The sequence below is a fragment of the Oenanthe melanoleuca genome, chromosome 8, assembly GCF_029582105.1.
Source record: "Oenanthe melanoleuca isolate GR-GAL-2019-014 chromosome 8, OMel1.0, whole genome shotgun sequence".
Classification (NCBI taxonomy): Eukaryota; Metazoa; Chordata; class Aves; order Passeriformes; family Muscicapidae; genus Oenanthe; species Oenanthe melanoleuca.
The window spans coordinates 5,422,514-5,552,401 of NC_079342.1; the positions used below are offsets into that span (position 1 = coordinate 5,422,514).

A 129,888-nucleotide genomic window follows, 5' to 3' on the forward strand; every position below is an offset into this window, starting at 1 on the left:
CAGCTCGTGTAATAAAATTAGGGCACCTGAGAACCAAGAAAGAAAGAGGAAAGTGTTGTCTTGCAAAACAGATGGAAATTAACCCTCCTGGGTTCTTGGGTAGCAAGGACACTGCCATCAATATCAGGATGTTCCTTCTGGTAGAGAGTGCTGGGCACTGGCAATTTGCCATAAGCTCCTCTCCTTGTCCACCTCCTTGAGAAAAGCTGGTGCCACTGACTCATAAAACCCCACCAGAGGAGCATTGAAGAAGGTGAATGTGACATGAGAAAAGAGAGGGAGATACCAGGGACTGCATGCAGAACTATATTCTCTTCTTCACTCCCCCTTTTGCTGATAAAAAAATTAAACTAGTAGCTATTTTCTGATAGGACACGTTCGTTAGACTAACAGGAAATTCTTGGCTCCTTGCAGACAGGGTGCTCCCCTTTTGTCCCATGACAAATTTTATTGCACTTCATTTCCATAAAAACAGAGAGGGAGTTGTGCTGTTTATATGTGATTAAGTATTTGGCAGTCATATTTCTGTATGTACTTTAAAAAAAATATATATATATATATATAACAGAAAACTAGAAACAAGCAAATTCTAGGATAGCTGTAGCTGTTCAATTCTATTTGGAGACTATTTTTAAATCCAAAGTGCACTTATGTTAAGAAAAAAAGAATCCAAAATTCTTCTTCAATTTTTCATATATTTCTGTTTCTTTTTAAAAAAAAATATTAATATTCCCATAGGGGAAATAAAAAAAAAAAGTACTATTCCTGAGTAGATATAGCATTTTGATGATATTAACTCAGTCTAGGCATAATTTAAATCAGAAAAGGACATATACAAGGATTTTGCACCACACTAGGAGATAAATACTTTATACATTTCTTAAATTAATTCCATATGCTCCTTAAATATGTGCAACTGTTATTAATGTACTTCTGCAGTGCTTTATGCAAGGTGTTTGATTCTCTTCACAGTTAATTAAGCCCTTTGCTGTTCAAATTGCTGTAATTATTGTAACAGACAGTGGCTTTAGGATCACAGACCATTTCTTTTACTCATTAAAAAAAAATCTCATTTTCAATTTTGAGAAACTGAATGTAGGTCTTTCCAACAATCCATATCAAGATAATTTTATTTCCTCACTCTCTTCTCTCCAGCACTGATCCTCAGCAATTCATGTTCAGGTGAGTTTCTACGTGAAACCAAGGAAGGGTTTTCTGGGTTGTCTGGGAAGCCAGGTAAGTGCAGGTAAGAGGGGTACAAGCATTTCTCTGCTCCTTGTGTGGTTGTAAGACAGCTTTTTTTCACCTGCAACCCAGTAACAAACTAGTACAGACAGGAACTGCAATATCTCTGCTTCTCTTTTCAGCCACCGAGAGCGAGTGTCAGAGATGCCCAAGTTCATCCTCCAGTTACTGTGGCACTGAAATTCCACAGAGGTTTCAGAAAAGAGGGGTGGGGTAGTTACTGGTTCATCTCAGTGACTGCAGGGCCATCCCTGGGAGCTCCCTCAGAGCAGGAGGTGGGGCTGGGACTTTGCACATGCTGCTCTTGCCCAGGCTGGTGAGTCTGCGCTGAGCCAGGAGCGCGGAAGGGCAGCAGAGCTGGAGGAGCTCCTCTCCAGGAAACGCTGCCTTTGGTCTAGGTGGGTGCACCTCCTGCTCTTCCCAGCTCACCCTTTCATGGACACAGCCCATCTGCCTCAAAGCTGCCTCAGCTAAGCCAGGGCTACCTAGAGGAGGTGCTGTGATCTGCCACGGGCAGTTTGGGGTTAAATCAGCCCTGCCTGGTGCTTTCTGGCAGCCCTCAAACACACCTAGCATTTCCTCTAAAGATTACTTAGAAATTTGCTCTTTGAGGGAGCACCTTCAACCTGCACTTCAAAACTCATTAATTCAAGAATTTGGGAAAATATCAAAGCATTGCTACCATGTGAGGGGTTGGTCTTCTTAGTTTTATATCCTTTCAAAATCTGACAGGATAGGGTGGATTTAGAACACGGTGAGGTAGATTTTTGCTCATGAGCTCTCAAATCTGTCTTTTTCTAATAAATAAGGAAAAGATAACATAAACAGGAGTGCAGAGAAACAATACCATATTACTTTATTTTTTTTCTAATGCCTTTCCTGCTTTTCTCTACTCCTTTTCAGTCATCTTCTTCCTTTTTGTTATTTTACTAAGGCCAAATAATGGGTGGGAGGGGAAGTTTAGCACATAGGAAGCAATTTTAAAATCTGAATGTATTTAAATGCGTGTGCATCTGAATAATTGGTGTATCCCAAGGCAACCTAATATACACTGCATTTTGCTACACAGTTGGTGCTAGAAAAATAATTTTCATAATTACAATTGTTTTGGTTTAATGGTATGGGTAATTATTGTGAGTAAGTATTTATTTCTAAAGTATTTTTCTTTTTTCTGTGAAAAAAAAATTAATAGAAAAGGAGTATTGCATTTTGGGAGCTTCTTGGCATTTTAAAGTCATAAGCAAGATAAACTATAATTATTTTTGAAGACATAAATACTCTTGGCTCTTTAGCAGCATGAATTTTCTACTAATGTTGTAATAACTCAATCAAATTGAAACAATAAATATTCTAGCTGCCTCTTAGAAAAGTCTTCTTAGAAGTTTCTATTCTTTCCACAGTGGAACCAGGATGTCATCTAATGGAATTGCACTGTCAAAACTAACAGAAGTCAAAGACTTTGACAAAATATTTTTAGCTTTATCAAGAAAACTGCAGTACAGAACTACACTTAGAACACTGAAAATTACCTTCTGCTCTTTTATTTTCATCTGCTGAAATTCTTGTTTTTCAATAACAGTAAAGCAGTTACTGGAACAGAAATGCCTCTTGACTTCTGATGTCATAGTGACCACGTTCTTTTCTTTTGATGTTTTATAGCTGTGTGGTACATGGGAGCTGCATTAAACTACTGACCAGCTTACCACAGAATATCCTTTTGCCCATTTTCTGTCAACCTGCAGCAGCTGGACATTCCCTGAGGTACTGTGGCCCTTGGAGAGCTCTCACTGGAGCAGATTTGTTTGAACAGGAGCAGGAATAGGGAGGGACCTTAATCCCCAACCCCCTTCTGCTGCTGAAGGGGCAGCAAAAGAAGTTGAGTTGAGCCCAGGAAAAGATGGGGAGCTGCTATCAGGTTTTATTTTTGTGTTTCTCACTATCCAAGTGTATTTAAAATTCATCTTGGCCAGCTTTGTCCTGCCCTAGATGGTATCCAGTAAGTGATCTTCCTGCCCTTTACCTTGGCCCATGAACTTTTTCATCCTATTTTCTCTCCTTGTGCTCCTGAGGAGAGGGGAAGTGGAGTAAGCATGTGGGTGAGTGTTTGTATGCTGGCCAAGGGTTTTCCACCACATATTTGCATTTAGATTATACAATATCTATTTTATCCAGATTAAATAATAGTCGAGCATAAATTAATTTCCTAGTTTTTCTATTGCATATTTAAAATTATTAAATCCAGTAATTTTTTTATAGACTGTCTCTTCATTGCTACAAGTGACAGAGAAATAGAAAGTCAAGGACCTGTGAGCTTGTCCTCAGATTCTCCATGGGAACAGAGGTAGGATTCCTGATTATTTAAGTCCTCCTAAATCTGTCATTTCTTTGTGGAGCATCTCCAAGGCTTCGATAAATTTTTGTATTGTTTCATTGAAGGAAGCCAAAATTTGAAACTGGCTATTACAGAAATCACAAAGAACTATCCAAAATTACAATATGTGAAGTTCAGTATTTATACTTTACCTGTCTGCAGTCAGGGAGGATGGAATCCTTCAGTTGAAGCCATTTGAAATGTATGGATCTAGATTAAAACAGTTGTTTCAAGCATCCTTTACTAAGATAGTTGCTGGCAGGGGACACTTCATCTCAAAGTCTGTCTGCATTAATGTTTTATAGAGCCTAGACAGTTATTTTCAGCCATGCAACACATTTTTGATTTATCATAATAGCCTCCAATACTATGAATCCATAATCAATCATAATATTTCATTAACATTCAATTATGTGATAACTTTTTGTAAAGCCTACAAGAAGTTAAGCTGTCTTTATATTATACATATATTTTAATATTTAAATATAGATCTGAATAATTTCTGTTATGATGAAATTATTACTTTTAATAGTGCATTTATTTAGTTTTATTTTTCTTACTGTTTCTATCCTACTGTATTTCTCCTAGGAAGAAAAGCCTGAAAATGTAATATTTTTTTTAAATTGTCTTTGATAAAAAATTTATGCAATTTATTCTAAAATGAAATATCAGCATTCTTTTAACAATAACAAAATGAAAGGAATCCTGAAGAATTGGAAGCCTGAAGGCAGCTTTTATCTTCCTATGTGACAAAGGAAAACAATTACAAATTTGCTGCTCTCCTGACAAAAGATCTGTGCTTCTTGAGCATCCTCTCGTGGCTGCCAACATGAGCTACTGCAGTGGATTCTTCTCTTCTATGGAATGCACCAAGAAAAGTCTTTTTCTGGTTCTTACCATCTCTTTTACAGCAATATATTTGATTTCCTATTTTTATACTTCTCCTTACCTTGCTGATCTACTTAAACGGGATGATCATCACATGGGAAGTGAAAAGGGTTTACTCAAAAAAATAATGACAAATTTCAAACAAGTCTCAGGGAAAGAAAATGGAGAACAACCACCACCCAAAAATGAGAAATCCGTGAGCGAAGCCACAGCCACTCCAGCAGAGTCATTTCCATTCCTTATTAATGAAGAAGAGAAGTGTAAGGATAGAAGACCCTTCCTGGTGCTGCTGATCTCGACGACAGCGGCCGAGCTGCAGCACAGAGCCGCCATCCGGAGCAGCTGGGGCGGCGAGGCCGCGGCGCCGGGCGCCCACATCGTGCGGCTCTTCATGCTGGGCGTCAGCCCCCAGGGGGCAAGCCAGGATGTGCTGCTGAGAGAGAGCGAGCAGTACCACGACATCATCCAGCAGGACTTCCTGGACACTTACAACAACTTAACCCTGAAAACTCTGATGGGCATGAGGTGGGTGGCCTCCTACTGCAGCGGCACGAGGTTCGCCATGAAGACGGACAGTGACGTCTTTGTCAACACCGTGCACCTGGTTGAAAAGCTCCTCAGGCCTCTCCCACCTTCCACACAGAATTATTTCACAGGCCATTTAATGAAAGGCCACAGCCCTATTCGGAATAAAGCCAGCAAATGGTACATATCAGAAGAAGAATTCCCAGGTAACAGATACCACACTTTCTGTTCAGGAACTGGCTACGTCTTTTCTGGAGACCTGGCTGCAAAAATTGTCAATGCCTCTTTAACAATTAAATACATACATTTGGAAGATGTTTATGTAGGGTTTTGTCTTAATGCAAAGGGAGTAGAAATAGTATCAGTTCCTTATTCACTGTTTAACCTACACAAGGTCCCATTTTCTCCTTGTACGTACAATAAAATAATTACATCTCATCACATTCAGCCACACGAGCACATACAGTATTGGGAAACACTGCAAGAGAAGAAACACACGTGTTAGAACAGAAAGATCCATCCTGGAGCATGCTAGGAACTTTCTTTCACAGTGGGCAAAGCAGCAGATGTTTTCTTAGTGGGAACAGAACATCTGTGTATTGATAACTTTCAAGGTCCAAGGACATCCTGAATCAGGTGCCTAGGTTTTGTATTAGGTTGAAGTCAAAGATTTTTTCCTTCATAAAGAAGCCTTTCTCTGTTGAGTGAATACTGATTGGTACCTTATTTAATTTTGGATGAAGCATCAATTAATTTTTAAAGCATTTTAAAAACAGCAAGAGATTATATCAACCCTACTGAAGAGAAATCAAAGACGAGGCAATAAAACTTATTCATTAAAAACTAATAAGTTAATGTGTTAATTTTATCATTTGCCTATGTACCATGTGGCATTCCAGTGTGACTGAAGGAGAAAGCATATGTGATATCCTGTGCTGGGGAATTAGTGCCAGAAATGTGGGCAGAAACTGCTTCTGCAGAAAAACTAACATTAGCGTTTCCCAGATCTCAGTTAGTGCCCACAGTGGCTACTACTCTCTGGGGTCACATATACAAAGAACACCTGACACCCAATATGCCACTTATTTGTTATTATAGAGATGTAATAAAATGAGGAAAAATAAGTGCTGATAGACTGTCCTGTTAGTGATACATTAAATTACATTTTAAGGCATTCAGGTTTGTACAAAATAGCAAAATAAAAAACAAGATGATGCTTACTAACCTCAGAAGATGAAAGTTTCAGTCCAAATCCCTATCATGGGAATCAAAATGTCAATCACATGAACACCAAACACTTCAGCTGGACATGAAGTGAGAAAGTGAGTATACATTATATGCATCCCTGATGACATTTCATAAATGTACATTATGGTCTTTAATAAAGAAACCCCTGAATCCTGGAGTGCATTTTTCTGTGCCCTGTGCAGCTCCATTCCACCCAGGACTGACAGACAGTGGGAACCTGTGCTGCAGCCACTGAATGCAATGCATTTCTCCCTTACAGGAATTTGGTCTTACACTTTTTGATTGAGGAATATTATTACTCATCCAATACCTACACAGGACACTTTTTCTATCTCAAATGGGTACCTATTCATTTGGACTTCCAAGACCTTTTTTGCATTTACCTTGGGAAAGATACAGCTAACAAGGACAACACTCCCTCAGTTGGGTCTCACAATGCTTTCTAAAATTTTAAAAGTTTTACAGAATGTTGTGCTTAAAAAATGTGTCTTTTTGGACATAACATGTTGATTACTTGGTATTAGCCATGATATATTGTATAGCTGACAACATAGTGTATGAAATAACATAGTGAGCTCAACTCTGAAATCTGGGAACAAAAAATAAGAAGAAACATAACAATAAAGGGAACACCCTTTATCTGGGTGGAGAACACCATGCCATTCGTGGTTGTGTAGCAACAACCCACAAAGGTGAGCAAAACCAACAAACTCCCCCCTCACATGTTGTCCTATTACCAGGATGGCAATAAAGTTCTCCAGGTTATTCAGTAATTCCTGAAGATGGGGTCCCAGCAGAAAAGGACCTGGCTGACAGCAGCTGACCAAGAGCCAGTGTGTGCCCAGGTGGCCAAGAAGGCCAAGGGCATCCTGGTTTTATCAGGGATAGTGTGGCCAGCAGGACCAGGGATTGTCCCTCTGTACCCAGCACTGCTGAGGTCTTACCTCAAATCCTGTGTCCAGTTCAGAGCCCCCAGTCCAAGGAAGACTTTGAGATGCTGCAGTGAGTTCAGAGAACAACTGAGCTGGTGAAGGGCCTGGAGCACAGGTCTGATGAGCCTGGAGGGAAGGATGCTCAGGGGAGACCTTATTATGCACTACACCTGCCTGAAAGGAGGTTACTGAAAGGTGATTGACCTCTCCCAGGAAACCTGAGATAGGATGAGAGGAAATGGCCTCAAGCTGCACCAGGGGAGGCTCAGGTTGGCCATCAGGTAGAATTTCTTCATGGAAAGAGCTGTGAAGCATTTGAACAGGCTGTCCAGGGAAGTCATGCAGTCACCATTGCTGGAGGTGTCCCAAGAAATAATAGGACATGGCATGTGGCACTCAGTGCTGTGGTTTAGTTGGCATGGAGGTGCTTGGTGAAAGTTGGACTAAATGATCTTGGAGGTATTTTCCAACCATAATGATTCCATGATTGCTTAGGATAAGGTAACAGAGGCTTCACCACAGCCTGCAGCTGAGTGCACAAGCAGCACAATTGGTTGCATTAACAGAGATTTGCCAGCTGTACAAATAAAAGGCTATAATGATACCAATTCCTTCCTTTTGTTTGGAGTCTGTGCAGTCTGCCACATCACTCTACAGTTATGGAAGCAGTGAAAGTTTATAACTCCTAGGAGGAATACCAAAGCTAAAACTATTAAAAGCTATAGACTTGCCAGGAAAATTAACCAGCTCATCAGCCAGCCCATACCGGTGAAAGGATAAAAGAAATAGGGAGTGATCTTGAGAAGTTTTCCTTTGATCAGTAATTGGTAGTGTGGGTGCTAGTAATTAGTCAAACCATTAATGTTGTACCTGTGTGCTTTAAAGGTACCAGAGCCCTGTGCAGAGCCCCATTCAGGATGCCCCAATTTGTGTGAGATATCTCATGCACATGAAGTAGTACTCACCCTTTCATTTCCATACTTTGCCTCCCAGTCTCTCTCCTGGTTGGCATGGGCCAGTTCCAAATCATACCAGTTTAAAGTCTAGATTTTGTAGAAAATTTAGTTCACAAGAATTTCAAATGCTTGTTTTTAACTTAATGAAGTAGAAATATTTTCCTTTTTAAGCTTCTTGGGAGTTTATACTTGTGCTGAATTATCATTACTGACATCCTTGTATTGGCAGCAGGGGCAATAATTAAGTATATAACAACATTAAGATTTTCCATTCAGAAAATGAAGAGAAGCAGTCTGGGTCATCTCTCATAACTTAATGTGAATTATTAACTCTTTTCCTGTATCCCTCCAGTGCATATTCTTTACCAAGCACAAGGAACGGTGGCTGACATTTCGAAGTGCTGCTCTTTAGACATTTGTTCATTGTACATCTGTTTCAAGGTGGGTAGCATTGCTTCTAACAGAATATCAGGAATATGCAACCATATTTACTTTGTTTTATAAATTCTACATTTATAGCATTGCCTTGAAGATGTATTGTCATAACGTTGATGTACAAATTGATTGAATCTGTATAGAGCTGCTCCAGAAGTTTATGCTTTTTACTTTGCATGTGAATTCATGTGTGTCAAGGAATTGGAGTGAAACAGTTAAGGAAACACACTGCATGCCATTGAAAGAGTTCTTGTGACTTTTTTATTGCAGACTAAGTAACACATTTTCATAGGTAGGTCTGGCTTTGCTGGACATTCCCTTGAGAATGAAGCAGTTATTATCAGCTAGCACTTCCCTCTCTGGGTCTGTGACTCTGGGTACCAAACTGCTTGGGCTGTGCTAAGGCAGTTTTGGGGAAGAGGAGCATCTTTGGGTTGTTGATAGAAGTGAGCCAGGAGGAAAAATACATACAGTTAAGCACAGATAGAAATAATCTTTTTATCACAGCTCCACATTTCTCTCTCTACTGAGTGAACTGTTGCCTGCTCAAACTCCTCTGTTCAAGTCATTTGACCCTGCTCATTCTAGAACTTCATTATCCCTTCTCCAGCCCTGAGCCTTGAGATTTCTGTTCTTCAGTCTGGTCTCCAGTCCAGTCAGGCTTGTGTTACATTTCTGATAATCATGATGAGAAAAAAGTATGTGAACATAAGATTGTCTGTAGGATGACCATTAAAGAATCACCTCCCTGGCCACTGAGGGACTGTGCATACTGTCTCATTCAGGGTTAATGTAGTGGTGCTTAGGCTGGTCTTGGAAGATCAAAATCCCACTAGAATGCAGTTTGTCTGTGAAGATATTCCAGAGGAAGCAAACCTGTTCTGCTTTCAACATGAAAGACAGTATTATTCTGAATAGCTGAACTTTGTGGTACATTATTCACGGGTTATTAGAACTTCTGCTTCATCAGAAGCTGTTGTTAGTTTTTACTACCTTGCTTGTCTTCAGCAGATTTTGAAGAGAACTAAGTGTTTTGTTCACAAAGATTGCCTTGCATTCGTTTTAGGGACTCCAAGTCTCTCCAGCTGTCTTTGTGTTTGCTTTAGCAAATCTCCTAGGGCTAATGAGCAATTAGAAATTCATTAAGCCTGGAGAAATACCAGGTCACATTAGATACCACAATTCCAATCTAGCTGAGCAGCAATTCTGCTGAGTTAAGTGAGCAAATGGACACACCTGACTGCTTGTTTCTGCTGCTTTGTGGGCTGTTAAATGTGAGGACTCCAGCCCTGGCTATGGATCCTTTTGGCAGAGAGTCCTTAAATCAGTGGTGTGTGCTATACACACACAGAGGCAATTTCTGTGAACTGTGACTCCAGCTTGCCTGCTGAAGGACAGCCATGGTTCTGGAAGCCTCTCTGCCTCCTTGAGACTCCTTTAAAGAAGCCTTCAGTATAAAACAACAGATCCTCCTAATATTTTGGAATGAACTTTTTTAAGAAACTTGTATTTTTTAAAAAAATATTCAACTGGAATAGAGTCTTCTCCCTGAAGGTATTAAAAATAGAAAAGTTATTCACACTGCACAAGCAAACTCTTCTGACTAACTTCTATGACAGGTCTTGGACAAGATCCTGTACCATATACTGTTTCTTGAAAAAATGTAGACTGCAGTCTGTGCAGCTGTTTTAATTGTTTCTTTGTTTCCCACAGTGCTCATTTGAAATACTTTACCTCTGAATAAACTTGTGAATGACTGAAGTGTGGAAAAGCACTGAGCAATAATGGACTCCAAGCAGAACCATTGAATTGTTAAACCTTGAAATCATTAAGAGGAAGGCAGAAAGTAAAAGCAGATTTTCTGTCATTCCTAATATGAAAGTGACTTGATTTCAATATCTTTAAAATGCTGATAAACACCCTCACATCCAGGAGTTGCTTACTGGGAAACTTGGTTGTGGTTACTGTTTCAGAAATAGAATGTACTTCTACCAATTACTATAGAAGAGAGTATAAACAGTTTTGACTTTTTTTTTGTATAAGTAGGACATCAAGGGAGTTCAGAGAATAATCATTTTTTCCATATTAGACTACCTGCAAAATTACTTGTAGTAATTCTATGAGTAGTTCTATGTGGATACTTGTAACAGAAGGGAATTTAAAATCTTGAGTATGTTCTTCCCCTTTTGTGACAGTGATCTTGGAAGATCATGGACAGAAATGATTAATTCTGTAGAAAGCTTGACCAACTGTAGCTGCTTTTGAAGCAGAGGTTTTAGATCCATAATGCTTTTTCATACTATGTGGAATTACATTAATTTTGTGGAATGGGTCATGAATTTCTTTCATTTTCAATGAGATACCTAATTTCATGTAAAAATGTAGCACTTTTGGGTAATCTGGATGACTAGGCATGAAATGCTTTGGACAACTGTAGTTCTGGCATATTCATGAAAATGTTAAGGGCTTGTTGCAGAGGGATGCTCTCACTTTTGTGTTATAATCTAGTCAGGCTTCTATAGGCAAGCTCACCAAGGTTCAAAGGCTTTTGTTTCACCTGAGCTACCACTGTATGCAGCTTCACAAAAACTTCCCAGTTTTTTGCCAGTGTGGGGGGGCTGCCTGAGTGAGATGAGAGGGACTTTTCTGCAGCTGAGCTCTTCTTTCATTGATGTGTCTCAACCTCTGTAGTGTGACCAGGTTGTGTCATTCAACCTGATCTGTGCAAAAATCCACGTCCTGGAGGCTGAAATGGGACTGAAAGTAATTTGTACAAATAAAAGTGGGCGACAGGCTGAGACTGAAAATTATTTCAAAGACTGAATTCTTGGCACAGAAGAATTCTTGTTGGCAGTTTCAGGTATTAACATATTTGCTACTACAAATCAGGCATTGTTTCTCTATGGGCATCAGATAATCTGATGTCAGTCAGAAATTCAGTCACTGACATGCTGCCACCTGCATAAATACGCTTAGGAGCATCTAAGCAAAATGTGGTGGGATCTGATATTTGTTCATTTATGGGTTAAATAGCAATGGGTGTCATCATTCTGTTAGGCTGACAAAGTTCAACTACCATACTGAACAGGCCACAGACCTGACAATCCCTGAAATCAGAGTTTCTAGGCACCACATTTCTGCATTTGGTCACTTATCCACTGTCATTTTGTTTCCAAAATCTGAATAAAATGTACCACTCCGTTTGCAAAATGGTTAGTGGAAACACCATGTGTATAAAATTGTCTCTGCATTTTGTGGTGAGTTACATATCAAAGCTGTGTCTCCTCCCTGGTGTCCTGTCCCACTGTATTGCAGAAGCTGTCCTTTCGGCTGGGTCCAGCATTTGGAACGTAAGTCAATGGATCAGGTCGGATCAAGTATCTACAAAGAGAAATCACAGCTGTTACTAAAACATCATGGTGCAAGCCAGGAAGAGTGCATAGTTTGGTAATGTTGAAAAGACCTCAGCAAGACTTAGAGACTTACTTTAAAGGTGCTTAGTTTAGTTTATGTGGTAGCATTGGCAAGATTTTTTTTCAATTTAGTAAAAGGATGATGGGTTTATAACGTGAAAACTATACATATTATATATTTGTATGTGCATTTTAAGTATTTAAATATATAGTATAATTAGATGCCTCTTTAAATAGAAATCTCCATATTTTATTTTTTGCAGGTCTTGTGACTTTTTTTTATGTGTGTGCTTTAACTTACACTATATCATTCAGCTCTAATCTTGTATCTGGAGAAGGGTTGATCAGGATGTAAGAAAGGGTGTTCTGATGATCATTCATTTCATCTAGAGGAGAGAGGGGAAAAAAGTAGCAAATAAATTACATTTACAAATTAACTGTGAGAAGCATTACTTCAGACATTAATTTGATAAAAGTTCATGGAGCTGTAAAAAAAGTCTGGTGTCAGAGTGATTTCAAATAAGTTTAGCCATTTCTTTTCAATTGTACTCATATTGAAACTACCTGGCATTATTATCTTTTGAGTTATCTAATCTAAAAACATCCTGTTTTCTAATGTTTTAAAACTCTTCAGTCATAGCAATTTGAATGTAACCCAGTTTCAGGGTGATTTACCAATCTCTCCTGCAGCTTAGGTAAATTTGTGGTGAGCAGGGACTCCTGTGCTTGGCTGGTACCAATGATGACCAAGGTTAAATGCAGGTGTATGGCATTCTCATCCATTTCCAGATTTGTTCAACATAAACCACTTTTTTTCCCTTTTTCTGTTTATATAGGAAGCACTTCCCATTTATCATCTTTGCCAAGGGCTTGAAATGTGAAGGCTGTATAAATGGAAATTGGTTGTCTCTTGCATTTTTCACTGTTTTCCTAATGATGGGTTGAAATGAAGGCTGATATTTTTTATTTTTAAGTTTTAAGCTACACTTTTACAGATGCCATTGCAATATCTTTTCTATCATTTTCTCTTGGTACACTCCTTGGGCTGCTGCAGTGAGACTGGTTTTAATCTTATCAGAATCAGATAAATGTAATCAGATACAACATTTAACTATCAAGATTATGCTGCTTTGTAGATGGCATCTAATAGTCCTAAATTTGAGTAATGAAATGAATATTTACTTCTAGCTTTTAACTAGAATTTGAAAAGAAAAGCAGGAATACAACTAAGTTTTCTTGTTACTAATATAAATATGAATTAAATTTACAGAACTTTTTTTGTGTTTTGTGTGATCAAATGTTATTTTTGGTTTGTGAAACCCTGGAAAATATTTAGCCTTGAATCTTTCTGCAGAGAGTTGTATAGAAATATCTAAGAAAGAAGGCACAGAAGTTATCCAGATGGGGTGTGGAATAAAGAGCCTGTATTTCCACACCTAGAAATTCCTGGTGTTTCTAGGAAATTAGACCCCATAGTCCTTGGTTTTCCACCCAACATGCTACAGGGCCAAGGCCAGAGAAAGGCAAAGCTCACCTGTGGTGCATGTGTTAAAAAGTGTTCCAGAGCTCTTGCCCATAGCTTAAAAACCCAAAACAATTCTACAAACTAAAAAGCAACCTGACATCAGCCTTGCTGGAGAATGATTTGATGGATAAAAATGGCATCTAGAGACCTAGTGAAACATGCTTTCTAAAAATGACTTTCATATGATAATTTGGCATTATTTTTGAAAATTGTGGGGAAAAGGCAATATTCTTCACATACAAACAACTCCCTGCCTTGACATATGAGTGAACTTCACAACAGCCCTGCCTTCATCTTTATTTAGGGGTTTGTGGAAATATGGTGCAGCTCTTCCATGACTGGAGGATGTTTATAAATTCACCATACACATATCTACTAAATATAAATGTGACTGACATGCTGCCTTATGAGCCTTCCATCTCAGTATAGGAATGGGTGATAATAGAATGCATTAAAAACACTCCAAGTTACACTTGCTAAATAAAAAAAAAGAAACAACACAAACCTAAACCAACAAAACACAAAGCATTATCATAAACTCAGTATTCAGTTTTTGGCTCCATCATTCTTACAGATGAGTTCACCTTGCACCATGCTAATGCTAGTGAATACTGTAATAGTGGTACCGTATCCTGCTGGAGAAAGGCCCAGGTGCTTCATCCTGTTCTTCACGAGTTCAGCCAGCTCCTGCCTTTCTGACCTCCTGTAGAGGTTCATCCTCTGCTGGTTGATCTTCTCAGCAGTTTTGGCAGAGTGCCTGGGGGCCCTCCTGCTCAGGCGCCGTGCCCACTGCATGCTCTTCCTCCGCAGCAGCGGCTGCTCGGGCTGCTCGCTGCACGTCGAGTTCCGGTGGTTCCCGCGGCAGCTGAACTGCTCCTTGGTGTCCTTGGTGTCCTCCCACTCCTCCACGCTGATGGAGATTTGAGACTTGAAAGGAAAGTGGCAAGAGAGATAAAGGGCTGCATTAAATGGAAGCAGACGAGATGCTCTCTCTTTTTCCCAACGGTGCAGTTGGACACGAGGTTTGGCTGCAATGGAGCTGCTCCTTGTAGTTAGCAAGTGCTCCTGAGCTGGGCACCCTTTACCAAAGTTTTATTTCCATAGAAAAATGTCATTTATAATATAAAGACTTTTAGCAAGTGCAAAAGCAGGTAAGTGTTCTTTTGTGCTCAATTGCATTGTGATTCTGAGAAGATCAAATTTAGCCATCTGATATTGGCCTTCCTGAATCTAGGAATCAGGTCTGAATGACTTCTCCACCTTCTTCCCAGTCTGCATATTTTCAGAAATCTAAGCTGTGTGACTGCTTACAAGTAACACACACTTACATGTGTGTTGTGAATTCATTAAGTAATGGTTCAACTTTGACTGCACTGTTTTCAGTACTCTCTTAAGACCACCAGTAGAACACCTGTTAACTATGTCTCAAATTCCCAGGTCTTCTTGACCTTCCAGCAAACATGAAATTAGGATGCAGTAACCTTCAGTGTGATTCAGGGCACCTCTTGAGTAAGTGTCATTGATTCCTACCTTAAAGAATAGTGATATTATTCATATAGTGACAACCCCCCCATAATTAAGAGCCAAGATCTGTTGCTCTGTTGCTGTGTTTTCCTTATTCCACCCAAATAAGACCAATGGTATGTGCATGTACAAATGCTGAAATAACAAGGTGGATGGACTACAGGTGATTTCTAACAGACAAAAGTTCCCAGTGAACATAAGAGGAAACATTTCAAAAGATAACTTTTGTTAAGATAAATTCTTCTAATGTGTATTTAAGATTTAGTTCCTAGTTTCAAAACCACTTCCTTGACAATCCTCAGTTCCTCTTGCACTACTTGAATGTCTTTTATTGACACTGGAATAGCCAAGTGTTTGCTGGTGTCAGCACAAGCACATCACAAAGTTACTGGTCACAGATTTCAATGTGCCAAGTGTTTAAAATAAATACATGAAGTATAAAGCAAAGATGATGTAAATGAACAGGCTGAGTTCATGTGAATCCCCTCGAACAGAATATGCTGGTAGTGATCAGTGAATAAAGCAAATTTAACAGAGGAGCTACTGAATGTCCTTTCCCCACTAACATGAAATCCGAAAGCAAGATTCTGTTGACCTCATCAGTGCTGAATACAACCTTTCTGCAAGATCCTCACCACAGAATCTGTGAGGATTCTGGAATCAGTATTTGATATGAGTAAGCTGGATACAGTGTGAAAGATATATGTAAATCCTTAGCTTGAAGTTTTGAAACACTGGCATAGGTGAGCTGAAAGCATAAAAGAAGGTGATAAAGCTAAATATTTACTTCAGCAATGATGAAGTTTTTGTCACGCCTGTTGAGAAAGCTGTGCAGAATGGCCCTTTGCTATACATAAAGAAAAAAATTCAACTCTAAAGACAAAATCAAAGCCAAAACTCTCTTTCAAAAGCAGCATAAAAGTGTGTCTGCCAGTGGCAGCTGTTAACCATACAGAAGATAAAACTCCAGTGCAGAGTACTCCTGTGTGTCCCCCTCTGTTTTAACCAGTCTTGAACTTCATTTAAAAATACTTTTGTAACTATCATTACTTTGAGGTTTGGTTGTTTTCATTGAATTTCATTTTTTTGTTCTATAGCAGGTAAATCTGTTGCATGAGAAGCATGAGTGATGACATGTTGTCACTCCTGTGCCACACAGTGAAGAAACATTTGCCTTTAAACACTTGGTTTTGTTTGCCTTTAAAGGCAGGTTTCTGTGTGATGTATCCCACTGTGTGCCCTGAAGCATGTGATTGTTTATTTGTGCTTCCAGACAGCTATGACCCACTCAGGCATGGTGTTCTAAAAGAATGCCCTAAAATCTAAACACTGGGCTGGTCAACACATGGCAGAAATGGGAATGTAGTCACAGACACACTAGTGTGCATATTTGAGATGATGGTGATTGAGATATCTCTGGTGATAATACCAAACATCTTAACTTTAGATTAACTTTAGATTTTTGCTCTCTTGCCTTGCTGCTCCCTGGGAGCTGTGTGTAAAGTGTGAAACAGTTTGAAGGTGTAGCTTCATCTGTTCCATTCTGAAGCAGAGCCTTATTTTTGCCTTACTGCAAGTTCTATATGAACTAAATTTTACTGCTCTGCCTACCAAGAATGCTACATACATCCAGGGCTCTAGAAATGCTTTTCTGCTCCAAAAGCTGTCTAAACCATTGCTAAGTACAGCCACATTTTCCTTTTGTGATAAGCTTGGGGATTTTGCTCCACTAGCATTTTATTTGTTTGATGATCTTTTCACTGTAAAGATGATTTGTTACCTTCAGAATTCAACAGGAGCAGGCCCAAAAGGAACCAGAGTTGCACTGTGTTTCTTTCTCTGTCAGTTTTCAGATTTTTAGCCAGCTGTTTGTGTCCAGAACAATGCTGCATTAAGATCCATTTACTCAAGGATGATCCACTGCATAGTTCCATTTTCTGTAGGGATTTTACTTCCACAGTTGAACTCAATGTACAGTTTCTGGCTGGGAATGAGTTACATTTCTTCATAGCAGCCTATATGGGACTATGTTTTAAATTTGTGGTGATGATAATGTGTTAATAATGGGGATGTTTTTATTACTCCTGAGTGGTTACACTGAGCCTACACTGAGCCTTCTGCTTCTCACCCATCCCAGCAGCAAGTGGGCTGGGGGACAGCTGGGATGTCCCAAGAAGCTGGGAGGGGACACAGCTAGGACACTGATCCCAGCTGACCAAAGTGCTATCCCTTATCCATGGTGCTGTGCTCTGCAGAACAGCTGCAGGAAGATGAAGGAATGAGAGAACTTAAGGCATTTCTCTTCCCAGCTGTGCTTGATGAAGCCCTGCTTTCCTGGAGATGGCCAAACACCCCCTGCCCATCAGAAGTGAGAGCAAACTTTTTGCTTTGCTTTGCTTTCACACACAGCTTTTGCTTAAGTTAACAAACTGCCTTTACCTGAGCCCAAGAGTTTTCCCTCTCAGCCTCTCATTTTTCTCCCCATCCCACCTAGGGGGGAGCAAACAAGCCACCAGCTGTGTGGGGCTTGCTTCAACCAGGACACCCAGGAACAGGCAGACAATAAGCAAATACTTACTTGTGAAGCCATTTCTCGTGACTGACAAAGGAAGGGGGAAAAGAAAACAAAAGACAATTTAAACAGAAGTGAATCTAAAGACACAAATATGGACTATTAAACAGGAACCACAGAAAAGCAGCCGAGCAGGTAATGAAAAAAGATTTTGTATCTCTTTTTTGTATTTTTTTGTATGTAGTGGAAATGGTTTGGGTCATAGGTGTGATGGTCACTAAGAGGCAGGCTAGATTCACTTGTTATTTAGTTACTGGGTCACTGAAAACTTGCTTTATTTTTAAAGAAGTTATAAGTATCTGTCAGTGAAATGAGGACTTCTCATTTGCATAGTGAAAAAGGAAGTGCCAAATGATACACTGTACATATTAAATATTAATACTGGCATATTTTGTCCTCATGACTCAAGTTATTACCATGTTATTACCTGACAGCATCCAGGTATGTGCAATACACATACCTGGATTTAGTTTCTTATGTCTCTTTAAACTCAAATTGATAATCATGTTGAAGGTTCTCTGAGTTATAAACCTTCAAATATATCGTTAGTTCATAGTTCCTGAGTAAAAAGTGAGCAAACTACTTTTCTCATTTCCATTTTAAACATCTTACCCAACGACATTCTTCTGGCTTAATGTATCGAAAAGCTAAAATGATAAACTATGCTAGTATTTCATTAATGAAGTAAGTAAGAAATTCCTTTGACCTCAAAATAAACACTTTGTAGAAAGATTTGGGCTTTCAGCATCTCTATGTTTGAAGGTCTCTATCCATAATGGCCACAGACACAGAGATGTTGTTCTTTCATATTCTGGGGAAGAGGTAGGTGAGGGGAGATTTCCCTGCCCCTCTCCAGAGGGGAAAGGTTGTACAAATTCTGACTCACTAAATAAGAAACTGCACAAGCAATTTGTGTGGAAATACCACTGGGGGTCTGCATTCAGAGCCTTCAGCTTAAGAAGACCAACAACTGCTTTTTCTTTACTTAATAAAGGAGGAGTGCCATCTTCCACATCTTCCACACCTGATAATTTGAAAATTTAACTAGGAGGTTTTTCCAATGTCCCTTCCTTACTCCTCTACCTGATTTAACTCAAATTCTTTGTGAGATTAACTGTGAAAGTTGGTAGGAAGTAATAAGAGAACTCATTCTCTCTTTTTGGACCTGAAGTTCAATAGCCAGCCCTGAATAAAGCATTGCATGAATTTTTTCTTATCCTTATTAAATGAATTCTTAAAATCTGGTATGTCCTCTGTTTTGTGGAAAGCTGTGATAGACCTTTTTTTCATATTAGCAGTGAAGCTGACTACATTCTTCTCCAAGAAATGGTTTTGATGGATTATGTTAAGGCTACTATAGTTCAAAAGACATTACTGCAGTGACAGAGTCCACTGGCTAAGCTGTAAAAGCCACATGCAGAGATAGCATTGTTCTAGAGACATACCCATGAACTGGGTGAAATCTTGCACAGCTTTTTATCACCCTTTTATAATACTAACTTCAACTAAATGTACTGCCACATGGGTAAATCTTGCCATTAAGCATTATATACCCAAATGTTTTCTAATATTTTTCTGAAATATGGAAAAGAAAATATAAATTACCTCTCTTGGAAATTAGTGTAAACTACGTCTGAGTATTCCAGAAGAAAGGAAAGATTTGTTGCTGGCTGTTGCATTTTCAAACCATGGTTTAATGAGATGGCAGTACTAATGGTCATATAAACAAATGGATAATACGTGACAGAAATCAAAGCTGCCCCAACAAAAAAAGTATGTTAAATAGCCAGGAAAAAAATATTTTCGCTGTTTTTTATAAACAGAGAGATGGAGAAATGTACACATTTATGTGGCAAACACAGAAATACATATATAAAATACAACCAGTGTTCAACAGCTGGATTTAGAGAGATCCCACAATACTCTGAATGACACTAACTAGAAATGAGCAACAAGAGAATGAAAGGAGGCCACGTGAGCAGTGAAATGCCACCTGCTTTGAGACACAAGTGCCAGAGGGCTGGTTCCAGGGTTTGTTGCACACACTGCTGTTAGTGAGCACAGCAAGGTGAGAGCACAGCAAGGTGAGAGCACAGCTCGCTCCAGAGCCAGTCCTGCCGTGCCCTGCTGCCCCCTGTGTCCCATCCATCCATTCCCAGCAGGAGCACAGGAGCAAAGGCCAGTGCCCACTGGCTCTGGGGCTCAGCCTGGGCTCCTGTGACCACCCAGGTGCCAGCAGAGGCACTCTGCAGCCAAACCCCCAGAAGAGCACAGTGAACTGACCCACCTCGGATGTTGTGAGCTTCTGGGACTCTGTCCTGTAGACTCCAATTGGAATGTCTCCTGTAGAGGAACAAAGCTTCTGATACAGTCTGGCATATGTCCTAATCCACAGATCCTCTTCTGTGATTTTCATCTGAACAAATAGGAGGGAGGACTTTTAGCTCTTGAGGGTTTATCACTTGTTCACTATGCTACTCATGAAAAAAAAATTAAAACTAAACACTAGCTGGTAATTATCCCATTGTAGTGTTGCACCTTTGCTCTACCACAAATCTGCAACTTCTCTTGAGTTTGTAAGACTGTTTCTTTTTCTTTCTCCATGTTTAGAAGATATTACAGTGGAAGCAGTTTAGAATTATGAACTTCTGGTCTTGGTTTAAGATTACTTAAAATTTACATGGCAACCTTCACCCAGTGTCTATATTTGACTAAAATATAAATGAATAAACTAAGTATTTTCAGCAGTAAGAAACTGGTGTGAACAGACTGGAGTGCATGAGTATTTTGAATTTGAATGTTGTCCACCAGACTGCAGGCTGAATACATGAGGACAAGGGAGTGGGGAGGAAGTAATACACTAAGCAGAAGTGGCATAAGAAGGCTTAAATGAAGCTCACTTATTTCATTACTAGCTTTATTTTGAGATGTATGAGTTCCTTTCTAGAGATTCAATTGTACTTTAAAGTGTTCTTACATTCCCTGTGAAGAAGTTTAATGATTGACCAAGAAATACGTAATTTTTATTTAAAGTACCTCCTGCCTATAAAGAACTTGTTCTTTATAGACCCCCATAAAGCAACTTGCAAATAACTCAACTTGTATTGATCTGTTTGCTACCCAGGGCATGATGGATGTGGGAGAAAACAGAAAGGTGGGGTTTATTTAAATAAAAATTACTTCAGTTGTTTAAGTTTTTATGAACACAGTTAAATTGCATTGTGTAATAATGGCACAGGTAATAACAAGATGACTTTGTAACTCTAGCTCCTAGTCATTTAACACATCTAATGTATACATCTTTATGTAAAAACTAATTATACCCTTTATTGCCCACAGGAATAGGGATTGGGAGATGGTCCTGGCCAGGTTGCACAATATAGGTAGCAATTCCTGGTTTTTATACACTTAATTTCCAAACTGGTTTCTGAACTGCCATTGCTATTTCATATAAAATGTACTATTCCTGTGTTTTCCTGACACTCCAATTTTCTGATGAATAGAATGCACTGTGTTTTCTTGGGGAGATGTTTGTTGCTATGGAACTAAAAATGGGTATGTTTTCTGTTTAGTTTCCTCATCTTCTCCCTGATGAGAAAGGAAGCAGATGGCCTTCCCTGAACTTTCACAAAAGGAAATGCCATGCAAAGAAAGTTGAAGTATATTGCAGACAGTACAGAATCTTCTCTGGTACTCTGTATTGATTTTTTTTTTTTTTTTTAAGTAACTTACAGAACAAAGAAACCCAGATCCTGGTGTGGTGTCAAGTCCCAGCAGAAGTCTTGTGATAGAAATCATATAATCTTTCACAAATGACTGCAAGATTTTTTTTAACAGGAGAGACAGAAAGAAAGAAAAAAAACTTTAATGAACAGATGAGTAGGCAACCATCAGCACCATGTGTGAATTTCAAAGAAATTATACATCTGTATTTACAGTACATCTCTTTATGTATCTTAATCACTGTAGGAATACTTATCCCTTTCTTTTTGCTGAATTTGCTTATATAAAGTAAGTTTTCCTAAATTGGCTCTGCATGTACATGCAATGTACATACAATATTCAGAAGACTAAGGCATAACAAAGGCATTAAAGCAAAGATGGATGTGTCAGTGCAAATGAGGTGTTGGTCCCATGAGGTGTGAAATGATAATGAACTCTTCTGTGCAAAAGAAATGCTGGCATATGTTAGATGGGTCTGCAGCCCTCAGTGGGTCCCTCTGAGGTGACACTGCTATTATTTTATTCCAATGAGTAATCTGAAGGGTTTTTAAGGGTTGATATGCCTTATTTCTCTGCTAAACAGTGTGTTGCTATTAGTTAAAAGGCAGAAATTAGGTTTAGTGTAGAAGTGTAGACTAAGGCCAGGAACAGACATTAGATAGCTAAAATCACAAATATTTCTCTTGGGTTGGGCTGCTGGAATGAGAGGCCATGTGGGTGCTCTTCTAGCTGTGGCTGAGCTATTCTTTGCCACCTGTACTCAGTGTAGCAGGGCAGCACTGCAGTCCATGGAATGCAGCACACAGCACAGCTCTGCTGGCTTCATGCAAATGCACAGGTAACAAAGAGGTTTTCACAAAGAAATACCTCACAAAGGTATTACAGAAATCCTTTAGTGCTATAGAATCTGGATTTGTCCAAACCCAGAAGCTAGATGGATTTAATTTGATACACAGTGATTCAACTATTTTAATTTTTGTGCTGGTAACTCCTAGTTGAGATGGGCAAGGAGCATCTCTAACACAATTTGTTTGAAAATTAAATCTGTTTGTTATCTTGGCTGCATCATTTCTGCCATGGAACTTGCATTAGATTAACAAGTTTATTCACCAGTATTTGCAAGACTAAGTTTTCATTTTTCAGTCACTGCCCTAAAGGTAATTCAAAGGCTTTTCTTTCAGCCTATAATTGGAAGCACCAGCTGAATCCTGATGTTCCCCATGTCATTTGCTCTGTTTCTTGCAGAAGAAAAATACAGAAAATGGGACCATGAAAAAGAACAAAGAACTGCCTTTATAGAATTTCTAACTTGGAGTAAGAAAGATAATTCTAGAAAAATGACAATTCTCCTATGAGCAGCAGCAGTTCAAAGGAAGGACAGGTGAATGAGCATGTGAGACTTTTTGTTTTAAACACTTTCTGCTGAATGGTATTACTCTGTCAAGTCATAGCATGATTATTCATGTCTAGGAGCAAATATAAAATATTGAGGTTACCTATGTGCTGGCAAGAGCTGTTGATGATTTTGATGATTGACAGATCTGCTTCCATATATGTGTCTGTGGTATTTTTACTTTTAGTATTGTGGTATGTGATGCTGATATAAGTTACTGTTCACAGTACCTGATAAAGCAGTGTGTCCAACATGCTGATGCTGAAAACCCTGCCAGCAGCAAAGGGCAGTCGAAACATAAATGCCAGGTTAGATCCCTTCTCCCGCTCTTTCTGTTAAGGAATTAAAAAATAGAAAACGTTTTTAGTGCTGGTTTTGGAAGGACTGTAACAAAAACATGAAATAAATTATCTTGAAAGAAGTCAAATTTGTTTGCTAATTGCTTGTACAATTTTAGAATTTATGAAAAATGTTAGAGGTATATGTAGAACAAGACACAATAGTAAGAGGTACCAATCTCTTTTTATAATTCATATGTCATTATTGTTTTTTATTACTTAATGTTAATTCAAATCTGCTTAATACCTAAATTATATTAAAGAAAAAAAAATGGAGACAGGAAACAGAAGGCCCCATGCTGAAGGTTAAAAAAGCAGCCTGGCTGTTTGTAAATCACTGCAAATATACCAGGCCATCCCAGATAGATTTCTGCTCACCTAACATCTGTGTGCTTATCCCTATGGAAGATACAAAACCACAGGATTTGGTTTGATTAAAAGATATAGGAACTTACACTTATTTCAAAATGATCACTTACAGTCTCGAATTTTTATCAATACCACCAGTAATATTTACTTGGAAAAAAATATAGCAAAATAAAGTCTGAATCATATCCAAAACATTACAAACCCTTTCTTCCCTAAAGAGGGAGTGGTTACCCTGGTTTTTTTCTTATGCAAGACAAATGGAGAACACAGATTTTAAGTTTAGAGTGTGGGTGTTTTTTTATTCCTTTTCTCTCTTGTATAAAGGCCACTGCTGTCTCCTATGTCAGTGCTGAGTTTACTGTCAGATTTATTTATCTCTAAAATGAGAAAAGTTGCAGCTGCAACAGCAGATGGACATCTGATTTGTGTATCTGTCTTCTGCAGCCCATTAGGTTGAAAAGCCAATTTTGCAAGTGTGTTCCACTGCTACCTCAAGGCAACTTGTCTGATATTCTCAGTCTTTCTGAAAATGAGGTGCTTAATGCAGAAATAACAAGCAACTGTATGTTTGACTGCTTTAGGTAATTTTTACTGGAGTTTTTAATCGCCTTTCATTTTGCATGAGGGAGTTCTGAAACATCAAATGAACTACAGCACCACCTGTGAAGTTCTCCCTGCAAATGTTAAGATGAAGTGACTGGGATATATCAACAGCAGGCAACTGCAAGAGCAATGAAGAAAATGTTCTCTTTTTAAGATAATTTATCTACCTCTGTTTCAGCAGAGCATAGTTTGGATAGGAAGTTCATTAAATGTTCAGCTTCCAATCTATCCTCATAACTTTCATACAATAAATTAATAAATACAGTCAAGAAGTTAAAATATTTTTAAGTATTTCCAGAATATTTGCTTGAAAAATTAAGGAGCCTATGTACAGACAGAAAGAACTGAGACAAAAATCCTGGTTTCACTGCATTGAAGTAGACAGCCCACAGAGAACTCTAGAATCCAACCAGAACTGGATTAAGGGAATATATTAATAAATAATTTCAAAAACCCTGTCAGTTTGGCTTTTGTCTGGTTTCCTCACAGCTCTCCAGGTTATGTCTGTGTCAGAACACCACCTAAACACAACATCAAGCCTTCCTGCTACTACAGGCAAAGATAACAAGTCACAAAAAGCCACCAGATATTTACAACCTGTGGTAGACATGTAAATGTGATATTCAACCAAGTCAAAAATTTACTTCTCATCCTCATCCTGTCTCATCCACATGGGCTGAATTTTTGTAGCATTCAATTCCTCTGTTAAGGATTCCTTCCAGGGACTGGGAAGATAAGTTTCTACGGAAAGGCTCTTTTCCATTAAGTATATGTTAAAATTAACTATGTGGATATTATACTGTAAATAGTGGACACTGAAATCCCCAAAATCTAAGTAATTTACAGTACAACCAGGAAATGGAAATTCTATGTTAAATCTGTATAATGGTAATTATTTTGGCACTAATTCAAATTCACCAAGATATGCAAGGCAGATCTGAGGTGCACTGATTAGGAGGGTGCATAAGAAAGCCCAGCAATCATACTGATTGATAGACTGATAGAAATAAAAGAATGTAGTGACTTCTGCCCTTGAAGACTGTCACAGTGATATTATTTGTCTCTCACAAACTCAGAATATGGCCTGAAAGACAATGAAGGTAATACTAATACTGTAAGATCTGGGGAATACAGAGGTGGGTAGGTCAGATCTCCACTGAAGATTTGTGAGAAAGAGGATTGTCCTTGACTTTAGAGAGTTAAATAGATGCACAATATTAATTCCTTTGTTCCACCTGTTTTAAATAACAGTATTTTGAACAAGCAGATTAAATTTATCTCCATACAGCCCCAGTTCCACAATTTATAAAAGCCAAATATACATCTAGAATGTATAAATTCTAACATTCAAGTAGTGTTGCTGTCCCTCTCATCATTCTGACACAGAACAATTGCTGTTATCAAACCATCTCAGTAATGCCAATATCTCCCACTGAAACACAGAAATTTGTACAGAAGACATGATTGTAGTGCCTTTAAAATTAAGTGGAATTTAAAATACATTATAAGAAAAGATGTATTTTTTAAGCTCTTAGTCAGTTAAAAGATGTTCCATGTTAATTTCCTGTGTCAGCCTCTTGGACAACTACATTAGCTCTAGATATTTCATTATGCAAAAATATTTCATTTTCCTTGAGCAAATTCCACCACAGAGTTGGTTGATTAATATTATATTATAATGTGATAAATCACATCAAACTTTATTCTTAAATGAGGGTGGAATTTTGAAAAATAATTTATCTTTTACAGTAGCTCTACAACTATAAATCATTTCACTATTTTCACTTGTTTTGAAATCTTTGTTACAAAATCAGAAAAAGTCATAAAAATATAACATTTAAATTGAGGGTGGGGGGAGGCAAATCTCCTTACCTTTTCCAGTTTGGACAGAGCAAGAGAATAGCAGTCTTTGGCTCTGAACTGCATGAATCTCATGTTGGCTGGGTGAGTTAATTCTGTGATAATGCTTAGGCTGGAGAACAATCTGCATTTTAAAAGAATGCAGTGGTTATACTTCTAATTAAAACAATTCACAAATGTAAGGCTCTCCATAAAGCTACAGCTTGTACTTGTGCCCATGTTTTTAATAAAGTCCCTGAAACCTGTGGTGGGTCTGGGCCCAGTGCAATGCTGGTCCAACAGCAGAGGAAACTCCAACACATTCTCTGTAGAATTCACACAGAAGCACACACTGAGCTCACAAAATACTTAAATGCTAGAAAGAAACAATTTCATTATCAGGGATTTTATTTAATGATTGGCACAATATCAAAAATCTGTAGAAAACGACAAAAAAATGCAAAAGTTTAAAGCTTGTACTTAGTACCTGGTTGCATGTAAAATACTATTGATTTTTCTACCCTTTCCATTTGGCTTTTCTTTCTTGAGGTCTGTTTGTATGCTGTGACTACAGTCTGAGCAATATAGATGAAAAGTGACACTTGTGGGAGTTGCTGAGAAATATATGTTTATGTATACTTATGTTCTCACTTTGAAATATTTACATATACAAAATATTTATAACTTAACACCAATTCAGGCTTCCAGTGACTAAAAGCAGTGAAGAAAGCTCAACTGTGAACTGGCTGAATTACACAGATTTTCAGGCAGCAGACTGAAGAACCCCTCCTCAGCACTCAGGACTCCAAGAAACAGAAAGAAAATCATAGTTTACACTATTTAAATACTAAACAAGTTGGAATAGAACACATATTATCATTTAAATCTTTCCTCTACAGATTTGTGTCAGAAAAAGATGTACATCTGTAGCCTCTAATGCTGATCCTGAGGGTACTTATCTGTAGTTAGCAATAGGCAATTGTAGAACTAATTACATCCCTGATGCAGTTTCTGCCTCACTTTTCATGAAAGCAGGATTTGGTAAATTAGTTTCAAATTGAATTCAGTGCACCTTTTTGCAAGTCTTGTCCTTTTCTCTTATTTTGCAGGGAGAAACATCAGTGAAATGGCAATTCAAGCAGAGCCTAAATGTGGGGAAATGTATAGGCAGACTACCTGCCAATATGTGTTAATCCCACATTGTATTTTAAAACGCTTCAGAAATCAGATTTAAGAGCAACAGGAAATTAAAAGCTGATTTCATTATAAAATATACACAGCAGGAAAAAATGCAGGCTGCTATATTTCTCTTAAAGATAGTTTAGTTTATCACCAAGATGTGAAAAATTATTTATATTAGGAAATCAGTTTCAAAAGTGATTTTGGTAAAATATTTTACTTATGAGTGCCTTTTAGTCAAATTAGGGGAAATTACTCTCCAGGTAGTTAGGGACAGATTGCATCTTGCTCTGGGTGTAAGGCACACTGCCTGCCAGCTTTTAGCACTGGAGCAGACCCCATTCTAGTAAGAAAGGAGTGGATAGGGAAGAGAAAGCCCCCAGCAGCCTGATGGAAGGCATGCTTGCTGTTGAACTCGTATTTGGAAATCAGACAAGCAAGAGAGACACATAGTTCTTTCCCAAACCACCATGATAAACCCAGAAAACAATGCAATGCCTTCATTTGGTTTATCTCTAAACTGGTGCTGACAGCTAGATACCTGTTACTAGCTGTGTGCTGCTGGCAATAGGCCTCCTGCAGGATTTGAAACACAGCCTTTAAGAGATTAACTAATAAAACTTTAGTACAGACCTACTGCCTGAGGAAACACACTGTTTTTCTGAGGTGGGCTCACACCTGCCTACAGTGACTCAGTGGTTGGCTTCTTATTTAATTTTAAAAAGTGAAAAGCATCTTAAGGTATAGACCAAGGCCATTAATTTCTCCTTTTATTTTTAAGCTGTGATAACTAGTTCTTTCTTAGTCAGTGAGCCCATTTGAGTCACACTTCTGTACTCCTGTGTCAGATAAGCCAGTGCTGTCACAGTTTTAATTGGGATGGCACAGCTTCTAGCTCTAAAGGTGCTAATAACCATGTCCTTAAAACAATGCATCTGCCTTCCAGGGTGGAGAGCACTCTCCAGGCAAAGCAGGATTGCTAGTTGATGTAAATCAGGGAATCATGACATACCTGTTGTGTGAGAACTGCCAGCCTAGGCTGAACACTACTGCAGCACTCTCACATGTTTTTTTCAGGTGTGAGTAACTCACATCAGGGTGTTTAGATCAGCCTGTATCCTCTGAGCAGTCTCACCTGCTGAGACTACAGTGGAATCTTTGTCTATGATGTGATATCATTGGAAACAGCATATTAAATCCAGTGGTTTCAAATCCCTCTTTAATGCTACACTTTTAAAGGTCATTTACAAAACTATTTACCTTAGTGCAATGAATGTAGTTTATTCTGTAGAACAGGTAGATGCCACTACCTTACACCTTTTCCCAAAGCTTACTTATTTCTACTACTTTTATATTATATAAAAATGCAGTGAAATTATTATATGTGTTCTTGCAAAAAAAAAAAAATAGAAAACAAACTTATATAATTCACTATTTGTGAAAATTTACTAAGTTTTACAAAAAAGTGTTAAGTTTTAAACCAAGGTATTTATTTTCATTCACTTTGTAAATATGCAGTGTTAAAACAATACTGAACCAGACACAGAGTTTGTACCTGAGTTAAAGCTGCCATCTAGTTGCAAACAATGTGCAAGACAACTGAAAGAGAGTACAGTAGCATCTAATGGCATACCTATGATATGTAGTTTCTCTTTTACAAAGTAGAACACAAGTAGGGGAAAAAACAATTGGGACTGTGTAAGTTTCACATTTGATACAACTCCTTTTTCCATCTGAGGGTACACTATATTTCTGAAAAACTGAGGTATGTAAAAAACCCCAGTGAGATGCCCTAGCACTGTATGGTTAGGAGTAGATCTGAGTGATGCACAGATGAAGTTCAATTTTTGTTTCAACCCAAATTTCATAGGTTGCAAGTATGAAACACACACCTGTGCAAGTATCAGGTACCAATTCAGAAACTGAAATGTTAGAAACAGAACTAACATTTCTTGTGCAATGCAGATTTTGCTTCCTTTGAGCACATGCAGAAATGCAAAGAGCATTTGACTGCATTCTTACAGAGCTGCATTAAAAAAAAAGTTCCATTGCATTTTAATGAGCTCAGTTTTCTAGATCACTGAAGGATTCAAAAAACTTTTACTATGCCTCCCTCTCCAGTCTTTTGTGGAAGTTTTGACAAAGAAAACAGGTAATTGCAAAAAAAAAGCAACATTAAATCAATTTTCTTCCAGGTGTTATTAGATGAACACCAGGAAGTGCTAGGTGCAAGCCCCAAATCAGGGAGGCATTTCATAGCTGACTGGGTAGTGTGGCTTTTTTTGTGTGAGATTCTTTGGGTGTTTTTATTAAGCAAGTAATATTTTTCTCAGCTCAAAGCAACACATTTTTTCATACTTACTGAACCAAGATATTGAACACAAAGGCTTTAATGAGGAGAGCTCTCAAAGGAGCAGCAAATCTCAGTGTTTTGCTTTTCAGCAGTCTCCTCAGCCTCTTTACCAGACTGATCATATTTTACTCTCATGACTCTTACCATATTGCTGTCATATGTAATATTGTATATATGTGCCTAAAAACCTAAGTTTTGTGCAAAACTAGATATTCAAAATGTGAACAATTACTACTAACTTTATAGTGATGCACTGCTTACCTTTCAGCATTAGAAAAATCTGCTTTTCATATGGGCTTTAGCATTCTTGTGAAATTTCTTATCTCAATTATCTTTTGTCCTAAGTCTTCAAGAGTAACTTTATTTTCCTTCCTGTAAACCTGATAGCTAACTTTTAAAATTATTATCTGCTTTTGGGATGCAAAGCATTTCATCAGCTTTCAGGAGAATACCTGAGGATTTTAAGTGAATTGCTGAGCAGGGTGGGAAAAAGTTTGTCCATGTAAGACACAAATTCATACAAGGGAAAGCTTAAGAAGAATAAAAAAATAGTAAGTTCTTGGTATAAGAGGCATCAAGTATTTCACAATTAATGAGGATGTGCAGATAGACTGCAAAAATGTCTTACCTGAAGAGGGTTTGAACATTCACAATAGTCTTGGCATCTGCCATGTAGTCTTCCTCAGCGCTCATTGTGCTTTCTTTGTCCACCACCACCATATTAGCTGCAAAGGTGACCCCACACCTTAATAAGTCATCTAGGCTTTTTGTGAAGAGAAAGAGGGAGAAAGAAACAAGCAACTTAAATATGAACACCTGAAAGATTAGCCATGGTTGGCATCTGCAGATCAGCTATGTAACAACTTCTAATATAATCAAGGATAACATCTCAATTAATTGGTAGAATAGAATATAGAATCTTCTTCAGTATGTTGTTACAGTCCCTCTCTTTTGTTAATTTTTTTTTTTTTTTTAAATAAGCCTTTAAGTTGCTTGGAAAGACTTTGGCCTTATCCACTGCAACAACTTGTTCCATTGCAGTTACTTCTGACAACAGAAAAATGCAAATAAATGCTCCAGGTTGCTCTTTCCCAGTTTTATTTTGATTTCAAAATGTTAATAAATGAGTTGGAGTGTTCTCAGGATGCTTTTAGGAGCAGCTGCAGCAGCAGAACTCTGTGCACAGCTGGACAATGGTTGTGTGAAGCCCAACCACAAAAAACACTCACAGACAGCTGAGTTACAGTTCTCATCATGCCTTGTAGCTTTGTCTCCAAAATGAAGCATGTTTCAGCTGTTTTAACAACAACATTTTCCATGGATCCTAAGCACTTTTTAACAAGTCTGGTGGGTTTTTTTAACAACTTATTTTGTAATATATACCATTATTTTTGAAAATGTGCAATATCACTCTTGGTTGACTACAACAAAAGAAAAACTGATTTTATGTGATCTTTGAACTGCAGTGCACAAGTCCAAACTTTTTTTCTGAGTAATCTGTATTTCTTCTTTTTCAGTTGATCCCTGAAAATAGCAGCATATTCTGAAATACCCAGATTTCCTGCTATTCTTATTTTAGCAGTTACATTCAGCTTGTTTGTGGAGAATTTGAAAAATGCTAATGTGGAAGTATTATAATTCTAGTTCTCAGGTACCTCTAACTAAAGGTTTCTCAAGATTGACTAGATTTCTACACAGCTGTGAAATCTGTTCAGTTACAGATTTGAAATGCTACCCAAGGATTAGGGGACAGGTACCTACTATTTGACATATTTTGATGAAGTGCATCTCTGCTATGAATTTTTGGTAAAGCTGTTTTTCTGTGAGCCATCCACTTCTTACAAAACAAAAGAATGGTAAATGAAAGTAATTCCTTTGGTAGTTTTCTCTCTGAGATGATGATACATTATTGCTGGTGAACAAGTGATAAATATTTTAGATACTTAGATAGTAGGTGGTACTTTGAGAATGTATTTTATACCCCTTAAATAAGAAAGGAAAATTTGCATACTTTACAATGTATTTCTTATGTACAGATGATCAGATCTATTAGTTGTACATGATTTAAAAACATAGTGAAGAAAACACAGGGAATATGTATGAACTATATTTTTAAAAGTATTCATATGGATGATAACAGATGTCAAAAAAACTCTCTACAAACTATAGCTGCTTATTGCACCAGGAATTAAAGTGATTTTAGTGTCAGAAAAGATGCAGCAGTTCATGCTGGTATTACTGTGAACTTCTGAATTCTGAATAATCACTTACTTCAAAGACTACATGCTTCATTTTTTTAAAAATGCATTTAATTCTAAAAGAACAACAAAACAACATTAGGGAGGGATTTGGTGATTTCCATTTTGAAATAAACTCAGTAAATTTAAACAAAATTTAATTTTCTACATTAGTAAAACAGGTTAACATCTGAATCATTAATTACTTCAAATACTTTGAGTATTCTTTTTTGAGTATACATTTTGTGGCTTGGGTTTTGCCTTTTTCCTTTTATATGTTCTCTGTATTCTTCACACATTTATCTGTAGCTCTGTAGCCTATTGTATTAGTAGTTAGTTTCCCCAGTAATTTTCCATGACCTTTCCCTAGGGAGAAAGACAAAACAAATTCCAGAGTTCCAAGATCTGCAGGTGCAGGGCCCCAGTGCTGTCTTGGCTCTTCCTGGGAACCAAGGCTGAGAAAAACTCTGAGGAACATCATCATGGACAAAGTACAGCCAGTGCCAAGGGGGGGACTCCAGAGAAGGAGCAAGACCTGGGGGGTAATTGCATCACCACTTGTCCTCCCAATTGGTGCTTCTTATCAATTATGCTAATTTCCTCAAACCTGTAAAATTGTGTTCACCCCTGGAGGGGTGGCCTTTTGTGGACATCTTTCCATAAATGCCTCTAAAGGCCTTCAAATAAAGATCTCCTTTTACCGCGTTACTAAAATTATCTTGAGTTTCATTTCCAGGTTGGGAAAAAAGCAACAATTTATTTATTCTGCCATTATGAGTTCTTTTTAAAGGGTCACAGGTTATTACCTGTGACCCTTTCTTGTTTCATAGGAAAAAAGGGAAAGTATACAACATTTCTGTGGGTAACTGTACCACTATTATAAGCAGGAAATAAGTTTTTTTATTTCTACAAGGGGAATTAATATTATGGGCTTGTAGCCCCAATTCAGTATTCACTATGTAGTGAAGCAAACAGTTTTCTTTAAATTTACAATCTACACAGAGGAGTTTACTAAAATATTCATGACTCCTTGCTCTTCTCTTGTTTCTGCCTGATTTTCACATTAAAGTTGTGTTGCTAAACCTATATCCATAAACATATATTAGTAGAGGTGAAGACAGAAATGTAGGAGTAAGTGATAATTTAAGTAGTGGAAGATGAAGACTTTTGGACACATTCAAGACTGTTTACATTCTGTAGCTATCTTTACAAAACCTGACTCAATGAATTCCAACAAATTATAACTCAGTACAGACTGACACTAGAATCAGGGAAACATATGAACTCCCCTAAATAAGTGTTAATCCTATATTTTTGAAGATATTAACTTGTGCTCCCTGTCATGCTTTTCACTAATGAGCTCCTTTATAAATCAGAAATTTGAAATCCCAAATTACAGCACACAGATACAAACAATGCATGCAAAAAGCTCATCTCCAACTACAACACGCACACACACACACAAAAACATGCAATGACAATAACACAACAAACCACTGAGACTACAAAGGCAAGTTTTCTAACAGTTATTTCACCTACTTGTCGATAGAGCCCACCATGTAGTAAACCATTGGAAACCAACAGATTGCATCCAGAAAATGCATATCTGGCCTAAGCAGCAGATGGAATTACAAAATGAAACACAGTATCACAACAGCAGCATCTCTTCCAAAATATTTTAATCAACTGGTAGTTTGGGGTTTTTTTTAAAAAAATAACTTTCTTAAACTTTGGCATTATAATGTCAGTTTAAGCAGAAAATAGGTTGTCAGAAAGCTGTGAATCAACAGTTTGCTGTGATCATAAAGAATGATCAGAATTAACATGCTTATATTAATAAATGCACCTCTAAAATCAGAAATGTTATGGCACAGGACAATTCCAAATATAAGAACAAGTGAGTGATGTCAAAGACACACTAATAAGGTATACTCCAATGGATGCCTTAGGAGAAGTTAAAATAAGCATCAACAATTCTTAATTAAAATGTAAATTGGAAATCAAATCATCATTTGGGTTTTGTGACACCTACTGCTTTCAAGCCTACTCCCTTTCAGAGAAGTCACTGGAAAAGCTGCATAGAGAGAACACTAAGGGTGTTGGTTTAATTAGCAAGCAGAGCTTTTACTTCACATTAATCAATCAAAAGTGGGTTTAGCTATAAAGTGTCACCACAGCATTAAAGTGTGTGAAGTTGGGCACTGTGCTGGCTAAAGGAGCTGGCACTAGAGGGCCCCCCATGCCCATGGCTTTGCTCTCACACTGCCAGCAGAAGCGATTTAACCTCATTTAGGCTTCTCAGTTTGTGTAATTCACTGTTGTACCTACACAAAAACCTCCTGTTTTGCAAACACAGGTGACTAAGGAGCTGCCTGAGGGAAAGTGGGACACTTCACAGCAGGCCTCTGCAGAAAAAAAAATCACTTGAACTTAAAAAAGGGAAGTGTCAGCCCTGGAATCACAACCTACAAGACATTTTTGCTTTCTTAGCTTGTTCTACTATTCTGTGTACAGCTAACCTCCATTTTTGTGTCTTTCAAGTGATTTTAAGTAGCTGAACTGTAGCAAAGTATCGCAAAAAAGCCCCAGAAAACAGATTTTAATCAGTCTTGACATAGGCAAATTTGTCTGAAATATTAAAAGCAAGAAATGCAAAATTCCAGCAGTCATCAGAGAGATCTAAAAGTAACAACAATATTGCAGGTTTTAATTTTCATCCATGGCTTTAAATAATTTTAGATAAAGTGTGTCTGTGGGCGTCCTTTTGGCTTAAAGAACTGTTTATCTTTGAGTGTAGAGTTATTAAAAATATACCTAACTGGTCCAGGCCAGTAAGTGCATTGTGTTAAGTAGGTTAGTGCTGTCATGTAGCTGTGAATCTGCTACACAGCTTGCTTTTTAGAGTGTTTATTAAGCCATTTAATTTTAGCTGTAACATTCACATTTTTGGAGGTAATTTTAAGAAAAACTTAGCTGAAACACTATGAAGAATAAGCATAAATAAGAATGAAGAATAAGCTGAAACAGCCATGAAGAATAAGAACATTTAAGTTCACTATGGCTGTTAACAGTCAATAAAAGGTCAGTTTTATATATGACAGTGAACATGGAGTATGATTTTTGTCACTAACTTTTCTAAAAGATAAGTGTGCCATAATGTTTTTGATTTTCAGCTGGCCACATGAAAAGGGATCATCTATTGAAGTAATGGTAAAATTAATTTAAAACTTATCAGAAGGGGGGAAAAAAAGTCTCCTTACGGGTTATCCAGCAGTAATACAATGGGGTTTAGCTCTTTCTTTGGTCGGTAATAAGCTCTGAGTGGGACAATAAAGTTATATAAGCCATTTCCAGCAGTTTCTGCTGCAACTATAATCAATTTATTTTTGAATCCATAGGCTTTGGCATCTTCATGGTAGTTATGCTGGCATCCCTAAAATCAAAGTAGAAACAAGTTCAGTGGATGTGACTATTGCATCAGATGACCAATAGAGACCTGGTTAGACATAAACACTTGGTGATGAAAAGGAGAAACTACAGCATTATAGCAAACACTGCACAAACTTCATCTCTAAGGAGAAATCAGAATTTAGCTCTGCTCAGGTGCAAGAGACAAATGAGAATGCAGGGTTATCCAGCAGCAGAAACCCCCTTTTACCTTATCTAGTCTTAGACAACAGAAGGGTACTTTTTCATGCAGAAGATGACAAAAGGTGGGAGAACTTCCAATATAAGGAGAGTAAGGAGGATAGCCTTTGGCATACCTAAAATTAAAAAAAAAAACATTTTTCAGTATAGCAAATTATGAGAACACAGCTGCCTATGCAAAGTGTATTATGGGAGTTTTACACATATGTCCAAGTTTTAGAGGCAAGTACACAAAATGAACTATGCCTAATGGAGGTCAAACCAAAGTATTTTGCAGACAGCTCAACAGAACTTAATGAAAGCTGCCATCTTTTGGGGATTGAAGGAATTTTGGTTGGGTTTTTGAAAATATTCTGTTGTATCAGTGTGCTGTCATAGCATTTTTGAACTGGAAACTTCTAAGTTTAAAAAGGAAGGAAAGAAAACAAATAACTGCACTTCTACTCCTCTCTCTCCAATTTTTTTCAGACATTTACTAAGAATGACTGAAGTCATTACATTTTAGCTTTAACAATATACTTTCAAAATGGCTGAAATAAATTCTAGATGGCAAATCCCAATGAGGTGAAATTTCTAACTGGCCTTAGTATTTTTTTACATGAGACCTTTTAAATCCTAGTGTTTCAGTCTGCAGATTTAAGATGACTTGTCCTATTAATTTTTTCTCTGAAGCCTGAAATCTTCCCTGGGGCTTCTCATGCTTGTCACTGCTGAAGATGGGAAACTCTGCTGGTTGAGGCACTGGCTTAATTGTGTATTTCAGTTTTAACACCCCTGTCAGCAATCCCAATAAACATAATTGCTCATCTGCACAGCAGGATTGAATCTTCTGGGTTTATCTGAGTAATGCATCATTACTTTCAGTAACACACTAACAAGCATTTTGAATTAGATGTGATAATTTTGTCCTGTACTGCGTTTTTGTCATTCCTGCATTTTGAAGTCATACACCCAACCCCAGCACTCAAAAACTTGTTGGATGATCTGATTATCACTGCATTCTCATGATAGGAATACTTACCTGTTTACAAATTTGTTGAGTGCTCATTTAGTAATTACAAAAAGTAAAAAAATTTTAAAAAGGCACTAAAATATGCTATGAATGCATTGCAGTACACGACTACAGTTTTTGTAACTGCAAAGAGAAAACCTCCAGCAAATAGAAGAGTTAATTTGTTGGGTGGTTTTTTTTCACCCAAAGTAGGCTTATGGCATTCTGCTAGCATTTCCTTGATGGGAATAATTCCATAATTGGGCTTCATGGGACTTGCTTCCTAGAAGTCCTCAGATTGATCTGCATTTCCCAAAAGATGAATGATGCTTTTTATACAGTATTGACTTTTCCCTTTATTTTGCATTTAACATACGTACTCTAAGCCTGCAGAGACTTCATCATCCGAGGGGGTGGTTTCATCCTCTGACTGGTCGCTGAGCAGGTCACAGGTGTGCAGGGAGGAGGAGTCTGCCACCTCCAGCACTGGGGCTATGCTGGGCCTCCTGCCCTCCTTGCCCCCCTGGGCAGGCAGGGCCAGGGTGGCCCCGCTGGCCCCGCGGCAGCCGGTGTCCTGCAAATCGATGGCCACGGTCCCTAGGGACAGAAAAACACTTCCTCAGTGCCTCTCACAGCCTCTGAAAGAGATTCCTGGGTTAGGGGGATTGCCTGCTGCATGGCAAAGGACTGGCAGCAACACTGTGCTGATTGTGGTTATTCCATTAAAATAGAGCAAATATTTAAACCGTACTCAAGGGACGGGACACTTTTCCTGACAATTAGTCTATGTCTTCTTGTTAACTACCTCTTTAAAATCATACCTTATACAATCAGTCCATATTCAAATGCATCAACAACCTGCAGATTTTAGTTATGGTGCTTTTTAACTTAAAGAAGCTCATGAAAACTTCTTACAAAAAATTATGTATGAATGACAAAGAAGTACTCACATGATTTACCCCCTTGTTTTGTTTGCATACACTTCATTATTATGTTTTTATACCACAATCTCAATTCCACATTTATACCACAATTTAATTCCACATTGTCAAGTAAAAGAGAATCAAATTCCATTTGTTTGTGTGGGGGTTTTGGTTTGTCTGCTTGTTTTTGTCAGCGTTTTTCTTTGGTTTGGTTTGGATTTTGTTGTTTGTCTGTGGGGTTTTTTTTTAAATATGAGAGCAAATGTTTGAAGTTTTTATATTAATTCTTTCTACTCATAATTATAGTTTCTTAAGAAGTTTAGGAAGATGCTTTAAAATGTACTATTCATTAAATAAGAAAATATAGTGATATAATCTTTTTCTTTTTTACTTACCCATGCTGGCTATTATACTGTGTACTGGTAATCTAGAAGCTCCATGATAAGATAATTTTGATTCATGGTTTTTTCTATGCTTTTCTTGCTTCTTAAAAGCAGAATTCTCTTCTTTGGTGATATTTATGTAAAAGCATATATCAGTAGAACTCATGATATATCGAGGACCTGGATTCAGCAAAATGTTTTTGTTATCTTCCTTTCTAACACCAATCAGACAGACTCCAAACCTTAATTAGAAAAGGAAAGGCATGGTTCATTTTGTATAGTCCTGCAAACACCACAAATTCCATTGTCAAAAATGAACCTCAGGTATGTTTCTATTCTTTGCACCTTATGAACATTTGCAGTTTTCTGGACAAAGATGTTTGAAAAATGTGTTCTCTTAAATAGGCCACATCAAATCAAGCAGATTTTATGAGCTCATGAATTCCTAGGCAGTTGAGTGTTTTTCATAATGCTCCTAATATTCTCCTAATGTTGTTCCAGTTGATTTTTTTCTGTCACATGAATAGTCCTTTTTGGGAAAATACTGGTAGAAAAATGGATACATTATATGAAAAAATATGAATCGTGTTAAATTGTTCCATTATTTATAAGTAATGGAAACCATTTTTATAATTCATTTTTGCAATTCACTCTTTAAAATGTATTTGATTAGTGATAGAAAATAAGGCATTACAGCAAAAAACCCTCTTTCTCTCCTTGATTAAATATGAAAATAAACCCAGCATTTAGGGTTTGATAAATGCTTGTTTTATCAAATATAAACAAATATACATGATTTGTGTTTATTTTGCATGTTCATCTCAGAGAGCAGCACTGGATAAGTGATGCATCATCTGGACCTTAAAGTAGGTATGTTATCATCTAACAGAAAGAGTTTTATGTTTGAACAATCACCAGAATGTACCTTTAAATTGAATATTTTCCATAATATGAACATGCCACAAAGGAAGCCAGATTTCCAGCTGAGTCCTAAATTAAATTAAAAAAAAAAAACCAAAAAAAAACAAACCACACTCTCCCACCCATTCATTTCTAGATTGTTTTGGACTTGGAAAAGGATTGGTGTTCTTGAAAAACCTCCAAAATGTGCCTTTTTTTTTCTGGCTGTCCAGCAATATCCTGTATATCTTTCATATTCTATTCTTTTAGACTGAGATGGGCTGTACAGAAAGAACATAAACTTTTATCTGATCAACTCCAACTCACAAAAATATATTCATATTAGTGGCCAGATGCTTAACCCCAGGAACAGAATTAATGTGCAGTACTGTGCCTTTAGTGCAGAGCTACACTGCAGGCAAAACAAGTAACTCTTTCTTTGAAATGTTGATGGTTGATAAGAAAAATAAACATACTTTTTATGTGCATGGAAAGAAGCATATGTGAAGCTCTTCCCCTCATACTCTGCAAAAAATGTACTTTCTTCCAGGTTAATGTGATACACTTCATTTCCAGAGCATCTGCCATACATTTTCTGCCATTGTTCTGGTGATTGCTGACTCTCCCTGAAACATAAAGAGAATAATTTAACACTTAATGCAAAGTTCTTATTAATCAGAATGGTATTTCATGCCAATAGAAACTACAAATGTCTACTAAAAAGGTCCCATAGGCTAATCTGAAGGAAGCATTTGAGATCAAATCTTGGTAATATTTTAAGTACAGAGATTATTTTAATGTATTAAAGAGCAATTTCTGCTAAGTAATAGACATATGAGAGTATGTACTTTAATATCAGAAGAGAGGTGGCTCAATTATATAAAATCACACCATAATAAGTAGATCCATGGCAATTTGAAGATGACAGGTAAAACTTGCAGCATTCTCATTATATTCATAAAGACAGTTTCTTTACATGCTTTGTGGCTCTCATTCCTGTCTGAATATCATTAATAACAACTTATGTGGGAAAGTATCATTTGTCTTTGGTTATCTGATATGCAAGAGATATTTTTCTGCATTTGCTTATCAGTGATCTTTACCCACTGGGTATTTTTGGTTCCTGTCTCTTGCAGACTATTACAAGTACATAGCTTCTTTTCTCTAGTGCAATAAATGACAAAACAGATCATCCTTTACGCATCTGCTGCCCTTCATGCAAACAGTTTAGTGGAAATGTTCCAAAGCTCAGCAACCCCAACACTTGTAGCCCTGGAGCTATTGGGAACTTCTTGATTAAGTTTCACATGGAAACAAGGTTCTGCCTGCATGACTTCTGCTGGAGGCAACTGATGCATACATACACATATGTGCAGATAGATCATGAAACTTCACAAAAAGTGGGTTCTCTATGTTCAGAACTCCAAGTTTTGCCAGTTGGAGTGAAGATCTTGAGATGCTGGGACATGCTCCTTTCATGCTCATTTCTACATTTTCAATACTTAACACAATTTCTATTTTTCTTCAATTTACCATGTTTCATCACTCTCATCATGAAATCATTTTGTTTCAAGATGAAAATAAGTGAACCATCTTTGTAGCAACACTATAAATAGTGTACTAGGTATAGAACAGCAGAACTAGCAATGTAATTTCAGAACATTTTCCCTTATTTCACTTTTCCCCTAAAATAAAATGGTCACCTGTTTAATGTCTGCTTGGTTCCAGTGAGTTGTCTGAAAGCTTCCCATGGGGCTGTACTGTAAAGATCATATTAACTTCAAGTCAGAAAGGTTATTTTCTTCCAGTATTTTGTATCATCAAACAAACCCTAACAGAGTTGTATCACTAGTTTAGATAATCAGGTAACAGTTAAAGATAGTTTTAAAGATTATTAACTAAGATTAATAATGAGATTATAAATAAGATTGAAGGTAGAATTTTGGTGTCTCACAGACTAAAGTTTTGAATTCCATAAACAGCTGAGAAGACAAAAGGATTATTTACACCTCCTTAACAGGTTTTAAAACTTGAGTCCTACATAAGGTTTAATGCAGGTGTTAATAGCAATCATGATAATAAAAGGATAATTAAACAGGACCTACTGTAAAGGAAAGCAGTTCACTATTAACACTGGAGGTCTAGTTAACAAATTATTTTCATTATGTAGATCTAATTTTGTATTTGGTTTGGTTTATAAATACATGCATATAGAATTTTTATTTGTAGTTTAAATAATCTGCTTTCACCTAATCTTTTTACTTAGCTAAGATCAACTGCTCATCTGACTTCATCTTTCAGATGCATAAATAAAGTTAATTTCACCAATTTTAACAACTAGCAGTGAATTTACTTCTTGTTCAATAACAGAAAACATCTGGAAAACAAAAAAACCCCAAACCCTCTGACCTATAAATTGGTCAAATCCAAAGCAGTTTTATGTCTGCAGTACAATGACAAATGCCCTTATTCTGGAGTCTGTCTGAGAATGAATGCTCTAGAGAGTGCTGACTACAGTAGACAAATAATAACTAGACATTTTCAGTTTTTCTGTATAAAAACAGAAAATATTCTTACAGAAATACACATTGTACATTCTTACAGAAACACTTTAATCCTTCTGGATTCAAAGTAATGCTACAACTATTTGTGTAAAAACTTTTTTCTTTTTCCTCCTAGTATACCATTACCAGACTAGAAAACAGTTAAATTTATTATGCTGGTTATATCTATTAATTCTGATTGCAAAAAAAATTTAAGCACTTTTAAATTCTGTGACAGTAACTTTGCATCACAGCTGGAAATCTGTAAATGATCAATGTGACTGCATTAAACAGTGAAATGCTGAAGTTCCTAAGTACAGCAGAAAACATTTCCCATTTGTGTGTTTGGTTTTGTGCTGATGGAAAATTCCCTGACAGCTCTTCTTTTACCTGCATACAATATGAAATAACTGAACAAGGCTCTGGATTCTGTCACAGAATGAAAGGCAGGCAGATAAAAATGTATGAAGAATGTATTTCATCACAGTGCTCAGCAGGTATCAAAACAGTGTTTTGTTGTCTTCCTACTAGGAGATTCTAGTGCAGACAGTGCCATTAAAATCTTGACATTTGCTGTTCTCAGTAGTAGCAGTTCTAGGAAGAATTTCTGTTTTCCCAACTCTGGGCAAAGGGGAATACTAGAAATGTCATACAAAAAGGTTAAATAACTCTTCTTATATATATATATATATATATATATACTGAGTTCATGGTTACATGAAAAAGAAGTTAGCATGTTACAAGACTTATATAGTGTATATGCAGCTATTCCATTTCTAAAATGTATTTAGAGATTCACTTTTTATTGTATCTGTGTGCCCACAACATTTCAATCAAGAATACCTTATTATCCCAAGAATACAGCTTAAAGGAGATACACTAGATGTGGTAAAATTATTTTAGTGAATTCAGAGAAGTTCTACTGTGACTGTGCAGTCTGCAGAGACACCATAATTCTGCAGCCCTTCCAGCAGTGTGGTCATGTTAAAAATCAAATGTTTGTTTGCCTCTTAACATACAGGCACAGAAGAACAAATACCATATGTCATCAAAAACCACTTTTTTAGTTCATTGAAACAGATCTTCAAATTACCCTAATAGATATTCTTAGGTCTTGTTAGTGCTCATAAGTAGAACTTTGTGATAGATGGAGGCACTTCAATCTACTAAATTAGAAATACAATTTTTTTCACATTTTATATTGTGGAAGTGGCACAACAGCATGAAAAAAACTCTTAAGTACTGGGGGGAGGGGGTGCTCTCTTCAAAACTGTACTGCCTTGAGTAAGGCATTTTGATGCTTTTATTGTGCAGAAAATTCCATTTTCTTTTTTAAAACTGTAGTTGTTCCTGTGGGAATTCAGGGTAAGCTGTTTTCCAGAGAGTATCAGCTATGACTCTTCCAAGTTGTTTAGGGTTTTTTTGAAGGTACTATATACTTACTGTCCCCTAGATGTATGAACCAGCAGAGTGATTAATGTAGAAGTAGCTGGACATATACAATTTAGAGCTAGCATAGCATATTTGAATTCCTCTTCACATACAACATGATCTGTAAGGGAAAAAAAAAAGGATACAAATTGTTTTACAAAAATACTTTCAATTGAACAGAATTATCACTTCCTTGTCTAGGAAAATGGTGAAGATAGATCAATCAAAAGTTGGCCCAAGATTTTAATTTGCTTGAACCTTGGAAACCAGCACTGTATACATTTTCCTTATCTGTGCCATCTAACACGGATGGTTACTGTTTTAAATCCAGATCACAGTTAAATACTCTCCAGTGTTTGCTGATGACATGAAAAGGAAATAGAAATAATTCTTTAATGTAATTCCCATATACCTGTGATAGTATTGAAGTGGCTAAAAAAGGGACAAGCACAAAACTTGTAACTGCTTGTCAGTGTAGAAACATAAAATCAGAGAAGTTTTGTAAAATCATGAAGGCATTTAATACTAAGTCAGTTTTTTCCCCTCTGAATTTAGCATTTGGTTCTTTCAATGGGAGGAGAATTTTCTTCTAATCAGAAAGAATATTACAAGTAGTACAGATGATCAGAACATAGGCACATGAAAATTGCTGAGCAAAGGCAGGCAAATAACCTCCCCAGCCAGACCTGAACAATTCACACCTGCTTCTGGTTTCACCAAGGTGTCACTGAAATCCTTAGAACCACTTTGCCTCTCTAAGCTGCTTCATGACAGAATTTACAGTATAGCTACAAGCCTGATGACCCCTCCTGAAAATAAAAGTGAAGGCATAGTTTGTGTGCCTTCTCTGTTCCTTTTCTTTTGAAATATCTAGAGGCTTTTCACTAACAGAATCATTTACTACTGAACTGAGTAATTAATTCTCCCATTTTCTGAAGATCAAGGCCTATTTAAATGTCATAGGGAAGGGATGAATTTAGTTATATAAAGACACTGTCAAATGTAGGACAAAATAAGATTTTTCTTCCAATAAATACATTTCAGCTGTTGCAATTAAATATTTCCTGAAAAAAATATTTCAGATAAAAATACATTCTGACCATATGCCATTAATAAACCTACTTGAATTTCAAACCAGGGATTTTGAGAGGGTAAGGCATAGTCAGTGGTTTGAATGGAATATGTGCAGTCCATTACCACTGATCATGTGGCAAAGATTTATGGAAGTGGATTTATGGAATACCAATTTCCTGACACTGAAAGAAAGAGAATTCTCCCTATTTTTTAATTTTTATAGGATTTTGCCAAATAACCTCCCCTTATTTTTTGCTTGGAATGTTGTCTTATTATAGCTAAACATTTTGAAAATACAAGAAAATAAAAATACACAGGGTAATGGTTTCATCACCTGTTATTTCAGATTTTGTATTTGAACCCAATTGTACATACTGGCCTAAATATATACAAATGGAAGTTAACAAATCATGGATGGCACAATGCAGAAGAAAACTGTAACTTAAATCCTCCAGATGCACTCTGCTCTCTAACATATATGGTGAACTTTCCTGGCAGAAGTTTATGTAAAATATTATGTTACCAAAGAATTTAGCACACAGCAAACAGAGGTTGCTATCCTACAGCCTCTCAATCATGTCTGTGTCAGATTCACGTGGTGTTGTCAAATGTTTTTCCATCAGGAGCCTTGGAGTTGGACTTGTGGACTATTCCTGCACCTGCTGGAGACTGGGACCTTCTGCAGATAAGTTCTTATATTAGACACAGACCAGGCCAAAAATGCCTGGCTCATTTCTCCAATTATTTGACAGTTTCTAGCTTTCCCATAACATTACTGTGTTTTCTCTGTATGCTCAGGACTTGTATTGTGGAGGATTACAGAGAACTTGATCTGCTGCTTTATTTCTGAAGTGAGCAGGGAGGAAGCTGGATGACAGCTCTCCCACTCCTCAGGTCTGGGACATCAGTCATGTCCCCTGACAGCTGGTACCAGAATCAGCAAATTACTCATCCAGTGTGACAGCAAAGCAGCCCAGGAAATTGCAGTTTATCTTGAAGTGAATATTAAACATGTCAAATCAGATTCCCAGAAAAAGAGGTATTTTGATTGAGTTTATACTAAAGAAATATTACATTTAGAATTTCCATAAGTTGCTGTTTCTGTTGAAAATATATTTTGACAGAAGTTTTGTTGCTAAGTCTGTCTCAAATGGATGTAGTAATGCAGTGGGGTGAGTTATGGTTTCTGTGATGTTACTGTGATGATGAGAATAAAACAGACTTAAAATACTGATTTATGCCTGTAGCAGCAGCCATGTGGTAAGAATGACCAAGACCTGGCACAATTATTCTGAGAAACCTTGCTGTTGTCAATTTGATAAGTTAACATGACCACTATCACATCTGATAGAGAAAAATGCCCATCCATTACCTCTAGACTATTTTTATCTGTAATTGGACAGATTAATCATCTGCTGCATTCAATATCCATTTCACTGAATCTGGACTATATTTCTTTGAAATAAACTACTGAAGCTTTGATGTCAGACCTCAACAATCTGTGCTAATTCATGGGTGCATTTTGAATAAATAGAAAATGTATTCCCATTTCTTGGAATTGTAATTATAAATGATTTCCAAACATTCAAAGTAAAGCATGTATATATATACATACACATACACACATATTATAGAAGTTTTCCATTCAGCTCAGAAAATATTGAATTTAGTAGCCTCTGAATTGCATAAATATATTGCTCTGCTGTGGAAAATCTTCACTTTATTTCCCATTTGTGCTGAAATGCAAGGCCAGGAGCTTGCACCAAGCCTGACCTTTTGTAGCCTTGTGTGGTTGAAAGAAAAGTGGGAAGGTTAAGAATATAACTGCCAGCATTATTGAAAGAAAAACTGGGCATGTCAAGGCATTTTTATATTGGAAATTACTCAGGAGAAATCAAAGCATTTCAGCTTAAGAGATAAGACAGTTGCCCATCTGATTACTGTCATGTCAAGAGTGGCTGTGTATTTAAAGTGTTCACACCTTAAATTTCCAAAGGGCTTTGCTGGGACAAACATTTATGCCACTGAAGCAAAGTAAGTAGTTTAATATTTTAAACAAGGTAGTTAAAATTTACTGTAAAAATATCAGAAGGCACAGAATGCTAGGATGTGTGTGTGGCATCAGGTGGAAAGTCAGGAAAACTGACTTTCCCACAGGTCATATGAGTCTGGCCAAGGTGCTTCCATTCTCTTGCTTTGAGGACAAAAATAAGTTCTCGTTTTCTCATTAAGGACAGGAATGATTTTAAGTCTTGTTTAGGGGATGGGAATACATTACAGCAATTACTTTTCCCATATAATGTTTCTGCCTGAGGCAGAAAGCTTCCAGGATGCAGAAAACCTCCAGGCAGAAAACCAGGCTTTTCCCTCCTACAGGAACATGCAGGCAGTGTCTGAATGCAGTCAACCTAATATAAGCTGCTGAGAAACTGGGCTTCTAGTGGTTTATTCACTTTCAAAGTAGTTCAAAGTTAAACTTCAGTTAGGAGGACTATTTTGGCTGTATTTCTTCTAAATTAAAGAACTTCATTTTTGACAGCTGTCGTCTCTAAACCTATGTGTAAAAAAAAATAAATAAATAAATAAAAGGAAGAAGAAGAAGAAATCCTATTACTGAATATTTCAGGTTCATAAAAATGCCCAGTATTGTTTTGGGAAACCTCTAGAAGAAGAGAGTAGTTTTCTCAAGGAATATCAGGCTTAAAAGAAGCTTTTACATTAAGGCAGTAATAAAGCCCTGAATCATAATAGGAAAAGCACTTACAAAAATGTTCCAGATGGCTGTGACAAATTCAACTCATAAACACTCTGGACAGGTCTGTAGTCTGGGTATGTGTTTCAGGATGATGAAGTGTTGGATGCCATTAACACCTCTTAGGAAAATGTATAAATGTATACCAACAAATATTGTTCTTATGGCTCAGCAGTGCCTAACCATTTGCAGTAGGTGAGCATCCAGTGGTGATGCTGAAGTTTTTATTTTTTTAAATTTTATTTTGAAGTTTTTATTTTTTAAATATGGTCCAAATTCTCTAACACTTCTAACAGACATGAAAAATTGCCTCTGTTTTAAAAGTCTAGTTATATGTAAGCTCCTACAGAGACAAGCCATTAGGAATAATGAAAGTCTCTTAAAAGCATAATTTGGAACAACAAATTAACACAGTTACTGATAAAGAGAAGCAGCCATGGCTAAGGGAGCAGGGATTATGTTTGTGATGGGTGGTTTTAAGGGGCAGATGAAAAAGTACCATCGTTCTCATCACAGCATGAGCCTTATTCCCCTCTGTGCCATCTCATAGCTTGAGATTACACTTTTATAACTTCAGAACTGCTACTGATGGGGTCTTCTCTTCTTTCCAACCCAGTGGTAAATTCCATAGCTTTTAAAATTACAGCTTTAACTGTTGCTCTGGAGCTGTTCTGTTGGAATTTACTTTTTCATTACACTCTGGGATGATGGAGGGGACTAATATTTTTCCATAGAGTTGTTTTTATTTTTGCATGAATCAGCAATCTTTTCTTCCTTGGGATATCATTCAAGAAAATTGAATTTCATTCAAGAAAATTGCAGCTGAAAAGGAAAACTTCACTTCTACATCAGAGCTATTTCTCCAGAAGTATTTGTGTGGTTTTGCACATGACCATATGTACTTACATATGTGACTGTTTGGATATAAACAGAAAGAAAGAGAAACATATAATACAGAGGATAGCTTGTCAAATAAAAGATGGTAATCTCTTCTTATAGGAGTGGATTTTTTCAGATTTCTTAACATAATTTTGCATGTTATGCCACAGTTTCTAAGGCACACATTTTACTGGATTTAGAATTAAATTAAATTAAATTAAATCTCTCTTTCCAAAATATTTGAAAGTAATTAAAATAATGTTTTCCATACCACTTAGTAAAACACAGTCCAGTGAGAAGATTTTCCCCTCAATCATTTGTTGGATTAAATCTGAAAGGATCTTCTTATACACCCCTTAGTAACTATGTTTAAGCAGACAGAAATGACTTACAGACATGGGTACAGTAACCTGGATCTGTAACAAAGGAGTACTTACACATCAAATAATTCTAGTCTCTATATTATGTAGAATAAGACTACTAATTCTTTAAAGTGCTTGTATATAAGCCTTTACCATTGCTAGGATGTGTATTATTTTACAAAACTGCACATTTAATCAGTTTCTAAGTAATAAATATGCCCAGGGATTCTCACTGTGCTTGTGTTCCTGAAACAAACTGTCAAACACTAATGAGTGCTTCAAATGACTGCAATCTTCCACTTACCTGCAAACTTGATGTGGAATTTATTCTCAGGCTTCAGTATCTGAACATATAAAGGACAATTTGGAGCAAAGTCTTTAACTGCCCATGCTCTTAAAATGGTTTGATGATCCTAGAAGAAAGAGTAAGAGGGGGTGCCAATGAAATACAAATAACCACATCAGATTGGAAAAAGAATCTATTGTTAGATTTGCTCCATTGTACAAAACTCATTTTAAGACCAAGTGGTACCAGCTGGTATGGATGTTTATGTGCAAGTTATATAATTACTATTACTTATTAATTTCTAGAAATCTTCCACTAATAAGGTATTTTGAACCTCTCCTATCTTTCTGCAAATGCTAATGATTGTGTCATTTGGAAAGGGGTAGCATTTGGAGGTGGAATGATTGTGTGAAAACTTAAGATGGCAGAGATTAGTCATGTCTAATTAATCAAGAACTATGTAGCATAGATGTCCTTCCAAAGAGACTCATAATTAAAATAGCATTAAATGATGACATCAGGAACTGGGAGTTTAAAATTGTGGGTAATTCTAAAAATATCTGTTAAATTAAAAGCAGATCTTTGTGGAACTAAAACATTTGCACAACTGATGTCAGAATTTAGCCAGCTATTAACCAAAGATTCCAAGAGATTTTTCAGGCTGTTAGTTTTTGTTCTTGCTACCACATGGCAAGAATGAGTTACCTGTAGGGTGAATATTGCTATCCATAAAAGTCATCTATGTGATAATGCATTCTTATTTTGAATTTTGTGAAGTAAGACTAATTCCAGTGTATCATCCATTGGTTTTTATTTATTTGAAAACAAAAATAAACATTTCAGAGCTATATCTAGGAAGCCATGCCTGGATTGAAGTGCCTTGCCTAGTCATGATGTTGGTGATATTTAAAGATAAAATATAAAGAGTGATTCATGACATTTGCAGCATCAGCAGTAAGAAAAGGTTTCAGACTCATGAACACAAGGGAAAATCTCTGCCTGGAACTAAGTGTAACTGACATTTTCAAACCATAATATTTTATTATCAATTGAGATGTTAACAAGTACTTTTTCTACTAGAAAAACTAGAATGGAGTCATAAGAGGATGGCAAAATATCTTATTTCACATTTTTCTTATTTGTAGTTTTATAGATGTAGGATTGCTGTGCCCAGTCAGGAGATTTAAGAGCTTGGGTGTAACCTGCTGAAGGTTTTCCTTGTATGCAGCCACTTTTTTTTGCTTTTCTATAACATATAGCAAATTACCCTCCTCAGGATTTTTATTACGTGTGTGCTGATGGGTTTTTTGCTGTTTTGTCTTTAGGCAATGACACACCAACACAGCTTAGAACAGCAAATGACTGGGTAATGGTACATGCCTAGAAATATAGTTATCTCTATGTTAGATATTTTCTTGTATTTTTTAAAAATTCTTATTTTGTATAAAAAGCCTGGTTTTATCAGAATGTGCAATGATTGTTGAATATAAGAATGAATATTTTATTTAAAAATTATTCAAATTACCCTATTTTGTTAAAAACTCAAACAAACCTAGACCCATAGAAGTGAGTGTGGTAAGACTGAAAGTATGAATCTCAACACAAAATATTTTTATATTGTTTTATAGAAAAGGGACTCTTTAAAATTAAAATTTCTTGATGATTATCTGGCACACTAGCAGTTTTAACACTGCAGAATAGGCCTTGCTTTCCATTTTCTAGTTCTTCTATGAACCAGCAGTCCACAAATATGTAAAATATGTATGTATATATATATATATATATATATAATGGGTACTTAAATGTCCTAAATAGCTCCATAAGACCAACTCTTATGGGTATGCACTGTTAATCTAATAAACTTGCATTACTGTTTCTTTTTTTCTTTTTCCACTTGGTACATCCATGTGTTTGTGTACAAAAGCTGGTTATTTGTTTCCCAAGTTTTTTGCTCAGTTATTCCCCCAAATTCCACTCTGAAGAAGCATTCAAGAGGAGAGAAAGAAAATTACAGCTAAGCACCTTAAATGAGTTATGAGATTCAGTGTCTTCATACAGTATTGTGGCTCTCTGTTTTAAAAATGTAGCAATTTCTGTGCTGTATTGCAGTCATTTAAAAAACCTTCACCTTTCTCCCAATCTGTGGTATATGTGTACACACAAAAAAGGTAACTGAACCTGAAAATTATGCTTCTGTTCCCATTATTAAACATATGTTTCTTTGGAAGGTGAGTGAAAAAATATATTCTCTTCTATGTGATCTCCACACTGCAGTCAGTGATCAAAAAATTACCACAGATACAAATGGTGATTAATACAGAGGTGATGTTTAAGTTCATGTAAGAAAAGCTGAAAGTTTTAAAGTGGGTGTATTTAAATCATAAGAACTCAAGGAAATACATTTAACATGTATTTTAAAGTAGTTCTGTTAATTGAATATCTTTCTTGCCACACATAACTTGATAAATTAGTTCTATCCTGCTATGTTTGCATCCATATTGTGATGCCATTAAGGCAGTATAATTTAGATTACCAGTACAGCAGAGTCACACAATTTCCTTAATGAAAGTAGGAAAAAAAGGTGCAAGCTTGAATTGGACCATCTCTGAATTTTCAGAGAGCCTGAGAACAAAGCTGTCAGCAACAGCAGAAGTGTTATCACTGAAAGTTATTAACTAACAAAATAGCAAGCAATGAACAGCCAGGGGTACCCGTGGCAAATGCATAAATCCTCTGCTCCAGGATTGCAGCTGAGGGGATAAAAACCCTCATGGGCTTCAAAAAATCACTTGAGTAACAACAGCTGTTCTGGTCAGGAATCTCCTCCTTTTGTTTTGACAGCTGCCATACACAGGAGAGGATCCAAGGTTCTTTTATCAGTTTGTCAGCTTCTCAACAACAGCAGGATGGAAAATCAGTGGTACTTACAAAGATTGATACTGGGATGACAGCTGAACTTCCTTCAGCCCAGTGACAAACAAAACCTCCTGAATACTAAACTGAAGCTGGAGCAGAGTAGGAAATTCAAGGCATTTCATTTCACAGCTCTAGGGGGCAGTAAGATGAAATGGTTCTAAAAAAATTTAAGAATTTTCTACTTGCAGTATAAATAATTGCATTTCGTGTGAAAAGATAATCTGACAGCAAAAGAGAAAACAAGGCAGAGAGGTGACACTTTGTGTAAAAGCTTCAGATCCCACTGACCCTGAGATATCATTGTGGCCCAGGGGAAGGCACCAGGAGAGTGTCTTTGGTGAGATGTGCCTGTTTGTGTGCTCCAAGTACAAAGAGAAATGAAATATGAAAGAAGTCTGTAGTGGAAGCTGAAGTGTGCCAGGTACCATTTTGATGTTTCCTGAGGGCAGAAAGGAAGAGCTGCAGTGGGCCATGGCTCCAAACCATCAGCCAAACCTGATCTGTGCTGGCCACGATGGACAGGAGCTCTGGGGGCTCCAAGCAGAGTCACTGCCTGCCCTACAGCACAGTCCAGCAGAGCTGAAAATTGTCTTTTCTTGGAGTAAATTCTGAAGCAGTTATGAGCAGAGATAAATAAAGCTGACTGGTGCAGTTGCTGTCCTTAATGCTGCATAAACCTTCCCAGTGCAGCATAAATCACACACTCTGATTTTATGGGATTTCTCATTTGTAACCCCTGTGCAACTCTCAAGTACATTATGTGAAATAAGATGTTGTAGCTGATTTGTTCTGAATTCATGGCTGACACTTGGGCTATTTTGGAATTTTTCAGTCTCCTAGAAGTTACAGGTATTTTTCCAGGTATTTGAAAGAACTCTTGCTTGTTCTTACCTTTAAATACCCCAGACCCTCTGTCATTTCCAAGCAGTAGGTCTGCCTTGCTTGACTACTCTGGGCTGACTTACTGCCAGTTCAGTGGCTTTCACTGCTGTATTTTCAGGAGTCTATTGCTGATGAATCAATTCCAAAGTTCTTAGGTCAGTAAGTTTAAATGTCATAGCAAGAGCACAGGTTTATTTCTCAGGGAGCTCAGTGACTTGCAATGGATGAGTCCAGAACAGGGTCTTTATCTAAGATCTTTTAACTAAGTTCTGATGTCACATGAAGTAAAAAGTGATAGAGAATATATTAAGTAATGCTACAGATACAATGAAAAGCTCTAAATTTCCTATTTTTTACTATATCTGTTTTCAATATTTAGAAAAATAATTGCTATTTCTTACAATGTAGCACTAAAACAGTATTTTCAGTTGAGATTGCTTAAAACATAATTACTGAATTATAAATACTGGTTCTGTCTTGTTAGGCAATTTATAAGCATGTTCAGGGATATTCAGACTAATGATGAACCCCTTTGGAGTTCAAGATTGAACTGAATGAAGCAAGACTGCAATAATTTATTGTAGTGCACATAGTGAAAAATTTTAAGTTATGTTCATAAATCCATTCTGAGTGGACTTTTTTTCTGGATGTTTGAGATCAGCAGATAATTTCATTAGCTGGAACAGTTGTAGTTCATACAGTTTTATTCTTTTATCACAGATGCACTGCACAGAGGTTTGTATTAGCAGTGTTCCTTTGTGGACAGTAACTTACCTGACTGCAAAAAACTACCAGCATGAGCAAACTTGTAGAGACTTATTTAAAGAATCTTGCCATTTTTCATTTTTAAAACAGGCCAATATGAAAAATAGTCAAATAGTCTCTATATATTGGTTACTTGTATTAGTCACAAATTTATTTATAAAGTTGAATTCAGGCTTTACTTCATTAGTTTTGAATATACTGGTCAGTTGATACCTGTCTCTTTTCTGATTTAATAACTACAACTGATTAAATTGAATATATAGAGCAGCTCAGGTACTTTGAATATTGGCAAAGTACCATTCTTGGAAGTGATTAATGACCAATTATCAATGTATTTAAAAGGTGAGAGTATTTTTATGCTATTCTGCCCTTGTTGCATAAAAAAGAACTGAGAGGGAGTAAGGGCAGTAAAACCTGTAAATCCTCTCACTTCTCCCTCCCCAACTTACAGCTGCTGTCCTGTCCACCTCACAGCGGCTGCTCAGGATGAAACAGGCTTCAGCATTGTCCATCCTGGAAGAAAGGAGACAAATCTGTCACAGCCCAGGCAGCATGCACGAGCCACTGCATTCCTGCCTCACAGCCAGAGCCTTGCACAGAGAAACAGACCACAAAGCTGGGTCTGTTCTCATTTCTTACCCTGGTGATGGTAAAAGCTGTGCCAAAGTAGTAAAAGCAGAGTGCTCGCAAACTTAATTTGCAAAGTATCTACCTGCCATGAGTATGGAAGGTGAATAAATAGCACCAGTCTGCCTGGTGTGTAAGGATGCAATATGCACAAGTTATTACTGGTAAGAATGAACAGACTTTTCCTGCCTGGTGAGAGCAGAAAGTTGGGTAGATGTACAAGAATTATGTGTTTGGGATAAATAATAGACATTTCTGTGTATATATGCATTGAATGAATATCCAGCTCTTGTTGTCTTTGATTAGGAAGAAAACACGGGAGCTTTGTAAGTAATTTCAGCTAAGCATGGAGAACTACTAGAAGACAAGGTCTTTACCAAAGTTATAGGAAAGAAAATTTATTCAAATTAGATGAGATTTTTTTGCAAAAATGCAGTATTTTGTTAATTGGCTATTCACTACTGATGCAGTCACCCAACTTTTGTTAAGCCTTTACTTTTTGGTGTGACCTCCATCATGTTATTTTGACACTGGGTTCACATATAATATTTGGATAAATTTCAACAATGAGACCCTTCTTGATTATTTTATTGTTGTTGGTAACTGTTACTTTATTTATTAGAAGAATTTCATCATGTGTCTTATTACCTCCTCAGTACATTATGTTCTCATTAAAAAGAAATACACCAAACATCTTGAGTATTGGGTTATATTTCATATCAAATGTTCTATTAAATTCCCACTATGCTTCTTCCCTCAGGAGAGGTTGAAAATTATTCTGTGACAGGTACATTCAATTACATGTTCTGCAGGAAAAAGCACAGTTCCACAGCTGACTACCTCCAGGTTATTATAAGTGAAATTCAAGATTATATTTAGGGAACAGCCTAATTTTAATTCTTGTAATCTGTAGAACAAATGCCAGCTAAATCCACATATGAATTCCTTCTTGAAATCAGCAAGAAAGCAAAAATTAAAAAAAAAAAAAAAAAAAAAAAAAAAAGGATCTATCCAAAAGAAAATTTCTGATCCTGAAAAAAGCTTTCTTGTCTTGTCAAATTTTAAACAGCTGTAGAACTAGTTGTTATTTCAGTGGCAGAAGTCTGAGAAGATAACACTGCTCATGAAGCTTCTCACAGATGAGATTCTTGGAAAGAACTCCCCTCAGGTAAAGAATGACAAATAGTCTGACACAGACAGGTATTAGCTTAATTTTACTAACCTATGACACAGAGCAATGCAGATGAGTTAAATCAGTTATTTGTGAAGAATCACCTTTCCCTCTCTTTGGAGAGTTTAAAGAGATGATCCTTCTACATGAATTCCAATGTGAATTCCCTTGCAGCTCAACTGATTGAGCACTGGAGGAGGTGTGTGTGAGGAACTGTGCTCGACTGATGTGTTTTGATAAATGTCATTCACTATTAATTGGCAGAGAGCATCTCTTAGAAGTGGTGGAAGTATGTGGTAAGAGGAGCTCACATATGTACTATGCAGAATAGTTGCTTAATTTGACCAGGCTGAACTTAAGAAAACAGAACTGTACAGTGGGTTCAAAATTTCAGATATTAAGAAAAACAAATTATATCAAAGAGCTTTGCTTTGCCTTCTAAATAAAAATGGCTTTCCTTCTAGCACAGCTTTTGTTGCCTGTTAAACTTATTTATCAAATAGTGTGAGTGAAAAAGAATGGTCAATATTTGCCTACTTAGCTCTCAACAGGTCTTGATCTTTCAGAGCTGAGCCTTGCAGGTAGATAACTCTTTGGGACCACATGGGGATTTGTAACACCCTTCGGACCTGAGCATCCATCTCCGTGGGACACAAAATAACCACATAATAGTCCTGCCAGAATAGGAAAAAAAAGGGGAAATAGTCATGGTTATTTTTGCTGGAGAATGAGTCAGCAGTGATTTGGGATGTCTAAAATGTCTCAGATAAGACACTGACAGACAGAGTTTATTTCCTCAACTTCCTCAAAATGTTTTCCTTTGCATTAATGGGCCAATCCAAACTGCTTCCTGTGCTACTTGGAAAAGTAAGGATGGTGTGAAGGACCCGTAAGTGCACAAATGAAAAGGAGGGAAAAATGGAACATGGGAGGGTGAGAGTAAGAGCTTAGGCCAGGCTGGTCATAGAAATCTTCCTATCTGCAACATAGAGATTTTTGCAGAAAGCAGAATGGCATTGGATGCAGTGCACCATCTGTATCCTTCAGCTTCTCAGTGCACAGAATCAATAAGGTTGGAAAAGACCTCCAAGATCACTCAGTCCAACTCAATGTCAGCTGTGAAGGGAATGTACAGAAGCCCTTTCAAGTTACCTGTGTAGTATTAGGGCTTTTCTTCTTTGTCTCCAGTGTATCACAAAGCCTGACTCATTCTTCAGCTTAGTTAACTAAATGTTGTGTTTCAATTTGTGTTTGTATCTATAAAGAACTGGATTTCTTTGTGCAATTGCTTATGCCTCTTACTATCTAATTGTTTTGGGGAATATTTGGGATTTGGGATTTGGCAAATTGCTGCTCAGCCGTTTGAGGGTTGTATCTGTGTGATTCTTGCAGTAGTTAATGAAGCATGATACCACAGGTAACTTAGAAAAAGACATAGAGAAAGTTTACTAAAAGGGAGAGTCTGTAGCAAAGGCAATGATAATAAATCCAAATTGATACCTCATGGAAATAAGCTTCTAGATGTTCCCAATAAGCCATATGACACGTCTGCATTACCTAGGGAATATGTGTACACTAACAAAATCTGTGTATTCTGTCAAGGTCTTTGTCCTTTAAAGTGCATGTATTTATTTCTTAATGTCCTCAATTCCAAGAGGATCTAATCTTTGCAACCCTGTGCAATGTGCTCTAGGATGACCCTGCCTGAGCAGGGAGATTGGACCAGATGACCCCCAGTGGTCCCTTCCAACCTGACCCATTCTGTGATTCCTAACTCTGGCAAAAAACAAAGCACATTGTGAAAACCAAAGGATGTTTTTACTTGTGAGGATTTGTGGATCCAGTCCCAAAACAATGGGAACAAATAAATTGAGTAGCTATCATTTATTTTCTGTTTTGGGGTAGAATCTAAGGAATTTTCATGGAAATACCTGTTTCTAAAAAGACTTAGTACCTGCAGTCTGGGGTGGGCATAGAATTCATTCAAGAAATCCATGAGTAAGTCAATTTTCAGAGAGCTCACACACAGCACAACGTGTTTTTCCGTCTGAGCTCTGTATCTACTGTAGTTTCCTCCCGACTTTTGCCTCTCCATCCACAAATATGCCAGCTGTTCAAACTGCAAGAGATTCCAATTGTCAGTGAAATAGAGACCAGTAGGTGAGCACAACAACTCTATAATGACTTGGCAATGTTGCATCATTCATTTCATGCCTCTATGAAAAGCTGCCCTTAGCCCACAATATCTTTTTCTTTGTAAAATGTTCTCTAATAAGGTGATTACAAACCATGGCAAAAGTGCCAGAATCTAACACACAAAAACAGCAGTGAAAATTCCTTTAAACACCATGAGAATACACTAAGTCACAGGAGTTTAGAAAAGAATGAAGGCTGGTACCTTATTTCTTCAAGTATTTTATATCTCTGAACTTTTTCTAGTAATGTGACATAATTGCTTCCCTCATATGAAAGGTTAAGTTTTCACACACGTACTGTGAATATATTTGGAGAGAGGCACCATTTTTTCTTAGTTTGAGCAGCAATTCTTTCCAGAGATTTTATAATGTTCTGAAGGTGATGTTCTGTAAACTCTCTTATCTGCCTTAGAATTTCAGATACAACTTAAATACAGCAAGTTTGCCTTTGTGAGCTGAGCAATTTATGCAGGGTAACAGCAAACATTACTGTGAATCCTCCAGACCTAGGAGAATACTGTAACAGTCTGTAAAGGAACATACAAATACCAGTTCAAAGCTTCTTGTAAATAACACATGTTTAATACTGAGCTCAATTTAACTGTATGCCTGTGTGATAGCATTTTTTGTCATCCACATTCCACTGATGGAGAGGCTGGATCATGACTAATAACTGATTTCATCTCATTGTAGGGCAAAAGCTCAGGAGAGAACACCTACCATTACATTATATATATGGAATGCTATATGAAGCCTCATTAGCACTACAAAAGTATAAAATAAAGTAGCTAATAATAAGTAAATTTATGTGAAATTCCAGTAGATTCTAGTTTATTTACTGCTCCTGTGGAGCTCTCAGGCCTGAAGTATGTATCAGAACTACAATAAGGATGAAATGTCTATGTCCTAAAAAATTCCAAATTTCTTTAACAGAGCACATTTTAGTTTTCAAACAGAATATATATTTTACTAATTTTTCACTGAGTGAGACTATACTTGTGTTAGTGCATATGACTATGAATATATACATTCAATATTTAATTAGAATGTTAAATAACTTCAAGAAAATTAATGCTGAGAGCTTGAGCTTCAACCCTCCCAGGGCTTGTGTGCTGTGTGCTCACACTGAGCTTTAGCTCTCTGCCAAAGAAGCAGAGTCTGGAAACTGTGGCTGTGTGAGAAACTTTGGAGCTTCATGGTCTAGCAGGTCTACTGTAAGCTTTGATAAAAACACAGTGTCCCCACATCCTCTTTTCCTGCCACAAGGCTGGGTGATCACCACTGTGGAACAGTGAGCATCCTGGCAGGGTTTCCCATGTAACCTCAGGAGCTTCTTGTCATCCAGCCTCACCTAATGAGCTGGAAAACATTTGGTACAAATTTAATAAAGCTGACTGACTCCTTGAAATACTTAGATTTTCATAAATTGCTCTTTCCCTGTTGAAATTGTTAGAAGTCCTAAACTTAGGCAGGCATGAAAAATTCCTAACTGTGCTCTGGCTCTGTGTGCATGTGTTCCATACACAGCTGTGAACCCAATTTGCTTGAGTTGCAGATTTAATGAGATTTTTTTCAAGTTAGCACTGAGCTGTGAGAGTAAGAGAGGAAGTGGAGAGAACCAAGATTAGAAACAGGGAGAGCCAGCAGAGGAAAAGCTGTGCTTATAAAGAAAGTGCTGGCTACTGTTGTGTGTTTTGTAATGCTCCATTAATAACAAACCCATATCTCAGGATAAAGGAAGGCCTCTGTGGTACATGACTGCTGCAGAAAACTTGCATCAGCAACTAGAAAAAAAATCTAGAGTATAGGAGAACATACAGGAAAAAGGAAAAAAAAACCACAACAGGAGAGATAGATGGTTCTGACATTTTCTGTGCAATAATAATAGTAACAATAAATTATTTCAGTTATAGTTCCTTTGTTTCAAAAACAATTCTAAAGAAAAAAAAAAATTCACATTTACCTGTATGGGCAACACCACAAGAGCAACACAGATCATAATGACAACAAGCAGCTTTGAAGGCCATATCTTGGGTGTAACATCCCCAAAGCCCACAGTAGAAAATGTCACTATGCAGAAATAAAGGGAGTCAAAGAGAGTCAACCTGTTTCCTGCTCGTTCCAGATGCTGAATTCCACAAATACTATGTAGAAAAGAATGAATAAAGACATGAAAAACAAAAACTGTTCAAGCTTGATGATTATGCAGAGAACTATTTTCAGAATTCATAAATTGCTTAGCAAAGACATTTTTTTCCAAGAAAAGTAAAAATTAGTATCAAACCAGAAGTGTTATATTGTTACAATTTTCAAATGTCATTTGTAATAAAAGAAACACATTTTTTATTATTCTAATATGATAGGCACAACTGTTGCTAGGTTTTGCTTAGTGGCTGTTGTGAAGGAGAGTGGTATATAGAACATCATGGATTGATGCAATTCCTTTCTAAACCAGAACAAAACAGATGGTATAGAGCTGCCACCATTCAACATTTTTTATAGATATGTTTCAACTTTTTCAGGGAGGGTTTGCTGCTGTGGCCAAGAAAACTACATATACAGCTTTCTTTAAATCTCTCTCTTTCTGCTGGTCTCTGGCCCTTTCTGTGGTGGAAGTTATTGATGTAAACCAGTTATAAGAGCACATGTTGCATACTGGGAGGTTTCTGTTGGTACAAATGGGTACTGACTGTCTGGGATAAACTGCACATGAGATTGCAGACTGCTGAATTATCAGAGGAAAAGGCATCCAGGGTCAGCCTTCAGGTAGGAAACTGGTAAAATTCTGCTCACTAAAAGTACAGGGTAGAAATGCAGGGCTTGGCTGGGTCTGTAATAGCAGAGCAAGTGGAGTTCATCCCTTCCAGTCACACATTCCTGAGAAGAAGTAAACAGCTGCCCAAGGTAACTGATAATTATTTTTCTTGGAATCAGCATGATATGCTTTTGGTTTTTAGAAGCTGTAAGAGAATCTCTCCACAGGTCATCCTGCTATTTCAAACATTGCAGATTTCAAAAATATCTCACTTTGTACATATATATCATGGCAAAGAGCTTTCCAAGCTTAAAATATGATCTTCTCTGATATAGTGGAATGACTTAGATCAGTTCAGGCTTTTAAAATATATTCACCTATATAAAAAAACCCCAATGTGTGAACCACCCTGAACAGCACTTTTTCTAGCAGGATGATTTCTCCTCAGAGAATTAGATAAATAACTAACAAATCATATCGTATTCCTCAGTAATTATTCTAGAACATACTAAATATTATTTCTTCATCTATGGTATCCAGATGGTAAGAGTCCCTCATTAATATCTGCCATGGGAAGACCTCTGCATCACCAGGGAGACCCTGTGTTTATAACAGTGTTAGCAGTTGTTCTTCTGTTCTCTGGTCTGTTCTCCAAATTTAATTTAGCTGTGGGCAGTGGCATTTCCAGAACATATGGATCAAATTCCCAGTTTCCTTTTCACAGTTCTAGCATTTGTAGTTTTCACACATCTCAAAATGTTCTAAAAAGGGTGGGGTTTTTTCCCCTGTTGTTTGCCTAAGTATGCTTCAGTCAGAACTGATATTTATATTCCTATCCAGTTCATCCCACATTTTTCACTGGAGTTGTAATCCAGATCTTCCATTATTTCACTATGTTCACAGTTTGGCTGGTTTTTTTTTTTTTTTTTTTTTTTTTTTTAGAAAAGGATAATTATATTTTTGTCCCTGAAAATACTAACAGAAGGACTGTAAGTAATTATGCTAATGAAGTTTTCTTTTGCTCTCAGACAAGGAAGTTTCTCAGCTAAAGCCTTTTCTAGTTATAATATGAAATAATGAAGTAAATTGTAAATGCACTGAAGCATGGAAAAAGAAGTTATTTTAATATCAATATTCACATGAGATACATGTCATTTTAAAAGCAGAATGGAGATGGATTTTCAATTCTTTATTTTAATATTCTCAATCACCTGTGTGAATTTTCTTCTCTCTAGCTGCCTTTTGTTGCTATATCCCAAAACCACATAACCTTGGCTTCAGGAATTAAGCTCATAAGGGCCAGGAAAGCAGCAGGGAGCTTACAGTGAGCCAGGGATATGGATCCCCTGTAACAGGACTATTGCACCACTGCCCTCAGCAGATTAAATATCTGCAGATGAGATTGTATTGAACCATAATGCATGAGCCTATCATGGGTAGAAATGTATTTTTTCTGGTGTTCATGCCTGTGAAATTACTTGGTGTTTGCAAATGCAAAATGATCAGTTTTACTCCTTGTATCTGACAGGATGGATTAAAATATAAAAATTTGGTACCCTCAGGCTAGTTTTTTCTAATTTTCAAGGAATTAGAATTGTTTATTTCTTGCTCTTTTTGTAAAACCTTGACAATTTTTAATAGCTTGATGACAGGAAAAACTCATGTCTTGAATTATTATTATTATTATTATTATTATTATTATTATTATTATTATTATTGTTGTTGTTGTTGTTGTTGTTGTTGTTATTGAGACTTCCACAGCCAGTCTATCCAATCATACTTCAGCTGAACTGAAATTAGGTAATTTACCATGAACCATTTTAGCCTTTTCTAAGTGAACAGTAGAATTCCCATTGAATTCAGTGAGATCAAGATTTCATTTACAGTTTTATGTATTCCTATTCCTTGAAGCCATCAAACTAATGTGCTTGATCCAAAATGTTGTGGATTCAAGATGTTTCTCATTGAACTTAGTGGGCATGAGCCCAATTCCTACATTTAGTTAAAGTATTAAAGTCAGAGTTAACAGTATTAAAGATAAAGGAGCTGCTTCTTTGCTGAAGAGGAAATTTAGCTCTCCTAACAACTTGTTGATCAAATTCATTTCTTTCCTCGAAATTATTTGCACCTCATTTGTAGTTCTATCAAACTGCACTTGAAGTTTCACCCTGCATACAAGGGAATGATAAATCCAAAATCAGGTTACCAAGTCTGGGTCTTTTGGTGCTCTGCTTTGTCTTTACTGGAGCCAGAGAGCACCAAACTGCAGAAAAAAACTGATTTTCAAAAAGACAGCTTTATGGGAGTCTAATTAAAAATTAAAATATTACCTCTGTGACTACTCCCCCAAGAATATTACAGTTACAGCTCACCAACAATGCCTTTAGAGAAATATTACTCAGCACTGACAGCACATTCCCATCTGCCTGGGAATTACCTGATCGCACTGCAGAGAGTGCAGTGGAACATCAGTGCATGTCCACGAGGCCAAGTCCACATTGATTAGTTATTCCATTCCCCACAACTCATTGACATATTTTAATTCATCCCAATTCCTTAGATGAAAAAGTATCAGTTTGGTGGGGTTTTTTTCAGAAATGAAGCATTAATTGTTACTTTTAGCATAAATTCTGCATGTAAAAATACAGATGTTCTTGTCTCCTTTCTTGTTTCCTGGTATAAAGAAATGTGCAGTAACTCAGGCTTCATATTTTGCCTGTTTTGAGATTTTTGGTGATATTTTTATCTCCTTTTTTGCTTCCTCTTCCTCTTTCATCTCCTGAAGATAAATAATTTATCTAGTCATCATTGGATAAACAACATTATTTCAATCAAGAAAGGAATATACAGTAAAGCATTGCTACAACAGCAATGCTAACACCTACTTGTTTTTGTGGAGAAAATAAACCACTGTAATAATCAGTACACAGAGAGTCCCTAGTTAAACATAAGGCAAATTCAGTACTTTCTATGCCCATTTTAGGATTCCTGTGAATTCAGGAAGGCTGTCTTTTCACAGTGGATCCAAGAGAGGCACTTACAACAAAACAAAACTGCCTCAATGCAGAAGAGATTTAGTATTTCTAAAAAATCCCATAGAAAGCCAAACTAAGTGTCTGCTGAATCAAAAGTAGTGTCAAAAAATGTAATACAAATATCCAGAGGACAGAAGTATGATTCCAAATACTCAGCTACCACTGCACTTGAAAAACAGAAAGTAAAGATAATAACATGTAATCTCTGAAGATTGGTAATGTTTAGTTTGGGTATTATTTGAACTTTTGAGAGTTCAGTCTCTGTTTTACTGGAAGCTTTCTTTCTAGTTCCAGGAATCTTTGTTTGCTTGAGTATCTTATGTGCCAAAACTAACTCCTGTTTGTAAATAAGCTGTCTCTACATGCCTTACAGAAATAAACACTGCAGAGTAAAATAATCCCTGAGACTGTCAGTTTTTTATCCTATTGCAGAAGGATGTCACAGAAATGGATGTAACAAGAACCATTTGGATAGTATTTTGCAAATACTGTACATTTACTATCCTTGTTTATAACAAATTGTTTAGAGTCCCTTTGGTGTCAATTTATATTTTCATTTGTCAGCGCTGACAAATTAATCTGATTTCTACATTTTCACTTCTAGAGAAAATTACTGTTTACACATACAACCTCCTGAGATCTGAAATAATGCACCAGAGGCTGAGCCAAAAGTCAGAGATGCTTCTGTGAGCTGAGGATCAGGCAGCAATTACCAGCACTGTTTTTTTTGGACCTGTAACTTTGAGCTCCTTGTGTAATTACTTTGCCATATTTGCTGCAGCTGGCTGAAGGGACTAGCAAATGAAAGTGTTAAATCAACATGGATTCATTTCACCAGATTCAGTGTGATCCTGTGGCAAAGGCTCAGTGCTCCTGTACTAGAGAAGTTACACCTGAACTAACTCACAAGCTTAGCAATCCTGCTTAAGCAAATGTCCTCAGTAGTTTCTCACATCTAAAACTCTTCACAAATTCCTCATATCCTACCAGAGAATGGTGATGCTAGAACAAATCAGAAATTAAGCTCTCATTATTTGATTGTCCTTGATAATGCCAATTGCTGTTCATGTCTTTTAACAATTTCTGAGCCTACTATCACAGATTTTTTTCTTTATGAGAAAAAATTGGAATGAACTACTAGTCAACAAAATTGTTGACAGACCACTAACTGTAGCAAATATTCATGGGTGAAGTACAAATACAGTGAAATACTGAAAAAAAGGACCATGTTGACTTCCTAGGATACAGATAAGAATTTGAGACATATTTTACCACTATAGTGACTGTCACTGCTTAAGGAAACTTCCTCAATCTCTACACCAAAATAAAATGTACCTATAGAACAGTTCATTCTTCAGTCTCACTCTAGAAGATATAATATCTAAAAAAAGTCTGATAAATGTATAGAGGTCTTAAAATTGGCAAAAGGTGCTCACCACTTGCCAAAGATGTTAATATTAAGCTGGTGCCAGTCTGAAGTCCTTGAAATGAAAGTGGTGTTGGGACTAATGCTGTATTTGGAGAATGCCCTGCTTTTTTACAGAGGAAGACAGTTTTCCATATTAGAAATTGTCTCTGTGGGGTGTTCAGTCTTCTCTAGAACATCATGCAGAGCCAGATGCAGGTTTGTCCCATATTTTAAAATTAGAGGTTATGGAACAGCAATTCTCAGTGTGGAGAATCAGTATTCATATAACATTAGACATGCAATTTTCACAAACTCTGGGTTGAATACTAATAAAAGTGGAGTGACATTAAAGTGCATATGGAAATATTGTCTGTTGACTTCTTAGTGACAATACATGCAGAATGTGAAGGTGTTGGTAATCACCCTACCTGTGACCTAAAAACCTGATGCTTTCTGACAGAAACCTTGACACTTGTGTAAATAATGAAGAGATGAATGAAAAGAACAAGGGACGACAGAAACTGCAGCAAGTAAAAGAGTGAAGCAACAATCACAAGTTACTCTGACTAATAATAAAATGTTAATCCCATCCAAAAGCCCTGCAGATGATGTTTTAACTTGCTCAAAACCAAATGCTTCAATTTTTTCCTCGTGCCTTGTGCCTTTTCTCAGCTCTCTTCTAAAATCAGTGGGTTTTTCCTAATTTATTTCCTGAAAGCAATTTTCCATAAACAATATTAAAATAGAAAAAAAGCCTCACTAGTTTATGTACAATTTTCATAAAGTTATTATGACAGAATCTGGTACAATATATCATGTAAAATATATCAAATTTAAGCATTCCAATGAGAAGATGCTATTTTCACCTTTCATTCCACATAAAAGGCTTTAAAGCTGTAGGAATTACTGAATTTCAGGACACAGAAAGTTTTAATTGCATACAAGACAGTGAAAAAAATGAGGGAGAACTGCTGACTGGAAAGATGAAGGTTGTCATGCTGCCAGGTAACCCTTGCAGTTCTTAGCTGGCAACAACTCATCTAACAAATGCACAGATCAGCTTCAAGGTATTCACTGACTAGGCAAAAGAGATACTGGACATTGTGGTTTCTTAATATTAAAGGATAAAAGTTGTCACAATCTCAGACATTTTTGCAACTCTAAGGCCACTTCATCAGAAAGTTCAACATAAATCTATTTTTCCAGACAGGTTTTTTTCAGAGACCAGCATTCATTTTCATACAACACTGTCCTGTCCTTTTTTTTTTTTTTTCCCAGAATCACAATGAGAAGGAGAAGAGTTGGATTAATTCAACAGGCTTTGAATCAAACTTTTCAGTTCTGTGGGACTTGGAACACAAGTTGAGGCAAGGGTGATGAATTTACTTTCACTACACAACAATGCCACCATATCAGAAATTAATTCAGACTTTCTCTTCACATGGAAAGGTCATTTTTGTTTGTATTCCAGTTTTATCTTTATCCCAAATGATGGTGTTTGATTATATGATTATTACTTACCCATGGTGTCCTTTATAAGCATTTTCCTTCCCCAAAGATCAGAACATTATATGCAGCTAATGGTTGCAAAAGCTCAACTTATAAAAATAAACTCTCCCCCTAGGAACTCATGTGACTTCCAGCAACTGCAGAACATCTTGTTAAGCAGAATAGAGTATTATGAAATAACCAAGTGTATATAAATATTTGTTTAATCTGAGTGAGAACCTTTCTACTGCTGCTGCTGCCTTTAGTGGGATAAGAAGTGGAGCTGCAATTAAAGAGCTCTGGTCATTGAGACTGCACAAGCAGGTCCCTCTCTGGGCAGCCTTCAGCTCAGTGTGTTTCCACAGGCAGGTCTGTCCACACTTCAGCCTCTAAGCCCAAAGGACCACCTGTATTTGTGTGAGCTTTGATGGTAAATAAAGTAAATTTTGGCAGCCCAGCTTCAATGTGTCAACACTGTGGCACCCAAGAGCCTGCTGGAGCCTGGGGTTCTGGACTGCTCACACAAGGAGTCAGAAACCACTCAGGAAACAGAATCACAGTCACTACTTAGTCACCAGATACTCCTCATCTGCAGAGTGCTACAGAATTAGGTGACATTCTATACCTATCCTTCCTTGGGAAGAATAATTAAGTAATCTATTTATAATATTCAAAAATTACATGTGTTGTGCTGGAAAATTCAAATGCAAACCTCTAATTTAATGCACCCGAAATGTTATGCTTCAGAACATCGTGTTTAATGTTTCTTGCAACAGTTTTGAAACACACTTAGGGTGTAACAGTTGTTATGCAAACCACCCACACTCCCTCAATCAAACTGAACTAATAATTGAAAGATTCATTATCTGAATATTTGTTAAATGTGCATAAGAAAAAGATAACCCAGTGTGCAGAATATTCTGCTAACTACTGACAGAAACCTTTTGTTAATTTTCAACCTAACTCAAGTCATGGCATATTTTAATGACAAATGAATTTAATTTTATTGTTAAGTCAAAATTCTCTCCTTATCAGATTTTCCATTTTCATTTGATTTTTAAGGATATTCATAGATCTTCCTTACTCTTATATCCATTTTTACATCTCCCTGACAGCCTTTCATCAGTCTGCACTTTGAGTGCAACTTCTTTTTGCTGCTCCCATTGCTGCTATTGAAACAGCTGCTTCAGGACAAGCTAGTTACCTTACTCCAGCTGCAACATTTTATGGTTGCTAACACCATAAACAAAAAAGAATTTCTTAGAAAATAACAGGTAAATAATATTAAGGAAGAATGGACTTTCTTGCAGTGCTTATCCTGCTGTGAAATAAATACAATAATTAATACAGGCTGGAGTGGTCTAAAACTTGCAAGTGACTCAAATCAAATGCCTCTTGTCTTATTCCCTTTAACCACAGCTATGAGGTGAGCAGCCCTTTGGAAAGCTCACAAGTGATGTTCTCCTCTCCAGCTTAAATTTCCACAGACTTTGGGTAATGGGAAACTTTCTACTGTCCTCCCTTCTGAAAAATGTAAATATAGAAAGAATGTTTAAGATAAAAGGCTGTAGGTCAGATCACATGAGGTCAGTGGTGCACATTTCTTGCTTTTCAAGCTGCCCTGTGAAAACACTGACTCATCAACAGTCTTTGTTCTCATGGTGAGTGTTTCCCTCCAATATTTTGGCTGTCATGTGCACAAATTTGGCATCATTTAAGCTTCTTTCATATGCATTGGTGTTATAAGTGTTGGTACCTCTGTCAGTGAGGTCACCTGTACAGGAAAGAACAAAGGCCACCAGTTACTCTCAGATCTGTGACCTCCCTGTCAACATTAGAAACAGAGTATCTGGCCAATAACTACACAGAGCTCTGAGCTTGCAAGCAAGGTTTGCTTGATCTGGGCTACAAAAGTAAACCCTCTGCATGTGTGTTCAGTTTGTCCTCAATGTAGCTGCTACAGTCCATGACAGTCCCAAGCCAAAGAGAGTTCAAACAGACAGTGAGCTAAATAGAAACATTTGCTGGGCTGCTGCTTTACAAGGAGAGTGTCCACACAGCTGCTTAAAGGGGTGGCTGTATGGGCAGAGCCAAGAAAAGTGCACTGATATATCCAGTCTGTCTATTTAGAACACTAGATTTGTGATGAGTAGAAAGTTCACTGCAGAGTGCAAGATAAAAAGGGGTGTTTGGAAACTGCAGTGTGCCCTAAAATACAGCCTGGTTTGTTTTTTTTAAATACTCATATGGTATGCTTTGTCTCTTCTATTTCACAATAAATTGTTGTTAAAAAACCAAGGGCATACATGAAAATGTATGCCACATAAATAAATTTTCCTTGGTTTTGTTCCTTCTGGAAAGGTATTTTTATTTCAGTCACCTCCTTGTTGACCTACAGCCTTAGCTAGAGACAACCTTTTGGACAGTGACCAAGGAAACAACTGGCTTGTGAAAAAGATATAATTAAGCACCAGACCTAATGCTTAGGTTTGCTAAAACACCAGAAAGGGGGGAAGTGTTAAATACAGGTTGTGTAATGGGGTGAAAATTACAGGAGGTAATCTGTGAGGAGATAAAAGCAATATATTCAACCATGCATTACAGGGTAGACTCCTTTACTGTTTGAGTTCCTGCTTGGAAACCCAGCAATTCTTTCAGCTACGAGCCAGAGGGCCTGGATACCCTGGTTTGATCAGCAAGCCCTGGGATTTCATGGTCATTCATCATTTTCCTCCTGCTCCTCACTACTGTTAACACTGGTTTCCACTGAAATCTGATGATTTCAGTGAAATGTTTTAGTTGAGTGAAAAATCCTGAACTTATAATACTTAAAGAGTTTTCTGAAAGTCAGAGAAATTTTCTTTGGGAAACCTGTTTTGACAATGTGCTTGCTTGAAGAAAACCTTCCAAGTCTAATAACTTCTTTGGCTGGAATTCAAATGGATCTATATATATTACTATTTTTAAAAATCATTGAAATCCAAAACCTGACAGGACTATTGAAATGTGAGGTTTGATGGTTTAAAAAACACAAGCATGTTTAGGGAAAAAAAACAGTGTACAGGATTAATACTCATCATCTAAAGGAAGGGCACAGGTGGTGTCATGATGCCCAAAAAGAAGAGACACATGACTGAAAAACTTCCTCAAGCAGCCAGGAAAATGGAATTAATGACCTCAACACCAGAGAGATGAAGGCAGGGAGGAAGAAGAAGGAAGACCACTGTGCCTACCAGGACTGACAGCATATTCTACAATTTCTGCTTTGTTTTGTCTGGCATGTTTTCCTCTTGATTGCTTAGCCCATGGAGAATATTCAGTAAGATTTTATTCTTGCTACACACGCACTACAACTCATAAAATTAGACTTTCACTCTGAATATGCAATAGGAAGCATTTCATATTTGCCTTAAAGTTGGCTGAATATTTTGTGCATTTTTATTTTCTTTTATAGTTTTATAATATTAGTGAAGTGAACAAAAAGAGATCAAGTGAAGGAGTACAATTAAAAGATGGCACACAGTCATTCTTTTTGCCACAGGGACAGTTAAAACAGAAGTAAATTTCTCTGCTGAGAGGATGTTTGGGCAGTGCAACAGGCTCCCCTAGGAAGTGGTCCTGGCACCAAGCCTGTCAAAGTTCAAGAACCATCTGGACAAAGCTTTTAGTCATATGATTTAGTTTTAAGTAAACCTGTTAGGAGTGGGGAGTTAGACTTCATGATGGGTTACTTCCAACTTGAAATATTCAGTGATTTATCCAATTTTAGTAAATGCAAGTATATGCCCATATGTAGCTGTGCCCTCTCATCAATAACTTTATTTTTAACTTCTTTGCATAAGATATTTGCATTTACTTGTTTTTCCTCTGCTCATCTCTAATGAAAAGAAACTTGCAAAATATAGGACTGTACTTAAACCAAAAAGCAGATTAAGTGCTCATTCTCAGCAGCTGACTAAGGCTTGTCACGTACGAAAGCCAATGGTAATAATGACCTAAAATATAAAATAAAAAGTAACTGAAATGGAATGCCACAAATAATTTTGTTCTGAACAATACATGCAGTTACAGCAGACCTTTAAACAGCCTTGTCTCTTGTATGATCCCCTACTCCTTCAGCACAAGAGAACACCCTGCTTGCCCTGCAGTGCCATTACATGGATTGTGTGTTCTGTGCCCAAAGGAACTCATCATGGCATTTCATTCCTATTGTTAACCTTTGCAGCCTACAAAGTCAACCTATGGCTTGTTCTTCAGTTTTCACTAATGAACACTGATTATTTTTAGTTCCTTATTGATGTGACTCAGGCATTTCTGCTCTAATATATATGGCAGAAATGCAAAACTTCCAAAAACATGGAAAAAATACAGCTGTGTTTGTGCAAAGAATGGGAGCATATGTTCAGCCCCAGGCATATATCTGAGTTCCTTTATAGGCACACAGTTAGCTATTTTACTGATATAACATAACTAAACTAATTTACTACCTTTAACTTATTTTAGAAGGTTTTAATTGCCAGTGGAAGTACAGAACTCACTAATCAGAGTGCTTTTTATTTGGATTATACTCTAAAGGGTCTACATCTACAAACTACTGTTTTATGTGTATTGATCACCCAAGTGTGACACTCTATGACTGACTGTGCCTTTACTCTTCACTTCTTTGAAAAACATCTGTCTAAATATTATGGTAATTTCTAATGGATTACCAACTATACAGAAAAGATATTTTTTTAAAATGCACTTTAGATGTGATTTTTTTCTTTTAAAACCATTGTAAGTGCACTGAAATCCTTCTTTTTAGATGATCTGGTATCTCAACCTGATTTCTGCCAATGCCTATGAGATGTGCTTTCAGCATGCCAAAAAACATCAACATGTTTAATACAGACACAGAGTGAGTGACTAGTTCCTGGAGGCTGGTGTCAACTTCTGTTTGTATGGCCAAAGTTATATCAAACAACTCTTTTAACTCTTCACTTTCTGATTTGATAAATATGAACTTTACTAAATTTCACACCCTTAAAATATGGTTGGAATATGAAACAGACAACAAAAGAGAACAAAGCATTGAAGAGTTATGGTGATCCCAAATCACCATAAAGAATTACTGCTCACTGGAGAACCAGAATAACTGGTGGCATCTGATAATATCATAAAATGTGTTAGCATAAACCACCACAAATACCAAATCTCTGTAAAGTAAAAGAAATGGTTTGTCAGCCTAATAAATCAGTCAATGAAAGATATATTTGTGTTTTTTTAAGTCTGCATGCTAATGACTTCATTTTTGAGCCAGGAATTGTGAGTGATGATGGTTTGATGCCAGCTACTGAATGGTGAAGTAACATTCTCAACAGTTACTCACTATTGTTACACTTGGCATTCTATTTGCTACTGTCTAAAATGATAGAGTATTTTCAAAAACAGCATGTGAGCATCAGGTTTTTTCTTTTTACTGCAAAGACAAAATGAAGCTTGTGAAATGCAATGCCTTCCTCTAAGGAAAGAGATGGAAGACTGAGGGTTTTAACACTTATTTGGTATATCAAATTAACCCTTTAAGGGCAATTATACCTGCTTTTATTTAAGTCTTCCCAAAACCAAACCAAAACTTAAGATTTATTTTGCCAGTATGATCGTACAGTATTTCACATCCTGCAGACTCTGGTTACGTTCCAGATCAACTTTCATTCCAGCATTTTATTTTCCTGAAGTTATTCTTGTCACTGTTCTGTTCTATTCTTGCTCTGAAGGCAACAAACATCTTTTGCATATATAACATTTACATTTTCACACAAGGGATCTACTTACAAGCTTGTATGTTTATAAACCTTTGGAAGCTTACTAGAAAACCTCCTTCCTAATAATCTGCTCAGTTCACCTCCCTGGCTCCCCATGTCAAATCCTTTTATCTGACTGCATTTTTTCCTGTGGATCTTTGTCAAGTGTTGATAATTTTCAAGACATGCACACCTCAAATGCATATTGCACTTATTAAAATACGGTTATTGTTTGGGGTTTTTTTTTATGGAATATGGAATTATATTTTTCTTTGTTATTCCTTATTTATCCTTGCTCTTTGAACAATCTCTTCTACATTTTTTCCAAACCCCATTTTATGACAGAAAGCACATTTTGCTGATTTAATTTTTTAATTTTACTGAGACATTACATATTCCTCAGAGCCACTCTATTTTGTGCTTTGTTCCTGCAAAGGAATAAGAACAGGAATGCATTTAGACCAACTTTGAGGAATTTTACATGTTGCTTTACAAGCAAGCCATAATTAGTTAATATCAGCAATAAACTTGATTTTATTATCTCTCACAAAATTCAAAATACAATTGCAGGAGAAAGGACACCATGGAGATGCAATCTTAGAATTGTATTTCTAACAGTCCAAATGTTATATGGCTCAAAATCATTTGCTCTTTTTCCCTCCATTTGTAATTGTAATTGGGCTGTGCTGCCAGAACAAGCTCTGCTTGTCATGGTATCTGGTAATATTATTACTCTATTGCAAGATGTCATGATAATAAAAGCTGAAATTCTCCCAATGGCATATTCAGAGTGCATAATGTTTTCAAAAATATTGTGACTCCCTAATATTCTCAATGCATCTTTAATGAAAAGTTGTCAGGATTATTGATGTAAATATTAGCAGCACTTGGTATTTGAGAGAGATTTTTGGAAGTTATTGGGGAAAATATTGGGAAAAAATCTGAGTGACATTTTATCTCCTTCTTGGGCAGGGGGTTTGGTTTTGAACATATGATTTGCACTCTCCTTAAATATGCATATTTTGATTACTGTAGTTTCAGTAGCTTCACATGGCATTAAAAATTACTAGAAGAGAAAGATAAAAACGCTTCAGAGGATAGAGGCTGGAACTTTCAGAATGCCAAGTAAGTACTTTGATGTGTAACTCCTATCAAGAGTAAAGGCCTTGCAAGACAGGCTGAAAATTCTTCCCAGCATCAATTTAAAATATTGATTTATACAACAGTCTGCTAGACTGTGAAATTGCAATTACATTAATTGTCAAAGCATTATTTATTTGACCTATAATGTAGACATACACACTGTATTGTACTGAAATACTGAGATATTGTGTGCTACAACAGAGAACAAAAAATGTGGATAAGTTAATTTTGCATTTCAAATTTATACAAATTTAACTTTGCCCACCTATATCTACATTCAGTTTGGAACTACTGATTTTCAGATTAATAATGGATCTGCAACCTGTGCTAAAAAATTAGCAAAGTTTGTATCTTGAAAAGATCACAAGTACATGAAGCTGTCTCATTTTCCAGGGTGAAATAAAAGAACAGAAATCTCTCAATCACACTGTTTAATTGCTTCATTTATATATCTCTATATATATTCCAAAAAGAAGAATTTACTTATAAATAATGTTGTTGATACCCCATTTTAGAGATGCTTTGTGAAGGCAGCTTTCTGAGCTATCATTTAGTCTGATTATTTTTTATTTTAAGCAAACAAGATGACTACAAATGTATCTCTCACACTAAGAAGATAATTGAGATTGAACCTCCTAACCTTTATGACTTTCTTCCACAGACCACAGTAAGTAGACTATTCAAATTGTTATTAATTTCACTGGTGTCTGTGTCTAGTTTTAAATATTCCATTACATCAGTGGCACAGAGAATTCCCTGCATGAGCCATGGGAAAGATGCTGACCTAATTATTTTAGAAATAACTATGTAGAAACATCTAAAAAGATTAACAAAGGAAATATTATGTCACTACCAAATTAATAACTAAAATAGCATGAAAATCACTGTGTAATTATCTAGGTTTCCATAGAAACTGTCTTTGATGGGTAGCCAAAGAGACTTCTGATTGAGCTTCAATACTTCTGCTCTCCCTATAATACATGATCTGCCTTTCACAAACAACTACCAGCATACATCCTCATCCTACACTCTTCATGCAACACTCCTCAACAGCACTAATAACTAACATGCTTTTTTCAGATCTGAACTCTTGAACTTAAATATGAAAAAATATCTTTAAAGTTTATTATTACAAATACAGAGTCATCAACAAAAAATTGTATACAGTAATATTTCTGTGTTGTCACAATAAAATAGTTTCATAAAAATATGAAAGGGCATTAATCAAAGATACAACTGTGGGTTTTATTTCATTTTTTCATGGTAATTTTCCATTACATTTTTTAACCTTTTGAAAAGCCTTGGCCATTTAAGTACTAATTATAGGCATGTAAGCAAATGGATCCCAGTGCTAGCAGAGGTGAAAGAAGTGTGGCTTTCCCATAAATTTGTATTCCAATAAGAGTTTTATCTGATTAGTTTCATTTAAATAATCTAAATTAGCAAACTAAATCTAAACTATATTTTGAAACACTGTTTTTCCATTTGTCTTATACAGCAGATTTCAGCAAAGCCACCTTAGAAATTTCTGTACCTAAAAAAGAGAAACTCTGTATTCAATATGTGTTTCTCCTACCAAAGCTCAAGAGAATGTTGGCCTTGAGTTCATGCAGAGTTTTTCCTGGAAGGCAGTATTTCACATGAACTCTAGTTGAATTTATAGATCATTTGCTCAAAAATAGTAAGTGGGTGTTTTAGGAAATGTTTTGCTGTTGACTTCCCAGGAGCTGCACAGCCTTTTCATTGTCTCCTCACTTAAGGAAGTGCCAAAGCACTGTCTGAACTCAACCTCAATTTCATTGCACACATGCAGAGAGAAAGCACCCATCCACACTGGAATTGAGGAACTGAGGAGCAGAACAAGGGCAGGAGTTGGTACAATGGATGTGGAAGGTACTGCATGTGCTACTGGCCTACTTCTAGATCTACTTGCTGATGTTTGGAGAGTGCTGCACAGGAATACTTCAAAACAAAAAACAGAGATCCAATGTTTGAAACAAGTGGTTTCCTGATAGATCTGCTTTCTTTCAGAGAAAGAAAAGTGCTATTACTTCAGTGCTTTGTGGGATTCTTGTAATAGCTGAATAATTTATTTTGTATTATTTACAGTTACTTAGAACTTTCAATTAATGTTGTATAATATTCTGGGATTTAAATTCTGCAATTCTTGTTTATTCTGTTAGCTCCTGAAACTTCACATGCTTTTACTACTTTAGAATAATTGGATTCTGAAAGACAGCACAGTCATATCTTGTGCTGTCCTGGTATGCAGAAAACCTCTCTAAATCAAACTGAGACTGGTCTTGAACACTGCTCTACAACAAAACATAACATCACAGAAAGAACTGCAGACCCAAACTCCACATTTTATTTTACATTACATAATCTACCAACACTTTTTATCCTACTTGAGGTTAGGCATCTTTCTTGGATAACTGCCATTACAAGCTTCTGTCAAAATCAACACAGAAAGGTAAAGTTGAGACCTCCATGGGGTGATTTAGTTCCCTTCAGATCATCCTCTGAGGAGTTTGTATCTGCTTATTGATAATAAAGGGAATTGGAGCACTGAGATACCTTTTTCTCTCTCAAATTTTCTGTGATTAATCTTTGCTTGGTTGGGTGTTTTCTTCCTTTGACACATTGTTCCAAATAAGGTTTTGACTTGTCTTGTTTGGACTAGATCATTGCTGGGATTTGTCTTCATCCTTTCAAGAAACTCCTACTGCTTCCTCCTGATGAGAACTGTGAATGGATAATTGCCATTGAGGCTACAGTACTGGCATTCTATATTCTAGGTATTCTCTAACTTACTGTGTGGAAACATCCTTATTTTCTGATGTTGAAAGGACTGAAGTGTAAAAAATGTTAAGACTGACCTCAATCAGCTTTCCATGAAAGCAAGTTTGTGCAGGTTTGAGTATGAAAAAAATATCTGTCCATCTCATAGAATTTGTAGCCACCTCCTTCACAAGCTAATCACTCTACACTGGTGATATATGACTAACACTGCTTTAGAATTCAAAATAACTTCTAATAGATGATTCACTGTGTCACAGAAAGATGTCTGAAATACTCATTCACTGTTATTTGTCTTCTTGTACAGTTTACAGAAATAATTAGTATTCCATTTGACAAACAAGTGCAAACATCCATTAGCTTAATGACACAACACATATTATGACTAGGTCTGTAACTCTCACTAGAACTCTCTCAATAGTAACTGCTGAACAGTCTGTCATATTGAAGCACACATGTTTTAGTAGATGTAAAATTGCTCTAGTTACAAGGCCACTGAGATGCTTAAAGAAAGAAAAATCATTAAGACAGCCTAATCTGTCTTTCAAGTCTGAAAAAGAGAAAAAAAAATCCTTGTATGTAATCTCTAAATTACAGATACATGAAAATGTTCTTATAGATTTACTGACCTGCAAATGAGTTCCACCCCCAGATCCATAAACAATTATCACCAAAGATCAAAGAGTGGAGTAGAGCATAAATTTTGTTGTGGTTACTGTTTGCTCTGTAATAACATTGAAAATTGTCAGCTGTATACAAAAACACAGAAGGAGCCTTTCTCTCTGAGTGAAAAGAACAGGCATCTAAAGGCTGTGAGATTAGCCAATCAGTTGTAACCTCAGATAATTAATTTTCTTACTTTTCATTGGAAAGCTTCCATCTGAGTTGTAAGACATAAGCTGGCATGTGCCCATCTGTGCAACCATCACTTATAAAATTCTGATGTGGAGATGTAAATGATGGCTTTACAGATGATGCACAAGGTGAAATTCATTTTCTGTGGGCTTCCTGCTAGTTATGGTGAAGTTATTTTGAAAATACTTATTCTACACAGACAGGAACAAAGCCAATGAGGAATCTTTCTGGGCATCCTACCATCTTGGACTTCTTATAAAATCATGTCACTCACATAAAAAACTCCATTCCATCTCTGTCTATGTGTCTGCCAAAAAAAGATGGCTTTGAACAGAAAACCCTGTGTTTTAAAGCTATACTGGCTTCACAAGTGCTGATGTTGCTCTTGCAGCAGATGGCACAAGCCTGGCAACCAGGAGCTAAGGGGGCTGTGGGGTTTTAATTGAATCCACACAGGGCCTGAGTGTCAGCAGGGAGGCTCAATGAGGGCAGGCACACCATGAGCATGTCCCCCATCTTCTAAAGAGAAAGTGCTCTGCACCTGAAGGCATTGTACTCAAGCTACTAATCCAGGCTTAGTAATTCTGCTTTACTGAAGGCATGGTACTAGATGGAGCAGGGCATTGTTCCTAAATGCAACCAAAACATGCTTATGAAAACAGACTGGTGATTACTGAAAAGTTTTGTGCGTTGTGCAAGGGCTGGCTCCCAAACATGTTCAGGGTATTCACCTGGGCACTGTCTGCCTTTGCAGAAAACATGAAAGATCAGTCTGGTGAAAGGCACCCTTAAGTGGACAGATTTCAGTAGGAAGGAATTTATATAAGCTCTAAATGATGTCTGTAAAATTAAACACTCTCTCAAATTCCCCATAGATGTAACATAACCAAAGACACTAAGTTAATTTATTTGGATTGTTTATAGAGTTTCTTAGGGTATTTTAAATATATAATCAGTAGTATAAAGAAAGAATGTGTAAAAATGCCATTAGTGTGTGTTAACATAGACAAGAGTAACAATCACTTGAACATCACTTCAGTCTGAGAGAAGTCTGCAGATGCTTGAACTACTGTTCTCAGTCAAAAAGTGCTTTGTTTCCTTGTTACTGCATTATTGGGTGTCTTCATCTTATTCAGCTCATTTTCAAATCCAGCAGGGTCAGTCCTAGGTCAGTAAATAATGAACTATAATGAAGTTGTATCTACAGCTATTGAGCCCAGCCATTATTACAGGTGAGCTTGCCACTTCCTGCATGTTTTAGTGTCAGTTAACACAATGCCTGCTGGTGAACAAGATACATAGTTTGTGCAGCATTTCAGTAAAATATTGAAGCAGGTAGGTAAAAAAAAGGTGAAGGATTATTTATTCAATATCCCCTTGTATTGTAAAAAACTAAAAAGCAAAATTAAAAATGTCCAAGTCCTTATGCATATAAAATGACATAATGTTCAGTAGGAGATTAATCATCACAAAAATTCATTACTGTGTGGAACAGGCAGCATTTGTCATTAAGCCCTAAGTGTGTGGCCCTAAGACAAAGGGTAAAATTGGACCATTCATTTAGCCACCAGCTAGAGCAAACTCCTCTTCTAAAAAGCCATGTGCTATGTTACTCTTATTACCAAAAGGGTTAGGCAGCATATAACAGTGACTATCAGAAAAGCAAGCTAGAGAAATAAAGTAAGAGAAAAATCTAATTATTGTCTCCAAAATGACACACCAAACTTTATCAATGTGCTGACCTAAAGGCATCTTGTCTGGCAAAACAAATACAGGTGATTTAGCCTTTCCACACAAAACCATCTTCTCTCTTCTCTGTCCTCTTGTACACCAGCTTGTATCACACTGTACACAGTCCAATATTTCCCCCGAGTATGATTCTCAATTCTCAGGCACTACTGATGAGAAAATTCTGTATGTTAAGTAAGCTACAGAGCTACTGTATAGCCAGACTGATCATGTAGTCTCCCTTATCTGCCTCCAGGCCTGGCTAATACCACATCACCCTGGAACAATATGGACATGGGGAAATTGAGTGGTATTTCCTGTAGATGCAAATTGAAGTTTTCAGGTCTTACAGCAAAACATTCTTCAGAGTAATACATTTTGGTTGTTTGAACCTACCATCCAGTACTGTCAGTACCCTAGATTAATACATTCTACACCAGCTCCAATCTGGATCATTAATAGCCATCCCCTGTAATCCTTAGGGGAACCTGACTCGGTCAAACTCTTAAGGCTGAGATATTGCACATTGTTCTCTGTCCCAGCAGTCAGAGGAGAGTGACCTTGGTGTGGGTCAATATAATTCTGTTGGTACTCTTCACATGTGAGTGACTTCTCTGCTGAGGCTGCACTCTTGGTACATATGTAAAGTTCTTCCTGCCTTATCCTGTGATTTTGCATCATCTGTATTTCCTTCCTTAGAGTGAGAAGGATTCCTTTTCCTTCATGCATGCACCTTCCAAGCCCAGTGCATCCAGACCCCAGTAGTACAGGTGCTAGTTAACACTTTCACTGAAGTGTCCCACCCTTATTTCACTAAATGGTTTCCACCAGGCCTGTTTTATCACCACATAGGAGAGAAAGAGAAGCCAACATGTATAATAAAAAAGAGGGGACTCTGCCACTTACCAAGTGAAGATGAGACATAATAAGGTAGATATTAAAATGAGCACTTGGTTAAACATTGCCGACTGTGTGCGTTGGATGGCTCGGTGAAGATCATTCTGTATTAATGGAAAATAGCTGTTATTTTGGGGTTTGAACCAATAAGTCAGGATCTGATTCTGTAGAAGAATTATGCAGTACCCTGATAGCAATGCAGTCACTCAAATGCACTTAAGAGTTTCCTGATAATACAGAAGGTGCAGAAGCGCCAGCTGTGATTCTGTGATTATTTAAGTAGTTCTTTGTTCATCCCAGCACAATTCTGATCCTATTGCAAGCTGCCTTGAGGTCTGCTCGTGTCTAGCTTACAAATTACAGGCTGCAAGGCCCAATTATGGCCTAACAGTTGAGTTCCCTGCAATTGTGTCTGAATGGCAGAGTAGCAAAAGAACCATCCACTGTCATTTCCTTTATTGGCACAGTAACAATTTATACTAATTGAGATTTCATTTCACGTCTTACTTTTTCTAGTTTTCATGCAGAAAGCAGTTTAGTAATGCTTGACCATTTCTATAATTTAAATACAGATCTGGTTAGCTTCCCATTAGGGTTGGACTGTACTGCCAAAAACCCACTAAAGACAATATACTAAAAAAATACAACTCTAGAATATTTATTTCCTTTGCATACTTACAATCATATTTTCTAAAGCATGCTTTGCCAGCCAGCAATTTAAAAATACAGGAATAAACAGGTTTCTTAGGACTGGCCAGAAAATCTGAAAGAAAAATTAACAAATTCATTAGAAGCTTTTCTGATTCAAGCAGCAATGAAACACTTGGAAAAAATACTTACTATTTATGTGTTTCTAGCGTGAATTTGGCTTTAAATAACATTTTTTGTCTTCTTTTGTGATTAACCACATGCAAGATAATTAGATAAAATAGGAACACAGTCCGTTTTCACTGCAGACATGAGTGATTCTTACATTTCTAAAACCAGCTGGTTTATTTTATTGATTGTGCTGTAGTTGGAGTTAGAGGGTTTTGGTTTTGTTTGTGTCCATGGAAGAGGAAAGTTATCGGTATGACTTCAGTAGCAAACTACCTTCTTATTGTTGGCAAATTTCTGTTCCCGTAGGCACAAACACGTCATCCACACAAGAATAAAATTTACTTGAAAAAAGTAGGAGTATTTGTGCAGCTATAAAAGTGCAATGTGCAAATGGATTAATTCAAATATGTTTACCGTGATGATGAAAGGGACAGCATTAATTATTTCCAGGAGAAAGGGTATTCTCAGAATTTGTTCCCAGATATTTCCCTTCAAAGAAAAGGAAAAAAACCCCACAATGTCACAGTCAGCTTACAAACAGTTCTGATGAGAAATACATGTGATATCCCAATGAAACACAGGGAGTCTCTCCCATACCTGAAATTCAGGATTATCATTCATCTCAGATTTAAACACGTGACAAATGTGAATATAAATATAGATCACTCTGGATCCTTTTTCCTACAGTTTATCATAATGTACTTCCCAACTAAAAGATAGATACTTTTAAATCCCCTTCCTTTCATCCTTTCCATTTATCTTTTATCTTTACCTTGTATTTTTTCTTTCCCAACTCTTTTGGAGTGGCAAGTAAGGAAGAAATCGAGTGTTTAATATTTGAGTTGGACTACAATATCAAGTTCTCTATTTCTGCCACCAACACTTCAGAACACTTCAGGGCTTTTTGGAAGTTGCTTCCATGAAATAAGAGCTCTTCCCACATATTTCAGTGAAGTGGTATTGATCTTTTAATTTGCTTACTGCTAGCAACAGAATGAGGATAATTCTACTTTTTCCCCCAAGTCTGCACAGTGACTGTGACTGATTAAATGTTGAGATGAAAATCCACATATTAAACAAGGAAGGTAGTTGAACTTCAGTGACTTACAGCTTTACTAATGCTGTGTATCAGGACTCTATCATAGGTAATGCAATAATAGTGTAGCACATACCATGGCTGTACTACAAGAATTTGCAGTAGAGAATTATATTTTCAGTTGCAATGGCATGTGCATCTGCCCTGAAAAAATAACCACCTGATACAGCCACTGAAAATTAAATACAAACTCCATATCATATAAAATTCTTTACCCATTTTTAACTCTTCACATCTGGAAGCCACTATACCTCAGGGACAGTTTTATTGTCTTCCATGTAATTGCAGTTGGTGGGAATCAGACATAAAAGTGAAATTATGAGGCTGTAAATTATGAGGGGGTTTTGTATGAAGAGTAAAATCAAAATCAAATCTGATTTTTCAAACTGAACCATTTTGTGATTTCACATATTTCCTCATTTTTAATGTAAGGAGTTTTCTCCTCTGCATTATAGAGAAGAAATGTCACATAATTTACTTGTGCAGCAAAATGCCAGTATGGATGGGCTCCAGGTAATTCGAGATGTATGCAGCTGTAGGATTCTGGCTTCCACATGGAAAGGCATCATGAGTTCTACAAAACTGCCTTTTGCAGTGAGAATGTATGGTGCTGCTCAAAGCCCTGAGAATGCCTGAGCACCAGGCATATGCAGGATTGCCAGATGTCTGTGGCAAGTTTTGACAATGGAGATTTTTGATGTAGACATCTTTCAGAATTCTGGCCAAGGACAAACCCTCATGTAATACTTAAGGCTGTGAGAATGCAGATTGTAAACCTTCCATTCCTGAATCCAAGTGATCAGCATCACAACACAGTGCTACATCCTTTGCATTCCTCTCCATTTAAAAGCTATAAAAAATGCAAATTCACTGTATCATAGTAGCATGGTATGCTACTCTGCCCTCACTATTCTGCATGTTGAATCATTTCTCATGTCATGAACCAGGTATCAGAAAGGTCAATCTCTTGGAGTATTCTCTCAAATTACTGCTTTATTCATTTTACATGTTATTGGTGAAATCCTAGTAATGTGCACTCCACTGCCAACACAATCTTTTTTTTCTTGTTTTCTTGCTTACTAATTCTCTGACTTGTAGAAGTTAGTTACTTAAATTGTGAAAGTTTTGAAAATGTTTCCATAAAATAAGTAATCTCTCAGATTTACATGAACCTTTGGACACCCTGGCTGTGCAGAAAAGGCTTACAGAGGGTGAAATAACACCCATTCTTAGCTTCAAGAGAATGGTGTAAAACTAGGAAAACAGGACCAGAGGGAAGGAGGTGTTTTCATCAAGTGGACTGATGTGATTGAAAAATTTTGTTGCTTCTTAGATTAGTCCTCTAGTTCTTTCTCTTATGGGGAGTGAAATCAGAGAATTGCCTCAACTTCTGTGACAAGTGTATGCAGAAAATTAAGGCAGTAGAGCTTTCCATTTATCACACACTAATGAGTAACTTCTCATGGAAGCTGATTTGCCAAGAATTCACCTTTTGTACCCACTGAAACTGATCACAAGCAGAATGGATGAGGCTAAAATGCTGTCCAATAAACCCAAGAAGAGCACAAATTGTGATTGCCCTTTACTGTTTTGCCACCAGGATATAAATTTTGGACTATTTCTGCCCATAATTGATTTGTACTTGTAACTCCCAACCCTTAAATAATATATGCTTCAAGGATTAAGAAGAATAATTTTTAGACAGCAGACAACTGCAAGCCTCTTAGCATTATTGGGCACTAAGGAAAACATTTATGCCATAATCACTCAATAAGCACATTGAAATACAAGACTCTAAATTCTACTGAGTGTCAGTAATACAAAATATAATACGAAAAAAAAATATTATCCCTGAAGATATTTTCAGATTTAGAAACCAAAATTTTTGTGTTTTCTTTGGTAAATGATTTCAAATGCTTTTAGTATTTTTCTCCTGAAGATACTAGAAATGCAGAGATAGAGCAGAACAAAATGAAATAAAGAAAAAATTAACTTTTAAAGGAGAATGCAAATATAAAAATACATTGCATTCACATCAAATTATTACAAGACATTTTCAAAACATATTCCAACAGCATCACACATATGGATAACACAAGTATGAAGATATCCTATTTTTTAATTTTCTTTTTTTTTATTTTATTTTTTTAATTTTAGTTTTTCTGGGCACAGTTTTAGAGGGCTAAACCCTGAATTATATGTATTGAGTAGCTACAGCTTTGAAATAAATGACAAATGTGTCCAATACATTATGGACACAAAAATAAAACTGCACAATTGAAAAATCAGTGTCACAAAACCAAGGTTACTTTTGAGAATGTGTTTTCAAATTACAGTGTGCCAGTAGACAATGGAAAATAGTGAGCATTTAACTGCTGACTTCCACTTTTATATATTAGAGTTGGCTCATAAATTTGGGAAACAGGGCTGCCTGTGTGACAATATGCCATCCTTGAAAAGTGCATTTTTCTGAACTCTCTGCTTGGACACCAGCATGGGCACAGGTACATAAGCTTTATATTCAAACATTTAATTCATTAATTTTTAATGAATTGGCTAAAAATAACAAAGAGTTCTTACCTTGTAGCTTAGATAACTTAGCAACAGAGTTTCAAAGAGACTTATTACAGCCACAGACACCTTAAGTGAAAAAAAAAAGCTTTTAGAGAATAGAAATTAACATTACAATGAAAATAAAAGATTACATAAAACAGCTTTTCCATGAATCCTCTAAAACCCTCTCAGCTAAAAGCATTTTGCCTGAAGCTTAGATATTGTTATTTTTCTGAATTTCATTTATTCCTAAACAGTACCAAAATCTCCCCACATGAGAGAGAGAAGGAAGCTGTAAATAAGGAAAGTCAGTCAGCTCTTTACTTTGTGAAGATTTATGAATGTGTGGAAAAGCAAATGTTTTTTCTTACTGTGTATAATGCAGAAAGTCAAAAGCAGCAAAAAATGATACAGATGAATAATTATTGATTTTAATATTTAAATGCAGCTGAGCTAGACTTACCAGCCTCCAATTAGATTATATGTAGTTACTGCATTTATTAAATAATTTCAAATAGTTAAATAATCAAATATCAAAATATTAAAACAAAATACTTAAATCTTTATAGATATTAAGAATTTACTTAAGTTCTATGCATAGAAAGCATTTATATTTTAATGTGTATCGTGGAAATATTCCATCAAGATGGATTCTATCAGGCTGGAGCCTGAGAGCAAGACTCAGGATTTTAAACATTAAATTAATACTCCCTACAGCTGAAAACTCTGAAGGGTGCAGAGTGTCTTTATCTAGAAGCAAAAAAGACGCTATGAATTGGGAAATAATTAAAAACACAAATTATGAAAATAGGCAATCAAAATATATCAGATTCTCTACATAATTATTAGTTTTAGATAAACTCAAGCTCTATTTTCAGATAAATTCCTACCCCCACCAAATAGATATATTAGAAAAGGACCATATCCATAGGCAAATAAATATCTCAGTATATTTAAATTAAATTTAATGAGGTATTCTGAACACTAGGTCAAAAGTTATTCAAACTGTGCATAATTTAAAGCTATTTTCAAGGGCATCTTCCCTTAGAAAATTGTGTATTATGAAGAGGTACAATCATTGCATTGGCATTGCACCAATCATGGTGAGAGAATACAAATATAATGGTATAACCAATCTGGAAGCTTAAGTAATAGGTTTTCTCTTAGTAAAAAACCACATATCACAGACAGAATCAGTACAGATCAGCTGATCTTTATGCTTCTGCTGTACTTGGTGTTCAAGATTTTCTTGCTGACATCAGCATTTCCAAGTATCCTTCCTCACTGCTACAATTCTGTAAACAAACATCATCTGCAGTTGTTACATGGAAATAATTTAATTGGTCATTTACACATTACCTGTAATCCCCACAAAGGTAAGCTTCGATTCACCCAAATAATGGGAGACCTGTTCATTACAGTAAGGAAATAAATATGAAATTAATCATAATCTGGTGTTAAAAAAAAAAAAAAAAAAAAAAAAAAAAAAAAAAAAGTTGTACATGTGAATAGAAATTAGAGCAAACTTATCGAAAAAAAATTCTCAGTAATAAAACTAATACTAATACTAAACTAATAATTAATACTTATACTAAAACTAATAATCTGAGTATTGACATGTCTTTTATTTCTAATCCACAGCAAATCATTAGGCTCCTGTGGGAAACTGACAGTCTTTTTGTGTGAACATTTTGCTATCTGTGTAATGATACAAACAGTATCTAACTCTCAGGAGCTGTCATGTCTTGCAAGAATCCTATCAGTGCTAACAGACACTTGATACAGCACCACTGGAATGGAACACTCTCAGTGCCACAATAATTTCCTGTTAATCATTTACTGCTATTCAGGATTGGTTTTTTAAATTATGGGGTTCATTTTTTATTTCTGCAAGGTATCAGCATTGATGGAACCCAGATCTCACCCCAGCATCCAGTCCAGCAGTTCACTTTGCAATCAAGAGAAAGAATTAAAATATTAAATGCAGTTTGAACACCCAGAAGTGTAAAGAATGGCTAGAGATTTATAGAAACATCCCTACTATATGCTAAAATGCCACCATTCCAGATGGAAATGGATTTGTCTTCCTGTGTTACCTTCCCACTATTCTGTGGACTTTTGGTTTGCTGTTTTAACTCAGGAACTCACCAATCAATTGTTCCAGGTGTGTAGTTTTGATTGGAACAACTCCGGTTTAATTCCTTACTGATAGTTGCCATACCATCCATGCAAAGTCCATTTCCATTAGCAAACATGTATGGGAACACAGTCATCAAACATATGGGAGGAAAGGAATATTAATTTCATCATTAAGTGGTCTATGAAATGCATGCAACAGTCTGAAACCTAAGGCAATCTATACATTTTTAAAAGTAAAGTAACTTTTGGAAAGTACAGTTGTATGTGCTCCACATCTGTAGATAAAGGACTATGAAGCATTCAATTTTTAAAAGATTTCTTTTCAAATTTAAAAACAAGACAACTGAAATGATACTTCTCAAGAGGAAAGACTGCAGCAAAGTACACTTGATAACCTCTTGAGGATGTGAGGAGGGCTGGAGATGCATGCAGCAGTATATCAAGTACAAAACTGGTGATACCCAAGCAAAAAACTGGCCATTATACACGTGATGTTATCTTGCCTTTAAGTGCTGGCACAAATCTTCCTTTTAAATGGTCATATAAGGTTGTGGGAATATATAATCTGTAAATGATGACAAATATCCTTGCTCATCCTTAGCAAGCAAGGTCAGCAGAAAATAAAGGGATCTGCAGCCCACAGATTAGCAACAACTGTATTTGTACCAACTAGGAGGGGGACAGTATTAAACTGTACCCATTAATAAAGATGCTTTATGTCTTAAGCTCTTTCCTGTACACCTGCTGTGCCTGAAGGAGTAAATGATAAACACCAACTTCTGCAGGAATTTCTGAAAACAGGAAATAAATCTGATGAAAATAATTCCTCCCAGATTTGCCACTTTAAAACCAACCAGATGAAAACATCTTCTGTGGCCATGCTCTCAGCACACTGCGTAGTTTCTTTCATCAGTCTGTGACACAGTACCTAGAAATTATTTTTTCTTTCATATCACCACATCTTTAAAAATGTCAGCAGGAGTTTTGGTATCAAACCCTCAGTATCTCTAGGGCATTAAAGGGGTGCCATTTGTTTGTCTTGCACAGCTTCTAAGATTAGGGCCTTAGTGAGCAGGCAGAAGGACTTACCTGAATCTTCTCAGGCAGACAAATGTTATTCAGAGACAGAACACACCAGCTACTCTCTTAGATGTACCACAACACCATGTAAGGGAATAACATGTATAGAAAATATAAATATACTCTCTGGTGAACTGTAAAACACTTGGATTGAAAGATATGCCAGGAAAGGTGTGAGGCATTCAGCAGTCTGCAGACGTATATGAATATGCATCTTTGCATATAAATACAAAAGCATATTTGGCATATTGGTCTGGTATTTTAACCTGTCCTGCACACCCAGGCAGAACCAGGCAGTACAATATACTCATCTGGGCTCACCAGAGGTCTCATAATGAAAGAGTTGCAGCATGCCAGCAACTATGATTCGATGGAAAATGTCTGAGTTGCCAATATGCATAAATTTCTAAGGCTGGATTTCCTTTTCTCCACAACTTTTTGTGAAAACTTTACTGCTTGTTTCCTCTTAATGAAGAAACTCTAAGGTATATGTAGACTCAAAAGTAGTTTTTTATGGGTCTTGTTTTTCAGGGAAACTTCTTCACGGCCCTTTTTCAGACATTACAAATTCTCATGATAAATTATGACCAAAAAAATCTGAACTGCATCATCTGTACTTCCTATTGACATATCCTTCTCTCATGCACTGCTGAATAAAGCAAATATTCTTTACCTCTCTTTGCTTTGGATTTCATTCTTGTAAAGTAGAGCATTTCTCCTGTGCACTAGCTTTTTTTGGTGCTACCCTTACTAGATTTAACTGATATCCAAATATTAAAATTAGAAATCAAACTCTGTCCCTTGCCTAACATTGTGTGAAGACTGCTGGTTCTATCATCCTAAGATTTGTATTTTCTTATGTGCTTTGTTTCTGTCAGCATTTAAGGATAAAAGAATCAAATCAAGTGAAAGGAAATATGTCAATAAAATGTGAGGCTTATTAACATTAAAAATTGAGGAGATTCAATATTCCCAGGATACAAATACAACAAAAGTACAGAATTAAATAAATTATAATTTCTTCTACATTTGGTGATTAATTGTGTAACACATTAAGAAAAGAGGGTCATACAGAATACCATACTGGCAGTTCAGGGTGTACTAAATCATTAATTATATCCATAAATCATTGTGAGTATAGAATGTACTTTTGGTCTCACTCTTCTGAAGCATTTAGAGAAAGCAGAAGGCTAGAAAATTATCAATATCATCTGCATGAAAACTCAGTTTCATGTATTTGTCTGTCCATTTCCAGGATCTGGGATTTTAAGCAATTTAAGCAAAATCCAAAAAGAATTGTTGCATAAACTGGGAATCAGACATTTGCAATTTTACATAGAAATGTTATGTAATAATACCTCTAAAATATATGTTTGCACAATTACATCTGATGCACTGTATCTAAGGAGAGAGCCAGGATTATTTTAGTGGTAAAGGGAAAAAATAATATTGTTATTTTAGTTCGCATTTCCATTCACAATATAAGACCAGCCTTGTATCTTTCCAAATATATGAAAGACATCAATCCTTCATGTAATCATTATTTCTTATATCTTAAATAATGCTTTGAGAGCAGAAATGAGGAAAAACCCCAAACATTACCATCCAAATCCTTGTGTAGGATCATCCAGGAGCACACGAACTATGTACAAGAAACAGCTCAGTAGCTTGAGAGAGAAATTGAATAATCGTATTCTCAGACCTAGTTTTAAAGGAAAATAAAAGAAAATAAGTGCAGGGGTTTTAAAGTTTCACCAACCTTCAAGGTAATACTAAAAAGAACTAGAATAGTCCTGTAGTAAAAAGCAAATATCTATATAACTATATAGATATATATATATATATAGTATATATATGTGTGTGTATCTATAAGTCTGGGTTAAGACTCAGCCTGTTTTAATGTAAAGAACAATGCAGTCACTTGTTTGAAAGCTATTCTATGCTGTTAATCCTTACTGATGCCATTATGTGGGTCTTTGGTAGTTTGAAAAGTTCTGTTTCTTGGGAGGGGAACCAGAATTATTCAATGGTTTTTGAGATACAAGATACAGCAACAGGAAAAGACATACTTTCAACCACAGGCAGAGCATATGCAATGGCAAGCATTTAAATATTAATATCTAAAAGTCTTCATGTAGTAGCCTCACATACAGAATATATTAACTCTATTCCAACTTATAAAATATTAAACTGGAGTTATTTAATGCTGAAGTTGAATAACTATGCATTCAAGAATCAGGACATCTAAAAGTCATTCTGCATGTACAACTGAACTGAATCAACAACTTGTTCTACAGACCATATAAATATTGAGATGTTCTAACTGAATAGATATGCCACAAATACTATCACAAAATCTTGCACTATTTCCCAGAAACACAGATTTAATGCACAAAGACAGGAGTCCTTCAAAGGGATCCACATGGACACTTACTTCTATCCCATGGGAAATTTATTTCACTGCCAATTGGAGCCATTATCTACTGAAGTGGAACTTTTTTGTATTTTTATGTAATTTTGCAGTCATTAGAAGATTAAGGTTTGTATTTTTAGTACTGCTATTGAATTCAGCAGACTTCTTTGCTAGTGAGAATATTTGCATCTGACTCTTAGATGTAAGCATTCATTTACTAGTTAAGTTAAAACTGTCAGTTGACTAGTGTTAAGTGACTGGAGGTCACTTAAGCAGTAATTTTTTTTTAGTCTTGCAAACTGAGAGTTCAGTTCTGTGTGGTTCAGCCCTTCTATTCAAAGCAGAATACTCTGAGTCTTACCCAGATGTGACTTTCCTGGACCCAGTCACAGCAAGCACACTGTGCTTTATTTTTGTGTGCAAATACTTCAGCAGGTCTCCTAAACTCAATGTAATTATTTCTGTAGCTTTAGAATTGTGCAAATAATGCATAGCCAAAGCTGTGTGCATTTCCTTCTAAGGAGAGAATCACAATCATTTTATGGTAATAATGCTTTTTATTTTAAAGTTTACTCAGTCCTAAGTTCAAAATCAGCAGCTTACAGATAAAACTGATAAATCAGTCCTTATGTCTACTAGTTCCTTTCCCATTAAAACTCCATCTCTACAAACACAGAAAAATAGAAAATGGACTCTTAAATATTTTACCATGCAATTTCTGAGAGAAATCTTTAAGTTTATTACATAAAACTGCTTATTACTTTTAACTGTGAAGTTGCAGTTATCACATAAGAACTGGATGGACTTTTACAGCACCTTTTTTCTGTTCCTTTTTTCTGTGAACTAAGGATTAAAATCTGCTGTCCCTGAGAAATCCCACAGCTGTTACTGGCAATCGGGTTTGAGAACATTAACCTAAGGATTCCTGCTCCCCCATCAAGAGTAATTAGCCACAGACTATTTATTCCCAGAGGGAAGGAAGGAAGGATAGGACTGACAGACAGACTGATTAACTAACTAACTAACCAACTAACTAACTAACTAACCAACCTATTATTTGACTTAGTCAGTGCTGTGATCCTCATTTGCAGCTTTTTTGAAGTGTTGCTGAAAAAAACATGAATTGTTTGCTTGTCCTAAGCATTTTGAAGAAGTCTGCTGGAATATGAATGGTTGCCCTAACAACCATGTTATTACAACTAGAAAAGCAGATAATGTAAAAAAAAAAACCCTAATCCTAAACAAACAAACAAAAAAAAGCCTACCAATTTTGTGTTGTCTAACTTTCTTGGGCAAGTACAGAAGTCTGTTGGTTTTTTCCTGCTTTTTAGCTCTATAAATGTTATTCTTGGTGTGAAACATTTGTTTTCTGCATTGATAATGGCCTTGTTTCTAATCAACCTTTGAAATTATATATTGGTTTAAATGCCAGAAGAAAATGGTTCTTTTCTGATTAAAAGCTACATCAATACAGCAGACTGATGCTCCAGCCTGCTGCCTTCAACCCTTAACTCTCAAGTCTTAATTCTGCTAGATCTGGAACTCAGGCTCTGGATATCTCCATAGGAATGGCTGCTTCCCACAGAATGGGAGGCAGGGTTTTCAAACCATGCTTTCATTTAAGGGTTCCAGTCAGCACCTCTAGAGACTGCATTTTGTGGCTGGGGTTGTTTATAAAGCAAAGCAAAGTACAGGTTTTGTAGCGTAGGAGTTGATTGGGTCAGTTATTAAAATATAAATATGGAAGAACAGGCTTCAAGTCGATCCTGGGTCACCTCTGCTTGATCTCCGTGCCCCAGCCATTAGTAACATATGCAGCCACCTTGCTAAACTTTGGATAATTAATGCAGGCCTAAAAAATGCATTTTTTCTCTGACAGAAAGATTTTGCAGCCTCCTAGTTGGGGATTCACATGTGAGTTGGAAGCAATGCATGTGTTCCACTATCATGGAGATGTAGGATTTCAAATGTGGGAAGGAAGGGCACAAACACTACAGAAGGCATTTAAAACAGGTTTTCAATTATTATTCTGGTTCAAATGAAGCATTTCATATTTGTTTGCTTCCTGTCTATTTTTGTTCCGTATTTCACATTCTGTCAATGGATCAACATGGTCTGCTTGACTTAATTTCTTTTTCTCCATTCAGAGACAGATTGCTTAAGTAACAGGGTCATTGGCACAGAATATCTCTGTTTTAAATATGAGTGGTGCCTGAAAATTTCAGCTCCACCTGTTATGCAGTTATGTATTGTTTACTGGGAATGCAATTTCACTGTGTCTATGTAACAAAGTTGTTACACACTCTTGTCTTATTTAAAAGGAGAACTGATAATAACATTTTAAAATCTATTTGTTTTGTGAACTAAATATAACTGTCAAATCTTAACATCTCTTTCTCAGTTTAAACAAGTATTTGCTATTTTTTCAGGCATTTTTAAGTATAGAGGATACATTATATTTTACCACTTCTGACTGTGACTTTCACTTTTATTATAAATTCTTGATGCTCTCCTTGCATTCATTTTTGTAGATTAAACATCAGATTTAAATAGTTGGTCTAAACAGAGTGGCAGATACCAGATGAGTGTTTTAGAATCACCTCCCCTTATTCCTTTCCCATAAGTCACTAATATATTGTTGATTTTCAGCAAAATCATTTCAGTGGCAGCTGGCTTTAGGAGCTGGACCAAAATATACCCTTAATAATTCATATCCTAGTGATAGTTATCCCTTATTCCCTCTTCACTGACTTGAAACTTCCCTTATTTTTTCCCCTTGAGACTTACTGTTGGCTGTGATAATGCAGTGTGTGGTCCTGGCAAGTACAAGCAAGCCATGCTTGTATGACTATATAATTCACCATTTTCTCCTTTTTTTTTTTTTTTCCATTCTTTTTGGGGAGGGTGCTGAGTGATACCTTTTTATAATACTTTTTTATACATTGTTTGAATTTGATTAGATATTTGCTTGCAGAAGATTGGGTGGAAACTAGATTGGCATGAGACAGATGAAGGCTTGTTTTATCAGTTCATCAGTTTAAACAAAGATAATAATTAATAAAACAGTTGACATTTCAAGTTACTGGCCTATATGTGATTTAGATCAGAATAGTATTCTGTAGAAAATTCCTATAAATTCTAGACCTGACTGCTGAGGTTGGCAAAACTATGTGATATTATCAAGAACTGTTTGGTGAACAGGTTTGATTTAGTTGCACCATCCAAAGTATTTGCTGATCCTACTGTCAATTTTTTTCTCAATTACAGCAAGTCCATCTTTAATATGTGAAGAAAGTTTTCAGTGCTCTCACTGAGCACTGACTAAAATCTATTATCTCTATCAGCCCCCTGGTACCTCTGGGCAAGAGACTCCTCCTGTTTCAATGGAGTTGGAATGAGTACATGGGACTGAGTGGCAGGTTACTGTGTCAGCAGCAGCTTTTTGGAGACTTTCTTTGTGAAGATTCTGGTTCTGAGTACTTGGACAAGAACCAAGATCTGCATGAGCAGAAGGAGTATTTCAGTTTACTAATAGTGACTACTTTGGGCTGTTTTGTTGTTTCCTTCAGTGCTCTGATGGCTATCCACATTATTAAGATGAATTTCCCATGTGTGTCTAGGTAAGTGTAGTAAGTAATGCATTCCCCATGGATGAACCTCCAGAAACTTTGCTAAGCTTGATTCTCTAGATAAAAACCAGCAATTCATTCCAAAGCCTATATTGAAAATGTCAGTTATTCACAGCCCGGTGCCTTTTTTCTTTTTGCTTTCCTTTTAGAGGAGTATTATTCTTCCCACACTTGGAAAGCAAAAGAAGCTTAGCCAATAAAATTACCAAATTCTGTGATGTAAAGCTAGTATTTATTTATTGCTAGCTCTTACAGATAGAAGACTTTTTGGTTTGTCTTATTTTAAAAAGCTTGATCTAGTCACCCCAGTTTTGTTTGTTTGGGTATTTTCAGACTAATCAAAACATTTCTTTCCTTTATTTTTTCTGTCTTTTTCCAGACATAAAACCATGAAACAATTTCAGCTTTACAAAGGACAACATATATTCTTTATATTCCAAAAGCTTTATGTATAAAGCTATTGTAATTTTAGTTCTTTACAAATGAAAGGCAAAGAGAAGTAACTTCAGTCCTGTAACACAGAAGAAAATTAAGGTCAGTTACTGCTCTTCTGACCTATGAACACCACTGTTCTAACCAAGATTGGCCAATATTCCATGTCTCCACCCACCTGGACCAGCTGCATGGATGTATTTAAAAAGATTAACAGTTCCTCCACATTATTCTCTTTAAGCACATATGTCAATGAAGATGTATTTAGGTTAGACTATACTGTTAAGACTGTAAGCTAAGTTAGACAATAGGCTAATGACAAGGACTACATTTCTGAAGTACCACATCCCCAAAAGTCTCCTTTCCAATGTTTTTTTTCAGTGCAGATAAAGTTTGAAATTTTAGGAATACATAATAAAATAGAACACTCAAAAAGCTGGGTACTTTTGCAGCTTTTTTCCTTTACCACCTTAAGTATCTTTGCTTTCCTAGTCCCAAGGTCACGACTTATCAATGAGCACTGCTGCCAGAACAATGCAAATTAGTCAACTTGATCATGACACAAAAATAAAATCATTATTTTATTTAGCAATTCATGATGTCACTAATTGTTTGATCCTGCATGAGCACATTATTTTCAAGTTTAAATATTTAAACTCAGAAGAAAATTAATAACTTCACTGTTGCCTTCAACTGCATTTGATTTTACTTAAAGTATCACAAATATGCTTAACAGAAATTAATCCAACAGCTTACTTGATCTTTGGTTTTTGATGAAGAAGAGCTTTAATCTCTCTTTAAATGTATTTTCATTCATATAGAATTCAACTTGCACCCTGAAATAATAATAAAAAAAAGTATTAGGATTGGAAATGAAAGAAAATAAATCAAGATTTCAAAATAATTTGTTTCTCTAATCATCTGTTCTTGATATAAAACTGCAGGGACTTATAGTGAGTGTTCATCCAAAAGCTCAAGTGGTTGAATGACTAATATTGAAAGTTTAAAAAAAACCAAGCCAAATAAACAAACCCCCCCCCCCACCAAGCAGAAGACCCTTTGTTTATCCCCTTTACATGCAGAATAATTTTCACATTACTCGGACAGTATACACTGCAAAATAAGAAGGCTCTGTGCTTTTGGGATTTTCACTGGATGACTATTCTCCTATTTGCATCTTAGTAGCAAAGATTTCCCTACTTGATGTCCAGGTTAAGCCTCCCATCTCAATTGAACTCCCTCCCTGTAAAAGTGACATTTTAATGATCCTTCTTTCTACTACCTTGTTCACATTTCTGTTAAATGTTCATGTCTCAGTCCACTTCTTTGTACTCACCTATAATCAAACCATCATGTACCAAACAAAACCACCCTCTCTGAACTTGTTTTTGTCACTATGAAATAGTGAGAGCTGAAAGCGAAATTATGTTGCAAACCCCCAATATCGTACAGAAAATAACTCTCCTCCTAATTATATTAAAGCATCAGGGACATCTTTCCTCCATTCCCTTAGATCTGCCTGGATGTAATTCATCTGTCTGTCCCTCAGTGCAAACTGAGTACCACTCAATAGTTACACAGACTAAAAGAGAGAACTGTTGCAGGGACTGGCCAGGCAGGACGGTGTGTATTAGTTCTGTAGAAAAACTCAGGCTGTTCAGAGCTGTGGAGCTCCAGTGCTTGCTGGAAGATGAGAGCAGCATTAGTTTCCTTCTCACTGAAGTCCCTGCTCTACCCACTTTACTGAATCTCCCTCCCCCAGCAATGAATCTCTACCCCAGCACATCTGTGCCTTCCTGAGAAGCCAGAGCTCAGCTGGAGAAGGTCTGTTATTGCTGAAGAATAAAGTAACACCACACAAGTGAGTTACTTCCCTACATCTCCCTTTCTCTGTAGATCATCATGTTTTGCACAGCTGCATGTACTTTTTCTGTTCATAAGCATGCTTGAACTTTATTTCAGCATTTCTTCTCAGCAGTCTTTCAACAAATAACTGTACTTCCACCACTTGGTTTTATGTGTAGTCATATTTTTCTAGCAGAATCCTGACTTTAGTTTTTCCCTTCCTGCATGTGAAGCCCTTTGCTGAAACAATTTTTGTACAATATACAGTTATCTGTAGTGTCTCTAAAATAGTTGTCTATTCCAGATATTTCTGTACACTTACAGAATTGGAGAGTTGTTCACTTAAAGGCTTAGAATGCATGGCATCTCAGGCAATGTGACTTTTCATGCCTGCTTATCACCAGATGTTCAGGCATATCACTTTGTAGGACAGGGTCATAAAAAGAAGGCTCTATGATTCACTCAGTGAAGTCAGTTAATTTTAACTAGATATTGTCTTTGGTGTGTTTTACTGTAGTGTTCCTTGTAGGATGGGTAATTACACTACTTCCTATTCAGAGGAAGTACAAACACAACCTTATTTTTAAATATCTATTTTCCAAGGTACTTACTGTCATTAATGCAGTGACAGTTTTAGTGGGAAACATCTCCCATGATTTGGCAGCTGCCACATGCTAAGTGTACATACTTAATCTTCAAGGATATATTTCAGGAGGTAAACAAAGTGGCACAAGCTATTGAAGTACAGGATGTTATTGAAAAGATGCATGGTGTTCTTTTTTTTTTTTTTTTAACACATTCTGAATTAATCTATTAGGGTTTTGGTAAGAAAATTTCAGTAATCACTTACCGTGCAAAAGCAACAGGTTAACAGTGGGCCATGATTTAACGATAAAGAGGGAAGAGGATGTGGAAGCTAATCACCCTCCTATCACCAGCAATGTGAATTGCTCTGATAGCCTTCTAACAGCTGTCTACTTGGCTTTTCTTAGAAATCTGTGCTCACAGCAGACTGGGATTCCACAGTGCAGCAGTTTCCATGGCAAAATGGATTACGATTGCTGCTCATGCCAGTTCTGTGGCTCCTTCTCCCACCCCTGACTTTTTTTAAACTTTAGTACAAAGTGTAGAGGCCTTCTCCTTTAGCAGAAATACATTATCACACATCTGTAATCAATGCACTTTCTTCATACTCTGGCTACCAGAGAAAATTTCACTTTGTTTCTTGAAGGTTGCTATTTACTAAGTAAAGTATGACTGGCTGAAGGAGCCCCTGGCAAGGACAGAAATCTCTAGATACAGCTCTTTCCAACACTGCTTTTTATTTCTAAGGAGAACACTCATTCTACTTGAATGTTTATTACAGTCTTCTAATGGTTAATATTTTACCTCAAGTATTTGCTCTTTTCTCTATTTTTCCCACTATGAAGTGTAACCTAGAAAAGGAGGCTTTTTGGAACCTACAAAAAATAAATTCTGATCACCCACTGAAATATTGAGAACATTTTGTAGCAGTAGTAGTAAAGGGCTTGAACAAGATTTTTCTGGACTAAATTAGTACAAGTTATCAAGGATGTTTCAAGTGAGGGAGTGAAATTCTTGTGACACACTTATATAAAACTTGATTACTCTGTTGCAGGATATTTGAAATTTGATTCCAAGCAAATGGTTTTGAAACATGGCCCACCATGCAGATCAGGATGATAGCACATGTACATGCAGATCACCTGGCCTACAGAATAGATTTGGATTTATTCTGTATTTAGAGTAGAGTTTCAACAATTTGTGCTTCACGTTTATCTTCCTGTAAAAGACAGTCCACCCTAACCAGAAGGAAGTCAAGCAGAAGGATTAAAATGCTATTCCTTAATGGCGGTTACAGACAGAGAAATGGCTGATGAATGTAAGGATTTTGTTTTTGCATCAATTAATAGCTTCAGAAATTTTCAGTACATTGGATATTCCATGAAAAGCTGATTTTGAAAGTTAAAAGAACAGGCCTTATACTTTACTGACTCTTAGCTCAGCTGTGTTGAAAACGCACAAATACCTGATGCACTTGTAGCAAAATCTACTGAAGTTGCATTATTGTCCTGAAAACACAGTGTGGTGTGTTAAAGCTCAATACCATTGGTACTGGCCTTCACAAGTTTAAGCCCAGAGAACAGTGATGTCACTGAAATAATTTCAAATCTTTTAAACTGTAAGAATAATCTTGAAGTACCCCAAGTCCAAATACACGCTGCATTGTAACAATTCAGTTAAGATGCAATTTGAGAAGTACATTTTAATGTAATACAAAGTATAGCAGAAAAATCCTAATTCCTGCTAAGGACACTAATGCAGAGCACTACTGGTGGCTGTAAAACACTGGGACCAATTTGTAGCTCTCTGGCTACTTAACTCATTTTTCCTGAATTTTTCAATTACTATTTACAATGTTATTGTAACCCCAAAGCCACACCTTCCAAGAGTAACAGTATTATCTTGCACCCTCAAAGCTACAAATAGTCTTTCTTTTCTGTTAAAAAACAGAGTTGGCAGAAATAATCACTTCACAAATGAAAGTATGAGCTGGATTTCTCACTATGTGCATGCCAAGAGCTGTAAATGTTTATGCTTATTGATGCTGGAATCAAGAAAAGGTATTAAGTGTACAAACAGAGCCAATCTGAAGAAAAATACTTACATTTATTTAAAGCCATAGTTTTAGAAACTGATATCTCGTATTTTCCTACAAAGAAGGCTTTGTAATAGAGAAAGAATATAGGAGTTTTTACCTGGGATTTGCCAATTCAATATATGTGAAATCCTTTTAGATTTCAGACTTGAAAGCTTATTATGTAGGGTATAGACAGGTGCTTAAAAATGAAGCACTTGAACTGCTAAAGTGAGCTGCTATCATCAGATCTTATTTTACTGCAATGAAAAAAGAAATAGGCTTTTTTTTTTTTCTTAGAGCTTTCATTAAAAGGATTAGTGTGTTTTAAGGATGACTGCAATGGGTAACATTTCTGTTTGAAGTTTTGCAAGTTATGAAACACTCAGAATTCTGTTTCAAAAGCACAGCAAGCACACTTACTGAAGGTGTTTGCCATGCACTGGGCTGATGAAATCCAACTTTTGCAACATGGTCCTGCACTTTCTTAAACATGATTCTAACAAGTGCAGAGTACTTAAAAATGACAGGTATAAGGTCATTTTCTGATAGAGATTTTTATCAGTTTAGTAGGAAGAAGCTAATAAATATTTTTAAGAACTCTGCAGAACTGTATTTGTGTAATATTTTCTTGCAGATTCTTTATGATTTCTCACACTGGGAAACTACATGACAGAACACAGGTTTCACAGGGATTTTTACTTAGAAGCTGCCTTTCCTATCAGTGAATCTCAGTTAAAGTCTTTAGTGATATTTTTCCAGCATATCTATATTCACGTGATTATGTAATTGAATGTTAACTAATAGATTTACAGATACCAGGTGTTACCAGTGTCACTGTAAATAATCCTCTGCAGTAATGAAACAGAATAGTATAAACTGAGTTAATAACAAGCTATAAAATAAAAGATTAACGATGCATAAATAATCTTAGAGATTAGAACTGTATCTTGTGCTCAAATTCTTTTCAGTGTCTCCTTTACATAAGTGCTGCTTTGATTGAAACAAAACTAAGACACATCAGAAAACTGACCAAACCAAATTTTTTCAGGTTGCACTAAGTAAAAATTTGTATCTGCAACCACAAAAAAATACTTTCTATGTCAAGGCAAACTTTTCCTTTACTTCACTGTTCAGCCATCAAAATTCTAAAAAATACAGCCCTTAATTATCTTCCTTACAATTTAAATACATTTGTCTGTATTTTTATGGATATAAATAGAAATGTATCTTGAAATCTGATTGTAGCCAGCTTCATGCTCCTTTTTGCAATCAGCTGGCCCCAGTAACATAAAACTGTCTTTGTGAAACCGATACAGGTCTACGGCAGCAATTCAATATTGCAGCAACAGACAGAGGAAATGACATTATCAAACATTTCTGTGGAAAATATCTTCATTTTTTCATTCTTTTGAAGGAAGGACTTTTAAGGGAAGACTAATAGCAAGAGATGAGACTCAGCAGCAGGTATGCATGCTTTTTAATCAATTAATAATACCTTTCTCTTAATCCCTTATTCACAGTCTTGCACATTCAGAAAGGAAATTATTATCTCATTCCTGCACTCATAAAAATCCAGCAAGAATTCACCATTCTAGTAATGGTGCAGTAATAAAAGAATTTACAATCTGTATTAATTGTCATTAGAAATTTTCTTTAAGTAGAAAATACTATGATGCTTTAATATGGGAAAAAGAAATCTCGAAGTATCTTCCCTCACACATCTGACTTTTTACTGCAAATATACTTTTTTGTTGCAAATCTATGAGCAGAGGTGAGAAAGTTAATAAAACAAATGTGAATGATGCATTAAGAAATAGTGCACTTTGAAGCTAAAGTTTTAAAGAAAACCACTGTAGGAAGATGCTTGATAAATTCAGTAGGTTTTTTTAAAACTCTTTTTTCCATAAAAGGTGGGGAAATGGATATTTTAAAATGTTTTTATTGCATGTAAAAATAGCTCTTTTTAACTTCTGGGCAAAAATACTTCACATGTAGGATACATACAGCACAGAGCTGCTGCAATGAAAATCCATTATGCAAGGTTTTTTACTGGGTAAGTCTGAGGAATGGGATATGCTCCATGAGTTTGATTCCAGGCACTGTTCAGTTTTATGGAGTTCTGCCAATTAACCAGACCTGAAGAGCAGGAAGGTTGATTTGTCACTTTTTTTCTTTTTATAATAGTAGCAAGTACTTGTCCAAAAAAGACTTGAACCAAATTTATTGAAATCAAGCATTCTGTGGTAACTCCCTTCTGTCAGGCTGGGTTTAACTCTGTATTAGAGCATAAAGCTCAAAATACAAAGTAACCCATTGCAAGATATTTTTTCATACTCTATTCCTCTGTATCACAACTGCTCCTCCCTTATCAGCTGTTGATCTTCTAACACAAAGATCCCTCCCCTGCACTCCAGCACTCTCCCTGTCCCCTCCCTGAGAGGTGAAGCACACACAGGGTCAGGCAGTTTGCACGAGCACCTCACACACAGAAATTACTGTTCTTACAGCAACAACACATCTCAAGTTGCTGATTTAAAATTTAACAGTACTTTCTACTGCAGGATTTTAATGCTGATCACTGCACACCTTTCATTTGAAGTTACTTACTTTTGCTTACCAAACTTCTGTATGTTGTAATGCTGCCAATTAATTGTTATCTCTGTAAGACTTGTTCTCTCAAGAAAACCCCTTAGTTATTTTCCCAAGTAGACACCCTGAAGACAGTCTGCAGGGTCAGGGGTAACTTTAGGGGTTTAGTAGCCCTCCATCTATTTACCTTCTTGCCCCCAGCCTCTTCCTTTGGTCCTCTGAAACCTTTTTCCTGCTACTTCGTCCACTCTCACTGTCCACAATTTACTATTCACAGTCCTCTCATTCCACCTCCTCCATCCTCCAAATTTTAAGAAAGCTTCCATTTCCTCCTTGAACAGTTCCTTTTCTTTATTTCCTTGAAGATTTCACCCTTTCTTCCTCTGTGGACTACACAGTTTCACTGTCTCCCTTGAAAACACTGAGGAAATGGCACACTGTCACACCTGTGGGGCTTTTCCTTTGCTCTACTTCCCTACACAGACCTTTGCTTTCAACATGCTTTTCTTCCTTACACTCTCACCATCTGGAATTGTAACTCAGGCTCTGGGCTTTACTACTCTTAAAGTTATCATTTCATGACTTTGAGAAATCTGTCTTTTGAGATGTTTATCTTTTCTCTCCTCTTTAATTATTCCATCAACTTTCAGCCTACTTCCACTATTGCACACTAGGGTAGCCAACAAATATCAAGGCTTTAATAAATTAACTCAGCAGCACTGCCTAAATGCCACATAGGCATCTCAGTTTTGGTGCTATGGCCCTTAAAAATCCTTCTTCCTCAAGCCAAACAAACTTAATGGTGACCACTTGTGAAAATATCCACTCTATGTCCAAAATACATGGATGGTAGTGAGGGAGTTGAGTCACTCCTACCCAAACACTTAACATGTGATGTTATTTCTCTGTAGATATTATTTTAGTAAGTTTTGATTCATTTTGCTCCCCATTTAACACTTTTCTCTTACAAAGCAAGCAGTAAACAGGATGAGGGACATTGTCATGGAGATTATCCAGATAAAGATAGAAACAGGTGTTCAGAGAAATAACAGCCTTAAACTGTTCTGGTAGATTTTGTTATGTCTAAAATATTACATGAATTAAAATCTTAGAGACTCACTGCTTACTTTAGATATGGCAGTTTACCAGTCCAGACACCTTTCTTACACATAAGAAATACCTGTGAATGAACGTGCCATCTTTGCCTGTTTTCTTGCTTGGTTGGTTTGGGGGGTTTTTGTGTAGGTGTGTTAGTCCAGAGCTTAAATCAGCAAAAGACACCGTGTGAACTTTGGTCTCCTGTTAACAAGAGAAAGGATAAGCCCATGCCTTGACCTCAAGGATGCTGAACAAACTCTTCTCCCTTTGGTGCCTTGCAAGTGACTCAAATTAGCTCCTGATTACCACAGAAATTCAAATCACTATTTACTTAAACTCTGCTTCTCCTCTCTAAGTCTCTGACTGCTCTGTTACTCCTCTTCTGTAAGTTATCTTTTACTTCTCATTTTTCAGAATTTCATCTTTTCAAAAATAGCAAGTAGAACAAGGCTGAGAGCCTTGGTATCCTCACAGATTAGATGGCTAATCCCAGTTTTATTCTTACTTTGAAATTAAGAGATTTAATTTTCTGAAATCGCAGCAGAAGGAAGAAGTAAAAAAGCAGATGGATAGAAAAATCAAAAAAAAAGGAACAAAAAACTTTGTGGGTGAATTCCAATCTGTCATTTTTAAGTATTACATGACCAAGTGTAAAACATCATTTTAAGTAAGTCTCATTAATATGTCACCTGAAACCAGAACCCTCTTCCTAATAGTTTTGATCCAATGTACACTGAGATTAATGGAATATTCTATTCACTTAAAGCTGAGTAAAATAATCAAATACTAAAAATATTCAAACTAGATATTTTACTATTGCTTTAAGCATTTAATTAGTATTTTTCTCCCAAAAGAAAGGTAATTTTCTTTCTATGTCAACTGTACAATGCATTTTACATAAAACTGGGAGGTCAGTAGAGCATATCTACATATTGATTTTAATATAATTCCACAGCTTTTTATTGTCACCATCTTGTTCTATTATTACTTCTGTTTGCTAGCTTTTCTTCTTTTGTTCTTTTTTACTGTATTATGCTAGTTATACTTGGCAGTCTTCAATTATAGCCAACAATTTATTCAGTGTTTCTTGAAAAAAATGCACAGTATAATTACATCAAGTCAGAAAAACAAATTTCAAAGGCTTTGGGTTTTTTTTTCCAAATTCAAATATTAGTATTTAGTAAGCTATTCTACATTTTTACCAATGACATAGTAAATTATGGGGGAGTATTAGCTTCACCTACCCAAAAGGAAATGGAACTTTATGAAAAATAGTCTTAAACTACAGCATTCAGTGCGAATTTACATCATCTTATACAAAGTCTTAGCCACTGATTAACATTTCATAAGGAGAGAAGTTTCAGAAATGCAATGTTCTAAGATAGAAATGTCAACATGTCATGTCAAAAACATGTCCCTTTTTTCCCCTCTGAAAATTGTTTTGTTCAATGAGGTAATTATATTTTGTATTTTCTTTACTGTTCTTTAAGTAGAAAATAGACTTGTTTTTTCCAAGAAAAATGCATTAATCAACCAAAGTACTGCTTTGTTTTCATTTCAATTTTAGTACTAGCTGGGATTTTTGACCCAATTAAAACAGAATGTGCCTTCCACATTTCCTGGGATGTGATAATAATGATGCCTCAAAACATGACTCACATAATTCCCTCAAAAACTATTCACTGTGCTTCAGAAAAAATCCTGCAGGTAAAATTCACCTCCAGTGAAAGTCTGGTACTCAGTCTACAACTCACCCTTGCACATTCTGCAAAGGCAATCCAGGTATGAGCTACATCTTCAGATATCAGTGGCCTCATTGTCAAGTCATAGGAAAGTAAGCAGTGAAATTCCTAAGACACAATAAACTTCATATATTTAGATTTGACTTAACCAGAATGAAGTTTTAGTCTTCAGTGCTCTCATCTGCAGTCTGTGTGTGCATCTCCACACCTGTGATACACACATCTTTGGTTCTGATTATCTGACCTCTTGGCTGTTTCCTCCAGCTCAGAAAGTGCTCAATTTCACTCCCTGTTACCACCTTTGCCACCTACTCCTTTCCTCCCATCCCTAATCCTCACAACTTCCTCCTGCCACCCCCCAGCTGTCAGCAGAAGTGCTTTGTCACCTCCTCATCCCCTCTGGAGAGGGAGATGATGAGTGTGGAATAAGTGCCAAAGCTGCTCTCCAGGGCCCTCTGCAGCAGAGTCGCTCAGAGCAGCTCACACAGCACAAATAAGGCTGGCTGAGGAGTGCTGTGTGGAAGGTAAATCCTTGTACATACCTACAACACAATGTAAACATTTATATAGGACTGACAAGTTAAGATTACTGTACTTCCAAAGAAATTGCCTGAAAACTGTGCTTGACAGGTGCCTTGTAGTGCAACAGAGTGTAAATAAGTCTGGCAGTCCAAATCACAATTGTAGCAGTAATCCACAAAGGCCAAAATGATAGCACTTATTATTTCTCCAGTTGTGTCTTTAAAAAAACCCCACAACTATAAGACAAACAAACAGAAACATAAAAGCATGAGAAAAAAATGTTACAAAGGAGTCCTAGCGAGCAACCACCACAAAAAGGCTTAAGCACAGTTTGGTGGAAGCAGTAGCAAAGCCTTATGATGTGGCAAATAAAAGCAGCTCCCCAGGATTTCAGTGTCTGTAGTAGCAAGTACACAGTGTCATCAGGCTCAGGCTGCTGGAACAGAGGGGCACAAAGTTCCCTTTCTCCTGCAGCCTGCAGAGCAGCAAACAGCAGCCCTGAAAGGAGCACAGGGCCAAGCCCTGGGCTTTGGTTTGAGCTCACTATTAAAGAGTTGCTGCCAGAGTCTGGCAATGCAGAGGGACTCAGGACATGAGTTGTATGACTGATAAACTTGCAGGCAAAGGTATACACAACTTGGGAAAAGTGTGTGTGTATGTATGTGTGTGTGTCTGTGTGTCTGTGTGTCTGTGTGTGTGTGTGTGTGTGTGTTCAGCATGGACTCTTTTTTAAGTATAGATTTAGCATCTCTGCAGAAGCAGCAAAATCATTAAGGATTACACAGCTGCATGCCTTCACTTAATCAGTCATCTGTTGGATACCTATCAGGCTTTCAGGACAGTCATCTAGGCAGTTTTTAGTTTATAGAGGCAGTAGCTGTTTAATTTACACTTAGAACTAGACAGTTCTTTATTTATGAACACGTAGTTTACTGGTCTCAACAATGCAATTGTTTGCCAGCTATCATTAAATCTATCAGTAGTGCCCAACCAACACTTGATTTGCTCATTACCAGATAAACCACCAGTACAGATTTGTGTACAAACCAGATATAAACTCCAAGTCACCCAAATCAGGTTGTGCTGACTGTTGGCAGACAGCACTAGGCACACTGTCAAGTTAGGATGCTGTTTTATGACCAGAGGAAGAAGCTGCCATCTGTACAAGTGAGGGAAAGTGTCTCTGCTCACACCTCTACAAATGGGTGATTTCTAGATTAGTCTGACTGGGACTTTGCTCTAATTGGAGACTGTCTATATTCTTTCCTTTGGAGATTTTCAATCAGATCCATTTGTTGATCAGATTTACCTTCATCATTGTGATGCTCACACCTGATGCAAAGGTACAGCAGGAGTAAGCTCTCTGGGACAGTGGAAAAGGCAGGCCCCTAGTTGCACCTGACTTACAGTGATTGCAATCTCTTTGTGTTGGTGCAAAAGACAGCAGAAATTTGCTGCCACAAGTTAACAGACCAATTCTTAGATGTCCAAGTAAACAAAATAATGGGAAGAAAAGATGGGTGAGGACACCCAAAAGTTCAACAACCAAAAGTTCTGTACGATTGTACAGAGTGATGTTCATGGAACTGCATTCCCAACTGTGATCACAGAGGTAGTTTTTGCAGAACACATGACCATGCTAATAATCATACATTCAAAGCCCTTTTCACAAACACAAGTTACTCCTGTCTAAGATGCTACAGATGTTTCTCTGCAACTTTTCCTTACTGACACTGCCTGTAAATGTTAACTAACAGAAAAACTCCAGAGCACATTTTAGCACTTCAGAACACAGCACGTGGACCACTTAGGTGTCACTGGGAAAATACTGATTACAATAATAATTATATTGACAGTAAGAACAAAATTAAGATAATATGGAAATGTGTGGAAATAAGTGTTGATGGAGGGAAATGTTCAAAAAGGGAGTATACCAGAATGAGGCTATATTAAAATAATATAGTAACAGTGTTTTACTTCCTCTGCTCTTACATTATTTCCTCTTATCGCTTACCACTCTGCTAAATGAATGACCAAACAGACCAGTTCATTCTACTAAATAACAGACTAAGTCTGCCTTTGTGCAGATACTCTTCAATTTTAAAAGAAATCGAATCGAGCAAAGATAAATATGGCTGGCCAAAAAAAAAATACTATAAGAGCTTTCACCCTTTTAACAATGGCATTTAGAAAACTTAGAATCTTAAATTTCAGCTGTGTAAATTTACACCATCAGCTGAAACAGCATTATACACTGCTAGCTTACTAAAATAAAGCATTCTGTAATTCCCTATTTCAATTTGTAGTGTTTATAAAATCAAAATTGATCCTTTTGCAGGCATAGTCAGAAGTGCAAGTCAGATGTACAAGTAAGAAGATGCAGTATTCCCAAAAGGAGGCTTTTACAGGTCCTATTTTTGTGCTAAACTGATTCTGGAGAAGCTGCAGTCACCCGGGGTCAATAACCAAATCCCCTGTCCCACGCCACTGCACAAACACAAATCTACACCTGAAGGCGATGGAGCCACTGCTCTGTCCAGGGGAAGGCTGTGCTCCATTTATTGCTGTAATCTTGGCCATTTTTCCTGCATTCATTCTTCCATTTTCATGTTTGCTGTCTTCAAGTGATTTTCAAAAACATAGCCAACCTCAAAACCCTCTAACAGCGTCTCTCAAGAGTCATGTATCTTCCAGATTAAGGGTAGTTCAGTACCCTGAATTTTCCACTGCTCAATTCATATTTGATCTATACATCCTGGTCCTGTGCCCCATCTACTTGCTGCACATGGCTTGACTTTTGCCCCACTCTTTATGAGAGGGGAATCCTGTGCTGTTTCTCTACAGTGACTAGGCTCCAATGCCAGACACTGAGTTGACATATTTTGTAACCACAGTATTATAGATAACAGAAAAGTTAAAAATAGCAGATAAATAAAACCACAGTAAAAGGTGAATCAAAATATTCTCATAATGTGCATTGAGAATGACAAAAATATAAGTACTAGTTAGCATGTCAACAAGAGATGAAAAAAGAATAAATGGCACCCATGCCAAGATCTACAAGTTGGATTAGCCTGGGAACAAACTAAGAAAGAAGCAAATGACAGATATAAATAGACTATGAGCTGTAGCACTCTGCTCCATTATGAGATAATTGGGAGAGATAGATAAGGGGGAAGTCTAAAGTGAACATCATGTACTAAAATTTTTATAAGGCATTTCAAAAGGTTCTCTAGAGATTGATACTGAAGGTAAAAAAATCACATGCTCATACAAAGGAAAATAAGTAAACAAAAAAAAGTAAAATAAACATGTTATAACATAAAGTGAGCGCCTACCCTCACTAAAAATACTGTATAAACTGTAGAAACATGCCTTTTTTTGTATTTTAATATAATCAATCAGCTTAAAAGTCACAGAGGAAAAGTACCTACTGAATAAGGAGGTAGAAACTTGAAAAACAGCACAAACCTTTATGTTTCATAAAGGAATGTACAGATAGAACAGAGCCTTCTAACAGAATAAAACAGGTAACTTCTTATTGACATAGCAAAGCAGAGACTGGTTGCACCTATAAAGCAGATATAATGCAAAGCCAAGTTAATCTTTATTTGCCTTGCAACCAGATAATAAGAACACTAAACCAACAGCATTTAATAAATATTTTTTTCAAATTGTATACATCTTAGTTGAACTCAAAGGAATTATAAATCCACATACTTTACTCTCTTTCTATTAATTGTTTAGGCAAAAATGTGTTCATCAATATTTATTAACCAGACTCTGACCTCTGTGCATCTGGTCATAGAGATGCTAAAAAAACCCATATACATTTCCCTCCTAAGGAGACATATATCCTGCTCCACTAAATGAGATTTTTGCTGTTTGTCTCACCACAGGTTAAGAATTCCCCTTCATATCTCATAAAGCAGGAGCTGAGGAAAGAACTTTGATTTGTGCTCACTTTTCAATCTTCATCCCTTTGTTATAAGGAAATTAGTCTACTTCAGTAACTCAGTAACTGTTCAAGCTCAGTTTTCCTGGTATTATACTGCATGCACCCTTTCCTAGGATTTTCTCTTGTAATGTAAATGGAGGATATATCTTTTTTACAAGGAAAGGGAAAAGAAGTATGAACAATTTCCAGGATTGTGCGACTTGGAAAATCAAACAGTTCCAAGGCCATTAATAATTTTTCTTCCCTTCCTAATAGCTCTATCCATCTTTTCCTCCTGGTACCTCTGTGGCTGAACTAAGGGTCTGAAATTGCATTGTGCAGACTTCAGCTGAAGTCTGAAAAATTACCTGAAAGGCTAGAACTTGCAGTTTACCAACTTCACTAGAAGAGCAGGAAGACAATGGTTATGTTGCTACCTACATTTTACACATCTAATCCACTCATTTTATCATAGGTACTTATGAGCAAACATGCCCTTCTCTTGCATGTTTTTGATTCAAATCCCTGCTGTAGCCTGGGCTTCTCGCATTGTCTGTGGTCACTTGCTTATTTCAGCACTCTACTCTTCAGCTCTAAAAGGTTCCCACAAAAACTACAAAGAGATAAAAGTTATAAAATCATGCTCTCATACCTCAGAGTGCTGTGAAATGTACATCATAATCACTAAAATGTGAATAAAACAGTCTCACTTAAAATGACGGAGTGTAAAATGCCTTGTCTTCAAAATGCTCCAGATTCTTCTCACTAATGAAGCCGTGCAATAATGGCTGACTTGGGGGAATTTGATGAGAAAGCTGTAGCCAATTCAGTCTAGACTCAGATATTAAATAAATTAGTCTACCTGGAGTTTTGGTTTTGTTTTTCTCAGAATCTTTTTTTTTTTTTTTTTCTTGCAATTCTGCACAGTTGAAAAGGAAATTAGTATAATTTATCAATAGAATAATTTTATTCCAGTTGACTGTATTGAACTATTTCTCCTCTGGAAATGGAAAAGTGTATTTCAGATATATTCAAATACACTGTTAAATAGCATTCCTACTGTATTTATGGAGTCTATTTATGCCAGTGTTTCAGCATTTATCCAGCAATCCCACTTATGCTGCCATATAATGGGTGAGATGATCAAATACCAATGGGAAATTTTATATACCACTCTGGCTTCTCTCTACCATGCCTTTAAAAATCATCAACTTTTCAATGAAGCTACTGAATTAATTTTAAACACATATGGCTACATTTTTTTATTCTGAAGATCAACTTGACATGTAATTTTATTTTTTATGCTTATCTTTGCAACATCTTATCAAAATCGCAGCCAGGCTTCAGAGTAAGATTTAGATCATCTGTCTATGGTTAGAGAGCTATGTAGTAATTTATGAGAGACTTCCTTGTAAGGTTAATGAGAGCAGAACTTCCTCTTGGCTACCTAAATGCTAGCTTATGTTGATGATAAATTACATTTTAAAGTAAAGCTTTACACACAAAAGAGAGAATATTTTAGTTTATTATTTGGCACTGGGATAAACTTCAGCCTGGGGTACTTTCCAAATTAAAATAAGTGAAATTAAAAAAAATACGGTCATACTTTGGTTCTTAATATATTTCCCAGACTCCTAATCCTCCAAATTAGACAGTTTACATTCTCTTGAAATAATACTTGAAATGGGACCTGGTGCTAAGGTTTGCAAGAAAAGCAAGTGCTACAACACACAGTTCTCTTTTTTGTATCTGCTTGTTGTTTAGCATTGGACTTGTAGAGAAGCTGTATTTACAGAAGCACCCAAAGCATCTCCATCCTTAAAATACTGAATAACAACAAATTAGCATACTCTTTTCAACATTTTGACTGATACATGTCTTATCTGTGAACCTCTCAATCTCCTAGAATATTTTTAGGTTGTCAAACACTGGTGGCTAAGCTGTCACCTGAAATATTCTACTTAGGACTGACAGTATTCATTGCCATTTAAAATATATAAAATAAGAGGAGTACACTGGCAGAATGCTCTATGAACCTCAATATAGGACAGCACAGGATGGTTTTCAATAATTACTAGTTATACATATATCCCAAATCTGTAGGGGCTGAAAATGTAGTCATGCATTTATCATGATTCATTTATCAAACTGAGACTTAGAGTAATAAACTATTATTTCACATTCAACAGTGAAAAATTCAGCACAGAAGTCACTGGATTTTTGTTTCAATTGTGTTTCTGTTTTTCCTATTATGCCTGTATTTATTCTAGTGATAAGGGCAATTGAAGCTAGCTTTGAGTTTTCCACATATTGGGAAATCTCTGCAGTTACATCTGCTGCCTTAATAAGTTACACTAGATCAAGGTGCAGCAAATGATCAGAAGTCATGATACTGTATTGCTCAGTAATTCAATGGAAAAAAAACCTCTTCCACTAAGACTGAGAGCCATTAAATGAACTCCTCTTTAGAAGAAGGTGGTACCCAACATGAAAACATGAAAATCTCTCTGCAAATTACTTAAAAATAAGTTCATATGTGCCCCAATCCTCCATAACTGTCAGGACACTTTCTGGCTAACTTTCTTCATGTAGATTTAGCAGGTGTACAGTATTTAAATCACATGTAGGGAACACAACTCTGGCCAAAACAATAATGTACACTAGCAATAGAGAATTTATACATATGCACTTTAGGTGGCATGGCAATCTCACAGATAAAACACTGGTGTTTGGCCTTCACAGTTTCCTAGTTTCAACTACAAATCCGTTGGAGGTGGACTTACTAGGAAAAGAGGAGAGCATGGCAAATAAGGAACAGAGCTGCTATTTGAGTTTTTTACTGATCTGTAAGAAAAACACCCAAAATTATGCACAATGAAGCTTAATTTTTATAGCTCTTTCTTGATTCTAGTCCTAGCCAGCAGTATTCCCAAAGGAGAAATATCACTAGTTAATAACAGCACTCTTAAAGGTAATGATACTATATTTTTACTATTTTTAGTTTTTAGTACTTAAAAATATTACACCATTATCTTTTGGATCATATTCCAAAATTATGTACTGACCATTGTCACAAAACACACAGGAGCATGGAAAAACATTACATCAGATCACTTAAATATTTTTGTGTGTTTATTTCTTCTCCAAGCTACATTTTTCCCTCTAGTTGGAAAGGATTAGGTAGGATGCAAGACAATGACATCAAAGGCAATACATAAAGTTAATTTAAAAGCTTAAGTCTTTTTTTTCTTTACTCTGCTCAATTCCCCACCTGTCCACAGGTTTACTTAGATTAACAATATTTTTTATTACAGGACAAGAAATTATGGGAACCATGCCTGATTTGCAAGGGGAAAAGTCATAAGAAGTCAAATGAAATTTGTCAAGAACTTCCCACAGACACCTTAGCAAGCCTAGAAAGAACTTTTCTGAGATCCCATTTATAGCCGAAGTGTTAAAAAGTGAAAAAGACAAAAAATTATACCACATATGCTTTTTACACATGCCCAGGAGCAGGGTAACTTTATAAAAAGGAGTGTCTTTTTAAAGTTACATATTGAGACAGTCCACATATGCAATCTGGAAACACTTAGACAACACCCCAAAATATGCCATTAGAATGCCAACAACTTTGAGAAGTAATACAGGGCTGAATATCAGATTATAGCAATTTTCCTGAAATGATGGGAGCTGTGTACACTTGCAGTCTCCCACCAGCACACGTTTACCAGCTACACAAAAAGCAGATTTAACAGATAAATACAGAGAAGAAGCATCCAGGCACAGACTCAGGAAAAGACATAAACCAAAAGCCCAGTACTTGACAGGAGGTGTCTCTCCTGACGCTTCCCACAGACAGAGAAAGTCTCCTCTTTTTCACAGAGAAAGGTTGTGGAGACTCCATTTCCTCTACCAAATCATCAAGAAAAGAGTGCTGATGACATTTCCTGCTGATGACTCCTTCCAAAAGAATTGCACCTTGAGACATATCTGTCTTTATTCTCTAGTATTTAAAGCTGCTTTGGCTCCAATGATGACATCCAGATGGAGGATAAAATATGTAGGATTTCTGAAGTAATACTTGTATATACTTAACATACATACACAGTGCAATATATCTAACAGTGGATTGGAACTGATTCCTTCCTTTCAAATGCAGCCTGATACAAAGATATGATTATTGTTTTACATGGAAAAAAAATTACCAAATTTTCATATAAATTATAAATGTCTCATTAAGGAGTGGCAATGATTCAAGAACTCTGAACGCATAATTGAACAAGTGCTTTAAAAGTCATTATTATCTCTAAAATGTCACCTGTCTGATACTGTTCTCTCCACAGCTAACAGGGTACATATAATTACTGACTTCACATAAATCTCAGTCTCCTTACTCAGAGTGAGCTATCACACTTCCTGATTAATCATAAGGCATGGTTTTAATTACCTCTTCATTAGTTTAAGAAAAATTTAAAATATCAAGTTTCACAATATTTTAAAAGTTTAATTCTGTCATCTTTATTCATATTAAATAACACTTAGTACTCCCTGAAGTAAAATGCTGTTCATCAGTTTTATGGCTGGCAGAACAGTTTGCCCAGTATTTAATTTTTCAGAATAATGACGTCAAACTTTCAAAATGTGCCTCGTGTGTTTTTAGAAAATCATTTAGCAAGAGCATTCAGAATATTGGCCTATTCAATGTAAACACTATTTTTCCCCTGTAAACATAACTTCCAAAATGAATGCATAAATTTCAGATTTTGCTGGCTTTTTTGACAGTCAATTTATTTAAGTCCTCTTTAGCTAACTGTATCAGTGAGGTGGGTCAGGACAGGCTCTGTTCTGTTATCTTGTTTTCAAGTCTGACACAGACCTTAGTGCTGCTCAGATTGAGGTGGAATACACAGATACAATGAGGAGAATTTGTGCTCATGGATAGAACCGGCTGGATCGATGCCAGGAGGTCTGATTCTCCAATTCTCCAGTGTCTAGGGTGGTACAAGAAAGCACAGTAATATTCCCAGTATTCCCAGCTCTCTCCATCTGGCCACTTTTGTCACTGTAAAGTGGCTCTGCCATCTCAGAAAGGAAGGGAATTTCTAAATGAGCAGTTCAGCTTAGCTTGAAGTCAAGTAGCAGCAGGCTGCTACACGACTCTATGTTCCCCACTCATCTGCCTTGGAAGACATTCACCTCATAATCTTGATAACAGTGATCTTCTAACAGCTTGTTCTTATCTGAAATTAGGAGCAAAACCTGAGATCTTTCACAACCTCAGTCTCAGACTAGCCCATACTATATCCCAGCAAATTGCCTTTTAGAGGCTTCTGAAATTTTCCTCTTTCCTACATGTTCAGAGGTACTTCCTCCATAATCTGAACACTCCTAGGAGCCAGCCTTGCTCTTCCTACATGAAATGCTCTGCCAGCACCACACTGAAATCCCTGAATTCTGAATCACCAGTTGAGCTGGTCACAGTGACTGCCACAATTAATTGTCTTAAATGAATTCATAATGGTCACATGAATTTACCTCACTTTGTTGTTCTTTTCTGAACTCAAACTGATCCGTCAACTGCCAAAAAATAGAAAAAAAAAATAAAGGAAAAGCTAATCAAGACTTTAAAATTAATTCAGTGCACTTTGAATGTTGTTTGTACCATTTTAGCTAAATTGTAATTTTCATGCAATCTGCGGTCAGTGCCAGCACAAAAATAAATGATCATGTGGGTCACTGAATGCACTCCACAGTGTCAGTGAAACACACAGTATCTGCAATGGCTCTTGTGAGACTGGCTTCTCTTCTATGACAATTTTAGGTGGGTGAAAAATCTTCTTAGATTTTGATAGTCTTTATAAAACTAGGTTGACTAATCAACATTGGCACATTACAGTCATTTGCTCCACTTTCTGTGTTTGTATTATGTTCTTTGAATTACTACTGAGAGAGCAAATCAGTAATTAAAGACTGGACATTATCTACAAAAATGGCTTTTCAAAAGGTATTTGTTGAACTGAAACCCCTTTGAACAATGATCAAATTCTAGATTGCTGTACACAGTGAAAACATAACTTGCTCACTTCTCAAAAGGGTACATTCAGCTAAATATAGAGCTTAGCCTTTAGTCCCTCTGTTAGAGCTGTCTCTGCTCCATGGTGAGAACTACAGGGCAACAGTGATAAGTGATCAGTGCCCTCAGCTTCTTTTGAGTTTGGTGTGAAGATGAGAAACTAAATCCCATTCCAGGGTCAGGGAATGTTGTGTATCAACATTTAGGTTGTTATTCACAACAACCTAAAGCACATCCACAGTTTTCCATCTGCAGGGCAGCTTGTTGGGTTTTTTCCCATTGGCATTTGGTTCAGATTAGGCCTGGTAAATCTGGTTTTGTCTGTACTGCAGTTTTCTTGAGCCACAAGGGCAAGTGGAAACAAAGTGAAAAAAACATAAAATCTCTAGAACGTTTTTGGTTATTCAGAACAATAAATGAGCGAGGCTATTTTATCATGTCTCCTCCTTATTACACACTGTAACAACTGCTATGCTGTGAAGGAGCTCTGTAACTTTAAACTACAAATACAGCAAAAGCCATGAACTTTAACATCATAGAAAGCTAAAGGGCAAAACTCTTTACATAATGCCAAAGGGGTTTGACAGAGGGTACAGAGCCCAGGAGGGAGGGCCAGACTTTCCTGGCAGAGCTAACCCTTAGTGAGGGCTGTTGCTCAAACTGTGCCATTGTCCCTGCCAGGCACATGACCCTTGTGCTGGTGGCTGCTGGAGATGCAGTTATTAATGGCTACATCTGGCAGGTGGCTTGTCACACCCAGGCTCAGGGCTAGGCTTCTCTTTTCTGCTACCTCAGTAGATAACTTGCACTGATCTAACCTAGTGCCTTCCTTCCACATCTTCCATAGCTTGGTACTTGGCAAGGCAGGCACAGAGATGACAGACTTGGCAACCTGCTTTCCACCACAAAAATATAGCACTTCCCAACAGATACTTCCCTAAGTGGAGGAAAGCTTTGTCCCTCAAGATACTTCTGAGTAAATAATAATATCACTGTTTTTATCTGTGAGGATAAACACTGGGTTTTGTCTCCTAATGACTGTTTCTGTTTTATTGCTACTTCCCACCAGGAAGTTGACTGCTAACATAATTAGCAGATGATTGCACGGAGGAGGCTGAAATCTTTAACAGCTGTTTTAAGGCATTCTGCACCAAATCTTCTGTGCTGCAGAACACTTAGAGCTCTTGAATGGCATTCTCTCCTATCACATAGATTATGGGACCATGGAGTGGAGGCCTCCAGGAAGGACTTAACTTGCTCATTTACTTGAAAAAAAGTGAAGAATCCACATTTGCAGTATTTAGTGGATTAGTATAAGCATTTGGGCATACTGTGTCAGAATTCAGGTACAATAAAAATCACCTTTGATTGTGAAGTCTAGAAACTAAATGTATAACGCAGAAATGGCTAGAAGATTTTACAAGTTTACCCTTTCTTTAAAGGAAGTTTAAAGCAGACATTTCTGATGCTCCAAGCGATCTATTTCTTTGCTAAAGGATAAAGGGAAGACAATCTGAATCAATGCTACCATTTGTTATGGAAGAGTCATTATGAAAGGCAAAGTGCAGCACAGAGCTTACTGTTAAAAAATAAATAGTCTTAATCATTGGATGTGATAGAATAATAATCATAAAATTAGGAGGGAAAGAACTGCTTTAGCTCCCTATGGAGTATTATAGAGTCTGCCAGATGTAAAGTAGCATGTGTCAAGTTGGAGATGGAAAAATAAGAGCTTTAGCAATAAGTCCATAATTAAGTAATGATTGAAGTACCAAGTACATTTACAAACTGCGCATCATGTTGTCCCATAGGAGGAAAACTACTTGGTCTGTGAGAGTTTTCAAGATGAGACACTTAAATGCTTTGTGCAGTATAAAACTTGCTGGGATGTGATACCAACATCTTCCTTGGACATATCCAGTCATAACAACACTGAAATTCCTCTTTTCTTTCCGTGCCCTTTCCCAATTCCACACTGTGGGCTAGTTAAAGTTGAATATAGAAACACAGAAATAATGCATTTTGGCCTCCGTTGTTGTTGCAAGAAATTTAGTTACAAGGGCAAATCCAGATAAATTTGACAATATCTGCTCAAGTCCTTTTATTGATTTTACAGCCTCTGTTAAATGAAAGAATTCCTGTAAGTTAACATGTTTTCTAAAATGAGGAGGCCAAATTGACTAAAGTATTTCTTGAAGGAAAGAGGAGGATTATTTTGAAGAAACTGTAATAGAATTTTCTTTTGAGGAAATTATAATAGAATTTTTATACAAGTTGAATCTAGACTCAGTTATTTTAAATCACTTGAATCAGGAACGTGTGGGCTTTTTATCCCCTTTTAGTTTAACAATCTCAGGTGATTTCCAGAAGGAAAGGCAAAGGGAGGGCTTTACTCACTAATTCTCACTGTGACAAATGACTGTTAAAGTGCCTTCTGAGATTTGCAGTGGGGGGCTGTTCCTTGAAAGTCACCAGTCAACATGACAGCCAGCAGGATACAATTGTCCAAGTGATGTGTGGAGGTGTTCTGTATTATGTGAATCTCCTTCCTTTCCAGATAGGTGGTAATGTGCATTTATGCAGAAAGCACACCAGAATGGAGGGTTGATTTTAATTTAATCCTATAAGTACTCAATGTAAGAACAGTTCTTTCACAAAGGTAAAATTTAGCTCTATAGTTTTAAAATTAAAGTATATACTGTAGCAAAATGACTCAAATTTTAATCTCAATACAGAAGCAGGATTTGAAATGAAATTCCAGTACCAGTTAATGTTCTTGTTATATCTGCACAGAATAGAAAAAAGAATTACAGAATTGGAAAATGCAAATTTTTGTTCCATGACTGAAATTGTAAAAATATCTTGCAGCAGCATATAAGAAAGTTATGAGATTGGATGCTTTGAGGGTGGAGGTTGGACTACCCACAAGTTATCTGTTCATATTGTTTCCTTGGACACTCAACTGCCAAGCCACTCCTGCACAGTTCAAGACATTTTTGTCAGAGCAGGCAGGGGAGAATTTGAACAGTTCATCAGAATAATCAGTCATGCTTCAATGGTGGGAAACATTCCTGTCTTGCTAGAATTCACTAAACCAAATGCAGTTTTTATATCTTCAAAAGCTTCTAAAGAAAGAATTAAATGTCTGGACATAAATGATTTAAGAAATGTGAGGTAAACTGTGCTCTGCAAGATAATAAAAAGGCAGTGATATGGACAGAATGTAAATGCTTTTAATTTTTAACTCAGAATTCTTCCTTTACACCTCTAGTGTGCTGTGGATTGGCTGTTTTAAAGCACGTGGTAGCTATTTATGTACACAAAAACCTCTTCATTGTAGCTTTCCCAAACTTACATGGGAACCTAAAACAAATATCCTCTTTTCTCTCCTCCTCTGCACAAATTATTTATTGACTTTGAACATGTCACCTCTTCACCAGGTAGGGTGCTTTCTTATTTTATTTGTGTTTTCTTGTGTTTTCTTTTTCTTGTGTTTTTATTTGCTTTTCAACACAACTAGTAAGAGTAAGGACTGATAATCAGGAGGGTTATGAAACATTTCATTGCATAGTTTACTATTACAATCACGATTTAGTGATATCTGTCTGAATTAAAAGGTGAATAATTGTGCTAATCACTGAGTGTCCGTTTTATTTCTGCTCACTTCCCAGCAGCCAAACTGAAAAGTAAATTGCATTATGATGGTCAATAAACATCTCAGAATATCCAGTAAATCAAAACAGTCTGTTTCATTTTCAGATACTTTCAATAATGAAAGCAAAATGTAAGATTTGCAAAGGGGTATTAGCGATATTTATAGAACAAGTGAAAAAGTCAAGGGTCCAATCTTCTCTTTACCCTCAGCCCAGTGCCTGGGATATTCCCATGGCCAGAGAAAAGCTGATCCACTGCCCTACTTGCCACAGAATTCACCCACTTGACACACACACACATGCTCCAGCTGGGCTGGTGTTTTACATTCTGCCTTGTAGAAGTGTTCTCCATATAAAATGAGTGTAGTAGTCACACAAAGCTTCATCTCCAGTTTTCAAAGGGAACCAGGTTCCTTTGAAAATCTAGCTTTGCAAAAAACAAAACTGGTTCTAACATCCTTTTATTGAAAAAAAAGAAAACCAAACCACTCAGCAAATTCAAGAATGCCAATAAATTATTCGAAGTTGCTTTCTCACTGAACAAAATCATTTGTCAAAGATTCAGCAAGTTCTTCTGCACACAGCAACTTCTTTCATAAAAAATAAAATACAATCCAATTTGGCGGTTTGTGGAAGATGACAGCCCAGAACCCATCTGTTACTGAAGCCAACTGCAAGGCTGGCTATGAATCTAAGCTATGAAAGCAGAATTTTTGGGAGGAGGTGACAGAAATGCAAAAGTAGTGAGATGGATGTTACTGCATTGAAGAAATACAGGTAAGGAATGGATCATGAACTAGAGAATGAAAAAAAAAAAAGAAAAGTCTGAGTAAGGCTCCACTATAGGAGAAGTCCCTCAAGAAAAAAAAATGTCAGAAACATAGCTTTTAACAGAAAGAGGAGAAGTCACAGAATTTCAATCATATTTATTATTAAATACAAGCAATATGCTATTAAAACTGATTTGGCAACACATGCTGGGTGGGTTGTGGCAGGTGAGAGGAATAATTCCACCTCCTCTCTAAAAAACCAACAAGCATCTGAAAACCAGGAAGATGGATCCAATCAGTAAAAAGCCAGCATTTTTCCAAAAAGGGCATAGGGGGAAGGAGAAAAGACATCCCTCCAAGGATGAACAGACTGGGAAAATAAAAAAAAGAGAATGGACCTAAGACAAGACACAGAGTTTGGCTGGTAACAGACCTGAAGTTCACAGATCACACAGATGGAAATCCTTAGCATACAGCACACTGCCCGAGCTGAGAGAAAATGGAATTAAAAAGTTTCAGTGAACTGGAAATAGGCAGAAAAATATTTGCAGCATCTCAGCCAAAATCCAACGACTAAAACGAACTATCTTGATCATGTGCAGCCATCCTAAGAGTCTACTTTAACTGTGTTTCAGGATTCAGATACTCCATTCATAGCTAACATCCTTTCAACTGAAGTGGTACAAACAACACTGACAGTATCTATATTGCACACTGCTTACAATAGAATACAAAGGATGTGCTTCACCAAAACCAACCAAGAACCATTTACCTAAGAGTGCAAAGAGAAGACAATAAAGCAGACAAAAATAATATATACTTGTGTAATACCAATCATTGCAAACTAATAAGAAGCTGATCTCAGGGTCCCCATAGGTCTGCAGTCTTTCTCATTCAATATTTCCTGGAAGTACATCTAATATTCTTAATATTCCACTTAACACTATTTCTAGGCAGAGCGTGCATGCTTTTTCTATAATGGATAGCAGCAATATTCCAGCAACGTAGGAAGGAATGAATATTTCAGTATTACACATGATAGCCTCCAGTTCAGGAAAGTAAGAACCTGGACAGACAAACAACAGATAAGACTCAAGATCTTTGTAAGAAAGGCTCTCATTCAGTTATGGAAAGCTGATATCCAAAAATACTGCTATGGTAACTTGCAGAGCTGGAGGAGAGAGTGCTGCTATCACAGCCTCATGTAAAACACAATCTTGCTTGCATTGTGGGGAATCCCCTGCACACCTTCCTACCACTGTGCAGCTGTGCCCAGCCTCAGCACAGGACAGTGCATAAAAATCTAGAAAGCCATTTACACTTTTGTCTTTCAGATTGTGCCAGAAATCTTTCTTGCAAAGCTTGTTGGAATATTAATGAAATAATTAAAATTGACTATTAATTTTTCACCAGTTCATTGCTGCAGTTTTCAAATGATAACCATGCTCTGAAAGACTTTTGTGTTATAATTCTGCTACCAAGATTGTTTTAAGGATTATTTACTTTGATTTTGTTAAGTGCACATAGACATGAAATAGACAACAGCTAAAAGGATGCTCTGGGTTGTGCAGTTACACTGTTTGCTGTTTGAGACCAGATTGTGCTTCTTCCGTAGAAGGTAACTTCATGAAGTGCAAGTCAAACAACTGGCATCAGGGAAATGCTTGAAGAAGTTTAAACTAGAGCTGGAAAAAGTGTTAAGCCCCAGAGTGATACAAATAAGCATACAAAGCATATTTTGTAAATTTTAGCCATCAAAAACCAAAACAAACAAATAAAGCTGTTAAAATAAGAAAGGTTGTGGAGTTGTTTCATACCCCAGTAGGAAATATGATGCAGGTGTAAGATGCTAAGATTATGTTTTCTAAAATCTCAAAGAATCAGAAGTAATGACTACATTACAATATACTTATCATTTTTGAAACCATGCTTTGATAAACATACTATTTATCTCTCCACTATGTAGCAACAGTGTTGTCATTTCCAACCAACAGCATTCATTTCTGTGACTATATTAAGATGCCATTAACCATTTCATAACTGTCTGAATAAACACCATTTGTTTAACTGCTTCAATGCAGAGCATAATCTCCTAAACAAAGGTAATACTTAGTTACATATTTGCATGGTCCTGTGATTATCAATCAATAAGAATCCATATTTTCTTAGGGAAGTAGGGAAAATCTGAACAATGTAGAACAGCATTAAAATCAAAGTTTCTGACTGCCAAGTTAAAGACATACTCTGACAATGCAAATCTACTGAACTAAAATCTGTCCAATATGTTGCCAGTTTTGCTTTTCTGACATTTGACTACAAGAGAGTGTTAGGACAAAGTGGATATGACACATAATTTTGCAAGATGGGATCATGTAATAGTCCATTGAGACACAAGGCTGTATGGTCCAGCAGAGTGGAAAGATGCTGGTGCTGCTCACGAACGCTGTTGATTCAACATTCTGAAACTGATCACACATTCCCGGTTTGCGCGTTTCTTTTAATGCCAAGGGTTTTCATGATTCTTAAGGACAGCATTTGACCTGAAACTGACAAATCTTTTCCTATCGGGTGTGACTAAAGACGCTGACAGACTTGAAAGAATTCATAAAGGAATAAAACCGCGGCAGTTACGTGCATGCCTATGATCCCAGCACGGAGAGAAACTGCATGTGAAGAAGCCTGGACAGCGAAAGCACATTGCAATGAGCCTTTGGACAAGCGAGAATGCATGTTCTGTTTGGGACGCTCGCTCTGGGAAGGTTATCGCAGGGAGGCGATCTCTCACCTGTCCGCGGGGCAGGGCGAGGCTGCGGGGGCGCTCCGAGCCGCGGGACGCCCCGCGCTGCCCCGGGGCTCCGGCCCCCGCACCCCATCCCCGGCCAAGTTTCCCCCGGGGCTGCCCTCGGGCAGCGCTGCCCGGCCCCGCCGCCCCGCCGGGGACACGGCGCCCCGCGCTCACCTGTCGTCGCTCTGCCAGCCCTGGTCGCCCAGCAGCAAGTCCCGAAAGCGGTACCGCGGCGGCAGCGGCGGCACCTCGCTGTCCAGGTCCACCATGCTGCCCGGAGCGGGAGGCAGGGCCGGCCGGCAGAGAGGGGAAGCCCCGCCGCGCTGCCCGAGGAGCGGCCGGAGCCGCCCGGGCGTGTGGCGGGCAGAGCCCGGCGCGGCGGCGGCGGCGGCGCGGGGTGGGCTGGGCTGGCCCCGCACAAAGGCGCGGCGGGGCTGTCCCCGCGCTCCCCGCCGGCTCGGGGGAGCCTCTCGGCCCCGGGAGCCAAGTCCCGCCCCGGGGGGAGGCAGGTGCCGGCGGGCGGCGGCCTCGGCCTCGGCGGCGGCGCGACCGCCCCCCGCCCACGCCCACCCTCACGGCGAGCGCGCCGCCGCGGCCCACAACAAAGGGCCGTGCCACGGCACGGCACCAGGCCGGGCTGTGCCCGGCGGCCGCCGAGCCCCCCGAGCACTCCCTGCCCCTGGCGCTGCCCCCGGGCTGCTTTTCTGTAGGCCCCGAGACGGGAGGAGCGGCTGTTTTAGCGACCGCACAGCCCCGGTGCCAGTGCCGGCGGGTCACTGAGCGCGGCCGGGCTGCCTCAGCCTCTGCTGCCCGCGGTGACCTGGGCACACCTGGGCAGTGCCAGGCCCGCGGTGACCTGGGCACACCTGGGCAGTGCCAGCTCCTCGGAAACGCCAGGTGTGAGCAGACTGAGCCTTCGGTCCGTTTTTGCAGCTGCTTAGTTGGGAACAGCTTAATTGCCGTTGGATGTAGCAGGTGGTGCATGCCCTGTAAAAAAAAAAAACAAACAAAAAAACCCTCAGAGAAGTTAAACTATTCCCATGGTTGAGATTTGCAGGTAATGCCTGAAAGTGTGAGTATTTTAATTCCATGCTTGACTGATGAAGCACAAAATACCAATATGGTGATTTGATTGAATGCACTGGCACTAAGAGAATCATGTTTTTAGATTTGCCCTTAAAGGGTTACTTTAATCTAGACTGTCATACTAATCACCTAATGTTCTACTAAACACTTCCAATAAACAGTTTAGTAAACACTGACATTACTGCTGCCTGTCCTGATTTCCTTTCCTCGATTAACTCTTCACCTAAACTATTCAGTTGTAGCATTCGTTTCCTAGAATTAAGTCATGCTTAATCTTAACACTGGTCAGCTTTTCAATTCAGATTTAGATTTTGCTGGATCAGGAGCTAAGTGATAAACAAGAGTTTATTTTCTAAATGTGGTTTAAGCACCACATATTTAGTAAGGGGCTTTCATGGATTCAATAGGTTTATTGAAGAGAGAACCTTGTAATTTCCATTCAGCTGGGTTTCTGTGTGAAAGGTGAGCTAGTTAAAAGCTGGACATTCAGAATCAGCTCAAGCATGGTAGCCTGAAGTGTATCACATAGCAGTGTGCCCTGCTGAGACTCCAGCTCTGAGCTCCATGCTGTGATGCAAAGATTTCCTCAGGTAACCAACAGGTAGCTCAGTTCAGGACTCAGATTGTCTCTGCTGTTGCAGTCATTGCATCTTTCCTTGTTTCCTTAGCACAGAGCTCTGAAGCACAGCTTTGTGATTGCTGTTTCTTTAGAGGGCTGCAGTGCAGAGTCCCCTATAAAATGCTGGGATCACTGGAGTATGATGCTTACCCTTTTTCACAGCTTGCTGCACTCAGCATTTACAAGGCTTCTCAGAAAGCCTTGTTGGGTGAAGCAAAACAGATGCACCTATGTGGCAAGAGTTCAAAGGTAACTTGCTCTTTGCTTTGGCTGATATGGGAAATAAATTAAATAGTGAATTATTCTGCATCCACGATCTTGCCAGTTTTACCATGCTGTGTTCTGAAGTCAGAGCTCTATAAAGGTCTAATTAAGAAAAAGTCCAGGATCTTTCTTTGGAATATTTGTTGCGTGAATGCTGCCCATTTTATTCTTTCTCAGCTGGTGCTCCAGTTAAAGGGGCTCTCTCTTGTAGGAAAACATTGTTTCCTTTCTCTGCCTGGGTGTCTGTCATCTTGCCAAAACTTCAGGTGGGGTGAAGCCTGTATGTTATAATGTTTTGTTATAAAAGCAAAGCAGTTAGGCTGACTGCAGTCCTTTTCTGGAGTCTATGAATCCTAGACCGGCTGGGAAATTAATGGTGTTTCTACTCTATCTTCTAGCAGCCTCATTAATTTTTCCACCTGAATTGATTAATTTAACATGTGTTTTCATACTTGAGGAGCTAAGTAGCAGGAGAAGCTTTTGCTCTTTTTCTACCATGGAAATGCACTTCAGACAGGTAATAGCTGACTGGGAAATGAGCAACCTGGTGAGCAGTTGAGCAGAGCTAATAGAAAACAAACTCATTACTGTGACTATAGTCATGCAATTTATACAGATGCTTAATTCTGTGCTCTCAAGTAATAGAAACTCTTTGCAATGTAAAATGTGTTTTTACATGTCTGGTGGTATGATGCTTGATCCCTCTGAAAAGCTCTAAGTGTATAAAATCAGGCAGAAAGGGGATTTTAGTTAGCTAAATCCAATATTTTGATTAGTAACTCAAAACACTTGGGAAACTTTTGTGTTCAAGCAGAGGAGACACTGAGTCATCTGCTTGGAGACAGGTGCTGGTTGTGAACCATTATACTGGGTCACTGTGCTCAAGCCAGGTGTTCCTTGTTAGGTGCTTGTGTTAAGGAAAAACTGTGAGCCACACTCAGGAACAAATGTAGGTTTGCATTTTGGGGTGGTTCTGGCCCTGAGAAATGTCAGAAGCATCTGTGACCCTGATATAGGGACTGAAAATAGACTTTAATCAATCTATTTTATTGTGTTTGTCAAAGTGGGTAGCTCTTAGTAGCAGGCTCTGAAGTCTGAGAAAGAGAGGGCATTTAAGAACTGTGTAACTGAGTTTACTGCTGGTGATTGGATTTAAATCCTGGATCATACTCATGTACAAAAAGAACAGAAAAAGGTAGTTTGTTTTTCTTTTTAGGCTACCATATTTTTGATAGCATATAGGTAAAACAGATTGGAGCAATGCAAATGGCTTCTGGAGTTTTTGAACAATTGTAGAAACATAGGTTACTAATACTGTACTTAATTCAAGATGTTCTGCCCTTCTATCCAAATCTGAATTATGCAGTCTACTGTAATCAAATTATCCGGTTAGGTTTTGATATTTTGCTCAAAACACTTGCAAGGTTCTCTTTTTGATTAATCACTTTAATTACTGACACTCTCTGGGATGTTCTTTAGTGATGGATGGTATTGATACCTAAAATTATTCAGGTAAAACAAACTTTATTGGAGGGAGTTAGAGAAGCATCTTGGCAATGATCAACTGTTCCATTTCAGCCTCTGAATGTGCTGCTGGTCCCCAGCACTGAGCTGCTGAAATAGTCCTGCCAGACAGTTCTGCCCTGTCCCCTCCATTCCTTTTCAAATGTCTACCATGACTCAGAGACTTGTCATCCCCAGCTAAGCTTATCATCCCAACCATTGTTTTCATTCTCCTAAATAATAGTCTGAGGTTGGAGGAATAAAAAACACTGGTAAATATATATATATTTTGAAAAAGGGTGAAGGAGGATGGGGCATTTATGAAGCAAATGCACAGTAATCCTTTTAAAGAGTCCTGTAACATGAGTAACTTGTATTTATGGTCCTTTCAAGGCTGGTGGTCTGGTATTGTCTGGATTGCATTCAGGTAATTCAGCAGACATGCACAAGGCATTTTCTGTTAGGTGTAGTCTGGGCTGCAGTGGAAATTCCCTCTCTGCAGAGTTTGTGTGCTTATTTTTTATTTGTCTGTTGATTTCACTAAAGGGTTAGGCAGGCTGAAAAATTGATTGGCTAAAAAAAACAAATCAGGCTCATTTTGAGCTTTTTTTTCCCCCCCCAAAAAAAAGCTTTTTTAAAAATTTTAAATTTTTTGTATTTTTCTTCCCCATAATTAAGAAACATCTGGATGTTTTTGTTGCTATTTGGGAACCTTGGAAGTCACATTTCTGCCAGGTGATAAGTTCTCACTCAAGCCACTTTGTGGCTTTGGGTTTAAGGCTGGAACAGGGAACTAGAGTACTGACAATGCTGGCAGTCCATGGAACAGTTCTGCTGCCTCTGGCAGCTGAATAGAACATTTAGGGACTCAGCATTTGGAGTTCAAAAACTATTTGGGGTTTAGATTAGTAAACTGTACTTCAATAATATTTTATTTCCTTTGGCTGTAGTTTGACTTCCAAAATAGTCTGTAGAAAAAGCATCACTATATCCATTAAAATGTTCCTAGATGGAACTCTGAAGAGTCCTTGCTGATAAATACTCCTTACATAGAAAACTGGATTTCAGCAATAAGAAAGGTATACTTCTCAGTTAGAAACCAACTTTTTTTTTTTTCTTTTTAAAGAAATTTGTTACCATCTTTTTTTTTCCCCTGGGGCTTTCAGACCATCAGCTGCAAAAGTAATCTGAAGTACAGGTGCCTTATCAGACTAAAATTAGGTGTGCTAGACTGAGTCTCAGCATCCAGGAATCTGAATGGGTCTGAGAAGTTAGATCAGGAGCAAAAACTGAGGAGAGGTGTGCTTTGAGGACACTCACTGTTTACCTACCTTGGTACAGGATTGTTATTTAGTGGTGTGGAGTGTAGGACTAAAGGCTGCATCAGTGAATGTCTGAATGGATTTAAACTTATTCACTGCAATTTTGAATTTTTAAAACTACTGCACATTGATAATCCTTAGTGATGGACCTTGGCCAGGATGCCAAAGGGGGCATTGAGTTGAAGGAGGGCAAAATGACTTGGAAGTTGTGTAGCCTTTGGTTTACCCAGTATTTATGCTTCTTGAAGGAGAAAGCAAAGGGAATATTTGTAGAGCTCACAGCACTTTGAGATTGTACTTTTAGATCTTTACCTCCACAGTATCTCGTTCTTGCACATTTTCTTCATCTAATCTAAAATATAATTTCTTAGGCCCACTTTGTGTGTCAGTGGCTGTTGGGTGAGGGCAGCCTGTTTTATCTTCTCCATTTTTGTGACCATAACACCCAATCTGCTAGATCAAGGAGCAGCTGTTTATTTCCATTTCAACTCCAACTGCATGGGCTCTGCCTTATTCTCTTCTGTCATTTCCTATTCAGTGGTTACTTGTCTTGCATCTTTCCCTAATAGCCTCTGTTGGCAGATATTATAATGTGAAAGCATCATCATTTTCTTACTTCTCCTTTGCTGCGAAGGAATTGTCACTGCAATCCCACTCTTCCCTTTCACATCCCTTGCTTAAAAAGGACTTGCTAGAGAGTTAGAGCAACATGAGCTTATTGGGTTTGTCCCTTTTTTTGTTTGCTAGTTCAAGCATACTTTTGTTATACCTTACTGGATTCTTGGGCTTTGTGGATAAGGCCCATTTTTGGTTTATTCTGAGTTTTACAGTATAGTCTGGGGGTGGGGTCTGAGTATTACCAGATAAAAAAATGACAGTGTAGCCCAGTAAGTTTCTGCAGAAAGAAATGCTTGTGTCACCTCCTTTCTAGGTAGCTGGGTCATATGCTGGAGTGGTATCAGGGAGAGTTAATGGTAACTTTATTTGTCCTTTAGGAAAATGCAGCCATTGGGGGAATACTACTGATATGTAATAAAACTTTGAAAAAAAAAAAATATTTTTTACAAGCTGCAGACTGCTCTCTGCTGTTTTGTTTTTTGTTTTTTTTTTAAAGGACTATTTCTTTTTATGCAAGTTTTGCTGTTCTTATATACATTTAAATCTTTATTTATCCAATTTATTTTTTATTGTCTATTTTGCATATCTCTTTATTTTATTGTCTGATATACCTTCCAGAGTGCAATGCTGAAGAGTTTGGAATTGTTTAAACTTCAGGAGAAAAAATGTTCTTGGAGTCCTCCTATCTTTCCACTTAATGCCTGTTTTTTTTAAATGGCTGCACATAGCAGTCTGTTCTGCTGGCATGAAAGGTTTGATAGTGATTCAGAAACAGTAACAGACTGAAATAGCCCAAAGTGAGAACAGAGTTTTAAGGTCACTGTAAAGCTCCAAAGCTAGGGCAGAGAGTGAAATGAATAATTTCAAATGTGATAATTTCTCTGAAAGCATTAGAAGAAATTAAAAAAAAATTAAATTAAAAAAAAAAAAGGAGATGTTTTCATGTATCTAATTAAACTGCATGTTGGTAGGTAGAAGGCATTTTCCATTGCCCAGTGATCAGGACTCTGCACTGCAAGCACGATCTTTAGAGTTGTTCCAGACACAGGGCACCCAAAATGACCTGATCCTTTTATTCTTCTGTTGTGAGCCATCACAGAACAGATCAGGAAGGGACAATGCACACTTCAGGGCCACACGGGGCCTGGTGCACCCCAGCCCTCTGGCATCTGTGGTGACCTGGAAAGGAGCTGTAGGAACACGAGAACAGCAGCACTGCGTCACGGGCGAGCAAACTGCTGGGAAGTGGTGATAACCTGGGAATTGCCTTCCAGTAAATCTTCACTTGGCTGTGAGTAGGAGGACTTACTTCATTTAAAAGTAGGGTTACTGACAGCTGCTTTTATATAGGAGGAGAACTTTTTTTTTTTTTTCAAAGAACACCTTTTCAAGTAATTTTCACTTCACTTTTGAGTGTAGAGCACCAAGGCAGGAGAATGAGGTGGTACTTAAGCACAAGTGATTAGAAGTGGGTTTATATTACTTTTAGAATTGGACATGATCTATCTCCTGTCTAAGCACGTGCTGTTATCTAATTTACCTTAGAAGAAGTTGAAGGAATATTCCTGAAGAATTCCTAATACTGTGTTTCTGTTTGCAAGGATGCTCCCATGACCCATTCTTGGTAAAATGGCCTGAACAGCAAAAGCTGTTAAGACAGGAATGCAAGTTCTGGCATCCAGACCTATCTGAGAGTGTCTATGCCACAACTGATCCTGTTGAAGAGGATGACAAACTGCTAGGGAGTTACCAAGTGAGCTCTGAAATGAGGGAAGGGCCAGTTTGGAAAGAAATGTATGGGACAAATGAAATTGGAACTGTGTGTCCAGCTAGGGGTGGGTAGGTGCACAGCTTTGCCTGCATGATTAGAACTTTGGGGGATTGTGAAGAAAGGTTATTTATTTATCAGGTGTTTATTAACATTTTGTTTAATAGCATATTGCCCATGCTGAACCTGGAAGTGTATTCCACTGATTGCTGGTTAATTGTGTTCTATTAATAAATCAATAAACCAGTTTGATTATGATTTGGTTTAAATGAAGTAAACTGAGCAGTTTTTCCCTGTCACACCCTTAGGTTGTGATTGTAGCAGTTATGTGATGTATTAATGTAATTATGAGTCACAGAAGTTGTGTGCCAGTGGGAGGAGAGACAAATGTTGAGGTTGCAAAGACAATCTCACTATTAATACAGTGGGATAGGACATTTTCATGACAATTGTGGGGTAAAACAGTGGCTGATGCTTCTGTGTGCTCTAATGAGGCTATTAAACTCAAGTGTGACAGCAGCATGCTGTTAGAACATGTTGAAACTGTACTGGCCAGAGATGCTATTTCAGCTGTGGCTAATTAAGCTCATATTACTAGTTATCATTAGTCCCCTATGGAATGCATTCACTTCCTCAGACCTGTTTTCCTTACACAAATGGCTTCCAAACACTGTTCTCAAAATTACTCTGGTTTGAACAGACACTCTGAACCTTGATGTTAAGCCTCCATGTTGAGTAAGGAACTAATAAAAACCTGAGTAACTTATTCTGACCTCACACTGACTCTGCTTTGTGGAGGAGTTTTGGGCAAGCTAACTTCCAACCTGTACTTTCCTATGATCTCACACCTTGACATGCAGTTTTGCTTGTACAGGGATTATGTGGTGATATTGTGGCTGTCTGGCTGTGTCCACAGCAGTATTTTGAGTGCAGTCACACCAGTTCTCAAAGCAGTAGCTCTGCTTCCTTAGATAAAATCCAGCTGTCTTTGGTTGCATAACTACTTAGATGTTTCTGCCTTTCTTGTGAGTAGGAGGTAAACTCTAAAGAGATGAGTTTTTTTCTCCTTGCCTTAGAGGTCCTAAGTCATGGTTTTCCTGTGTGCTCAGTTTTGGGAGAGATTGGAGATGGCTAACAAAGTGAGACCCAATTAAGGACAATTTATTTTGAACTGATAGCCCATGGAAAAGGTGAGGAAGGAAAGAATTAAGCTCCTGATTCTATTTCCATTTGCCTAGGGTAAGTTTAAGACCTAAGAAGATCATAAACCCAGAACTGGAAAGAACTGAGTCTGTCCCTTGCTTTGTGTGATTGAACATATTTTCTTTGTATAGGCCTGTGCTATACATACACAAATATTGCTTCAAAGCTTCACCAGCTGAGTCTTCTAATTTTCAGCTTAGATTTATTCACAGACATTTTATATCTGCTTTTGCATGCTGATGTTATATTTTAGCTTAAATAGTTTTAGCAATGCCTGTATTTATAGAGAGCAGTCAGGAAATGTATGTTACCATTTCCAGTTCTGGTTCAGCTGTACCTGAAAATATCTTTGACTGTATTTCAAGCCCATAATTATTTGACAAGTGGTTTAATGACCCAAAAGCAGTTTGACAGAACCTGTTTGAGCTTCATGACATCCCACTATTTAATACTTAAAACTGCAGAAATTGCAACTGACAGGTGCATGAAATATCCCTTTACTGATAAGGTGTGCACCAGTAACTGCAAACTGGATGCAGATCGATCATCACAGGTCATGGAGCACGGTGAGAGTTCATTCTCCATGACAGTCATTTGTCAAGGGGAAGGGAAAGGAAAAGACATTTTGCTCTCTGAAGTCATTTCTGTAGGAGAAACAGCTGAATGCAAGTTTTTCTAAGACTGTCTCTTAGAATTGGTTACTGAAAACACAGCCTAAAGTTAAAAATTTCCACCTGAATTTTAAGAAGAGAAAAAGTTTTAACTGCTGTAAATGCTGAGGAAGTCAAGTTTGATTTGAGATCTCATTTTTATTCTATAGCAGCACACTAACTAAGCAAGTGATTTTTAAGGATATGTTATGTAGGTTTTTGGGAACATATACAAGATGGATCTGTGTGTACTCCATCCAGTCAGACATCACCACTGTGGGGCATCTGGCCTGTAGCTGATTTATGTCCTTCTCCTGTGAGCACTTTGTACTATTACATTTTTTTCCCCTAATTCTCAGTCTCAAGTAATTCTCTTCATATGATTTACATTTCCACTCAAGGGCACTTGTAAAGCCAAGACATTTCATGAAACTGTTGATAAGACCATCGCTTACACAAACCCATGGGAAGGTCCTTTGTTAGACATATAGTTATTTTTGCATAGTTTTATCTTTTTCTTTGGAAAGTTCATTACCTGTGATACAATCCATTCAAATCTTCTCCATCTTATCATTTCTCATGTGATACTGAAGTGCTTCAACATCACCTGGGTTTATTTAATGAGAATATGGTCAAATATATTTCCTTTGCTGTGGGTAGTTGGTTATCTCTATAAGAACCAGTGAGTGACCTGTAAGCCACTCTGTACTTTTGCCTGCTTTTTGATTGTT

At 37.1% G+C, this 129,888-nt stretch overlaps 2 protein-coding genes across 6 annotated transcripts; one reads left to right on the forward strand and one right to left on the reverse strand.

Moving 5' to 3' along the window:
• Positions 1–1,543: 1,543 nt before the first annotated feature.
• On the forward strand, positions 1,544–6,861 carry LOC130256125 (beta-1,3-galactosyltransferase 2-like). 2 transcript variants are annotated; one of them, XM_056497467.1, is made up of 4 exons: positions 1,544–1,643; positions 2,905–3,006; positions 3,502–3,586; positions 4,205–6,861. In XM_056497467.1, exon 4 carries the CDS (start codon positions 4,446–4,448, stop codon positions 5,532–5,534), a length of 1,089 nt encoding a protein of 362 aa, XP_056353442.1. In that variant the 5' UTR covers positions 1,544–1,643; positions 2,905–3,006; positions 3,502–3,586; positions 4,205–4,445; the 3' UTR covers positions 5,535–6,861. The 2 variants fall into 2 exon arrangements, with proteins under 2 accessions (XP_056353442.1, XP_056353443.1); XM_056497468.1 differs by lacking the exon at positions 1,544–1,643 and adding an exon at positions 1,871–1,930.
• Positions 6,862–8,842: 1,981 nt separating this feature from the next.
• Positions 8,843–120,661, reverse strand: KCNT2 (potassium sodium-activated channel subfamily T member 2). Of its 4 annotated transcripts, XM_056498206.1 has the most exons (31): positions 120,299–120,661; positions 93,205–93,284; positions 87,577–87,676; positions 84,904–84,960; positions 84,115–84,163; positions 82,783–82,842; positions 79,521–79,595; positions 78,967–79,050; positions 78,297–78,391; positions 58,360–58,540; positions 56,156–56,320; positions 54,739–54,875; positions 52,853–52,916; positions 47,859–47,967; positions 42,500–42,608; positions 40,217–40,273; positions 38,990–39,139; positions 37,626–37,855; positions 36,688–36,904; positions 35,327–35,432; positions 34,929–35,101; positions 33,208–33,279; positions 30,060–30,194; positions 25,933–26,044; positions 22,981–23,082; positions 21,367–21,450; positions 19,922–20,050; positions 17,641–17,661; positions 14,165–14,465; positions 12,315–12,399; positions 8,843–11,981 (listed from the first exon to the last, which is right to left on the reverse strand). In XM_056498206.1, the coding sequence occupies exons 1-31, from the start codon at positions 120,391–120,393 to the stop codon at positions 11,870–11,872; spliced, it is 3,546 nt and encodes a 1,181-aa protein (XP_056354181.1). In that variant the 5' UTR covers positions 120,394–120,661; the 3' UTR covers positions 8,843–11,869. The 4 variants fall into 4 exon arrangements, with proteins under 4 accessions (XP_056354181.1, XP_056354184.1, XP_056354182.1 ...); XM_056498209.1 differs by lacking the exon at positions 33,208–33,279 and having other exon boundaries at positions 120,299–120,660; XM_056498207.1 differs by lacking the exon at positions 17,641–17,661 and having other exon boundaries at positions 120,299–120,659.
• Positions 120,662–129,888: the final 9,227 nt, after the last annotated feature.

Excerpts from the sequence above, each read along its gene's own strand:
- KCNT2 (XM_056498206.1), bottom strand. The coding sequence starts at position 120,393 with ATGGTGGACCTGGACAGCGAGGTGCCGCCGCTGCCGCCGCGGTACCGC. Across the intron at positions 58,541-78,296 it reads TTATGTCTCATCTTCACTTG|TATTTGTGGAATTCAGCATC; the intron begins GTAAGTGGCAGA and ends TTTTCTACATAG. Across the intron at positions 42,609-47,858 it reads ATTCCACATCAAGTTTGCAG|ATCATGTTGTATGTGAAGAG; the intron begins GTAAGTGGAAGA and ends TTTCCCTTACAG.
- LOC130256125 (XM_056497467.1), top strand. The coding sequence starts at position 4,446 with ATGAGCTACTGCAGTGGATTCTTCTCTTCTATGGAATGCACCAAGAAA.